We start from the raw sequence: 111,413 nt of genomic DNA, 5'->3' as shown, positions 1-111,413 counted from the left end.
CCAGGCTGCAGCCCCAGCCCCACGGTGGGGAAGGAGCCAGGGAATGCATCTCCCTTCCAAATGTGCCTGTGCTGCTCAGCACCACGGTTATTCCTGGTTAATTCTGGTCATTTATTCCTGGTTAATTCTGGTCATTTATTCCTGGTTATTCCTGCTTATTTATTTATGGTTATTTATGGTTATTCCTGGTTATCCTGGTTATTCCTGGTATTTATTTCTGGTTATTCCTGATTATTTATTCATGGTTATTCCTGGTCATTTATTTCTGGTTATTTCTGTTTGTTTCTTTCTGGTCATTCCTGCTCATTATGGTTATTTATTTATGGTTATTCCTGGTTATTCATTTTTGGTTATTCCTGGTTATTCTGGTCATTTATTTCTGGTTATTCCTAGTTATTTCTTTCTGGTTATTCCTGCTTATTTATGGTTATTTACTGGTTATATTTCTGGTTATTCTGGTTATTTATTTCTGGTATTTTCCAGTTTTATTCAGCTGGTTATTTTATTTCTGGTTATTCTGGTTATGGTTATTCCTGGTTATTTATTCCTGGTTATATTTTTGGTTATTTATTATTCTAGTTATTCTGGTTATTTATTTCAGGCTATCTCTGGTTATTTATTCCTGGTTATTCCTGATTAATTCTGGTTATTCCTGGTTATCCCTGGCCCCTCCTCGCTCTCCCTCCGGGGTGTGATACCAGCAGGAATCCCGCTGGCTCTCGGGGGTGGCTCCATTTGGAGGATCCCAGAGCCCCCAGGAGGGGACAGAGCCCCGAGCTGTCCCTCAGCCCCGCGGTGACACGGGGGTGCTGGAGGGGACATCGGGCACTGCCCCGCAACCCGGCTGGGGACAGAGCCCTGCCCTAGAGCTGGCAGTGCCACCTGAAGGGACACAGCACCTGCAGGAGGCACAGCAGCGTCCCCGGGCACCCAAACTGCCCCAGAGGCTTCTCCAGATTTAGGCACGGGGATCGCGTTACCCTGCCAGGGAGGTGGCACCGGGGGAGGTGGCACCGCGTGCCTGCCAGCCCTGCCGGGTGCCACACGCCTCCTGCCACCCCTGTGAGAACGGGGAGTGATGAGAACCCCCAAAGCCACAGCGCCAGGCCCTGCTGGGCTTCACTTCCAGCTCGATCGGGGCCGTTCACGAGCGGAAAAATCAATGAGAGGCTTTGGGAGGGACAGGGGACAGCAGGGGACAGCAGGGGACAGGGCAGGGACATCACCCACCCAGAGCTCAGTGGGGCAGGGGACAGCAGGGGGACAGGGCAGGGACAACACCCAGGGGGGCTGGGGACAGCAGGGGACAGGGCAGGGACATCACCCAGCTGGGCTGGGGACAGCAGGGGGACAGCAGGGGGACAGCAGGGACATCACCCACCCAGAGCCCAGCGGGGCTGGGAACTGAGGGGCAGAGAGAGGGAAAAGGAGAAGAAAGAAGTGAGAACAGCTTTGCTGCTCGCCATGGGCTGGCCCAGCCTCCCCTTCCTTCCTTCCTTCTTTCCTTCCTCGTTTTTGGTTTTCAAACCCAGGGGTGGCAGGGAGGGAGCACAAGGGACCCCAGCCCAGGGTTTGTTCTGATGTCACCAAGCTGTCACCTTGCCACGCGTCCAAACCACCCCATGTGTGCCCCAGCCACATCCAGGGGCTCCTTCCACCCAGGACCAGAGTCCCTGTGACCCCTGGAACCATCCCAGGAGCTGTGTGGGATCCCTGGGAACCATCCCAGCCCCATCCAGGGGCTCCTTCCCCACAAGATCAGAGTTCCTGTGACCCCAGGAACCATCCCAGCTCCATCCACAAACTCATTCCACCCAGGATCAGAATTCCTGAGACCCCAGGAGCCATCCCAACCCCATCCAGGAGCTCCTTCCACCCAGGATCAGAGTCCCTGTGACCCCAGGAGCCATCCCAGGAGCTGTGTGCGATCCCTGAGAACCATCCCAGCCCCATCCAGGGGCTCCTTCCACCCAGGATCAGAATTCCTGTCACTCCAGGAGCCATCCCAGCCCCATCAGAGGCTCCTTCCACCCAGGATCAGAGTCCCTGTGACCCCAGGAGCCATCCCAGGAGCTGTGTGCGATCCCTGAGAACCATCCCAGCCCCATCCAGGGGCTCCTTCCCCACAAGATCAAAGTCCCTGTCACCCCAGGAGCTGTGTGGGATCCCTGGGAACCATCCCAACCCCATCCAGAGGCTCCTTCCACCCAGGATCAGAATTCCTGTCACTCCCAGGAACCATCCCAGCCCCATCCACAGACTCCTTCCACCCAGGATCAGAATTCCTGTCACTCCAGGAACCATCCCAACACCATCCAGAGGCTCCTTCCACCCAGGATCAGAGTCCCTGTGACCCCAGGAGCCATCCCAGCCCCATCCAGGGGCTCATTCCACCCAGGATCAGAATTCCTGTCACTCCAGGAACCATCCCAGCCCCATCCAGGGGCTCCTTCCACCCAGGATCAGAATTCCTGTCACTCCAGGAACCATCCCAGCCCCATCCAGGGGCTCCCTCCCCACATCCCGAGCCCGCAGCCCTGCAGGAGGAGCAGGCAGAGGAGGGGCTTGGCAGAGCCAGCCCGGGGTCAGTTGACAGCAGCAGCGAGGCACTGACTCACCAGGGCTGTTTTTAGCCCCGGCATGTCAGCAACGTGGAGCTGGACGTTGTTAACAGGCGCTGGGTCAGAGGCCAAATGTTTTCCCTGGAAAGGGCTGAGGGATCCCACAGGGAAAAAAAAAAAAAAAAAAACATGACCAGGGCTGGCCCCAAACAGCCAGGTGAGCCTGGCACACCCAGGAGGGCTCAGGGAGTTGGTGGAGGGAGAAGCACCAGGCCCTGATCCTTTGTGTCACCAAAGGAATTTTTAAATTGGGTGGAATTTAAAAACCCTACAAAAACCCCCTTGGTGGTGCCAAGGTGTGGGCAGGAGAGCCCAGCTGGGCTTGGCAGCCATTAAGGGGTTAATAACACACACACAGCCTTGCTCTGGTGTCTCTCCATCCCCAAAATTGTCTATTTCACCCCCAAAAATCCCACACAGCCCAGGGATGGCTGCAGAGCATCACCCAGCCGGGCATGGCAGAGGGAGGTTGGCATCTCCCAGCCAGGTTTGGGGGCAGGGAGAGGCAAAGGGACCCCCCAAAAGAGGGGTCAGAGCCTCCAAAATAATGGAAACATCACTGCCCGACTGCCCGGGCTGGGAATTCACAGCCCCTGCCCCCCTCCAGGGCAGCAATTAAAAATAAAAGTGTGAACAGGCAGGAGGATGGGCTGAGTGATTAATCGGGACAGAGGAGGGGACCGCGGTGACCTTGGCAGGCACGGGCAGGCTCCAGGTCCTGCTGCACATCCCGGGAAAGGAGGGAAGGGAGAGGTGGGAGAGAAGGAAAAGCTCGGCCCGGGGTCACTCCGGGAGATTTGGGTGTTGGCCTTTGGGAAGAAAGGTGTAAATGAGAGATCAGGGATGCACAGGAATCATCCTGCTGGTCACCAGGCGGGCAGACAGAGCTCCAGGGGGCTGGGACAGCACTGCCACCCGCCCCAAAACCCTAGAAACCAGCAAGGGGGAGAAATCAGCCAGAAATGGGGGGAGAAATACCTAAAAAGGGGGGAGAAATCACCCAGAAATGGCGGAGAAATCACCCAGGAAAGGGGGGGAAATCATCCTAGAAAAGGGGAGAAATCATCCCAGAAAAGGCGGGGGAGAAATCATCCCAGAAAAGGGGGGGAGAAATCATCCCAGAAAAGGGGGGGAGAAATCAGCACAGAAAGGTGGAGAAATCATCCCGGAAAGGGGGGAGAAATCATCCCAGAAATGGGGGAGAAATCATTCCAGAAATGGGGGAGAAATCAGCACAGAAAAGGGGGGAGAAATCAGCCCAGAGAGTGGGAAAAAATCACTTCAGAAAGTGGGGAACAATCACCCCACAAAGTGGGGAGAAATCACCCCACAAAGTGGGGAGAAACCACCCCAAAAAGTGGGAATAAATCTACCCAAAAAGTGGGGAGAAAACACCTCAGAAAGTGGAAATAAACCACCCAAAAGTGGTGATGCTCGACAGAACCAGCCCAGGAGCTCCAGGCGCCCCCCAAGCTCACGGTGCCACCTGCCACCAGCACAAGGTGACAACGGCCACCCCCTGTCCCCCCTCCCAGAGCCAGAGGCGCTCTCAGCACCGCCTCCCTCCCAGCCCCATGCTGCTGCAAGGATGTAATATTTATAAATACGCCATGTCCAGCCCCCAGCACCCAGCCCTGAGCCTCGGGGGAGGCAGAGCTCGTGTAACCAGGCCCCAGGAATAAATAAACAAATTGGGGACAGCCCCTGCCTTGCCCTCCCAAACCAGCCCTGGCCATGCCATGCCCCCCTGGCATCCCCTCCCGTGCCCACCCAGCGCCGCTCACCCGCTCCGGAGGGGTTGGTGCTGTGCCCTCCTTTGTGCCAGGCTCTGCCCGGAGCTTTTCCTGCTCCCTGAAGGTCAAACTGCTCCCCGGGGAGCCCCTGCTGCCAGCCCAGCCCCTGGACTGGCACGGTGCCTCCTCTCCTGGGCACGTTGCTCCGGTTGGAGCCCTGCAGGAGCTCGGAGGTTTTTATTCCCACCCAGCTGGGATTTCTCCTTTGCCTGCCCAAAATGCTCAGCCAAACCTGCTGGCAGGCAGCTCCCTCCTCACCTGGCAGCAATCTGGCAGCAGGGTGTGCCAGGTGGGCACAGCCCATTCCTCATTTCCTCCAAAATATTCCCACCCCCTCCGAAATCCTGGGCAGGAGCCAGCTCTGCTGCCCTCGCTGGTCCCTGAGGCTCCAAGAACCCCCCCCCGGCCATCCCCACGCTGGGAATTTCAGGTTGATCCGGAATTTGCACCCGTTTAACCAAAGGAGGGGAGCTCAGGGTGTGGGGAGTTTGTCTGGAGCCAAAAGTGCTCCGAGGAAAGGTGACAAAGCCCCGGGGGCGATTCCTAGAAGAGGCTTTCAAGATAAGGTGGCACAACCTGTAGGGACATCGGGGACACCTTGAGCCCTCCCAGCCGGGTGATCCCACCCAGATCATCCCACGGTGCCCATCCCAACGCTCCTGCAGCACAGACCTCCCCAAACCCCCCCAGACCTGCCCCTGGGCCCCCAGGGATGGAGCATCCCCCATTCCCGGTTTTCTCAGCCTCCCAGGAAGGTGAGGAGCAGCACCCAGAGCCCATCCTGGAGCACAGGACTCCGCCATTCCTGGGAATTCCTGGGAATTCCACCTCAGGGGAGCCCTGACGTGCAGGCAAATCCGCAGGGAAAACCTGCTCCGAGCACCAGCCAGGTGCCAGGAGGAGGGACAGGAATTTGGGAGGGATGAGGGAAGAGCCATGGGGGCTCTTCCCTGCCAGCGAGAGGAAAAAAAGACGAGCACAAAATCCCTGTGTGGTCAGGGAGACACCTCCCCTTTGACCCCCCCCAAGTGTCACAGAGCTGGTGACAAGGGCCACAGAGCCACCAGAGTGACCCCAGGTAGCTTGGAACAGCTCACGGAGGTGGTGCCACCACAGGGAGGTGACAGCACACCTGGCACCTCTGGGCACCCTCTGCTCTTTGATGGGGCTCCCTGGGGTCCTCCCGGGGTCCCCAACAGCAAACTGGGGTCTGGGAAGTTGTCACAGAGCTGCCACCCCCAGCACAGGACACTGCTGCTGGCCCCTGCCCGCTTCCTCTTTCTCTGGGATGTGGGATAACCCCGCACAGGGCACTGACAAAACAGCTCCCTTGGGGCAAGCCCAGCCCCTCTCAAACCACCCCAAAAAACTCCAGATGGGAGTTCCTGTCCCCACAGAGGGGACAGGGCTGTGGCAGCTCCATCCCTGCCGTCTACACCCCAGGAAAGGAGGGACAAACATCAAATCCAGGGATGAGACCCCATCACACCAGACCCCCAACACCCCACGACACGAGGATGTTTTTACCCTCAGCACTGTGGATTTTTGGAGGGGGACACACCCCCCAAAAAACCCATTTCCCTGTTTTTTGTGCTGCTCAGGCCACCCCACCCTGAGCCCTGGGAATGTCCCCCCCTTGCTCTGGTGACCCCCCATCATCCCAAGGGGCTCTTCCCATTCCCCTTCCAGCACTTCCAGGAAAACAGGGCAGGGCAGGGGGGGCCAGGAACACACAAGTGCAGAGTGGAAAAAGCAATAAAATCTAAATCCCCTGGCTGGGCTCAGGGCTCCATCCCAAACACCCGGATGCTGGATGGCCCCATCCAGCAGCTCCACCCCGCCCTGCAGTTTGCAGTTTCCTACTGATAAGGGCGGGCAGATCCCTCGGAAAACACAAAACACGCGGGGCCGGCATCCCTCGGGAAGAGAACCCAGAATCCCTCAGGAAACCAACCCAGCATCCTTCGGAAAACACCTCCACGTGCTGCCCCTCCCCAAATCGGGCTGTTCCCCCCCAAACCCACCCCCATCCCGAATTCCCACCCTTCCCCAGCTGGCTTTTCCACCCTCCTGCAGCAGGTGAGCAGGAGCAGGCTGGGAGAAACCAGCCCCACGCCCGGCTCGGGCCGGAGCAGCCGTGCATGAAGCCAAGCAAACATGGCAGGGAAGTAGAGAGAAGGGGGGGGGAAGAAAAAATAACCCCCCCAAAGCGTCCCTTCGCTGCCTGCCGGACTCTGTTATATAAAAAACACCAACTCCCCCCGTGCCCCAAGGGGGGGAACACGCCGGGATTCCTGGAAGCGTGCCCTGCTTTCCCCGGACTCGCACCGGTTTATTTATTTATCTGACACCAGCACAATAACCACCAGATTTTCTTCGTGTTTCTATTCTTTTTTTTTTTTTTTTTCCGGGTTGGTTTTGTTGGTTTTTTTTGTTTTTTTTTTTTAAGGAAATTTCCCCCATCATCTGACTGCCCCAAGCTCTGGGGGCTGCGTAATCCTTTCCTGCCTCGTAATTAATTCATGAATGTAATTAATTAATCCGTCCGGGGCAGCCCCCTCTATTCCCCCCAGATTTCCCCAGGAGGGGGGGACACGCTGTGTGTCCTCTCGGTGACCCCCCTAAAAGCCAAGTGTGACACTTGGTACCCCAATTTTCCCATCTTTTCAGACCCCAAGGGGGGTCCCCACTTGGCGTCCCCCAAAGCGGGGGATGCCGAGGACCCCCAGGAGCATCCGTGCCTCAGTTTCCCCAGGGGTGGAGCACCGTGTTCGGGGGGGTTCCCGATGGGAACGGCGACCCGGCCAGGTCCCCCCGACCTGCCGGGGGTCTCACAGCCCCCGGCACCGCCGGTTTTTGGGAGAGGGCACCGGGACGAGCTGCTGGAGACCCCCAAAACCCCGCAGCAGCCGCGCTGGAACGTCCCGAGGGCCGCTCCCGGGGGCGAGGGAGACACGGAGGGGCGGGGGGGCGATTATTTACAGCAAAAGAAGGGGAAATAAAACAACTCCGAGTTCAAAGCGCCCCGGGATGGCGCAGGACGGGGGGGGAGCACCCCAACACCTCCCCAGCACCCCAACAAGGTGGGCTCCGAGCCGAGGGGGTCCCGCTGCGCGGCTGCCGAGCCCCCCTCCCGTCCCCGGGGACCCCCGGGACCCCCGGCCCCGCACTCACCCGTGGGGAACGGCGAGGAAACGAAGTGGTTCGGCTCCGCTCGGGTTTGCTCGGCCTCGCTCGGCTGCTCTCGGCACGGTTCGGTTCGGCCCCTCGGCTCGGTTCGAACCCGTTCGGCTACGCTCGGCTCGGTTCGGGTCTGTTCGGGCTCGCTCGGCTATGCTCGGCCCAACTCGGCTCGGCTCCTCGGCTCTGCTCAGCTCAGTTCGGCCCCGCTCGGCTCGGTTCGGCAGCGCTCGATTCGACTCCTCGGCTCAGTTCGGCTCCACTCGGTTCTGCTCGTCCCGGCTCGGTTCTGTCGGGCTCCTCCGCTCGGCTCGGCGCAGTCCGGCCCGGTTGGGCTCGGCTCGGCCCGGCTCGGCCCCGTGCCGAGGGAGGGCAGCAGCAGCGCCCGCCCGGCCCGGCGCGGCCCGTTCCGCTGCCCTCGCTGCGCTCCGCCGGCCCCGGGCACGCCGGGAGCTGCAGTCCGCGCCTGCCGGGACTTGTAGTCCCCGCCCGGCCACGGCGGGAGTTTGGGCTTGGCGCTTTCCTGCCCTGAAACAGGGGGGCGTCCTCCCCAAAAATGTTTGTTTTCTCCTCCAAAGTGGCTGTTTCCACCCCAAAAACGGGTCGGGAGAGGAGGGACGGGGTGGGAGGTGAAGGCAGCGCTGTGTTGGGGTTGTGCAGTCCCATGAACCAGGATGGTGCATCCCTTTGGATTAGGAAGACAGGGGGATCGTGGAGCTCCTTGCACCAGGATCCTAAATCCCTTTGGACCACGATCCTAAATCCCTTTGGACCACAATCCTAAATCCCTTCGGACCATCATCCTACATCCCTTAGCACCAGGATCCTGCATCCCTTTGGGCTGGGATCACACGGGGCTCACGGAGCTCCTCACCCCAGGGTTTTACCCCTCCTTGCACCGCGATCCTCCAGCTGTTTGTGGCCCTGGCCGGGGGGCGATGTCCCCACATCCACCCTGATGTCCCCACATCCACCCCGATGTCCCTCCTGACCCCCAGACCAAGCACGGACACCGATTAAAAGCCAAACGCCGCCGTTATCACCCAATTAAAGGATTTTTCTCCCGCCTTCAGCCCCAGCTTTCCGGAAAACAAAGGCACAGCCACACACGCCCCTTCCAGCAAGTGGAAATTCCTGCTGCTGGTGTTCTGGGAATGGGCAGGAGCGTCCCAGGTGCCCGCAGACCTGCTGGCAGCTTCCATCCAAACTTTTGGCCATGGAATGATGCTGGGAATCTTCAGAAGCTCGGGAAATCCCCACGAGGTTCCTGATGGCTCTGCCTTGGCCTGGGCAGGTCCTGCGGGGAGCAAAGGGGACAGCAAAGAGCAGAGGGACGTGGTCAGCCTTTGCTGGCCGCCACCATCCTGTTTCCAGCAGAAAATTCCCATTCCAAAGGGAGCAGGAGGAGGAAGAGGAGGAGGAGGAGGATGAGGAATGCCCTTCCCCGCCCAATCTCGGTCTCAGGGAGCTCAATATTTTCTCGGTCTCAGCCTGTGTCAATATTTTGAGTCAAAGCTCGGAGCACTTTGTGTTCTTCCCCCGGGAGGTGACAGAGCCGGGAACGCATCAGAGAGGGAGCTCCGGCGATAAAGAACTGCTAAAAAACTCAAAACCGACTCTGGGTGAACTGCTAAAAAACTCAAAAACTACTCTGGGTGCTGGGAGAGAGCGGGGTCACCCATCCTCCCCCTGCCCGGGGTGTCCCCATCCCCTCGGGCCACACCTCCCCTCAATTCCCGGTATTCCAGTGCGGTTTTCCCAGGCTTTTTTCAGGGCTCAGGGGTCATTTGTGGGTCGTGACTCAGCCCTGGTGATAAAGAACTTCTCAGAAACTCTGGGAAACAGCGGGGTCACCCATCCTCCCCCTGCCCGGGGTGTTCCCCATCCCCTTGGGCCACACCTGCTCCCAATTCCCGATATTCCAGTGCGGTTTTCCAGGCTGAGCAGCTCCGTTTCAGGGCTCAGGGGTCATTTGGGGGTCGTGACTCAGCTCTGGTGATAAAGAACTTCTGAGAAATTCTGGAAACAGCGGGGTCACCCAACTTCCCCCTGCCCGGGGTGTTCCCCATCCCCTTGGGCCACACCTGCTCCCAATTCCCGATATTCCAGTGCAGTTTTCCAGCCCCACTTCAGGCCTCTGGGGTCATTTGGGTGTCCTGACTCACCTCACAGCCACAGGATTCCCTCCTGGACACACCTCAGGGCTTTGGCAGAGCTTTCCCAGCTGCAGGGAGGCTCGGGAGCTTCCCCTCTGAGGTTTCCCGAGGGGTGGAGGTGGGGACTGCCCCTCCCTGGGGATTTATCCCAGCTCATCCCAGCACTTACCTTGCTGGAGCAGGGAATTGTGAGCCAGGGAACCCCTCAGGCTGCTCCCCACAAACCCAGGAGCTCAGAGACCGTTTGGGGTGGCAGGGTTTATTTGTTACAGGATCCGTGGGCGCACAAATCCCGAGGGATGGGGATGGGAAGGGGCAGAAATGTCCCTGGGAATGCTGTGTCACCCCCTGAGCCGGGAGAGGGGCTGGAATTTGCTTCCTCTAGGCCGAGAGGGCGAAGCCCACGCGGCTGTTGGCCATGTCGAAGATGGTGTAATATTCCTTCAGGAAAACGTTTCCCAGGATCCAGAGGGGCTGCCCATCCTGGGAGGGCAGGTAGGTGGCCTCGATGGCCAGGGTGCAGTAGCCATTGCTCTGGAGGGGGAAAAATGGGGGGGTCAGCACCTCCAGCAGCACAGGGGGAGCAGCGCTGCTGGCCACGGAGCTACGGGCTCTTCCCGGGGCCTTGGGAATGCTCGGGATGTTCCTGGTGCCTTGGGAATTCTCAGGATGTTCCTGATACCCCAGGAATTCTCGGGATGTTCCCAGTGCCTTGGGAATTCTCAGGATGTTCCTAGTGCCCCGGGAATTCTCGGGATGTTCCCAGTGCCTCAGGAATTCTCAGGAACTCTCAGGATGTTCCCGGTACCCAGGGAACCCTCAGGAACTCTCGGGATGTTCCTGGTGCCTGCAGATATTCCTGGTGCCTCAGGAACCCTGGGGATGTCCCCGGTGCCCGTGGAGCCCTGTGGAATTCTCAGGAACTCTCAGGATGTTCCCAGTGCCTCAGGAACCCTGGGGATGTTCCTGATACCTAGGGAACTCTTGGAACTCTCGGGATGTTCCCAGTGCCTCAGGAACCCTGGGAACCCTGGGGATGTCCCCAGTACCCGTGGAGCCCTGTGGAATTCTCATGAACCCTCAGGATGTTCCCTGTGCCTCAGGAACCCTGGGAGCCCTGGGGATGTTCCCAGTACTCAGGGAACCCTGGGAGCCCTGGGGATGTTCCCGGTGCCCGCGGAGCCTTGGGGAATTCTCAGGAGCCCTGGGGATGTCCCCGGTAGCTGTGGAACCCTGGGAGCCCTGGGGATGTCCCCAGTACTCCCCTGGGAGCCCTAGGGATGTCCCCGGTGCCACGGAGCCCTGGGGATGTCCCCGGAGCCCTGGGAGCCCTGGGAGCCCTGGGGATGTCCCCAGTGCCCACGGAGCCCTGGGAGCCCTGGGGATGTCCCCAGTGCCCACGGAGCCCTGGGAGCCCTGGGGATGTCCCCGGAGCCCTGGGAGCCCTGGGAGCCCTGGGGATGTCCCCGGTGTCCGCGGAGCCCTGGGAGCCCTGGGGATGTCCCCGGTGCCTCAGGAGCCCTGGGAGCCCTGGGGATGTCCCCGGAGCCCTGGGAGCCCTGGGAGCCCTGGGAATGTCCCCGGTGTCCGCGGAGCCCGGTGGGATGTGGGTGTGGATCCCAGACGTACGTTCAGGACGTAGGCGGACGGGGAGAGCGCCAGCCGAGCGCCGCCGATGCCGAAGGTGAGGGGGGGCATGCTCTGGGTGTCACTGCAGTCCACTGCGTACTGAGGGGACAGGGACACGGCCTCAGGGGACATGGGGGGACAAACGCCCTGCCCCTGGCAGCGCCACACTGCAGGATCACGGAGAGGTTTGGGTGGGAAGGGGATTTAAATCACCCAGTGCCACCCCTGCCGTGGCAGGGACAGCTCCACTGCCCCAGGGTGCTGCAGCCTGGCCTGGGACACTGCCAGGGGTGGCACAGCCACAGCTGCTCTGGGACATCCACCCCAACCCCTCCCCACGCTCACAGGGAGGAATTCCTTCCCTGAATCAACCCTGAATTTCCTCCCTTTCAATCTGAACCCATTGCCCCTTGTCCTGTCACTCCAGGCCCTTGTCCCAGGTCCCTCTCTGGCTTCACTGCAGCCCCTTCTGATCCTGGAACGGGCTGTGAGGTTTCCACACAATGCTCTCTTCCCCTGAGCATCCCCACCTTTCTCAGCCTGATGTCACCCCTGCAGTCCCTTTTCCTGCAGGTGCCCCCTGAGTTTTGTGGGACCTGGTGGAGCCCAGAGCTCTGACTCCCGTGCAGGCCCCCCCAAAACCCCCACACTCACCCCATAGCTGGTCTCCTGGGCTCCCAGGGCCTCCAGGATGCTCTCGATGTACTGCTGGGGCACGGTCAGCAGAAATGTCCCCGTGTCCACGATGGCCTGGCAGCCCTGGCTGCACCAGCTGGTCACTGACTGCCCGGTGGCAACCCTGGGAGGACAGCGGGGACAAGGACGTGGCTTTGGGCACCCCTAAAGGCAAAGCAGGGAGCCTGGAGCCCTGCAAAGCAGCAGCTGAACCGGGGGGTGACGGCCAGAGGTGCAAACACCACTCACTCCTCCAGGGCCACCTGCCAGTAGAGCCTCTGTGTCACCGGTGCCCAGGTGATGTCCCCCTGGAAGAGCTGAGGGTCCACGCCCCCCAGGATGAGCTCTCCCCCGAACTCGAAGGTGGGCTGGCTGTGGGAAAACAGAGCCCCAGCAGCAGAGATCAGGAGAGCCTGGGGTGAGAGGGGGTGGGTGGAGAGGGGGGGGATCCCCGAGGGACCCTCAGGGGGCAGCAGGGGACAGCAGGGTGTGAGGGCAGGGAGAGGACACCAGGATGTGAAGGTAGGGGACACCAGGATGTGAAGGTAGGGGACACCAGGATGGGAGGGCAGGGGACACCACAATGTGAGGGCAGGGGAGAGCAGGACGTGAGGGCAGGGGACAGCAGGACGTGAGGGCAGGGAGAGGACACCAGGATGTGAAAGTAGGGGACACCAGGACACGAGGGATGGGGACACCAGGATGTGCAGGCAGGGGACACCACAACATGCAGGGGACACCACAATGTGAGGGCAGGGGACACCAGGACACGCAGGGGACGCAAGAACATGCAGACAGTGGACACCAGGATGTGAAGGTAGGGGACACCAGGACACGAGAGACACCAGGACATGCAGGCAGGGGACACCAGGATGTGAAGGTAAGGAACACCACAACATGCAGGGGACGCCAGGAATTGAGGGCAGGGGACACCAGGACACACAGAGGACACAAGGATGTGCAGACAGGGGACACCAGGACATGCAGGGCACACCAGGACATGCAGACAGGGGGCACCGGGACATTCAGGGCACACCAGGACATGCAGACAGGGCACACCAGGACGTGCAGAGGACACCAGGATGTGCAGACAGGGGACACCGGCACATTCAGGGGACACCAGGACGTGCAGGGGACACCATGACATGCAGACAGGGGACACCAGGACATGCAGGGCACACCATGACATGCAGACAGGGGACACCAGGACGTGCAGAGCGCCCTGAGGGGCTCTCACCGTGAGAAGTGGAAGCTGAAGACGGGCTCAGCCAGCTGGTTCTGCTCCAGCATGCCCCCCAGGGCCGTGGCCGTGCCCCCCATGGCCAGCGAGGGGAAGGCCATGCCCAGGATGCCATCGAAGGCTGCGAAGTAGAACGGCTGCGTGGGCTCGGCCTGGCTCAGCCCCAGCTCCTGCTCGGTCACTGTGATGCTCTGGATCTGCAGGGAAGAGGGGCTGCTGCTCCAGAGGTGCCAACAGCACCGGGCAGAGGGGAAAATTGGGAAAAACCCCAGGATTTGGGTTAAAATCCAGCCAGAGCTCAGCTGGTGGCCGAGGGTGGCAGGAAACACTTTTTTATCCGTTTTGCCAGGGTTTGTCCAAGTGCAAGCCAGGACAGATCAGCCCTCAGGTGTCCCCACCAGGACACAGCGGGGGTGGCACGGGGGACACAGGGGACACTCACCCTGAGTGTGTCAGAGCCCAGCACGAGGGTGACAGAGCCACTGCCGTAGGACACGTTGTAGGACTGGCCCCTGGGGGTGAAGGTGGCCGAGGCACTGGGCTGGAACTTGGCGTGGTTGACTGGGGAGGGAGAAGAGGGAAAGCCCTGGGCATGGGCTGCACTGGGATGTCACTGCTGGGTGTTCCATTGGGATAATCCCTAGGGAACAACTTCTGTTCTGCAGTGGGATGTCACTGCTGGGTGTTCCATTGGGATAATCCCTAGGGAACAACTTCTGTTCTGCACTGGGATGTCACTGCTGGGAGCTCCATCAGTGGGATTTCACTGCTGGAAATCCCACTGGGATAATCCCCAAGGAGCAGGCCCTGTTCTGCAGTGGGATGTCACTGCTGGATGTTCCATCAGTGATTTCACTGCTGGATGCTCCCGGGGATAATTCCCAGGTGCTGGGGATGGGGACAGGGAGTTCCCAGAAGATTGCTGGGATGTCCATGGAACACAGCTGAGACTCCTGGGATGATCAGGGAGCACCCCTGAGATTATTGGGATGGCCATGGAGCACCCAGAAGATTCCTGGGATGGCCAGGGAGCACCCAGAAGATTCCTGGGATGGCCAGGGAGCACCCAGAAGATTCCTGGGATGGCCAGGGAGCACCCCTGAGATTCCTGGCATGGCTGTGAGGATTCCAGGGCTCTGAGCTTCCCAAGGAAGGCACCAGCAACCCCAGATCAGCATCCCAGGGTCATTTTTTTGGCACTGTGATGTCCCCAAGGTGACAGGGGAAGGACATGGAAGAACAGGGACAAGGACCTGTGGCACCCAAACCCATCCTGGGGTGCTCAGAGCCTGGAGCCCCGCAGTGCTGGGATGATTGGTACTAATTAGTGAGCGCTAATTACTCCTAGGAGCAGGAATGGCTCTGCCCACGGCATCCTGGGCTACTCACAGCAAGCAGGACTCTGGCAGTCCGTGGAGGGCACCCACAGGTTGGAGGAGCCAGTGTCAAAAAGCACCAGGAACTTTTGGGGCGGCTCCCCGATGCTGATCTCCCCAAAGTAGGAGGACTGGGAAAAAAAAAAGGGAATTTTCATTGGCCACGGGCTCAGGGACAGACCAAGATCCCTCCTGGCATCCCCCAGCCAGGCAGGAGCAGGCTGAGCTCTCACCCTGCCTCTACTCTCCCCAAAAAAATGAAATATTAAATAATTATTGTGGGTTTGTTTCATACAGAAAAGCCTGGCTCTTTGTGGCTGGGGGTAAACTTCCTTGGGGCTCAAAACAGAAGCTGAAAGAGTGGGGAAAAAAGCAATTTAAGAGTGGGGAAAAAAGCAATTTAAGAGTGGGGGATAAAGCAATTTAAGAGTGGGGAGAAAAGCGATTTAAAGGTGGGGAGAAAGCAATTTAAAAGTGGGGAGAAAAGCAATTTAAAGGTGGGGAGAAAAGCGATTTAATAGTGGGTAAAAAAAGCAATTTAAGAGTGGGGGGAAAACAACTTAAGGGTGGGGGGAAAAGCAATTTAAGGGTAGGGAAAAAAGCAATTTAAAGGTAGGGAAAAAAGCAATTTAAGGGTGGGCAAAAAAGCAATTTAAGGGTGGGCAAAAAAGCAATTTAAGGGTGGGCAAAAAAGCAGTTTCTCACTGCTGGAGGCTCAGGGGTGTCCAGATTGCTGTGGCAGCTGGGAGGGAGGAAGGACAGGCAGGAGGGCACTCACATCCAGGTGGTTGGTTATGGGCTCCCTCACCACGGAGCCCTGGCTGGGCTGGTATTTCTTCACTGGATCGTATTTGATGTGCTTCAGGAAATCATCCAGCACCCCAGCTGCCCTCATCCTGTCCCGGATGGACAGGCCTTTCCTCAGACTGATCCTGCACAGACAGAGACAGAACGCAGCAGGAAAGAAGAAAATGTCAGCGTTTCCAAAGGCTCGGTGCTCTGGGCTCATCTGAGACGTGACAGGAGCTCTGCAGATCCTCAGGAACTGCTCGCCACATCCCAGGATCTCTCCATCCTCCAGGATCTCTCCATGCTCTCCCAGGATCTTTCCCCATCCCAGGATCTCCACATCCCCAGGATCTGCTCTCCACATCCCCAGGATCTCTCCACATCCCAGGATCTGCTCTCCACATCCCAGGATCTCTCCATGCCCTCTCAGGATCTCTCCATCCCCAGGATCTCTCCATCCCCAGATCTCTCTCCATCCCCAGGATCTCTCTCCATCCCAGGATCTCCCCATCCCCAGGATCTCTCCCCATCCCAGGATCTCTCCCCATCCCAGGATCTCTCCATCCCCAGGATCTCTCCACATCCCAGGATCTCTCCCCATCCCAGGATCTCTCCCCTCCCGGATCTCCCAGCCCGATCTCTCCCATCCCAGGATCTCTCCATCCCAGGTCTCTCATCCCAGGATCTCCCATCCCAGATTCCCCCCCAGATTTCCATCCCCGATCTCTCCATCCCCAGGATCTCCCCACCCAGGATCTCTCCATCCCAGAATCTCTCCATCCCCAGGATCTGCTCTCCACATCCCAGGATCTCTCCCCATCCCAGGATCTCTCCCCATCCCCGGATCTCTCCCTATCCCAGGACCTCTCCATCCCCCGGTCCTGCCCTGCTCCGTGCCCCCCGGTGCATCCCCCGCGCTCCCAGCATCTCCGCATCCCCGCTCTCCCTCCTCCGCCCTCTCACCCACCTGACCGCCCCCTCCGCCAGCTGCAGACACGCCAGCACCACCGGCAGCCACTTCATGGTGCCCCGCAGCCCTCGGGAGGCGGCAGCAGCCGGGCACGGCCGCCGGGGCTGCCGCTTTTATCCCGGGAGGCAGCGCCGGCTCTGATCCGCCGACCTCCGCCGGCCACGGGCACCTCCCGGCCCGGCCTCAAGGGCGGCTTTGTGCCCCGGGCCGCGGGGACCCGGCGGGATCGGCCCTGGGCGGCCACATCAAAGGGCAGCCGAGCGATAAGGACAGCTCTTATCGGGGACCGGGGACCTGACGTCACCGCGCTGGGTCCCGGGTTGCGCTCGCCAAAAACGCCGGAGCTGCTCGCCAAACCCTGTCCCGGGACAAAGGGACTCCGGATCTTGGGAAAGGCTTTGGTCTGCCCTCCTTCCGCCGCTGAGAGAGGGATGGAGGCAGGGAGGACTCGGGGCAAGGAGATGGAGCCCAGCAGGGCCTTCCTCCTCTGGTTCCCTCCAGGATGGTCCCCAGGTTCCTTCTTTCATTCCTTCCAGGATGGTCCACAGGTTCCTCCTCTGGTTCCCTCCAGGATGGTCCCCAGGTTCCTCCTCTAATTTCCTCCAGGGTGATCCCCAGGTTCCTTCTCTGGTTCCCTCCAGGATGGTCCCCAGGTTCCTTCTTTCATTCCTTCCAGGATGGTCCACAGGTTTCTCCTCTAATTTCCTCCAGGGTGGTCTCCTCGTTACTTCTCTTGCTTTTTCCAGGATGATCCCCAGGTTCCTTCTCTCTGTTTTTCCAGGATGGTCCCCAGCTTGTTCTCTCATTTCCTCCAGGATGGTCCCCAGGTTGTTCTCTCATTTCCTCCAGGATGGTCCCCAGGTTCCTCCTCTCGTTTCCTCCTAGGTGATCCTCAGGTTCCTTCTCTTCCTTTTTCAATGATGTTCTCCAGGTTCCTCCTCTCATTCCCTCCAAGGTGGTCCCAGATTCCTCCTTTCATTCCCTCCAGGGTTCCCAGCAGGGTTTGGGGTTCCAAGCAGGACTTAGGGCTCCCAGCAGGATTTAGGGTTCCCAGCAGGATTTGGGGTTCCCAGCAGGATTTAGGGTTCCCAGCAGGATTTGGGGTTCCCAGCAGGATTTGGGTTCCCAGCAGGGTTTAGGGCTCCCAGCAGGATTTGGGGTTCCCAGCAGGATTTAGGGTTCCCAGCAGGATTTGGGGTTCCCAGCAGGATTTAGGGCTCCCAGCAGGATTTAGGGCTCCCAGCAGCAGAGATCTGGTGATCCTGCAGGGGCTGTGCCCCGGGTTTCCCTCGGGTCAGGCTCTGGGCATTCCCTCTGCTTTGCTTTCAGTTTCTCTTCTGTGTTGGCTCGGTGGCCCAGCTCCAGCTCAGGGAATTCCAGCAGGAGATCTCCCGGGATTCTGCAGTGGCCGAGCCCAGCACCCCTGGAAGCTGCAGCAGGGGAGGTTCTGGGGAGACCTCATGGCCCCTTCCAGGACCTGGAGGGGCTGCAAGGAGCTGGAGAGGGGCTGGAAAAGGGCTGGAGAGGGGCTGGAGGGGCTGCAAGGAGCTGGAGAGGGGCTGGAGAGGTGCTGCAAGGAGCTGGAGAGGGGCTGCTCACCAGGAACTGGAGTGAGGCACAAGGGGGAAGGGCTTCAGGCTGAAAGAGAGGAAATTCAGGTTGGGAATTAGGAAGGAATTCTTCCCAGTCAGGGTGGGGAGGAGCTGGTGGAATTTCCAGGGAAGCTGTGGCTGCCCCTGGAATTGTCCCAGGCCAGGTTGGATGGGGCTTGGAGCAATCTGGGACAGTGGGAGGGGTCCCTGCCCATGGCAGGGGTGGGATGAGATGATTTTTAAGTTTCTTCCAACCCAAACCAGGCTGAGACTCTCTGCCCCCGGAGCAGCTGTGTTTATGAACCCACACAAGCACTGGGAGCCTTCACCAGCTGCTTTTAGAGTTTTGTTTCCAAAACAGAGGTCACAGTGCACAGGAACAGCTTCCATCACATCAAAATAAAGATTCCTCTTTTTCCTGTGAGCAAAAGATGGGTAAATAAACTGTAAATGCATGGCTGGGCTCCAGGTCAGGCATTTAAACCCCCAAACCAGGTGAGGATCAGCCACTTCTTGATGATCAAAACCTAAAGGGGGCCCTAAGGGAGCTGGAGAGGGATTTTGGACAAGGGGATGGAGAGACAGGACAAGGGAAATGGCTTCAAACTGGCAGAGGGGAAGCAGCACCAGGAGTTGTCTTGTGAAGGGTCACCAGCAGCGACAGGCACCCCATTCCATTTATTCTATTCAGTTCCACACCTCCAGGCAAGCCAGGAGCCCTCCCCAGGTGACAGAGCTGTCCCTCAGAGAGGCACAGCCTGGATTTCCCCCGGGAATGACCTCAAGGAATGATTGCACAGCAAGCCCTGCCTCAGAGCAGCTCCCAGAGCACCTCTGCTTCTCTGCCACTTCAGAAATGTTCAGAAGGCACCAGCACAGGTGACAGTGACAGGAGGAGCTTGAGGTGACACTGAAGCACCTGGGGGTTTCAGCTGGAAAAATCCCATTCGCTCAGGGAAGGAAAACAAATTAAATCCCATTTTACCAGGAGCCTTTTCCATCCCCTGGCCTGTAATTGCCAAGTTCAAAGCTGCCAGGGCTCTCAGTAATGAACTCACCTCCAGCAGCAGGAGCCCAAACCTGCTCTGCTGCCTCTGAGCGGCACTTCCAGACCCGCCAAGTTTGGGGAAAAGACAGAATTCCCAGAAAGGCTGAGGGCAGCCTTTCCAGGGGCTGGAATTAGGAAATGGGCTCGTTAACAATCCTTCATTAATGATCCTCCACTTGAGCAGCGTCACACAGAGAGACAATGAGAAAACAGGGAGCTGGAAATGCCACCCCTGGTTTGGTTCTGCTGCCAGTAAAAAGCACAGCTGAGGTAAGAAAAACAAGAATTCCCCAGAAATAGCAAACACATTTGGGTCTCTGCAGAAATAATGATCCTTCACCACCTCCCCTTTCAGAGGCACAGCTCACAGATTCCAGCCTCCTTCCCTGAGGGAAAAGCAGGCACTGAAATGGGTTAGAAGGGAAAAACCCTCCCAGAAGAGCCCATGGAGCACTGGGAGAAGCTCTGCTCCTGTCAGAGGTTCTTGGGAAGGGGAAGAGGGGAAGATCTGTCTGTGCATTCACCAGGGAGGAAACAGCAGGGGGAGAAATCGGATGGATTAACTCAGACTCAAACAAGAACCACCTACAAATGTCAGGCAGTGACATTCCCTCTGCTCAGCCCATGGCTGCTCACCAGACATTTCACAGAGCAGAGCAGAGCAAGGCACAATTCTCCCCAAGAATATTTCTGGGGAGAATATTTCACATCCTCTGAAGCTCAGAGAAAGGAAAAGCAATTCTTATCCTTTGCTGTGTTTGTGGAAAAATAAAATTGGAGATTGTTCACCCACAGTGATGGGGTTTGGGTCCTTGGGGCCAGGGGTGTGTGTGTGTGTGTCAGGACAGTCACCAGATTCTGTGCAGAGCTGAGTGCTTGGCAGATTCAGTTTAGATGTATATAATATAGAATAATATAGTATAATAAAGTCATTAATTAGCCTTCTGATATCAGTTCATCCTCCTCATCATTCACAGAGAAATTCACCTTCACAGAGCAGAGCAAGGCACAATTCTCCCCAAGAATATTTCTGGGTTTCACATTCCCTGAAGCTCAGAGGAAGGAAAAACAATTCTTATCCTTTGCTGTGTTTGTGGAAAAATAGAATTGGAGATTGTTCACCCACTGTGATGGGGTTTGGGTCCTTGGCTGTCAGGGCCAGCAGAGGCTCCAGAGGGAATTGTGCTGTCCCAGAGGGTGACACTGACAGCTCAGAAACTCTTTATTTAAATACTTTATTTAAAGCTTAACGCAGTTAACTTTTATATATTTATATATATATTTATATATATATAGAGATAGATAGATATAAACAATTTCTTCTCTCACTTCCCTAAATGAAAGCTGGATTTAGGGGGATACATTACTTGGGGTGGGAGTTGTTTGTTTTGTTTTTTTTTTTTTCCTTCAAATAAAGTCATTTGTTATACATATAAAAATATATTACTTGGGTCTCCTTTCAGTTACAGGTGACACAAGGGACAGATGGAAGAATGGAAGACGAGCACAAGGACTCCCAAAACAAAAAGGAAAACCAGTGGATTGAAGCATGGGGCACACCTGGAATTTATAGTGCAACAGCAAGCCAAGAACTCCACGTTCTGCGACACAAACATGGCACCACTCGGACTGGGGACACGGGGCCTTGCTCCCAACAGGGGCACGGCTCAACAGGACATGACAGCACCAAAAACCAAAAAAAGGCTGAACTTCCAAGCCCTGGAACTCGAGCTGCTGGCCCGTGGAGCTGGGGGATGGGGCTCCTTCCTCTTCCAGGGGATTTAACAGCGGGAAACATCCAGGGACAAGGGGGACACGAGGCTTGGCACTGCAGCCAGCTCCTGTCCCGGGAGGAACACGGGCACAGCCAGCAGGGAGGTGGGGATCCAGAGCACCCCAGGGCATCCCAGAGGATCCCAGAGCACCCCATGGCATCCCAGGGCACCCCAGGCATCCCAGGGCACCCCATGGCATCCCAGGGCACCCCAGAGGCATCCCAGGGCATCCCAGAGCACCACAGAGGATCCCAGAGCATCCCAGAGCACCCCAGGGCATCCCAGAGCATCCCAGAGGATCCCAGAGCATCCCAGAGGATCCAGGGCATCCCAGAGAATCCCAGAGCATCCCCAGAAAATCCCAGAGGATCCCAGGGCATTCCAGACAATCCCAGGGCATTCCAGAGCATTCCAGAGGATCCCAGAGCACCTCAGAGGATCCCAGAGGATCCCAGAGCACTGCTCTCCATCGGGACAGGCACAGAAATCCAGGGAAAGGCCGAGGTGTCCCGTGTCCCACAGGGAGGGACGAGGGGACGTCCCAGGGCGGCTCAGCGCCACCCCAGCATCGAGACAAAAAACCCACAGCAAAAGGCCACGAACGCAGCCGGAATTTGAGCCCTTCCAGGTCCACAGCTGAGAGAACAAACTGCACATTTCACTCCTGACACGGAGCTGAGCTGCTCCCAGCCCCAGCCAGGCACGGGGGCGCACCAGGGGCTTTGATGGCGCTCCAAGCTCGGCTGCCCGGCGGCTCCGCTCCCACTCCCACGGCTCCCATTCCATTTCCCACCCACCCCACGATGCTCAGCCCCCAGCTCACACACTCTTCATTCCCAGCTGCTCCTCTCCACAGTGATTTTCCCCCAGTTGGTGGCTCAGCAAAGCCACCAAGCTCTTTGGGGACCTGTGCCCCCACCCCGGGCAGGAGCGAGCCCCGGCGAGCGCAGGCCGCAGGCTGGCACCAGTTTGGCAACAAACTGGGATGCAAAGGAGCAGTTCATAAATATAAAATAAATAAATAAATAAACCCACAGCACTTCTCAGCAGCTGCCAAATAGAACCCCGTAAAAAAAAGAACAAAGCAGGGTATGGCACGAGTGAAGTTTTCTAGACCAAACTTCCAATCTCCCTCATGGTTGTGGCCTTTCCCTCCTCTTTTAAAGCAGGGGAGGGAATTTAAGGATTTAGGCAATCAGGTTTCTGTGATCACAGTGTGTGCCCATGGCTCTGTGTCCTCCTGGTTTCATTGCAGCTGCCCAATTGAAATTGGATCTGAGACGGGGACAGAAGGATAAAAAGCTTCAGGAACAAACAGTGAGCTGAGGGGGGAAAGGCCACGGCGTGAGCTCCCTCATCTCCAGGCACCACAATCAAACCCCAGCTCTGGAGTGGCCTCACCACAGAGCTCTCCTGGAGGTGAAATCCCTCCCGGAGGTAAATGTCACCTCTCCTGGAGGTGTGAAATCCACGGGTGTGAAGGTGTGAATTGCACAGAGCTCCTGAAGCAGCTCAGTTTTGGCAGCACTGCCCCAAGGCACTGCCCAACCCCCGGCTCTGCCCTGCCCCACCCCAGGCCGTGCCACCTCCCTCCTGCCCGCCTGGAATTCCACCCTCAGAGTCACCAAACATCCCACAAGGCTTGAAAAACGAGCAACACAGAGAGGGGAGGACGGACAGACAGACAGACAGACAGACAGTCAGACGAGCCTCAACAGCAGCAGCTGCAGGAGCCACGCCGGGCCCCAGGGGGATGGCGAACGGGGAAGGCAACGGCGAGAGGGAGCCACACTCAGGGGGGACAGGACACAGCGAGGGCCAGGGACCGAAGCCACGACACGGGGCTGGCACTTGGGGCCCTCAGAGGGGCAGGTCAGTGCTGTTGTGCCGAGTTTTCCTCGAGGTGCCATCGTCCCTGGGCAGGGCCCGCTGCAGGCTGGACATGGCCGCCGTCTTCTTGAGGTCGATGACGGCGTAGGAGTCGGTGCGGCGGGCCCCGGGGCTGGCGGGGGCTGCCACCCTGGGCTCCTGCTGTCCCTTGCAGCCCTCGGGCTCCAGCTCCACCTGGATGTAGTTGAGCTGCCGTGGAGGCTCCGGGCAGGGCCGGGGGAAGTCGAAACTGAAGACGTTGGGCAGGCGGCTGCGCCGGGGCCTGGGCAGGAAAGCGCGGCGCGGCTCCGAGCCCGCCGGGTTCTGCAGGGGCTCCTCCTCGCCAGCCTCGGAGAAGCCATTTGGGGACGGCGTGGGGGCCGTGGCGGCGTCCTCGTCCCCGCGCTGGGCCGGCTGCAGCTCCCACACCGGCGGCAGCGCCGGCAGGTTCTCATAGTGCAGCAGCGCTGAGCGGCGCTGGGAGCAGCTCCCATCCTCCAGGGATGCCTTGGAGCGAGCGGCCCGGCACAGGGACGAGGTGCTGGGGGCCACCAGCCCGTTGAGGTTCTCGTAGACACACTGTGGGGAGGGACAGCCCTGCTGGCACTCGTTGTTGTTGTTGTTGGGAGGGCAGAGGTGAGGCCGGCATTGCCGGGGCTGCCGGCACAGCCGGCGGTAGCCAGAGGTGGGAGCCAGCACGAATTTCACCTCCCCTGGCTGCAGGAAGACCTGGGGGTTTCGGTCTTCCAGGGAGCAGCTGTGGTTCCTAGGGGGGAAAGGAGGGTGGGCTTCAGGCAAGGAGTGCAAACGGTGCCGGCCCCTCGGCTCCGGCTCCCCGGTGTTGACGTAGGTGTGGGACTGCAAGGAGAGAAGCAGAGGGACAGTGAAAGGAGGAGACAGCACAGACCGGAGCAAAGCAGCTGAGAAACCACCAGGAGAGGGGAACTGCTTGAGGAGGAGAGAGGATTCTGGAAGTTGGGAAGGTTTTGGGAGGGCAAATGTAGAAGTTGGTTTGGGTTTGGTGGGCTGGGAGAGAGATGATGGGTGCAGCTGTAGATCCACACTGTGTGTCCTCGTGGATGCACAGCTGCAGGAATTTCCTCATGGAATGGGGGGTCAGGCTTGGGAAGGGGCTGCCCAGGCAGGTTTGGAGTGCCCATCCCTGCAGGTGTCACCTGGATGTGGCACTCAGTGCCCAGGTGGGGATGGGGCACAGGTTGGATTTAATCTTTTCCCAGTGACTCTGGGGTTCTGTGTCATGCTCGATGCACATCTCACAAACTGTGTCCTCCAGTGGCTCACAGGTGACCCCACAACCCTCACACCTGCCCAGGCCTCCCTGGGGGTGCCTCAGACCAGCTGGGTTTTGTAGGGAAAACCAAAAAATTCCACAACTGCCAGCAAAGAGCTGAACCTCCAACCCAAAACCAGCAAAGGTCTGAATTTAGGGCTTGTGTGACAGCTGGCAGGTCACTGCCACCCAAATACCAGTGGGTTGAGGATAGAACTCAGGTTTTTTTTGACAGAACACCAGTTCTAGTGAAGTATCAAAGAGCAGGAGCCTCCAGGAGCAAAAATGAAGCCAAGAGAATAAAAAGAGTGACAAGGTGTGAGCTTTGAGTGAGGGAAACCCAGAATGGCACCCAGCAGAGTTTAGGATGGGTTTACCTGCTCCTCAGGGCCCAGGAGGGGGTGGGTAGAGTCTTCCCCCACAGAGGAATGTCTCAGGCTGCTCCCTGAGGGGTGCTGGGCTGCAGAGTAGGACAGGGATTCTCCAGGGAAGCTGTGAAATCCATTGGGAAGTCCAGTGTAGCCCAGACCTGGGAGGGAATCGAGGCAGAGGAGCATTAAATTGGTACAAAATAGAATTATTACATTTTTAGAGTGAGCTGGGCTCTTGTGGACACCCTGGAAGGTAAAACCAGCCTGTCCAGGGGCCATCCCAGAGCTGGAGCACACACACAAGGGCCAGGCCCTCCTTTAAATCTCAGGAATTCCTCGTGGAGACAGGAACTCAATGCTCCAGCAGAGCCACAGCTGGCACTGCAGGAGGGCTGCAGCCACCATGGGATGGCACTGCTGCCATCCCAGACCCACAAGGTGACAGCTCCTGCTCTGACTCTGCCAGGGCTGCTTTGTCTTATTGCATTTTTATTTTATTTTTTTCCCTCATAAAGACCTGTCATTCCTACTCCCCTACCTCCCCCTGAGAACCCCTTAATTTCAAAATTAAAACAATCAGCAGGGAGGGGGGTTCACATTCTCCATTCAAGGCAGGTTCCTGCCTTCCTCAGCAGACTCTTCCAACCAAGAGCCAGCCCAGCCCTGTGTCCCCTGTGCTGTCCCCTGTGCTGTCCCCTTACTGGTGGGGCCCTGGGGGCTGTGGGCCAGCTCCCTCTCCTGGGGGTGGCTGTTCCTGGTGATCACCACGGGCTCCTCCACCACGTTGATGCTGTTGCACTGCATCAGGTCCTGCAGCAGGTTGAAGATCTCCTCTGCTCTGGAGCACTTGAAGGCAAAAATCCCTGCCAGGGACAGAGAGGAGGGTGAGAACAGCAAGGAAGAGATCCTGCTCTAAAAATATGTGTTATTTCAATTTTTAATGAATTCTGGTTTATTCTGCTGTTGTTTAACACCACGAAGAAACAACCAAGAGCCCTGTGGATTATTCAGGAAATATCAGCAGGAATCATGGAATACAGAATGGTTTGGGTTGGGAGAGACCTTAAGGATCATCCAGCTCCACTCCCAACCTGCCACAAGCCCAGGCTGCCTTAAACCCCCTCAGGGCTGCCTTTAAACCCCACACAGGTGTGGGGGGTCAGGTGAACTGCTCCCCTCTCCTACTGAACCCCCCTGGCACCCCCTCCATCCTTTTCCAGGGGAAAATCCAGGCAGTGACTCCTCCAAGCTGGGCTGGGCCCTGTGCACAGCAGGGAGGGATGGAAAGGTCACGTTTTTAAAAATCTCTGGGATTGAAGAGTCTGTCCCCAAAGGAGCAGCCCAGGCCAGGAGCCAATCCCAGGCTGGCACACACACACACACAGCACAGCCATGGCAACAGGAGCAGCCTGGCAACAAGGGCTGCTCCCAAAGATCCTCATTTTCCACCAAAAAAACCCAGCTGGATCTGCCTTGCATCAGGTGGGGAGCAGCATCAGCAAGGAGGGCTCCAGGTAAAATTAATCAGCAGGATAAAATACTGCAAGGGAGGGAGGAAATTCAACAAAACACATCACCCCTCTCATTTCTGCCTGGTAAAAACTCTGCAGGATGTGAGAGCTCTGCTTCCTCCCCTCTGCCTGGACCTGAACAGAACCAAACCACACAGAGGGCAGAACTTTTATCCCTGGATTAAATTTGCACCACTGATCCTCACCCTGCAAAAGGCAAAAAAAACCAAAAACCAAAGGACAAATTCCTTGGTGGGAGAGGAAAACCCCACTGAAATAAACATGAAAGAGCAGCAGATGCCAGTGCAGACTCACACAGACCCTGAGCCCTTTTGGAGTTTACAAACACATCAACAGAATGAGGAAACAACTTCTTCTTTTCTCCCAGGGGATGCAGATGCCAAGGAAATGTTCAGCTCTTTTAAAAAGCAACGGAGCCAGACTGGTGAAGGAAGCAAGAGGCACCAGTGTAAAACTGCAATTCCTCTATTCCCAGACTATTCCCAGGGCTGCTGTGACTTGGCATCAGCTCCTGGGTGAGTCACTTCCCTCTCAGTGCTCACAGCATCAGGGAAACGTGGTGGGAAACCTTCTCCTCTGTCACAAAGTTCCAAAATCAGAGCTCTGAGCAGAGCAAGCTGGGAGGATGGGACTGCAGAACCTGCAGCTGGGATTGGACAATTAACCCCAGGATGGAAATGCACCAAAACTTATAAAAGTGTGAAAACTCGTGGAGCCATGGCCAGGCTCTTGTACTGCCCAAGGTGTATCCTTGAAGATTCCCCTTGGGCAGGTAGGACAGGGGACAAGGTGAGGGGACAGGGACAGCCCTTCCCCAGCAGCTCTGTCACTATATTTTAATAAACAGGGGTCACTGTCACTATATTTTAATAAATCCCTATTTTATTCCTTTAACTCTGTCTAGTCTCTGTTCCAGGTAGCCTCTCTAGGCAGCAAGGGGAGAGAAATCTCAGCATTGCTGACCCCAGGGAACCCCTCAGACACTGACCCTGGCTGTGCCCTGCCCTGGCACTGACCCTGCCTGTCCCTGTCCCTGTCCCCTGGGGCACTGACCCTGCCCGGTGTGGCAGCGGCGGCCGCTCTCGAAGGAGAACAGGTTGGAGTCGAAGCCGTAGTGCTACAGGCTCTGACCCTGGCTGTCCCAGCCCCTGTCCCTGTCCCTGCCCCTGTCCCAGCCCCTGTCCCTGTCCCTGTCCCCCGGGGCACTGACCCTGCCCGGTGTGGCAGCGGCGGCCGCTCTCGAAGGAGAACAGGTTGGAGTCAGAGCCCCCCAGCACCAGGCACTGTTCCTGTCCCTGTCCCTGTCCCTGTCCCAGCCCCTGTCCCTGTCCCTGTCCCAGCCCCTGTCCCTGTCCCTGTCCCTGTCCCCCGGGGCACTGACCCTGCCCGGTGTGGCAGCGGCGGCCGCTCTCGAAGGAGAACAGGTTGGAGTCGAAGCCGTAGCGCCGCAGGCTCAGGTACGGCCACCGCACGGCGTCGCGCTTGTGCGTGTGCAGGATCAGCTCCCGCGGCGTCAGCTCCATCACCCCCGAGCCCAGCTCGTGCCCCTCGTCGTCCACGTTGGTCACCTGCAGGGTGATCAATTCCATTTCTTAATTAATTGAGAAACCGCCCTTTGGTTATCTCCATAACGCATTCACAGGAACAGGGCTGTAAGTTAAGATCAGAATTGGTTTTCATTTATTTTTTCTGATCTCGCAGCCTTTCCAAGAACAAGGATTGGGAAAGTTGTGGGGAACTCCCTGGGCACTTCCAAGGCATGACCACCCTTTCCATGAAGAAATTCCTGCTGGTTTCCAGCCTAAGCCTCCCCTTTTTGGGACACACAAGACTTTGCACCTGGTTAGCAGAAGAGATTTGATAATCAGGATAGAACAAACAGCTTTGAAGATTGCAAGAAGATCAAACCAGGCTGACTTACTGGATAAGAAAATTACAGCAAGATTTCTGCAAGTGAGAGATGCTGTGAAATGCCAAAGTTTGTTTATGTGATGATTAACCCAATCATGGTAATTAAACATTTCCAGCCTTCCCAAAATAATATATGAGCAGAGGCAGTCCACAATAAATTTGGATTTTTTAGTCCACAATAAATTTGGATTTTTTAGTCCACAATAAATTTGGATTTTTAGTCCACAATAAATTTGAATTCTGACCATCTCTCAGAGCCTCTCATCATCACTGACATCCCCTGGCCCAGCCTGAGGCTGTTCCCTCTCCTCCTGTCCCCATTCCCTGGGAGAAGATCCCAATTCCCCCCTGGCTGTCCCCTCCTGGCAGGGCCAGAAATTCCCCCTGAGCCTCCTTTGCTCCAGGCTCAGCCCCTTCCCAGCTCCCAGCTCCATTCCCTTCCCTCCAGCCCCTCTGAGCCTCCCTTGCTGTGAGCACCCAGAGCTGGACAGGGCTCCCAGGTGTCCCTGAGCAGCTCCAAGCTCTGCAATTCCACGGATTCCCCCCATTTCCTGCTGCCTTTCTCCCAGCTGACAGCAGGGATCCGTGGCTGGCAGGAGCTGGCAGCCCTTGGCAGCTCAGCTGCTGTGGCTGAGCCCAGGCTCTGGAACACAGCCCTGAGCAATCAAAGGTTTTTCTCTCCAGTCCCCCATCTCCTTGCACTTCCCAAGCAGAAGCAATTTAGCAGCAAGTGCAAACACAATTTCAGCAGGAATTTCTTAAGGAAAGAGGAAAAACAAAGAAAAAAAAACCCTAACCAGAAGTGATGAATTTTGCAACCATCCTCTGCAGGGATGTTGGTGGGCAGGAGTTTGCTCTGCCCTGGTGCAGCCAGAGCCATCCCAGACCCTCTGCTGGGGTTGGAAGGACAGAAATTTACCTTGAATTTGGTGGGATGGTTGTCTGGGATGCTGTCTGGGCACAGACAGCTGCAGCAGCTCCCCATGACTCCAGGCAGAGAGGCAATCCCTGGGGGCAGGACAGCAAGGGTGGCACAATCAGATCCCAGATCCACCTCTGCCACCCTCTCCCAGCACCTCCAGCTGTGCCCTCCCCATCCCAGCGGGCCTGGAGCTCCAACTCTTTGCTCTGCTCCTTGATTCATGTCAGAAATGTTAATTAAAACCAATTCTTACCATTAGGCAGTTGTTGGATTTGTTGTGGGGGAGTGAGAAGGAGTTCCCACTGCAGTCCCTCTATCTCCCTCGGGATTTCATGGCAGGCAGGTTTCACCTAAAACAGGAGGGGAACACTCCCATCTTCCACCTGGCAAAGAGAACACAATTAAACAATGATAAAAGCAGAGAAAATGAAAAAGCAGGGGGTGGGAGAGTGACTGAACTTCCCTTCAGACAACCCAAGGAAAGCAGGTGCATTTTGTGTTTAATTAATTCCATTTCTATCAACACAGAAAAACTCTGCACAGCAATGAAAAATACACAGCTAAAAATAAATTTTAAAAAATTATTTTTATTTCCTGGCTTTGGGATCCTAGAGAGGAGTGGGGCTTAGCAGGGTGAAGGAAATAAAGCTGAGCAGCCAGGGGTGGTGAGGCAGCTGCTGCTGCTGAGGAATGTGAAGGTGCCTTCACTGCAGGGAAGGTCCTTCAGGGTCAGAGAACCCACAGCTGCTCTGCTTTGGACGAGGAGAAACAAAAAAAAAAAAGCCAGAAAACACAAAAACTCTGAAATCTGACCCAGAAAACACCAAAATTCTGATTTCTGACCCAGCCAGGGTGAGGATCAGGCAGGGAGGAGGCAGTGAGGAACACTCCTGTGTTTTGCACTCACTGTGAGAAATATTCCTGCGTTTTGGTGGTTTGGTTTTTTATTGTAGTGAGAAATGGGCAATTCTGCTTTCCCTGATGGGAACTTGGGCAGTGACAGGGGATGGTGCCAGGTGTGCCCTGGGAGCAGCTCAGGTGGATCCAGCTGATCCATCAGGATCCCCAGCCCGGCACCAGGGCAGGAAACGGCAATTTGGGAACCTCTTCCATTGGAAACCTCCTTCCATTGGAAACCTCCTTCCACTGGGAACCTCCTTCCATTGGAAATCTCTTTCCATTGGGAACCTCTTTCTCTTGGAAACCTCCTTCCATTGGGAGCCTCTTTATTTGGGACCCTTTTCCCATTTGGAACCTGCTTCCATTGGAAATCTCTTTCCATTGGAAACTTTTTTTCCATTGGAAACTTCTTTCTACTGGAAACCTCTCTCCATTGGGAACATCCTTCCATTGGAAATCTCTTTCCCTGGAAACCTCCTTCCACTGGAAACCTCTTTCTACTGGAAACCTCTTTCCATTTGGAATCTCTTTCCATTGGAAACCTCTTCCCATTGGAGACCTCTTTCCATTTGGACCCTCTTTCCATTTGGAACCTCTCTCCATTGGGAACCTCCTTCCATTGGACATCTCTTTCCTTGGAAACCTCCTTCCACTGGAAACCTTTTTCTAGTGGAAACCTCTTCCCATTTGAACCCTCTTTCCATTGGAAATCTCTTCCCATTTGGAACCTCTTCCCTTTGGAACCCTCTTCCCATTGGAAATCTCTTCCCACTGGAAATCTCTCTCCATTTCAAGCCTCTCCCTCTGCCAGACTCTGCCTCCCCCTCTCCAAATGAAACCACAGCTCACGGAGTGGCAGAGCTGCCCTGGGCCCCTTCCAGAGTGGAGGGAGGAGGGGGCAGAGCCCCACTGGAGCTGCCCAAGGGTCCCGTTCCATTTTCACATCAAAACAGCTCCATAAATCACCTCCCACTGCACCTCTTCCCTTTGGCCCCTGGAGCACTCCCCTCCGTGCCCCAGCCCTGCCAAGCGCCCAGGAGAGGGAAGTTTCTCTCTGTGCAAGCTGAGAACAAAGAGAGGCGGTGCCAGCCGCCCTCCTGCACACACCTGCCAGCCCTAGAGCAGCACCAGCCCTGCCCGTGCCACCCCACACCCTGCCCCAGCCACCCGCTGCTTCTCCTGGCCTCTGCTGGCATCTACTCCCCTCTCAGCACAGATCCTGCTCCAGCTGATCTGGGCACTGGGGGCTGGCTCCTCTCTGCCTGGGCTCTCCCACTCCCACCTCAGCAATTCCCTCAGGAATAAGAGCTGGGGGAAAACATTCTGCCTTTCCCGCTCTTTCTTCACTCCTCTCCCTCCACTCCCACCTGTGAGGGGTCAGCCTGAAGTGCTGTGGCTTACCAAGGACAGTTTTTACACTGAGAGCCGAACAAATGGACCAAAAAACCACCAGGAGCTCCCTGAGCACTCCCTGGGTGCTTCCCCTGCTCCTCACCGGGGAATATTTCAGCAGCATCCCTTCCACACAGCCACTGAGATTCCCGACTCCCCAGGCTCCTGCTCTGCACTTCCAGCTCACCTCCCCACCCCTGACTGCCAGCTCAGAGCCCAGCCAGTCCCTAAAACCACCCCAAGAGCCCAGCAGGGTCCCCACAGCAGGACTGGGTCCCTCCTAAGGCCACCAGCCCCGTCCAGGCTCCCAGGATCCCAACCCAAACCCTCCTCAGGCTCTCCCGAATTCCCAGGTTGTTCCCATCCTCCCAAACCCCCCAGGCTGCAGAAGCCCCCCGTGCCTTCACCCTCCTTAAAGCCAGAGCTGGAGAAGGAGGTTCCCCCAATCCCAAAGGGTCAGGGGGGCACCCTGACACCCCCTGCACAGGGACAGACGGACACCTCGTGTGGAAAAGCAGCTGGTCCCACATCAACCCCTCCAGGACACGCAGGGACAGGGCCAACACGTCCTCCCAGGGGAAGGAGGGAGCTGAGGGACAGCTCTGGGGACAAAAAGGGGATGGAGGAAAGAGGAGAGAAATGAGGGACTGAGGAGGGGCTGCAGGGAGGAAGAAGAGGATGGAGAGAGGAGGAGAGGGGTGGAGGGATGGGGAAGGGGATGCAGGGATGGGGAAAAGGATAGAGGAAGGCAGAAGGGGCTGCAGGGACGAGGATGGAGCTGCAGGGACATGGGAGGGGATGAAGGGATGAGGAAAGGGATGGAGGGATGAGGAAGGGGATGGAGAGAGGAGGACAGGGATGGAGGGATGAGGAAGAGGATGGAGGGAGGAGGAAGGGGATGGAGGGAGGAGGACGGGCCTGCAGAGCCCGTGGGAACGAGGGGCCTGAGGAAGGGGCGAGTGCCGGGGGCTCCCGGGGAACTGGCTGCGAGGGGCGGCCGGGGCGGCCCGGGGAGGGCACGAGGGGAGGGGGACGGGGGCGATGCCGCGGCCCCGCTCCGGGCGCTGCTCGGTACCTGAGGCGCTCCCGGCTCCGCCGTCCGGGACCTGCGGCCCGGAGCCCCCGGCCCGGCCCTTCCCGGAGCTCGGAGCGCGTCGAGGCCCCCAGCCCGGCCCTTCCCGGGGCCCGGAGCGTGTCGGGGCCCCCGGCCCGGCCCTGGCCCTGCCCGGCCCGGCGGGTCCGGGGGTCCCCGGTCGGGACCGGAGCGATCGGGGCCGGGCCGGGCCCGCCGGAGCAGCGACACCGCGCGAGCGCCGCGCGGCCGCCAGGGGGCGCCAGGGGGACGCGGCGGCGGCGAGGGGCGGGGCCTTGTGGGCGGGGCTTGTGTGGGCGTGGTCTGGTGGGCGTGGTCAGGGTGAAGGGGGTGAACTAGTGGGGTTGGGGGCGTCAGTGGAGGATTTTGGGGGGTCAGTGAGAGGGTTTGGGGGTCTGGGGAAGGTTTGGGGGGTCAGTGAGAGGGTTTGGGGTCAGTGAGAGGATTTGGGGGGTCAGTGGAGGATTTTGGGGTCAGTGAGAGGGTTTGGGTGTCTGGGGAGGGTTTTGGGGCTCGGTGAGAGGGTTGGGGGGTCTGGGGATAGAGAGGGGCTGGGGGTCAGTGGAAGAGGAATTTGGGGTTGGGGGGATGCTCGTGGGGGAGCAGTGGAGGGGATTTGGGGAGGGTCTGGGGAGGGAGAGGGGCTGGGGGTCAGTGCAGGGGGATTTGGGGGATCAGGGCCAGGGGATTGCTCAAGGAAGAGTCACTGGAGGGAGATTTGGGGGATCTGGGATGGAAGGGTGCCTCGGGGGTCAGTGCAGGGGGATTTGGGGGGTCTGGAGTAGAGGGAGAGCTGCCAGCTCCTCACCCCAGAGCCACCGAGCCGTGTCCCGCCCTCCGAGGGGACACTGCGGCCACCCGGCTGTTGCCATGGTGCGGTGGCCGATGCCACCTCGGGAAAGCCCCGGTGACCCGTCTGTCCCCTCCCCGTGCCCAAGGAGGACTTTGCCCGTGAATCTTTCCGCCTGGGAGGGATGGAGGAGCGTGGGGGCAGCAGGGGACGAGGGGGGGCCCTGTCACCACCCGCGGGGACAAAGTCCGACAGCAACGCGGCCAAGACAAAGCTGCAGGGACCGAGCTCCCGGCGAGGCCAAACTGCACAAAAACAGCGTGGGGACATCGGGGACCTCAAAGGGACCCTGGGCAGTGACAGCCCCGCTGGGAGCCCTGCGCAGGGAGGAGAGCAGCAAAGCGGGAAGGTGCTCCCCCCTCCTCCTCCTTCTCCTCCTCCTCCTCCTCCTCCTGCTTCTCCCCTGCTCAGGGGATTGTGCAGAGGATCCTGAAATGGTTTAGGTTGGAAGAGACTTAAAAAATCCTTTTCCTGCCATGGACAGGGACAATTTCCACTGTCCCAGGTTGCTCCAAGTGGTGCCTTATCCTGGCTACCTAAAAACAGAAACTAAATAAAATTAAGAAAATAAAGAGCAGTTTTATTTATTGAAGGCCCTTCAGGTGCATTTAGGGCAGGTGAAGCCCACCCAAAAATGGAGCAGAGGTCACAGGTTTTCGCACTTTTATAAGTTTGGTTCATTTGCATATTGAGGGTTAATTTGCCAATTACAGCTTCAGGTAATGGAGTCACTGACCCCAAGTTTGCTCCCCCCAAATAAATCACTTTTGTTTACATCTCTCAGGGCCTGAGGCACTGAGGTGTTGTTGATTCCCAGCCTGGAGAGGAATTGTTGTGTCTGGACAGCAGCAGCTGGCACTCTGTGTGGGGTTCAGAGTTAAACACTGAACAGCTGCAGGGTTACAAATGCATGGAAAAGATAAAATCCTAAGAAGGCATCACAAACCCCATCCAACCCGGCTTTGGACACTTCCAGGGATGGGGCAACCACTTCCATAAAGCAGCACCATAACCTGTGCCCAGCACCGCCCTGCACGGCCTCGCCCAGCGGTGCCAGGGCTTGTCACGGAGCCTGGCACCTCCTCTGCCAAATCACCCCCTCTGTGCCCTTTGGCTGCACTCCCACCCCCGATCCCAGCACCAACACGAGCCATCTGCACCCCTCAGGGCTCCCCAAACCAGCCACAGCTCCCAGGAGCACGCAGGTGGCAGAGATCCAGCCCGGTCCCCGCAGACCTGGGGGGGGTTTTGGGGATGCTGTGACAATCCTCATCCCCAAAGCCACATCAGCGGGCAGGAAAATCTTACAGCGTGGTGAGGGATGCACAGAAACACCAGCAGGACGCTGAGCCTCGCGTCAGGCTCTGATAAATTTTCCCCTGACTCCTGCCCGGGTGGAATTGCTGCAGCCGGAGCCGGTCTGGAGGAGCCTCGTCAGGTGTGCAGGGCTTGTGGAAACTGGGACATCCTGACTTGCCGCTGGCTAACTCCTTTGTGAGAGCCCAGCCAAAGTTTCTCCACCTCTAAATTGGGGTGTAATGACACTTCCCCCTCTTTCATGAAGCTTCAACTCTTTCTGATCTCGGCAGGGAAATAAATCACCGCGCGGGATCATAAAAGTCATCAAACGGCAACCTGGGGTGAACCGAGCCGCAGATGGAGGGAAGGGCGCGGGCGCTCGGAAAATGAGAGGTAGGAGCGAGCCAGATGTCATCGGCAGCTCCTTCCCCTGTAGGGTTAATGTCCCCCCCCTTTCCCCTCCCTGCCTGCCCTGGAATTCCAGCCATTGGCTGGCTCCCGAGGTTTAGGCTAAAAAGCCTCTAATTAGGACCCCGGCTGCCGCGGAGCCAGTGCCTGGGCAGGCAAGGGGGGAAAAAAAAGAGAGAGAGGAAAGAAAGAAAAAAAAAAAAAAAAAAAAAATTGTTTCCCTGCCTGAGCTTGGATGTTTTCCTTTCGCTTTGCAAAGTTTTCCCAGCCCAGGCTCCATTCCCTGGCGTGCTCCGGAGCAGGGCGGGACGGCGGCGGCCGGCGCGGGGCTGGAGCGGGCGGCCGAGCCCGGAGCGGCGGAGCGCGGGGCCCGGAGCGCCGGGAAAGGGCAGGTAGGTGCGGCTGGAAGGGACTCCCGGGCTCGGCTCTGCCAGCTCCCGGGGGAGATGGAGCTGGGGGAGAGCGGCACTGAGAGCAGGGGGCAGCGGGAGGGTCCTGCTGCGAGGGGAGGGGGATGAGGCAGAGCAGGGGGATTTTGGGGAGATAATATCGCTGTCCCCGCGGCCTTTGTTTTCGGGAATTGTCCCCTAGAGCAGGAGGTGACGCGCGTTCCATCGTGCCAGGCTCTGCCAGGTGCGCGGGCAGCGCTGCTTCCACCATCCCTGCTCCGGCTGGGATCGGCCGGGAATGGGATGAGTCGGGATTGGGGATGGAGCTGGACCCCCTTGGACCTGCCGGGATGACGGCTGGTGGCCACAGGGAGGGGTGGGGGGCTTCGTTCTGGGGGCCACGGGGAGAGGAGGGGTCGCGAATCTTCATCCCGGGGACTGCGGGGAGAGGAGGGGTCGCGAATCTCCATCCACGTGGTCACGGGAGAGGAGGGGTCGCGAATCTCCATCCGGTGGTCAGGGGGAGAGGAGGGGTCGCGAATCTCCATCCCAGTGGTCAGGGGAGAGGAGGGGTCGCGAATCTCCATCCCTGGGGCTGCAGGGAGAGGAGGGTGGGGGTCTCGGTCCGTCCCTGCGGGTGCGCGAATGGGTGAGCCAGGGTGGGTTAATGGGTTACTGCTCCCTGCCGTGCCCGCGGGACTGAGGGAAAACACAGCAGGAAAAGCCTTTGGCAGCGCTGGCACATCCCTGGTGAGCCAACGGGCCGCGGTCCCCCTGGTGCCACCGTGCAGTGTGGCACAGCAGGATGCTGAGACCCTCCCCCATCATCTAGGGGGGCTGCAAAGGCGTTTGTAAAGCCAGGGCCACGACTCTGCTGTGCCCAGCAGTGGCACCAAGGGCTGCTCCACCCGGTGCCACCCCCGGTCCCAAAGGCACCGTGGGCTCCTCGGCGGGACCGGCTCCAGGTCGGGCAGGACTTGCTGCTCCGGCTCTCCTTGCCAGACCTCAGCTTATCTCGCCCCAAAAGATGCATCTTTATTGCTCTGCATCTTTATTGCTGCGCACCTTTGTTGCTCGGCATCTTTATTTCTCTGCATCTCTATTGCTGCTGCTGCTGCAGCCCAGCTGTGTTGACGGGAGCTCAAGCACAAACAGGTTATCCCGTGGGTGAGGCCAGCGCGGAGCTGCGCCCCTGGGAGCTGCCAGCGCTGCTCTGAGGGGCTTTTTGGAGATGTTGTGTTCCCCTGGGGACTCTGCAAAAGCAAAGCTGAGGCAGGGATGCGGCTCCTTGGGCGGGCTGGGAACAGGGAGCTGAATTCCGAGCAGGCTGGGGTGGCTGAGCTCCAAGTTAATGTGTGACCTTGGCAGCAGAGGGCTGGGAGCCCACACGGGCTCCCACAGCCAGCTGGAGACGGGGGCTGCTCCCGGCGAGCCAAATCAGATTAGCATTCCCAGGAATTTCAGCCTCTTGTACCCAGGGAGCCGCGACGGCTTCCGATCCTTTGGAGAGCGAGAGGAGCTCGGGCAAACGCATCCGGAGGAGCTCCCACAGGCGGGACGGAGGATTTGCAGCCGAGGCAAATGACAGCCAGTGCCACCCAGCCTGCCCGACTGGTCTGTCACACAGCCCTTCTCGGGGACTCGCTGGCAGGGAGAGGCAGCTCCCCCAAAGTGCCACCACGGTGCCACCTCCCCCGCGGGTTTGGGGCGGGCTGGGAGCATCCCCGCATCCCTTGGCAGGGAAGGGAAGGACGGCAGTGCCCGGAGGCAGCGAGGGAGGGCAGGAAGGAAGAGGGGACAGGGCCGGGGAGCAGAGGAGCCAGACCTGTCGGGGCTGCCTGGCTCTTTAGCATGGGAGGCGCGTACCTCTGTCCCCGTCTGGGGCTAATTACAGGGACTTGTTTACAGCCCAGACGGCTGCCAGCCGGCCTAATCGCATCCAACTGGGCTGGGCTGGGCTCTCGGGCACATCCCCGCGCGTTGGCAGCAGCCGGGAGCCCTGCCCAAGCCGCCTTCCCCCAGTGCCACCCCACCGTGCTGGTGGCCCTGGCATGGGGTCCCTGTGCCTCTCGGGGCTGGGGCCAGGCTGGCACCGCCAGCCCCCCCGCCCTGAGTCCCCAGAGCATCGCAGGGGTCTAATTAACAGCAAAGGTCCAAGAGATTACACAAATGCATCTTGGAGGCTTAATGAGGCCAGCACAGCCCGGGAATGCCCCCACCCCCCATGGGATGGAGAAATGGGGGCACTTTCCCAAACCAGGCAGGAGCAGAGCTGGGGCTGGACACGAGGGTCCCCACTCGGCATCCCAGGGTGTCCCCGGCCCAGCCGTGGTCCCTCACCAAGCCAGCAAGGCCAGAGCTCTTTTTGGGCAGCAAACACCCAATCAAGGCAGATGATTTCATCCCTATCCCAAAGCCCAGCTTTGAACAACACCCCACAACCAGCCCTGCACACCCCCAGGGCTCCAGACCCCGAACGGCAGGAAAAAGCCAGCGGCCCTTTTGTTTTATCTCTCTGATTAGCCGATGTGCAGCGTTAATCATTGACCTGGCAGCAGGGCAGGGAAACCTGAGCTGCCCCGGCTGATCCCACCTGCTCCCGGCCCCAGAGCTGCTCCTGCCACCCAGCCCGAGGTGCTGCTCAGGAAGGAGGGCTGGAGGTGTTTGCTGGGAGCACTGGGGACACTGGGATGTCCCTGGCGGAGGGGACACACCAGCACCATCCCAGTGTGGAGCAGGGAACGCGTCCTCGTGGTGGCAGAGGTGGAGAAGGACCAGAATTTCATGGTCTGGGGGTTCTCACCCCTCATCTCTGACTCTGTTTTATGCGTGGAACATTTTCCAGAGGGGTTGATCCGTCCGTGGAGGGCGTTGCAGGGGTGAATCCCCGGGCGTGTTTGGTCACAGCCCCGTGATTTCCCCCCCATCCCACCCTGGCTCCCCATGGCACAGCAGGAAGTGTGGGCTGAGGGAATCAGGCTCTGGGCTGGCATCCAGGGAGCCCCAGGAGCCACCACCACATCAGCATCTCGCCTTTGTTTTGGGAAGCCGGGGCAGGAAGGAAGCGCGGTGGTGGAAAGAGCCCACGTGGGGAGGAGGGGAGGGCTCCGGATGGGTTTCACTGCCTGACCCGAGCCAGGCGTGTGCTGTGGGCTGGGACAGCCCTGGGCAGAACAATGGCAGCCCGAGGGGAGGGAATTATTTTCCACTGAGTTGGGCTCAACCTCGGTCAGTTCCCACTCAGGGATGGGCCACTGGACCTGGGATTAGCTGTGGCAGCTGGGGGAGAGCTCCTGCTGTGGGTGTTGCTGTTTTCCAAAACCTGTTCCAGCTTGAGCTTGGGCATTTTGGGCATTTCCCTACCTGGCTTCATCACCATTCCCATCCCATCCCATCCCTATCCCATCCCATTCAGCAAAGCCCCCAGCCCTGCCAAGTGCCTGTATCCTCCATGTGGGTTTGCTGTGACCCCCAAAGAGAAAGGAGCCCCCCAAAAATCCCTTGGACTCCTGCAGTGGTTCAGCTGAGGATCTCAGTCGTGGTGCCTTGGAGCATCATCCCAGCTGGATGTGCCACAGGGTCCCTGCAAGGGACCAGGAGCTGCTTGTCCTGCTGCCACAGGGACACAGGATCCGTGTCCAGGGATGGATCCCTGCTCCCAGCCCCGTGTCTGACACTCTGGCTCTCTCTGTCCCCAGCTGATGTCCCTGCCGAGCCCTGCATGGCCCAGGGTCCCTCTGAGGGACCAGGAGCTGCTGGTCCTGCTGCCACAGGGACACAGGATCCGTGTCCAGGGATGGATCCCTGCTCCCAGCCCCGTGTCTGACACTCTGGCTCTCTCTGTCCCCAGCTGATGTCCCTGCCGAGCCCTGCATGGCCCCAGCAGGACGAGCCCTCCCCCTGCGGCACCACCGGGGGGCTCCCCCCGGCCTCGTCCGACAGCGACTCCGGCTGTGCCCTGGAGGAGTACCTGGAGCCCCCCGAGGTGGGCAGCACCTCCTCTCCCCCAGCCCCGCGTGGTTCCCGCCCCGTTTCTGGGGTTAAACACGCGTTTTAGCGCTTTTAACAGAGTTTAATTCCGCTCTGAACCGGCTGTTTCTCCCAAGGTGCCGCCGTGCTTCGGGCCCCGCTCGCCCCCGCCGGGCTCTGCCCCTGACCGGACGCGGCTCCGCGCCCGAGCGCTCCTGCAGCAGCTGCCTCCCCAGGACTGCGATGTGAGACCCCTCTTCCTTGGCTGCTGCTCCCCTCCCCAGCCTCACCTGCTGCTGAGATTACCCAAAAACAGAGGCCAGGCCGAATTAAGGGAATAAAGAGCAGTTTTATTTAGTGAAGGGCCTTCAGCTGCATTTAAGGCAGATGGAGCCCACCCAAAAATGGTGCACGGGTCACAGGTTTTTGCATTTTTATAAGTTTGGTTCATTTGCATATTGAGGGTTAATTTGCCAATTACAGCTTCAGGTAATGAAGCCACTGACCCCAAGTTTGCTCCCCCCAAATAAATCACTTTTGCTCCCATCTCTCAGGGCCTGAGGCACTGAGGTGTTGTTGATCCCCAGGCCTGGAGAGGAATTGTGTCTGCCCAAAACGGGACAGCAGCAGCAGCTGACCCTGTGTGTGGGGTTTAGAGTTATACACCAAAGATTTACAGGATTATAAATGTATGGAAAAGATAAAAGCCAAACTCCTGGGGCAGCAGAGCCCAGCCCTGACCCCCGTGCCCCACAGGAGCGCTACTGCCCCGACCTCGCCGAGGAGGAGCGGCGCCAGCTCCGCGCCTTCAGCGCCCGCCGCAGGCAGGAGGCTCTGGGACAGGGCCTGGCGTGCCCCGTGCCAGGTCCCTGCCATGGCTGTCCCTGCAGGAAGGTGAGGTGTCCCCTCCAGCTCCCGTTCCCTGGCAGGGACCTGTCCCCAAAGCCAGCCCTGCCCCAAACCTCGTGTCCCCCCCTCCTTGCAGTGCGGCCGGAGGCTGAACAAAGGAGACCCGGGGATTTCAGCGTCTCGCCTGGGCAACCAGTTCTGGCACCCGTCCTGCTTCTCCTGCCACTTGTGCCACCAGCAGCTGGTGGATCTCATCTACTTCCAGCAGGATGGGAGGATCTACTGCGGCCGGCACCACGCCGAGCTCTTCCGACCCCGCTGTGCCTCCTGCGACCAGGTGGGTGCCGGGCAGGGCCAGGCTTTGACCTCCCTTTGGCTGCTAAATGCCCCCGAGCTCGGCTGGGAGCTCCAAACCCATCAAAACCCCTGATGGGCTGGAGGAATAATCCTTCCTGAGACCCCCAGGGCTGGGGGCTCCCCCTCACCGCCCAGCCCAGCGAAGCACCGTGGGATGCTGAGAGCCTGGGGCTTGTTTTCCCCTTCCAGCTGATCTTCATGGAGGAGTGCATCGAGGCCGAGGGCCGGCGCTGGCACCTGGAGCACTTCTGCTGCCTGGAATGCGACGAGCCCCTGCGGGGGCAGCGCTACGTGATGCGCAGCGGCCGGCCCTGCTGCCGGGGCTGCTTCGAGAGCCTCTTTGCCGAGCCGTGCCAGGCGTGCGGGGACCCCATCGGTACGGCCGCCACCCCCGCGGGTGAAGCCTGGGGTTTGGCTTCTTTTTTTTTTGTCGTTGTTGTTGTTTTGGGTTTTTTTTTTTTTTTTTGGTTTTGAAGGACCTTTCTCTCAGCTGTGGCTGCCCCGCAGGTGCTGACAGCGAGGAGGTCTCGCACCAGGGGCTGCACTGGCACGCCCGAGCCTCCTGCTTCTGCTGCAGCCTGTGCCGGGCACCGCTGCGGGGACAGCCCCTCACCTGCCACCGTGGCCGCCTCTTCTGCTCCGACACCTGCAGCCGCGGCCAGGACGCCTCCTCCACCGCCTCCGACTCCTCCTCGGACTCGGCTTTCGCCTCCGCTCCATCCCCCGAGTGCACGGCCCTGCCCCGGGCCGGAGCGGCGGGGGGCTGCAGGCAGCGGGGGGAAGGGGCTGGTAGGAGCCTCCTGCATGGGGTGGGAGCAAATCCAGGGGATTTTGGGGCTGGTAGGAGCCTGCTGCATGGGGTGGGAGCAAATCCAGGGGATTTTGGGGCTGGTAGGAGCCTGCTGCATGGGGTGGAAGCAAATCCAAGGGATTTTGGGGGTGATAGGAGCCTCCTGCATGGGGTGGGAGCAAACCTGGGGATTTTGGGGCTGGTAGGAGCCTGCTGCATGGGGTGGGAGCAAATCCAAGGGATTTTGGGGGTGATAGGAGCCTCCTGCATGGGGTGGGAGGGGACCAAGAGCAAATCCAGGCTCTGGAGAGTTTTGGGCTGGTAGGTTCCTATTGCCATGGGGTGGGAGGGGAGCAGGAGCAAATCCAGGCCCTGGGAACTTTACTGGGAATGTCACACGGTGGGAATTGATGATAAACTCCCCAAGGTGGGAGCTGGGGGTGGGTGGGTGCCATCCCACTGTGTCCTGAGATAACCCTTGCTGTGGGAGGGCTGTGGGAGGACAGGCTCAGCTTCTCCTTCCTCCCTTCCAGCCCCTTCCCCTCTTCCAGAGGCATTTCCAGGCCAGGCCCCAGTGCACCCCGCATTCAGGAGCCCCGAGGATCTCGGAGAAGCCGCACGGGAACGGAGCAGCGACGCTGCCAAGGAGCACCCAGGGGTGCTGGGACCCCCAACCAGCCACCCCTCAGCCCCCCAGCCCAGCCCAGAGCCCCCCAACGAGCCCAGAGCTTTGGGCCACCCGCTTTTGGGGGGCCCCGAGCCCCGAAGAGCTGCAGGCAATGGAAACCCACAGCTGCAGGCGGGCACCTCCCCTGCCTGGCACGGCCCCCGGGCAGAGCATGGCACGGAGGAGGAGGAGGAGGAGGACTCCTGGTGCCCCACCTGCTCCTCATCTTCGGACTCAGACTCGGAGGAGGAGGGTTTCTTTTTCGGGAAGCCCATCCCCAAGCCCGGGATGAATTCCCTGGGCAGGGAGCCCCCGGGGAGGGGCAGGGCCAGGACGGCCAAGCACTGCAGCGTGTCCTAACAGCGGGCTCGGGGGTCCCCGAGTGGCACTGCCAGCTCCTGCCACGGCCTCAAGGCGTTCCCAGCACGTCCTGGAGGCGGCCCCAGGCTGGTGGGAGAAGCTGCTGGGATCGCTGCCCCCGGCGGCTGCTGGCAGAGCGGAGCCTGCCATTCCTGCCGGCCTCTCCCGCGATTAGGAACAGGTAAAGCAGGAAGGGAGCGGGGCCGGGCCGGCCCCAGCGCCTCCCACAGGGCGGCAGCTCCGGACAAGGGCAGCTGCCTGCATCCCCCCGGTGGGATCCTTCCCTGGACTGCTCTGTGCCCCACTGGGACCTGCTCTCCATCCCTGGTGGCACCGTGTCCCCGCTGCCACCACGGGGAGGGGACCAGGGGCACGCTCTGCTGCTGCTGGTGACGAAGCTCCAATAAAATCTGGCTGAAATCTGAATGCAGGGTCTGCCCTGTTCCTTCCCAGCCCGTTGTGACAATGTCACCAAGGCTGAGAGGTCCCCAGGGGTGACCTGTGTCCTGTGCCACAGCCGGGGTTCACTGTGGGACCCCTCCCTTGCAGGAACAGAACAATGACAGAGCAAGGGCTGCAAAAAGGACACGGTTTATTTGCAGATTTAAACCCAAAAAACACTCGCTGGGGTTTGGGGACACATTCCTGGCCATGAGGAATGGAGCACAGGGACTGCTGCCCTCCCTCCAGTAAAACCAGTCATACTTCTGCTGCCCTCAGGGCTTTGGGCAGGGCTAAAACCAAACTCCTCCTGCTCACCCTCCTCCTCGCAGAGACGGAGTGGGGCTGCCAGCATCTCCCACCTGACATCCCACAGGCTCAGCCCCCTCCCGAGCACCCCAGAGCGCTGTCACAGCGCTGTCACAGCGCTGTCACAGCCCCCACCCCCCTGGCAGGAGGGGCTGGCTGCCCTCAGAGGCTGGAGGAGCCCACGGAGTCCAGGCTGTCGATGAACTCCTCCAGCTGCTGCAGGTGGTGCAGGCGGCCCTGGCGCAGGTTGGCCCTGAGTGCCAGCCCCAGCGCCGCCTCCATCGAGGGCTCCTTCTGCAGCAGCATCGTGGCCACCACGGCAACGCTCAGGCTGAACTGCTGGTACGACTGCAGGGCAGGGCCACGGGCTCAGCACCCCCAAACCAGCACCAAGCCACCCCACAAACCCCACACACCTCCTGAGCCCCTGCAAACCCACAGCACCTTCCCCTGCGAGCTCCCCAAAACGCCAAACTCACCCCCCTCCACCATCCAGCATCGCTCCCAAAGCTCCTCAGGTGAGACCCCCCCCATCCTGGAGCTGCTGCCAGACCCTCAGGTGCTGATCCAGCACTCACCAGCTCGATCTTTGCCTTCCTTCTGAGGACAGCAGCAGAGCGGGAGTCGATGCCAGCTGGGAAGGGCGTGGGGAGCTCTGGGCAGAGCTGCTGCTGGCCACACACAGCCTGGGGGGTGGGAAAGGCAAGCAAGGCTCAGAGGGGACAGGGACTGAGCCACACCGGGGCTGCAGTGCTGGCCACTAGCCCAGGACTGGTCACCCTGTGGAAGGAGGTTTGTCACCCTTCCCCGGGGTGCCAGAGCCACCCCCACTCTCCCTTTCCCCCAAATTCTCTCCCCCAAATTCTTTCCCCCAAATTTCCCTTTCCCCCAGATTCTCTCCCTCATTAGCAGTAATTAAGCTGCTCTGGAGGCTTCTCCTCAGCCTCCTCAGAGCTCCAGAGCAGGGCTGGTCACACTCCAGCACCCCTGAGCCTCGGGTTCCTGCCCTGGCTCCTGTCCCAGCCGTGTCCCCGAGGCCGACACGGGCTCTGCCCCCGGACAAAGCCACCCCTCATCCCCGATCCTGCAGGCCACAGGGGTCACACAGGCCTCTAGGGCAGCGTCCCCACGCCCAGGGGGACACTGGGGGGGCCTGGGGGGCACGCAGAGCCCGTACCAGAGTGGTGTCAGCAGCCCCAGGTGGGTGCTGGGGTCCTGGGGAGGTCTCTGGGGGGGTGCAGGCAGCAGGAGAAGCTTGGCTGGGCTGGGCTTCGGCTTCTGCTGAGGGTCCTGGAGGGAGCTGGGGGTGCTCAGGAGGCTGAAGGCTCTGCAGGGGCCGAGGGACAGAGAGGGGCTGTGCTGGGACAGGGGGACAGCGCTGCCAGCAGTGGCCTCACGGGGAGGGGACACGGGGAGGGGACACAGAGCTGCCCCACGTCCCAAACTCACCCCACCCTGGGCAGCTTCTGCCTCAGCTTCTCCAGCTCCACAGGGCAGCTGTTCCCAGGAATGTGGGCTGAGCTCAGCCCCTCCAGAGCAGCTGGATTCCAGGAGTTCCCTCTTGGCAGGCTCTGCAGGGGCTGCTGGGCTCTGGGGATGTGACCCGTGGCTGCTGCCAGCCTTGGGGACACTGCAGGGCTCCACCTGCGTGTCACAAACAGCCAAGGGAATGTGGCTTTCACTGCAATGCTCTGGCAAATTATGATTATTATTATTATTATAAATGGTAATTGCTTGTGAATTGTAACTGCTTTCAGACAGAAGGCAAATTTGTAATCGCTTCTGTGGGCTGTGTAACTGAAAACGGGCACAAAGCAAGGCTGTCACAAGAGATAAAACTCAGAACCCAGAGAGCACAAGCAGAGAGCAAAATGCACCCCTGGTGCCACTTTAGACCGGGCATTCTCTTTCTGTGAGAGTGAGGATGCCAGGCCTAAAGTGGCACCAGGAGACCACCAGGGGAGCACCCTGGGGTGCCAGGGCAGACCCTCAGACCCTGCAGCAGGGGATTCAGCACTGCTGCAGCAACCCAGGGTGCAGCTGTGGCAAAGCTGCCCCGAGAATGTGCCAAGGGATTTGAGGAAGTCCTGCAGTTGTGCTACTGCTGCCTCTGGCCACAGCCAGGCTCCCAGCACTGCTCCTTCTGCTTGGCTGGTTTGTCCCTTCTCCATTAGTTAAATTCATTCATTAATTAAACTCTGAAATCTCAGAGGAGTGGGATTAGCTCCTCACGCAGAGAGGGTTTGGGAAGGGGCTGTGCCTCCCTGCAGGCTCTGCTTTAGGGAATAGAAAATGGGAAAAACAGAAAAAACCCCCAGGGGAAGCTGCGTGCTGCTGGTGGGGAGGGTTTGGGGAGCCTGAGCTGATCCTGCGCCCCTCCCCAGCAGTGCCACACCTCAAGGTGCTCCTGGACCTCAGCGTGCCTGGAGGTCTCCTCTGGAGGGGCTGGATCTGTTCCTGGAGCACAGGGATCCCGATCCTGGCTGCCCTCAGGGATCTGCTCAGCTTCCAGCTCCACCTGGGGACAGACAAGGCTGTGAGGACAGACACGTGTCCATCCTGGGCACTAAAACCACAGGAAACCACAGAGAAAAGCCTGGAAAAACTCCACACCTGGCAAAGAGACAGCGAGGGGCAGAGGGGAAGGGCTGGATCCGAGGGGTCCCAGCAGCCAAGGAGAGCCCTGAGCCAGCTCCAGAGCTGGGAGCACCCCTGGGATGGAGGAATCTCCTACCTGCGGCTCTGCAGCACCAGGATCAGCAGCTGGGCTCTCCCGAGGGCTCCTGGCTGGACTGGGGGGCTCCAGAACATTCCCAGTCCCCACTGGCACATCCTGCAGGGAACCAGCACAGCGTGCCAGGCTCAGGCTGAGCACAGCCCTGGCTGTGGGCTGAGCTGGGACAGGTAAAACCCCTCACCTGCGGCTGTTCCGGCCTCTCTGCGGCTCCTCGGGGAGGAGCAGGGGGCTGGGGAGGCTCCGGCTCCTTCCTGGCCGCGGGCTGGCTCCTCCTGGAGGGGGCAGGACAGGAGGGCTTGGAGCGCGGTTTGAGCCCTGCAGGGTGGGAACAGCGGCAGAGAACGCTCAGCCTGGCTCGGGAGAGGATGGAGAGCAGCGAGGGAGAGCACGGGGGGGCAGCACGGACCTCGGGAGGGTCGCGGGCACCACGCCCGGGGCACCGGGATCAGCAGCCGGGGGTGGCTCTGCCGCGGGCGGTGGCTCCAGGGCGGGCGGTGCTGGTGGAAATTCCCGGGATTCCTGCAGGAGCACAGCCCCAGGATGGGTGGATTGGCTTGGATGCTGGGACAGGGACAGCTCCCAGCGGTGCTGGTGTCACTCATTGTCACCCCCCCGGGCACGGCACCCACCCTGGAGAGCCGGAGGGGGACCAGGGCTGGGGCTGCTCCTCCTCGGGGTACTCGGGCCAGGGGTCAGGCGGGGGATCCTGCAGGGACACGCTGGGGTCAGGGCATGGCACAGCCCAGAGGGTGCCACGCACTGTCCTTGGCACCAGGGCACTGAGTGGCCCCGTTTTAGCCACCGTGGCTGCCACCCCCCCTGCCAGCCCTCACCCGGTACCAGCACTCTCCAAAGTCATCCTCGGCTCCTGGGACGGCTTCTCTGTCACCCCAGGGGGGTGGCAGGGGACACCCGGGGGGTGCCCACCTCCTGTCCCCCTCCTCCTCGTTCCAGGGGCCGTCCCCAGGCCCAGGGAAGGTTCTGGAGCTGGGCTGCAATGGCAAAGGCCACGGTCAGGACACTCACCATGGGATTTTTGGGGATTTTTTTTTTCCATGAGCCCACTGGGATTTCTGGGATTTTTTTCCCCATGAACCATTGGGATTTCTGGGATTTTTTCCCCATGAACCCACTGGGATTTTTGGGATTTTTTTCCCCATGAGCCCACTGGGATGTTTCGGATTTTTGGGATTTTTTTTCCATAAACCCACTGGGATTTTTGGGATTTTTTCCCCATGAACCCACTGGGATTTTTGGGATTTTTTCCCCATGAACCCACTGGGATTTTTGGGATTTTTTTTTTCCCCATGAACCCACAGGGATTTCTGGGATTTCCTGCTGCTCCCCCTCCCCACTGCGCCCCTCAGCTCTTTGTGCCTCTCCTGTTGGGGCTGCCCTGGGTTTGGGGGTGAACCCCCTTTGCAATCAGGGTGAAGAGCTCAGATTTCACCTGACTCTGAAAACCAGCAGCAGAGGAGGGGGGGGATCAGGGAGCAGAGCTGGGGAACCCTGACTCAAAAATCCCCCAGTGAAACCCCAGGAGGATGTGAAACCCCGAGAGCAAGTGGCACTGGCAGGGAGCAGGGGCAGATGTTTCCTGGCAGGAACCAGAGGGCAGAAATTTGCTTTTGGAAGGAGAAAATGCTCCACAAAGCCCCCAGCACCCATCACCCCGCGGGACACCCAACCATCCCTGGGACATCCAACCATCCCTGACAAACTCCGACCATCCCTGGGACATCTCTGACCATCCCTGACAAACTCTGACCATCCCTGACAAACTCTGACCATCCCTGGGACATCTCCCCCCTGCCCTGTCCCTTACTGGGCACCTCCTGCGCCGGCGTCTCCTGGGCTGCTCCTCCCAGGGTGGCCCATCCCAGGGTGGCCCATCCCAGGCGTCCTCGGGGCCACCAGGGTGACCTGGCCACGGTCCATCCCACCACGGGGCGGGCTGTGGAGAGATGGGAGCTGTGAGAGCCCAGAGCAGCCTCGGCAGGGATGGGGAGCCAGGATCCCCCCGGCTGCCCTGGGAGAGCCCAGATAATCCCGGGTTCCTCCCCAAAACCTGCAGCACCCATGTTCTCCGGGCTCCTCAGCATCCCCAGGGATGGAGATGGAGGAGTGGGTACCCAGGGTGGTCTTGGGGGATGCTGGGCTCCCAGCCCCACCCAGGAGAGTCCCAGGGGAGCTCAAGGGGAACCCCAGGAGAGCCCCAGGTGAGCCCCAGGAGAGCTCCAGGGGAACCCCAGGAGAGCTCCAGGAGAGCTCCAAGGGAACCCCAGTAGAGCTCCAGGAGAGCTCCAGTGGAACCCCAGGAGAGCCCCAGGGGAGTGCCAGGAGAGCCCCAGGAGAGCTCCAGTGGAACCCCAGGAGAGCTCCAGGAGAGCCCCGGGAGAGCTCCAGGAGAGCTCCAGTGGAACCCCAGGAGAGCCCCAGGGGAACCCCAGGAGAGCCCCGGGAGAGCTCCAGTGGAACCCCAGGAGAGCCCCAGGAGAGCCCCAGGAGAGCCCCGGGAGAGCCCCGGGAGAGCCCCGGGAGAGCCCCAGGTGAGCCCCAGGAGAGCTCCAGTGGAACCCCAGGAGAGCCCCAGGAGAGCCCCGGGAGAGCTCCAGGAGAGCTCCAGGAGAGCCCCAGGAGAGCCCCAGGGGAACCCCAGGAGAGCCCCGGGAGAGCTTTCCCAGCCGTACGTACCTCCCTGGGGAAGCTCCTCCTGCAGCCCGGCGGGGGGAACATCCTGCCCGAGGGGCCCAGGAGCTGCGGGATCCGCTGGAAGGGAGAGGCTGGCTCAGCACGGCCCCCAGGACGTCACTGCCGCCTTGGGGACGCTGCCAGCCAGGTGCCACCCTTGCTGTTGCCAGCCCCACGACAGCTCCAGGGCCACCGCCGCACCTCCAGGGCCACTGGAGCGGGCACCAGGGGGGACACCAAGACCCGCTCGCTGTCCCCTGGGGGTGACACGGGGCTGGCAATGCCTTGGCACCCCTTTGCCTGCCCGAGGCTCTGTTTGTCCCTGCCACGTGTCATCGCCAACCCTGATGTCCCCAAGGGATCCGGGTTGGGACACAGGGACTTGGGTGAGCCCCCCGCCAGCCTGAAACCCCATTTTTGTCCCTAAATTGCGGGGGGTCAGCCTCAGGTCCTGCAAAGCAGCACTGGAGCATGGAGGGGGGGTGGGATGGAGAGCCCTGCACCCCAATCCTGAATCCCAATGAGGTGAACAAAAAGCCCCCCCTTGTTCGCCAAACCATCAAACCTTGCAAAAAAAAAAAAAAAAAAAAATTGTTGCAAAATCATAAGAGATGTAGTATGAAGTTACTTAATGCTGTGCTTGTATAAATTGCTAACATATTGCTATAATCATATGATAACCTCGAGCTTTAGTAATATTTTAGGAAAAGCAGCTGAATACCAAATAAAGAAAAGGATCTTAGGACATAACCGAGGAATACCAAGATGCCTTCATCCCCGACCACCAAAAGGCAGAAAAGAACCCCTTATCAACAATGGACACATGCGCCCTTATCAACAATGGACACAGGTGCCCTTGTCAATAATGGACACATGCACAGGAACCACCAAACGGCAAAAAAGAACCCCTTATCAACAAGGGACACAGGCGCAGGAGGACTTAAAAAGAACTGTATTGGGGAGGGGTGCGGCGGCAGTTGGTGGAGCTCAGACTCCCCTGTCGTCCAGCGCTGCTTTGCTTTTACTCTCATATACTTTAATCAAATAAATTTCATCTATTGGTATTAAATGGCCCCTTGTGCTCATTTATAACACCAACACTTCCCTGCAACCCCAACCCTGCTTCCCTGCATCCCAACCCTGCATTTCTGCACCCCAATCCTGAATCCCAACCCTTCCCTGCACCCCAAACCTGCTTCCCTGAATCCCAACCCTGCACCCCAATCCTGAATCCCAACCCTTCCCTGCACCCCAAACCTGCTTCCCTGAATCCCAACTCTGCACCCCAACCCTGCACCCCAATCCTGAATCCCAACCCTTCCCTGCACCCCAAACCTGCTTCCCTGAATCCCAACTCTGCACCCCAATCCTGAATCCCAACCTGCGCCCCAACCCTGCTTCCCTGAATCCCAACCCTGCACCTCTGCACCCCAATCCTGAATCCCAACCCTTCCCTGCACCCCAACCCCGCACCCCAGCCCTCCCAGCCCGCACCCCGGTCTCGTTCCACACCAATATCCGGCGGGAGCCGATCCCTCCCGGAGCCCTCCCCGAGTTCTCCGTCCCTCCCCCCTGGAGTTTCCCTTCCTCTTCCCATCCCGCTCCCGGCGCTGATTCCGCCCCCGCGGAGAACGGGGAAGAGGGGATCCCGGGGTATGGAATATCCATGGAAGAGGGGATCCCGGGGTATGGAATATCCATGGAAGAGGGGATCCCGGGGTATGGAATATCCATGGAAGAGGGGATCCCGGGGTATGGAATATCCATGGAAGAGGGGATCCCGGGGTATGGAATATCCATGGAAGAGGGGATCCCGGGGTATGGAATATCCATGGAAGAGGGGATCCCGGGGTATGGAATATCCATGGAAAAGGGGATCCCGGGGTATGGAATATCCATGGAAGAGGGGATCCTGCACCCCCAGGACATGGAATATCCATGGAAAAGGGGATCCCGGGGTCCCTCAGCTCCAGCACCAACCGCTCGGTGCCCGGGCTGTTCCCAAACTCGTGCCGGGACATTTCGGGGAGCGGGACCCGCCCCATTCCCGGGCCTGGATCAGAACCGAAGGAAGGGCGGGAGGGTTTGGAGAGCCCTGGCAGGACACGGCTCCACGGCACCCACCTTTGCTGCCATGCCGGAGGAGCCGCTGTCACCTCGCAGCGCGTCCGTTTGTCCGTCTGTCACCTCCCGGCACTGCAGCCGCGGGGACGCGGCTCAGAGGGTCTCCCAAAGCCGCTGCCCACCCAATTCATCCCCTCCCGAGCCAGCCCGGCGCCTCCAGCCTCTCCTCCCCCCTATCCCCCGGCATTCCCGCTGGGAATGGCGCTCCAGGGCCTGCGGGGCTGGTGCCAGGCACGGCCATCCCGCCCTGCCCCGCAGGATTTATTTATCACCTTCCCGTGGCCCGGAACATCCCCAGCAGCCGCGGGGGGTTTGGCTGGGACGCGCTGATAAGGAACTGGTCTGAACTGGTCCGAACTGGTCGGGCCGGCCATGCGGATGGCGGGATCCACACGGAGGTGGGGACACGGCCTGACCTTCCAGGAACGTGGGAGGGGATCCGGGAAGGGAAGGGAGGCTCCTGGTCCCGAATGTAAATAAAGGAGGGGAGAAAAGGGAGCCGCGGGTGAACTCGCTGATCCCAAATGTCAGCAAGGGAAAGGGAACGGGAAAACCCAAACCAATGGAGTGAAACCCTCCCAAAGCCCAAACAGGGTGAGGGCAGCCCAGGGGATAAGGCCTGGCTCTCCAGCTGGCCCCTTAATGAGAGCCCCTAATTGCCATAAATCAATTTGCTGGCTGGGCAGATCAATTAGTGGGATTTGGGGAGAGAATCCAGCAGCAGGGATGGATGGATGGATGGATGGATGGATGGATGGATGGATGGATGGACGGACAGATGGATGGATGGATGGATGGATGGATGGATGGATGGATGGAATCCATGGATGGATGGATGGATGGATGGATGTGTGGTGGAACCTGGTGTGTTCTGTTCATGTTTTGTTCACTAAAGGGTTAAAGATAGAGGGAAGAAAAAAATTCTTAGGCCTAAAACTGCGTGTAACCAAAACCGCATACAGTCACAAGTATATTCTTGCTTAATAAATGCTTGCTTAAAATACCCTTGCTTAACAAGTGCTTGCTCAATAAACCATAAGTTCTAGAATTTCAGGCATTACCACCAAATAAGGAGAAGTCGACCAAAGGACACCTGAGGAAGACTAGCGGCCTTCATCTGATGACCACCAGAAGGCAGAGGACAGAGGGTGACCCCTTAGCCACAGGAGGACACATGAGCAGAGAACTTTCTGGACACGTCCCCAAGGAGAAGAGATCCAGTATAAAAGTTGGACTGTAACAGGTAACAGGTATCGGTGGCGAGTGAAGGCTCCCCTGTCGCCCAGCGCTGATTTGCTTGTGCCTTGCTTGCTGTAATTAATAAATTCCAGTCTAAGCTAATTAGAGTCTGCTTCAATTTATTACAATCCCAGTGCCAATCCTGATCCTAGTGCCAGTCCCGATCCTGGTCCTGATCCCAATATCTATTCCTATTCTGATCCCAATCCCGGTGCCGATCCCGTTCCCAATTCCGGTGTCAATCCCCATCCCAATCCCTATTCTGATCCCGATCCCAATTCCGGTGTCAATCCCCATCCCAATCCCTATTCTGATCCCGATTCCGATCCCTATTCCGGTGTCAATCCCCATCCCAATTCCTATTCTGATCCCGATTCCGATCCCTATTCCGGTGTCAATCCCCATCCCAAGCCCTATTCTGATCCCGATCCCAATTCCGGTGCCGGTCCCGTTCCCGCTCCCGCCCTCACGTGGCGCCCCGCGCGCCACTGCTGACGCCACGCCGCGCCGGTGACGTCACGCGCGGCAGTGACGCCGCGGCGCGGGCGCGCGGGCGGCAGCAATGGCGGCGGTGGCGGCGGCAGGAGCGGGAGCGGCGGGAGCAGCCGGGGCGGTGGCGGCCCCGCCGCGGGGCATCCGCGCCTGGCTGCGGAGCGCCTTCCGCTTCGCCACCGACCGCAACGACTTCCGCAGGTCGGCACCGGGACCGGGATCGGGATCGGGATCGAGGCCGGGCCCGGAGTGGGGGTCGGGGCAGGGATCGGGATCAGGAGCTCGGTGTCCGTCCCCGGCCTGCATCAGGAGCAGGGCAGGGATTGTCCCTCGGTCCCTGCGTCCAGTTCGGGCTCCTCGCCTCAGGGAGGACATTTTGGGGCCGGAGCGTGTCCGGGGAAGAGAGCGGAGCTGGGGAGGGCCTGGAGGGTCCTGAGGGAGCTGGGAAGGGTTTGGAGAGTCCTGAGGGAATTGGGGAATGGTTTGGAGAATCCTGAGGGAGATGGAAAGGGGCTGAGGGAGCTGGGAAGGGTTTGGAGAGTCCTGAGGGAGCTGGGAAGGGTTTGGAGAGTCCTGAGGGAGCTGGGAAGGGTTTGGAGAGTCCTGAGGGAGCTGGGAAGGGTTTGGAGAGTCCTGAGGGAGCTGGGAAGGGTTTGGAGAGTCCCGAGGGAGCTGGGAAGGGGCTGAGCCTGGAGCAAAGGAGGCTGAGGGGGAATTTCTGGCTTTGCACAGCTCCCTGCCAGGAGGGGACAGCCGGGGGGGATTTGGGATCTTCTCCCAGGGAACGGGGACAGGAAGAGAGGGAACGGCCTCTGGGGAGGCTCAGGTTGGACATCAGCAGGAATTTCCACATGGAAAGGGCTGGAAGGGGCTGCCCAGGGGGGGGTTTGGAGTGCCCAGGATGGGGATCGGGCACAGCTTGGACTCGAATGAATCTTTCCAAAATCTTTTCCAAGCTCAGCGCTCTGGGATTCTGTGATTGCAGGAACCTGCTGCTGAACCTGGGGCTGTTTGCCGCCGGGGTCTGGGTGGCCCGGAACCTGACCGACATCGACCTGATGGCCCCGCAGCCCGTCCCGTAGCTCCGGTCAGCCCTGGGGAGGGACCGAGGCGCGGGATCGGGAATGTCCTGAGCTGGGAGGGACCCACGGGGATCAGATCCAGCCCATGCCCTGCACAAGCACCCCAAAATCCCACCTGGGCATCCCTGAGATCCCAAACTCCCACCTGGGCATCCCTGGCAGCCTGGGGGCCGTGCCCATTCCCTGGGCAGTGCCCAGCACCCTCTGGGGGAGGAATCTTTCCCAAAATCCACCCTCAGTCTCCCAAACCCAGCCCTTTCCTGGCTGCTGTCCCTGCTCAGCAGAGTTTGAAGCTGCAGCCCCCCCGAGGCTGAACAAACCCCCCAGACTCACCCTGCCCCTCCAGGACAGCGCTGTCACCACCTGAGGTGACACAAATCAGGGGTGAGCCTGCCCCAAACCCCACAGAACCCCCTTTTTACCCCCTTTTAAAGCAGAACCAGCTCCCCTGACGGTGCTGCCTCCTGTCCCAGGAAGGAGCCGGAGCTGCTGGGAGCAGAGCTCGCCCTCCCACCAGGACTGGAGCTGTGGAGCTGCTCTGACCCCCCTGCAGTTGCTGAGATCCCACCTTGAGCTGCTCTGGTTCCCTTGGAGCTGCTCTGACCCACCTGGAGCTGCTCTGGTTCCCTTGGAGCTGCTCAGATCCCACCTGGAGCTGCTCTGGTCCCCCCTGTCCTGCCTGGAGCAGTGACAAGGACAAAAGGTTTAATGGTGAGAGGAAGAATTGGTTTCCCATTCGTTCCTTCGGGAGTTGTTTCCTCGAGGATGTTCATGGAATTTCCTCCTGTACCCCCCACCCCCAGATGTTTATTAAATTTTATGGAATAACAACAGAACCCACTGGAATTTCTTTCTTTTTTTTTTCCTCTTTGTTTGTTTTTTTCTTTCTTTTTTCTTAATAAGAAAATTCAGCTTACAAAAAAACAAGGTGTAAAAAGAGTAAAGATTTACAAAATAAAAAACAAAACAAAACAAAAAAATCATAAAAACATGATTTCTATTTCACACCCGAGAGAGAGACAGGGACGAGCCCAGCCCTGGGAGCCAGCAGCTGCTGCTGCTGCCAGGGAAATCCAGCCTGGGATGGAAATCCAGGGAAAATCCAGCCTGGGATGGAGCTGAAATCCAGCCTGGGATGGAAATCCAGGCAGTGCTCTGATCCCATCCCTGCTCTCCCATGCCTGCTCTCATCTCTGATCCCATCCCTGCCCTGATCCCATTCCTGCTCGATCCCATTCCAGCTCTGTGCCCTGATCCCATTCCTGCTATGATCCCATCCCTGATCCAATTCCTGCCCCATCCCATTCCTGCCCTGACCCCATCCCTGCCCTGATCCCATTCTCATCCCTGATCCCATTCCTGTCCTGATCCCATCTCTGCCCCGATCCCATCTCTGCCCTGATCCCTGATCCCACTCATGCCCCATCCCATCCCTGCCCTGACCCCATTCCTGCTCTGACCCCATCCCTGCCCTGATCCCTGATCCAATTCCTGTCCCATCCCTGCCCTGATCCCATTCCCGTTCTCATCCCTGATTCCATTCCTATCCGATCCCATTCCTGCTCTGATCCCATCCCTCCCCCGATCCCTGATCCCATTCCTGCCCCAATCACATCCCTGCCCTGATCCCGTCCCTGCCCCGATCCCATCCCCGCCCTGATCCCATCCCTGCAGCTTCCCCCCAAATCAGGGGAAGATGAACCCCAGAAGTTCCCAAAAGCAGCTGGGAGTGTTTCCCCTGGTGGGAATGTCACTTTTGTGTCCTTGTCACTGGTTTTGGGTGGCAAACACCTGAGTTTGGAGTTGTTTTTCTGGGATTCCTGCTTTGTCCTGCAGCGTTCTCTGAGTGTAGAAGAGGATGTAGGCCTGGGTCTTGCACACCTCCTCCACGCTACATACATTCAGTTTGGAGTCATTGCAGTGCACCCAAAAACCTGGGAAAAGGGAAAAAAAACCCTCTCAGCTGAGGCAGGATCCCTGTGGATTTTGGAACTGCTCACAGGAAACATCCACAGGAGAAAAGGCAACTCTGACTTCTCCTGTTAGCTGGAAAATGGTTTTAATATCATTTTCAATATATTTTAATATAAATATAATGGTAACACAACTGGTTAAATATATTATTGCATAAATATTAGAAATATATATTATAAAGATTATTTAATATAACTTTTACATAAATTTAAAATATAGTTTTAAATAGACTTTTTAAATATCACTTTTCATATATTTTTAAAATATAATTTAAATTTAATTTTTAAGATATAATTTTTGGGGTGCCTTAGGAATATCAAAACATCATTTAATCAGCCCAAAAGCTGAATCAGGCAGCCAAAAATTCCCAATTTGTGCAGCCAGGAAGGCAGAGCCTGTCCTGATCCAGCTGCTGGGATCTCCCAGCCCCCTGCGGATGTTGCTCATGAATAGTTCCTGTTTTTCCAGCCTCAAAACACTTTCTGTTCATCTCCTCAATCCCCAGGATCCTGAGCAAACCCAGCTGCAGCAGCTTTGGCAGAATGAAGAATTCCCACCATTCCCAGGGAAAAAAAAAAAAAAAAAAAAAACCCAAAAAAAAGCAAAAATAAATGACAAGAAAAATATTTTAAAAAATAACAAAAAATAATACAGTGAGGAAAACAAACCACTGAAGGGCAGGGAGTGGATCCCAAGGAACTGGAATCCTGGGGAAGGATTCCAAGGGAGGGAAAAGCCAAGGGATGTGAGGAAGGGGAGAGGGTTGGGAGGGGATTTGCCCGGGGCCAGCTCACGCACCTCCCTCCGTGTTGTAGCAATAGGCTGTGTAGTGTCCTGAGCCAAACCCCTTCCCGTGATGCATCACCACAGCTGAGAGGTCATAGACACAGGTCTCTGTGGCAAGGGAGGGCAGAGAGTCCCTGCAGCAGTAAGGTTCCATGTTTAATACCTGCTCAAAGAGGACATGGACCCCGATCTTCTCACGGTGATTGCGCTCAGACCACCTGCAAACACAAATCCTGTGCTCAGGGGGATCAGCAGAACCCAGTCTGGGGGTTTTGAACCAAAATCTCCTGAAGGAACATCCCACACACAAATCCCACACTCAGGATGCTCAGGAGAATCAAATCTGGGGGTTTGAACCAAAATCCCCTGCAAAAACCCACCAAACACATAAATCCTGTGCTCAGGGGGCTCAGCAGAACCCAGTCTGGGGGTTTGAACCAAAATCCCCTGCAAAAACCCACCAAACACACAAATCCCACACTCAGGGGGCTCAGCAGAATCAAATCTGGGGGTTTGAACCAAAATCTCCTGAAGGAACACCCCACACACAAATCCCACACTCAGGGGGCTCGGCATAACCAAATCTGGGGGTTTGAACCAAAATCCCCTGCAAAAACCCACCAAACACACAAATCCCACACTCAGGGTGCTCAGGAGAACCCAGTCTGGGGGTTTTGAACCAAAATCCCCTACAAAAACCCACCAAATACACAAATCCCACACTCAGGGTGCTCAGGAGAACCCAGTCTGGGGGTTTTGAACCAAAATCTCCTGAAGGAACATCCCACACACAAATCCCACACTCAGGATGCTCAGGAGAATCAAATCTGGGGGTTTGAACCAAAATCCCCTACAAAAACCCACCAAATACACAAATCCCACACTCAGGGGGCTCAGGAGAATCAAATCTGGGGGTTTGAACCAAAATCCCCTGCAAAAACCCCCCAAACACACAAATCCCACACTCAGGGGGCTCAGCAGAACCAAATCTGGGGGTTTGAACCAAAATCCCCTGCAAAAACCTACCAAACACACAAATCCCACACTCAGGGTGCTCAGGAGAACCCAGTCTGGGGGTTTGAACCAAAATCCCCTGCAGGAACCCCCCAAATACACAAATCCCACACTCAGAGTGCTCAATGCCACCAAATCCAGGGGTTTTGTCCCAAAATCCCCCGCAGGAACCCCCACCCCACACAAACCCCACACTCAGGGTGCTCAGTGCCACCAAATCTGGGGGTTTCACCCCAAAATCTCCCTTTGCCATTAAAAACTTTTATTTTAGGTGGGGTCTCCCCCTGCCATTGATATTTCTTGTTTTAGGTGGGGTATTTTTGAGGCAGATTTCTCCTCTGACCACCTTTAAAATCCTCAGTGCTACCCATAAACCCACCCTAAACACCTCAGAGACTTTTCCTCACGTTTTGAGGAAAATTTTTCTGCTTTCTGTTCCACAGGTAAACAGCCAATATTGGCACTGAACCCTCTCAGTCTCCCACCTTTCACTCAGCTCACTGACTTCTCCTCCCGAGCTGCCTGCAAACTCCAGTAAAACCCAAAAGAAATGAAGGATTAAAATGCACAAAATATTAAATTTTGACAGAGAAAAAAAACCCTGCAAAGAGGCAACACGAGGGGGTTTCACTGATGTGACGGCTCAGGAGTTACACAGCTGCTTTTAGCAGGAACCGAGGGCATTTCAAGTCCCATTTTTGGTCATTTTTCCCCCAAAATCCAGGGCTCAGTGCCTCACCTGAAGCGTTTAAGGTGCAGCCGGAGGACCTGAGGTAGTCTGTAGATCAGCAACTGCTTTTTAGCTTCGCTCAGAACAAGAGGTTTGGGAGAAGATTTTCGCCGTTTGCCTGCCAAAAAAAAAACCCCAAACCCCCCCCAAGGCAAAAATTATCAGGATCCTGTTAATTCCCCAAAGAGAAAAACCTGCACAGGGTGAAATGTTTGTTTGTTTGTTTGTTTTCCAGCAGGAAAAAACATTTCAGAATTTCTTTCTCCCCATCACACAAACATTTGTCACCTCTCAGTGACAAATCTGAGTTTTTCCTGTTGGAATGTTGAGCCAAAGATTTCCTGGGCTGCAGCAGTTCCAGCAGAAGAATTCCAGCTCACAAATATTCCATATTTTATTCTCTCTGCTACTTTGAGTTTCTCACAGAATCATTTAAAAAATGCTCCCAGCAATGGCAAAGCTGGAAAAGAGGAAGAATTCCTCCCTCCTCTCCCCAGGAAAGGCTGGAGCAGAAGGGGCCAGGTGGCTGTCAGAGATCCCAATTAGCACTGCACCTGTTAATTGGATTTGTACAGCCCCAGCTCCTGCAGCAGCTCTGGCAGCAGTGCCCACACTGCTCCTGGCACTTGGGGCCTTTGCCCTGACTCCTTCCAGCTGGAAAATGCTTCCTGAGCCACTCAGAATTCCTTAAAAACCATTCAGAATTCCTCAGCCATTCAGAATTCCTTAAAAGCCTATCAAAATTCCTTAAAAATCATTCAGAATTCCTCAAAAGTCATTTTAAATCTCTTATTGATCTAGAATTCCTGAGCCATTTAAAATTCCTTAAAAGCCATTCAGAATTCCTTAAAAGCCATTTAGAATTCCTTAAAAATCATTCAGAATTCCTTAAAAATCATCCAGAATTCTTTAAAAATCATTCAGAATTCCTTAAAAGCCATTTTAAATCTCTTATTGATCTAGAATTCCTGAGCCATTCAGAATTCCTTAAAAGCCATTCAGAATTCCTCAGCCATTCAAAATTCCTTACAAATCATTCAGAATTCCTTAACAGCCATTCACAATTCCTCAGCCATTCAGAATTCCTTACAAATCATTCAGAATTCCTTAAATGCCATTCAGAATTCCTCAGCTATTTAATTCCCAAGTATTAAAATTCATTTCATTTCTTTTTCCTCCCAGAGAACCAAAGCAAACCGAGTTAAGCCGAAGCTGAACTCCCCCAATTTCTGGGGCAGGATTTATTCCAGGCTCAGTTCCAAGCACACCCACTCAGCAATGATGCTTTCCCACCCTGCAGGGGCAGGGGGCAGTGCCAGGGGGTGGTGGCACTCACTGTTGCACTGGTCACAGGCGTAGATCCTCCCCTCCAGGGCTTCTGTCTCGGTGAATTTGGCCAACATCTCAGTGAGCAGGCACTCAGCCTGGGGCACGGGCAGGATGCCCTTCTCCAGGGCATGGTACCGCTCTGGGAACTCCAGGGAAAGGTCCCAGAAGGGCTCCACCGTGTTGGATTTGTAGTTGCACGTCCTGCAGGTGACCTGGGACAGGGACACAGGGACACACACAGCTGGCTTTGTGGTGGAATCTGAAATGCAGGGAATTCTCACCACTTTGGGCCTTCCCCAAGTGGAAGGGCCATCAAATCTGACTCCTGGCCCTGCCCAGCACACCCCAAATCACCACATATGCATCCATCCATATCTCACAGGAGCTGTTGCTGCTTTGGGGGGCAAAAACCACAAGGGAAAAGGGTTTTAGTGTTGTAACATGGATCTGAAATCTCCTAGTAGGGTCATTGGAAGGGGGCCTCGGTTAGGATCATCACATCTGACTCCTGGCCCTGCCCAGCACACCCCAAATCACCACAGGTGATGCCTCAGGTTTTAGCTTTATATATATATATTTTTGTCCAGCCTCATCATGTTCTTTCCAGGCACAGAAACAACATCAGAAAGAAGCAAAAGAAAGAGAAAGCAAAGGCACCTTAAAAACACATTCAAAGCCTAAAACCTCAGGACCAAACACATTCAAAGCCTAAAACCTGAGGACTAAACACACTTAAAGCCTAAAACCTCAGGACCAAACACATTCAAAGTCTAAAACCTCAGGACCAAACACATTAACAGCCTAAAACCAGGGGCTCAGGACTTCTGTGCTTGTGCAGGTCTCATCCACAAGTGGCACAACTGAAGTGAATTTGTGCTAAATGTGGCAAGGATGGAAATGGTGGCAATTCAAGGGATTTTTTCCCTCAGGAATTGGGAATTCCTAAGAGATTCCTAAATGGGATCCTCAGCATGCAGAGCCTTTGCTCCTCGGTGTGAACGGCTCCAGCTGATCCCTGTGGAAAAGCAATTCCATACCTGGCTGAGCAACTGCCCGTGGAAAATGGTGTTGACCACCTTGAGGACCTGCTTGGTGAGCTTCCTCTGCGAGAAGGGGATGAGGATCCTGCGCCTGCTGCCCTCGGACTCGAGCTCCTGCTGCACCTTGTCCAGGAGCTCGCACAGGAACTCCTGCGCGTCCTGCTGGTCGTAGCCGCGGAAGGCCGGGATCAGGCTCCACACGGAGTGCAGCATGGCAAACGGGGACACCAGGGCCCACTTGCCAGACCACATCACCCTGAACAGGGTGTGCAGCTCGTGGCACAGGGAGATATGCTTGGAGCTGGGCTCCTTGGGCTGGATCAGCTCCAAGCTGCGGCTGATGGAGGAGCCCCCGTTCAAGCCGGCCGGAGAGCTCTGAACCTTGTCAGGCTTCCCCGGCTCGTTAGCAGCGGCCCCGTTCGCCAGCTTGCCAGGCATCCTGGCCCTCCCGTTCACAGTTTTAGCTAAAAGTTCTTCTGTTTCACAGAGATCAAGAGTCAAGAAACATTCTCGGAACTTCTGGAGGTGGCTGAGCACCTGCAGGATGGAGTTCATGTAACAAGTGTTGCCCAGGTTCCTCAGCCCCGTCACCCCGGGCGTCATCAGGGGCTGCCGCCGGATGGAGTAGAACTGCTTCAATCTGCTGCTCTGCACCTGCCTTGAGGTAGGGGAAGCTGTGGCCACCTCCCTGAATTTCCTTGGGATCAAGCTCTCCCTGTGCACGTGGGACAGCAGCCTGGCACTCTTCCTGGGGGGAGTGCTGGCCAGCTCCTCCAGGAGCTGCCTCTTCATCTCCTGCCTCCGCTGCCGAGCCGCCTCCTTCTTCTTCTCCAGCTCCTCCATCTGTTTTTTCTCCTTCAGTTTCAGCTGTCCCCGGGAGCTCTTGTGGAACCAGGTGCGCAGAGCCCTCGCCAGCAGGGCCTGGCGCCGGTGCCACAGCGCCGTGAGCATCTGGGACTGGCCCTGGGGGCTCCTCCTCCTCCAGGCATCCTCGGCCAGCGCCATGGAGCGCAGCGTCCTCCCGCTCCTCTGCCCCTTGATGGCCGACAGGGAGCTCCTCAGCAGCTTCAGGTCACCCTCGGGGTTGTCATTGAGGACGTAATCCTGGCAGAGGTAACAGAAGACGTAGAGCTCGTGCACTTCCATGGCCAAGGGGTGCCGGGTCTCCTGGAAGTGCCTCAGGGCGTGCTCCTCGATGTAGCGCCCGCAGGCCACGTGGGAGCACTTGAGGCAGGCCCAGAGGGACTCGGTGGTGTGGCAGTCCACGCACTGCCACTTCTGGGGGTTCAGGATCGAGTGGTCCTGGGCGAGTCGTAGCCGCCCCACATGTTTGCATCTATCCATGTCTCACAGGAGGAGTTGCTGCTCCGACCTCGGGGGCAAAAAACACAAGGGAAAGGGTTTTAGAGCTGTGACAGGCAGCAGAAATCTCCTTGTAGGGTCATTGGAAGGGAGGGGATAGGGTTAGGGTTAAGATCATCAAATCTGACCCCTGGCCCTGCACACAACATTCAAAATTCCCCACATTTGCATCTGTCCGTGTCTCACAGGAGGAGTTGCTGCTCCAACCTCAGGGGGAAAAAACACAAGGGAAAGAATTTTAGAGCTGTGACATGGATTTGAGATCTCCTTGTAGGATAATTGCAAGGATTAGGATCATCAAATCTGACTCCTACTCCAGAACAGGACATCCCAAATTCCCCACATTTGCATCTTTCCGTGTCTCACAGGAGGAGTTGCTGCTCCAACCTTGGGGGGCAAAAACCCCAAGGAAAAGGGTTGGAGAGCTGCAATGTGGATTGGAAATGTCATTGTAGGGTTATGGGATAACCCCAGCTGGAAGGAGACAAAAAGGGTCACCAAATCTGACTCCTGGCCCTGCACAGGACACCCCAAACTCCCCACATTCGAACCTTAATCTGCCAATTAGAGCTTCAGGTAATGAAGCCACTGACCCCAAGTTTGCTCCCCCAGCTCAGTTTTGTTCACATCTCTCAGGGTCTGAGGCACTGAGGTGTCCTTGACTCCCAGGTCTGGAGAGGAATTGTGTCAAAATGGGAAAGCAGCAGCTGACTCTGGATATGGAGTTTAGAGTCATACACTAAAGAATTACAGGACTATAAATGTATGAAAAGCTAAAATCCTAAATCTTAATAAAAGATTGGTTTGACAGAAGATGCCCAGTGAACTGTGGATCCTTTCCCAGTCCCTCCAAGGCTCTGGGGGCAGAAGGAGGGGTCAGAGCCAGGCTACTCACAGGGTGTAGCTCACACATCCTCTCCTCCACCACTAGAGAATTACAGGATTACAAATGTATGAAAAGCCAAATTCCTAAGGCACAGAAGATGGACAGAAGATGTCCATCTTCTGTGCCTTAGGAGAATTCCAGTTGGACAGAAGATGCCCAGTGAACTGTGGATCCTTTCCCAGTCCCTCCAAGGCTCTGGGGCAGAAGGAAGGGTCAGATCCCCAGGCTACTCACAGGGTGCAGCTCACACATCCTCTCCTCGGCCCCGCCGCGTCCCGGGAGCGCAGCAGCCCCATCATCCTCCCACTGTCCTGGAGAATTTAATTACTGGGAACTCCTCATGGCCAGGCAGCTTCAAAGCCCTGGAGAGAGAGGGGAAAATGTCCTGGTGATGCACAGAAAGCAAGGCTGGAATGCTGGCAGGAGCATCATTAACCCCTCAGTGCAGAACTCATTTATCCCAGAAAGAATTCTCTGGAATTACCCCCAGGATCCCGAATTCTCACACCCAAAATTCCATTCCATTTCACTCCCTGCTTTCATTTTTTTTTTATTTGAGCAGGGCTGTAAAAAATCTGCTGATCACATGGAGCCTCTTCATGGTGAGGCTTTTGTAGTGGGTGACCCAACATATGGCAGAGGGAAAAAATGGGAGTCAAAAAAAAGAAATAAACAGGAGGAAAAAATGTGGCCCTCCTGTGATCACTTGGATTTTTGGCTGCTTCAATTGCCTGGTGAGAGACAGAGGGAGGAGAAGGGGGAAAGATCAAAAAAAGAAAAGCTGTGCTCAGTTAAATTTCAGTTCTAGGTGCTTTTTCAAACAATAAAAAGGAAGCAATGAGGAGCTGGCAGGTGCAAAGTGCAACAAAATAACCAGAGAGGAGAAAAAAATGGGAAAAATTGGGAAAAAAACAGAGATAGAAGAGAATGGAAAAGCAGATCTGAATGAAGTTAGTTACACAGGGGCCTGGCACACAGGATGTGTGGTTAAAACATCATTTTATGAGGTGCAAAGTCAAACCCTTGCCAAAGCTTTGAGGCAGGGACTGAGCCCTCACTGCATGGGTGGGCAGGGAGCTGGCCAGGTGAAGGAAATGCATTTTTAGTGGCCTCAAATGACACAAATTTGCTTTAATTACCACCTTTATCCGTGCTATTGCTGTGGAGGATGGAATCTCTTAGAGAAATATCAAAGCTCTTCAGTTCTTTCTCTTGGACTCCACTGAAAGCTCAAGTGGCCACTTCAGCACCCAAAGAACCACTGAGGTTTTTATTTAAACCAGCTCAGAAATTCCCCTGGGCTGGGCTCACTCCCTCCCAAATCCCAGGATGAGGAAAGGATTTTGGAAATCCTCACCTAAACAAAGGATTGATTTGGTCTCTTTTTTCCAACTTGGAACAATCTCTTCCTCACCTTTTTCCCTCCCTGAGCTGCTTTTCCTCCTCTTTCCTCTTAATTTTCCCCCTCAGGTGTGGATATAAAAATCCTGGAATTTTATTTAGAATCCTTCACCTCAGTGAGAGCAAGTGGCAGAAATTCCAGCTTGCAGGAGTGCAGACACTGTGGTAACACTGACAGCCTTCATTTACATAAAAGAATACTAATTATGTTGTATCATCAACATCTGTGATTCTGCTCACTGCCATATGCGACAGTGTGGGGAATTTAACCCTTCAGCCTCCCCAGCACATCAAATTTCTACTTTGGAACAAAAAATAGGCCTGAAGGACAGAATTTTTTAGGGATTCATCAAACAGCTAGTTGCTCATGGGTTCTGTGAAATGTGATTTTCAAAAAACATTGAATTTCTCCTCAATTCCCAAGGAGGAAGAGCTGCTGGGTTTGTCTCAGGAAATCACTCCCACAGCAGATCCAGGGAATTAAAAATAAAATAAAATAAAACCAGAGGAAGGAATCCTGTGTGACAATGCAGGAGATAAATCAGCAGCCTTTTGTCAACTGCTCTGGCTTTTCCTGTGCTGGGCCAGGAGATTTCCTGCTTGAAAAAGGGAAGGGATTCCAAGCACCTCAGCCAGCTGACAAAGCAGCTTTGTCATGTCCAAATTCAGGAATTCCCAGCACAAAAGCACCTTTGATGCTGCATTTGATATTCCCCTCTTCTCTTTTTTAGGTATTCACAGATAATTCCCTCACAAATCCAGGCCATAATTCCACATCTGAATGTTAGGAAGGAATTGTGTTTGTTTAACCCCAAACCACTTGGATGAGAGGTTTTCCCTCGAAAGTGAAGCTTCTCCACCCACCAGAGTTCTTCACATTTCTCCTGCTGACTCAGATTTTTGACTCTTTCCATGAAAAAAAAAAGGATTGGAATAAATTCTCCCACGTTCCAAAGGCAGCTGGAGCAGCTGCAGGTCCAGCTCTGCACACCAGAGTGTGAAATAATCCCTGGAAAAGCTGGCACAGGACTGAGGAGAGAAGTTTTCCTCTCTTTTCCACATGCACACAAACACTCTGTGCCAATCTCCTCCTGGGATTAAAGGGGAACAGGATTTGTGAGTCAGGAGCTGTAAACACAGGCACGAGGTGAGGGAAAAACAAACCTCAAAACAAACCTGGCACAGATCACAGGGCAGGAGCTGCCCCAGAAATCCCAAACTGGATGGGACAAGCCATGAGCAACACCAGGATTTAGGGATGGGGAATGAACACCTGGGATTGCAAAAGCTCTGGAAAGAAACACTCAGAGCTCTGCTCTTTGTAATTATCAGGTTTAACTCTTGGGCTTGTTGGTTTTTTTTCCATAAAAGCTGATTTTAAGGAATCTCTATAAAATCTTCCTTTTCTCACTTACTTAGATCTTTTCCAGAGAAGGGATGGGGAGGGAAAAGAGGGAGAAGGGAAAAAGAGGGGGAAGGGAAAAAGAGGGAGAAGGGAAAAGAAATAGGGAGAAGGGGAAAGAAAAAAGGGATAAAAAGAGGGAGAAGGGGAAAGAAAAAGCGAGGAAAAAGAGGGAGAAGGGAAAAGAGGGAGAAGGGAAAAGAGTAAGAAGGGAAAAGAAAAAGGGAGGAAAAAGGGGGAAAAGGGGGAAAGAGGGAGAAGGAAAAAAGAGGGAGAAAGGAAAAGAAAGAGGGAGAAAGGAAAAGAAATATGGAGAAGGGGAAAGAAAAAAGGGAGGAAAAAGAGGGAGAAGGGAAAAAGAGGGAGAAGGGAAAAGAAAAGAGGGAGGAAAAAGAGGGAGAAGGAAAAAGAGGGAGAAGGGGAAAGAAAGAGAAAGAGGGGAAAAGAGGGAGAAGGGAAAAAGAGGGAGAAGGGGAAAAGAGGGAGAAGGGAAATGAAAAAGGGAGGAAAAAGAGGGAGAAAGCAAAAAGAGGGAGAAGGGAAAATAGGGATAAGTGAAAAGAGGGAGAAGGAACCACTTGGATGCTCTGCATGGAGATGGGGAAGAAAAAGAGGGAGAAGGAATCACTTGGAGCACTGCAATCCATTAAAGATGAGTAAAAGTGAACCCCGCCCCCCCCCAGGGAATAAAAGCAAACTGGGGGTATTAGTTCAGCTAATAACATTTTAGAGGCTATTTGAAAACTTCTCACCTTGTAAATCACTTAAACACTGGGGCAAACCCCACTTTCCTGCCTTGCATGGCTCAGAATCCTGGAAAAAAACCTCACAGTGAGCTCCTCTAACAGCTCCCAGAACCAACTGCAGCAGGAACAATTTGGCTGCTGCCCCTAAAAGAGAGTTACAAGAAACCACCCGAGCTCCTTCTGCTCCTTTGTGCCATTGTTGCACGTTTGGAACCTGATTAAAGCCATCTGCAGGCATCTGGTGACAGCAGCCACTTTCTTTTTCTAAATAAATCTGCAAGAAACCAAAAAAAAAAAAAAAAAAACCTAATCCAGGGGCCAGGAGAGGTGCTGGGTGTTCAACCCTGGAATGATGCTGCTTTTATTTGTCCAAAAGGTGATTCCAGAATAAATAAAAGAGCACAAACTCCTGGCAAGCATCTGCCAGGACAGGTGGGAAGCTCAGGTTTTTCCACTCATTCCTTCACCCCCCTCCTGGGGATGGCAGAAGTGAAGCACAGAACCATTGGGAATTGGTGTCACATTAAATAAAGCACATTTGGGGGTTGTTTTTAATCTTTTTTTTTTTTGCAACACTATAGGAAAATCTGGATAAAATAACCCAATCCTGCCCTTTTTTTGCTGTTCCTGGTGGAAAAAAATCACTTCCCTCTGCTTCTCCTGGTGAATTCCAAGGAGTCAGAGAAGGCACCAAACTCCTTCTGGGTTGGTTAGGAGGGAAATTTATGACTCCACCAAAAGCCTTGGCCTCTTCCAAGAGCTGGAATTCCAACTCCACACAAAGAGCTGCACATGTGTCTTCTATTGACATTCCTGAAGATCCCTGGGAATGGAGCAGGGTTTGGAAATAATCATGGAAAAGGCAAAGAGGAGGTGAAATCCTTCACTCCATAAAGGGATGAGCTGTGTGTTTGCACTGCCACATGAGTTTAGAATTTTGAAAATTTAAAGTAGGTGAAACCAAATCACCCCAAGGTGACAAAGCAGGAGCAGAGATCAGCAGCCTTCCCTCAGATTCCTACTTTTTTTATCATTCCTTTAAATCACAGCCAGCCACACAAATCCCAAATTTTCCAGCCTGCTGGAAGCATTTTTGCTTTTCCCCACACTCTTGAACCATTCTCATCCCACCAAGCACATCCCATTTACCAGGAAAACAACACATCCAGAGCTGAGACACTTCACAGATGATGGACTGCAAATCCCAAAAATCAGCCTTTCCACAGGGAAAATCCTACTCCAATCCCACCTGATCACCTTAAAGGTCTTTTCCAGTTTCAGCCATTCTAGGATTGAATGCAGACCTGAGCTGGTTGTGCTCCGACCTGGAGCACCTCCAGCATTCCCAAATTCTGTCTCAAAAAGGGGAATTCCAGCGAAATGAACCCCTGGCACAGGGAGGAGGGGAAGTTTGGCAGCTGCAGCACCTCGGGCTCCTGTGGCAGCAGTGGAATCCCAGCCTCTGGCAGGATCCCTTTGTGCCAGACACAAAGAGGGATTACAGCAGGCAGCACTTGCTGACTTCTGGGCACTCCTCTGCTGCTCTTTTTGGAACAAAACTCAGCTCCAGGCTGGTGAAATCCCTGCTGGATTAGGCAGGAGCCCATCCTGGGAGCAGATCTGGTCCCAGGGAGGTGGCAGAGGCCACCAAGCCCCAGCAGGCCCTGCCTGACTCTCCCCAGGGAGAAGGAAAAGAGGAGAGCACAATTCCACAGGGAATTGTGGGCTCTGGGCAGGGAAGGAGCCTCTGATGCTTTCAGGAGCCCCAGACAAAAATAACACCAAGTTTTCACAGCCCTCTCCAGCATCTGCTTTGCCAATCAATTATTTGGGGTTTTTAACCCTAAATGAGTGAGGCAGAACAGCAGAAAATTTTCTGTGGGTTTGCGTAACAGCAGAAATTTTTCTCTGGGTTTTACAACAGCAGAAATTGTTATAAATGGGTAAAAAAGAGGAAATCACAGCCAATTATGCAATTTCTCCCAGCACAGGGAGGGGTTTGGTGTTTGATTTGTCTGCCCAGCAAAGCCCAAGGTGCTCAAAGGGATTTCTGGACAGGATCCATAAGAATTCCCACATTCCCACGTGGAGAGAGCTGCTGTGTGCCCAGCTCTGGAAATAGAAAATCTCTGAGCCCTCCACTTGGACCCTGGGGCTCCACCAAGGGCTTCTGTGTTTTCTTGCCAACAAAGAATTAAGGGATTTACACATCCTCTTCTCCTGCTCAGCTGCTGGGCCTGCTCTGTGCTGGGAAAAGCCAATCCAGGCAGCAATCCCTGCTCATCCAAACAGAGATCTGAAATAAAAACTAAACCACTAAAACTAAATTTGAAATAAAATTTGTTCAAAATAAAATAAAACCAAAATTTGTCTTTTCAGCCCCAGCCCTGCCCGAGGTTTGTGCCTCTATATTTTGGTACAAAAAGAAGAAATTCACTTGTTCAAATCTAAAATTATTCCTGATTTGCTGATAGTGGGCTGAAATCCTTTTTTATTTGTGGATTGCAGGATGTGAGTGGTGCCTTTGTCCTGCCCACAGGCCGAGGTGGGAGCAGGACCCTGATTTGTGAACTCTCAGGTTGTTAATCTTCCTTAAGAGCTGCAGATCAAGCCAGGCCCCGTCCTGCAGCATCTGTTATTTTAATAAATTATCCTCCTAAGAGGTTAAAGTTCATCCCTTCAATTTGTCCTCAGATGAAACAACAACAGGACAAGGAGAGTGAGGAGGGAGAGGTAAATTTGGGTTTGATGCCACAAAAAGCTGTTCCTAAACCCTTCTAATTTTAGGATAACCAGGATATTTCCTTCCTATTTCTGATTTATTTCCACATTATCCAAACCAGCAGATCCAGCCATCCTGGGAAGTGCAGGAAAAAAGCAGAACAAATTCCAAAGGAGATTTTTTTTCCCCTTTTTGAAAGCCACTTGCTGTTTCCTCTCTCCATCATGAATATTTTTTATTTCCTCCAAACAAACTCTGCTGAGCAGGATCTCCATCCCTGCTCTGCTTCAGGTGAATTAACTATTCTTAGTTAAATAGATTTGCTTCTAGTCTTAGTCTGATGACAGATTAACTCCTGACTGGTGGGATTATGGATTTACCTCTGCAACTAAATCACTTTTGAACCTCACTTAGAGCTCTTAGTTCTTTCTAGCTCAGCTGAACAGCTTTTAGTGCCTCCTTTGTGTTTTTGAAAGAATGATTAAACATCATTAAATCCAAGCTCAGGGCTCTTTCTCACAACTCCAGGGAATAAACAGCTGATTTCAGGGGTTTTTTAAAGAATAACTGAGTTTTACATGGATTGTTTTTTTCAGAATAATTAATGCCATTCTAATAATGGCATTTTTTCAGCATAATTAATGCCATTTTCTTGTAAATCTAGAATATTTTTGTGGTCTACACCATCCCCCCCAACCAATTATTTCCTTTAAAATCCAAGTTATTTAGAGATCCCAGCCTTGTGGGGGGATTCCTGAGGATGTGCTTTGGCATTTCAGTCAGCAAACTCCTTAAAACTGCTGCAAAAACACCTCCTCAGTCAGAACCTTTCTTTAAATAGTCCATTTGTCACGACTGACACGTTACACAAGACACATTTCAGAGGAACTTGGAGCTGTCACATCCCTGGATTGCAGCTCTCTGTCTCCATTTGGAAAAGCAGCTGAAATCTGAATTCCAGAGCCCAGCAGAGAGAGGAGAGAAGTGGGAGCGCCGTGGGGAGGAACAAGAACAGCTCCTGGTTTTCAGGTATTTTTTTACTCCCTCAGCAAAGCCAGACTTCTCAGTGAATAATCACATAATTAGCTAATTAAAGGAACTCACCTAGCCAGTGTTCTTTCAAAAATCTCAAGGTGGGTCCCAACAATTTGCTGTTTTCTGAGGGATTTCAGCTGATTTGTCACCAGCTGGAGGTGTAACAGCTCACGTGCTCCTCATTATCATCTTGCAAGCTAAAAGCTCATTAACAACAATTAGGAAAAACATATAAACTTGGCAGCTTTGTGTTCTTTTCTGCCTACTACAGACACTCCTTCACGCTGTTGCAAAAAGGGAATTATTTTTTCCTTTCACAGCCAGCAGAACAGTGGGTTTTAATCTGAATTTTCCTCAGCGCAGCAGGATACCAATTACAGCAAACAGACAAATAATCAGCTTTAGCTCACCTAAAATTCCACCCCAAAAACCCTGGCAAAGGGCAGAACCTCACCTCCAGTTTTACCTCCTCTCCCTTTTCATCTGTTTTGTTCTCATGGGGTGCTCTGGAATTCCCCTCACCTGATCCATCCTGGAGCTGAAACCTCCCAAAACCCCAAAGTGAAGAGAATTTGTGGGCACACAGGGAAACATCAGCCAACAAGTGAGATATCCTCAGCTCTGAATGGGACTTTTAAATCATTTCTGTTCCACAATTTGGGTTTGCTCAGCATCCTCAGGAGCAAAGGCTCGTTAAGGGTTTGACACTAATGAGGGTCCTCCTTCTTTCACTGGAATTCAAGGGGGGCTTTTTTTAGACAAGAGTCTGGGGGAGAAGGTTTGGGAAAGGGGAAGATTTTGGGAAGGGTGAAGGGGTTTGGGAAAGGGGAAGATTTTGGGAAAGGCTGAAAGGGTTTGAGAAAGGGGAAGATTGTGGGAAAGGGTGATGGGATTTGGGGAAGTGTGAAGATTTTGGGAAAGGGTGAAAGGGCTTGAGAAAGGGGAAGATTCTGGGAAAGGTGAAGGGTTTGGGAAGCCTGAAGATTTTGGGAAGGTGAAGGGGTTTGGGAAGGGTGAAGGATTTATGAATATCAGGCTGCTGAGATAAAAACATCTCCCAAGGTTTCATTCCCCAAAGGGAAAATAAAAAAAATAAAAATCCCAGCAACAAACTCAACCCTTGATGAAATATTCAAGCTGAAAACCACAAATGTTGTTAAACAGAGTGAGAGAAGTTCTCATTCTCACCGGAGAGGATTCCTGCAGAAAATCAAGGGTTGGAGGGGAGACCTTTAAACAACCCCATCTCCCCATTCCTCCTGACCTCAGCCACTGCTCCCACTTACAGTCAGAGCTGTCAGGCAACTTATTTATTATTTCTCTGTTTATTTATAACCATTTTAAACCAAACCCCTCGGTTTTGTTCTGCCTCAGAGCTAGGGTCAACTTCAGAAAACCTTCCAGGCTTCCCCAAAACTAAAAACACTCGGGAAGGAATCCACACTTCCACACCAGCAGCTGAATTTTGTAGGATTTTTTTAGAATTTTGTATGATTTTGAATTATTTCCATTTACTAGCTGTTCTAAATCAATCCATTAACATCTTCTGAGGGCTGAGAAAACATTAAAATTTCACTTTACGAGCCCTGTGATATTTCAGTATAAAAACAGTTAAGGAAGGGGGGGAAAAAAGGGAAAAAAAACCAGGATCTAAAAGGCATTTTCAGTCCTTTATACTGAATAAACCACTTTTGGTGCTGAGCAAGTGCTTCTTGTCACGTGTTCAGAGGTGCTGAGACAACAGAGGGCTGCTTAAAAATAATAATTAACAAGTGAGTGTGTTTAGCACAGAGGAAAACGACCTGCAGCGTGTGATGTGGGCAGAGCTGCAGCAGCCACAAGAAATCCTCTCCAAAAACAAAAAAAAACCCAGCCACCCAGAACCTGAATGTGCTTTTTTCTGTCCCCACTGAGCAGTTGTCACCACTCCCAGCCCCAGAACACGAGGCTGGTCCCAAATTTCTCCATCCTCACAAGGCTTGGACCACATGGAGCCGGAATCTCGGCAGGAATTGCAGCAAGAGATTCCTTCCTAACAATCCTTGGCCACACAACAGCCAAAAAAAAATCCCCAGTTTGGGCTTTTTTGGCTCTTTTCTAGCCCCTAACCCGTTGCATGTGTGACTATTGTCCAAGCCCTGCTCCTGAACAAGCAAAATTCTCTTGTAACAAACCCAGCTTGCACAAAACCCGGAATTATTCCACGCTGGAAGAAAAAAAAAAAAAAAATCTGCCAACTTCAAAACACCCTTTTCCACTTGGAGTCAGCTCGTATTCACTGGGAGAATGATCAGGGGAGGGATAAATGCACATTTATGGTTTGCTGAAAGCACAGAGACATCAAATGCTGCTCACACTTGGCACATCACTCCCAAATATCTGCGCCCAGCCCGTTCTCCAGGCAATTAAAAACACCAAACGCTTTTGTTGCCTTCTCCTTTTTGGGTTTTTAAACATCACCCAACCTCTCTGACCCTGCATAAACCACAGGAGCTCCCCCAGGGCAGCTGCCCAAGGCAGAACAGCCAAATTTTGGTGAAAATTCCACACGGGGCAGCTCCCAACACGTCATTTAATCCAAATTTAATCCACACTGCTCGCATCCACGGGGAGTTTTTAATTCACAATTCCACTAGTTTATCCCCTCTCATCCTCCAGCTCTTTCTCCCATCCTCATCCCCACATCCCAGCCACATTTCCTCAGCTCTCAGCCCCCTCCACAACACTTTATTTTTTGCCTACAAATCATCCCTTTTAATCCGCTGCTTTCTGCCTTTTTTTTTTTTTTCCCCCTCACAAGAACGCCTGAAAACTCCAGGAAAAATCCCCGCTGAAATCCATCCGCTTTCCCTGGAATCTCCACCTCCATCCCTGGGCTCCAGGAGCATCTTCCCCGAGGCAGCGGAGCGTGAAAGGACCAAATTTTGCCTCGTTTCACACCAGACGAGCCCAGCCACTCCAGGCATCTCTCCCTGACTAAAAACTACAGCAAAAAAAAAAAAAAAAAAAAACTCCGCAAAGTAAAGACAACTTCCCACTCTCCCAGCTCCAAGATTTCGGGATAACGGGATGCTCTCCCCACGCCGTTCCACCCGGAGCTGCTCTGACACAAGGATCGGGCTCGTTCCCTACGTGTAAAGCGATTAACGGGGGATTTTTTTTTCCCTTAAAATTACGCCGGATTCCCGTTTTTAAGGGCTCGCTTATCCCTGACCCGTGATTCCCCAGGCTCCCGGAGCCCTCGTGGCAAAGGGGAGACCCCCTTGGAGGTTTAAAAAGGGGGATTTTGGAGCAGTTTTGCTGCCAAGCCCTCCCCCGGATTAAGTTCAGCTCTTCCCCCCCTCTTGGGGACACAAACGCACGGCTTTTTAGGGTTGTTTTTTTTTCCTAAATAAACACAAACCCGCACCGAATTTCCCCGTTTTCCTGCCCTTTCCCCGTTCCAGCTCAGCACGGAGGTTTAAAGGGAGTTTTTTAAAGGTTTTGGTTTTTTTTTCCCCTTCCCAGCAAAGCCACGACCCCCAGCACCCCTCACGGCCCCGGCGAAGGGGGAGAGGGTCCCGGCAAGGAGGAGGTGGAAGGAGGATTTGGGGGGATTTTAGGAAGGGGAGGATAAAGGGGGAGTCTGGAGAGGTGGGAGTGATCCCGAGGATGAGGGGGGGAACGTGGAGAGGGGAGGATGTTCCCTCAACAAAGGCAAAGTTGCGGAGCCGCCGAGCCCGGCGCGGGGGTCCCGCCCGCACACAAAGGCGGCGACCCCCGTGAGGGATGAGGGGGGAGCGTAGCGGGGTCCGCCTCAGCCCCACCACGGAGGACGGGGGGGGGGTGTCCCTTTGAGGGGGGGAGTACCGAAGACCCCTCCTCTCCTCCTCCTCAGCCCCCATATCCCCCCAGCCCTCGGTCCCTCTGTGCCCTCAGGAGGGGTCGCGTCCCGTGTGTCCCCCCCCACCTCCCCTCGCCCCCCCGTCCCCTTTATTTACCGCCATCACCAGCACGCGCGAGCTGTCACCCAGCGCGAGACGCCCCGGCCGGACACTCCCCCTCCCCGCCCATTGGCCACCGCGCCCCGCCCCGCTCTTCCATTGGCTGGAGCGCATGCCAGTCAATGCCAACACCCACCTCCTCTCCGCCTCTTACGCCGATTGCGTAGCGCGGCACACAGGCTAAGACCGCGGGTGTTTAAGCTGCTTGCGCAGCGTACGCACCCCGCCGGCGTAGCGTACGCCGCGGCGCGCAGAGCGGTGTCGGGGCGTACGCAGTCTGCGCAGGCGGCAGGGGGCGCTGTTCAATGGGCGCCGGGGGGGGCGGGCCGGCGCGGATTCGAGTCCCGCCCCCGCCCGTGACGTACCGGGCTTTGTGAATCGCGGGGCCGAAGTTCGGTTGAGGCTCGGGAGGGTAAATAAGGGTGTCTGGGAGACAAAGAGGCTCTTAAAGGGGCGGCGCGGGGGCCCCCGAGGGGGTGGCGTGGGGTGGGAGGGACCCCTCGGGGTCCCTGAGGTGAGGGGGGTGCTGAGGTGATGGCGGGGGCGCGCCCCACGGGGGTCCCTGAGGTGAGGGGGGGGCACAAGGGAAGGCTTTGAGGGATGGATGCCTTGACATGGAGATCCTGAGGCGATGAGGGGGCACCCCGGGGGGAAGAAGGGAGTTCTGAGGTGATGAAGACCCTGAGGGGGAACCCTAAAGGGTTCCTGAGGTGATGGGGAGACCATGGAGGGGAGTGTGGTGGTGACCCCTAAGTAATGAGGGGACACCGCAAAGGGTCCCTGAGGTGATGAGGGGACACCCCAAAGGGTCCCTGAGGTCATGGGGGGACACCCCAAAGGGTCCCTGAGGTGATGGGGGGACAACCCAAAGGGACCCTGAGGTGATGGGGGGACACCCCAAAGGGTCCCTGAGGTGATGGGGGGACACCCCAAAGGGTCCCTGAGGTGGTGAGGGAGGCAGCAGATTTTGGCATTGCCATCACCCACAGAGGATGAAGGCAAGGTAAAAATGTGCCAGGAAGAGGAAAATTAGAGAATTCCTGGATTTTTTTTCACAGGGAAATGTTTGCTTTTTGGTAGCATAAAGCAAATCCACTGCAGGGACAACTCCTCACAAAATCCATCCTTTTATTGGGATGAAATACAACAAAACACTAATGTGCGTATAAAAAACCAAAAATTTAAGAGATGTCTGTAACTTTGTGGCATTTCTCTTTTCCCTGCACAAAACACTGTCCAAAAAAACACAGAACCAATGGATCCAAGGCAGGCAGCAGATTCTGATATTCCCATCACCCACAGAGGATGAAGGCAAGGTAAGAAGAGGAAAATTAGACAATTCCTGGGTTGCAAATCCAAGGGAAGGCTGGAAATTTACAACACAAACCTGACTGTGCAGGGACAACTCCTCCCAAAATCCATCCTTTTATTGGGATGAAATGCAACAAAACACCAAAGTGGACATAAAAAAATAGAAATGTAAGCGATGTCTGTAACTTCTCTTTTCCCTGCACGAAACACTGTCCCAAAAACCACAGAACCAATGGATCCAGGAATCCCAAACCGTGGAGGACACCCAGAATCACACCGGGCACAGCTTGGAAACGGGGAAAAGCTCCAGAAGGAAAAACTCCCGTGGCACAATTTGGGAGGAACTGCTGGTGCAGGCAGGAGCTGCAGGGGATGCCCCTCACCTGATGCCAGCCACGGGCACCTGCTGCTGCTTGCGGATCTTGTTGAAGAGCTCCATGTACTGCACCATGGTGTCCCCGGGGCTGTAGGTGCTGTCGTGCTTGGAGCCAAACACCGACGGGATCCCGGGCGTGTGGCTGCCCATGAAGCTCTGCATGAACTCCATCAGCAGGTTCCAGCAGTCGTTGGCGATCACACAGGGGCAGTATTCCACCTGGGAACACACAGCCCTGCAGGCTTGGAGCAGCTCACAGGGGCACTATTCCACCTGGGAACACAGCCCTGCAGGCTTGGAGCAGCTCACAGGGGCAGTATTCCACCTGGGAATACACAGCCCTGCAGGCTTGGAGCAGCTCACAGGGGCAGCATTCCACCTGGGAATACACAGCCCTGCAGGCTTGGAGCAGCTCACAGGGGCAGTATTGCACCTGGGAACACAGCCCAGAGCCCTGGAGGTGACACACAGGGGCAGCATTCCACCTGGGAACACAGCCCTGCAGGCTTGGAGCTGGCAGGAAGGACAATATTCCACCTGGGAACACAGCCCAGACTCCCTGGAGATGACAGTAGGGGCACTATTCCACCTGGGAACACAGCCCAGAGCCCTGGGGATGGTGGCAGGGGCACTATTCCACCTGGGAACACAGCCCTGCAGGCTTGGAGCTGCTCATAGGAGTAGAATTCCACCTGGGAACACATCCCTACAGGTTTGGAGGGATGCTCATAGGAGCAGAATTCCACCTACCTAAATCACCTCTCTCCATCTTCTCCGCCGGCTCGCTTCAGACACCCTCAATTCAATCACCCCTAAACCCCCTCCAGCATCTCCCACGGAATCCCCTGCCCATCCCCACATTCCCAAAGGGCTCTCACCTCCACGGAGATGCCCCTGGCACTGGGGCCCATGGTGACCGTGCCCAGCTTCACCAGGAAGTCGCAGTACTGGTAGCGGGTGCCGCGGCTCTCGATCTTGTTGGCCTTGGCGTTCTGGAAGAAGCCCTTGAGCTTCACCATGAGGGTGTCAAAGTTGGCATCGGCCACCAGGCAGGGCCCGTTCTCAAAGAGGGCAAAGCAGCTCAGGGGGTACTCGGAGTTGTGCATGACGTACATCAGCTTCCCTGTCTGCCCTGGAATGACAGCGAGGAGTGGGGCTGGAAAACTGAATTCCCTCCTTAAAGCAGCTCCTCCTCTTGCCTCTTGGGCTGGAAAACTGAATTCCTGCCTTAAAGTAGCTCTCCTCCTGACTCTTGGGCTGGAAAACCAAATTCCTGCCTTAAAGCAGCTCCTCTTCCTGCCTCTTGTGCTGGAAAACCGAATTCCTGCCTTAAAGCAGCTCCTCTTCCTGCCTCTTGTGCTGGAAAACCGAATTCCTGCCTTAAAGCAGCTCCTCTTCCTGCCTCTTGGGCTGGAAAACTGAATTCCTGCCTTAAAGTAGCTCCTCTTCCTGCCTCTCCTCCTCCTTGCTTTAATTCTGGATCCTCACGTTTTTGTTGTGGTATCCATTCAGGGAAGAGCTTGGATTTTCTAATGGAAATTTACAGGGGAAAAGAAATCTTCGGCAGCACCGGGATAAAACACCAGCACAGCTCGGGGTGAGGTGAAAGGAGAGCCCCAGGAGCACCCACCTCCCACCCACTGCCCACAGGGAGCCTGGGCTCGGCCTCTCCTCCACGTTCCAGCTGCCAGAAAAGCAGGAAAAAGCTGCTCTGGAAGATTCCAATGGGTCTGGCTGGGAACAAGGGCTCAGTGGTGAACATCAGTCACATCAGTGCCTGGAAGGGATGTGGGGATCCAGGGCAGGAGGGAAAAGGGAAAAAAAAGAGGGGAAGAGGGGAAAGGAAAAGGGAAGAAGGAATTGAAGAATCGACTAATGGAAGTTGGAAGAGACCTTCAAGATCAGCCAGTCCACTGTGACTCCTAAACCCCTAAACCTCATCAACCAGCATCAGATCCAGGCACCTCCAGGGAAGGTGGGGAAGGAGAAGGAGGAAAAGGACGGGAAGGAAAAGGGAAAGAGGAGTCTGGGGAAGGTCTGCCGCGCCCTGCTGACCCTGTGTGCCCAGCGTGGCCGCCGTGTGATAGGTCTCGCAGTCCACGCCGAACGTGCCCTGCTTCTCCGCGCCCAGCGCCTCCAGCCGCCGCGCCAGCAGCTCCACCGTCTGCTGCACGCTCTTGCCCTCGGCCACCGGCACCTGCGACACGCTGCGACACGGACCGGGGCTCACGGACCCGCCGCGACACCGCCGGGCCCTGCCCGCGTCCCCGGGACTGCTCCGCATCCTCCGCCCGGAGATCTTCCCCGTGTCCCCGGGGCTGTCCGCGCCGGGAGCCCTCTCGGGTCCGCCCCCCTATTCCAGGAATCTATCCCGGTTCAGACCCCCCCATTCCAGGAGTCTGTCCCGGTTCAGACCCCCCCATTCCAGGAGTCTGTCCCGGTTCAGACCCCCCCATTCCAGGAGTCTGTCCCGGTTCAGACCCCCCCATTCCACGAGTCTATCCCGGTGCCGTTCCCCATTCCAGGAGCCCTTCCCGGTGCCTTCCCCCCGTCCCGGAGCCCCCCGCTCTCACCAGGTGACCCCCATGGTGCCGGTGCCACCACCGGAACGGGCGGGGTCACTGTCACCGGGAAGAGGCGGAGCCGCCCCGGAAAAGGCGGGGGCAGATCCCACGTGTCGCCGCCCGCTCGGGGCCCGCTGTCCCCCGGTTCCGCCGCGATGCCCAAGGCCCGGCGGGCTCGGGGCTCCGGCCCGGCCCCGGCGCTGCCCTTGGCCGAGCAGATCCTGCAGGACGCGGCCCCGCGGCTGCGGGCGCGGGAGAAGCGCGGGGGTCCCGGCGGGGCGGAGGAGCCGGGCGGCGATGGCGGCTTCGTGGACGCACGGCTGTCCCGGCGCATCCTGGAGCAGGCGCGGCGGCAGCAGGAGGAGCTGGAGGCCGAGCACGGCCCCGGAGCGCCCGCAGCCCCCCGGCAGCGCAGCGCGGTTCTCGGTGAGCCCCCGGTAACTCCCGGGGAACCCCCGAGGGTGCGCGGCCCCGGGCTGAGCCAGCGCCGCTCCCCGCAGGTCCCGGCTCGGACTCGGAGGATGATGAGGAATGGCCCTCGCTGGAGAAGGCGGCGGCGGCCGCGGGACGGAGCGGGGACTACGGCGGGGAGGTGGAGGTGGACCCCGAGGACGAGAAAGCCATCGAGATGTTCATGAACAAGAACCCGCCGCTGAGGTGAGTGCACCGGGCGGGGGCCGCCTCCCTGCACCGGCTGTGCCCTGTTCGGTGTCAGCCCCCTGCGACCCCCGGTTCACCTCTCGTCCTGTCCCAATCCCTGTCCCGTGTCAGCCCCCAGCTCGCCCCCATCCCATGTGATGTGATCCCATCGTGTCATCCCCCTGCGACCCCCGATTGTCCCACCGGTCCATGCACACACCCCAGCTCGCCCCCCTCCCTTGTCTGCCCCTGGCTTGCCCCTCTCCCCTGCCAGCCCTCCCATGTCCCCATTGCCCCTGTCCCCTGCCAGCCCTCCTGTGTTCCCACTGCCCCTGTCCCCTGCCTGCCTTCCCATGTCCCCACTGCCCCTGTCCCGTGCCTGCCTTCCCATGTCCCCACTGCCCCTGTCCCGTGCCAGCCCTCCCGTGTCCCCAGTGCCCCTGTCCCCTGCCAGCCCTCCAGTGTCCCACTGACGCTGTCCCTCCTGCCCCAGGCGCACACTGGCCGATATCATCATGGAGAAGATCACGGAGAAGCAGACGGAGGTGGAGACGGCGCTGTCGGAGCTCTCGGGCTGCCCCATGCCTCAGCTCGACCCCCGTGTCCTGGAGGTCTACAGGGGTGTCAGGGAGGTGAGGATGGAACATCCAAACCCACAGCCACCACCCTGAGGTGACAACGCGCTCTTGTCCCTGCTGTCACTTCCCCCAGTCACAGCCTGGCCCCTGTCCCTGTCTTTGAAGGTGTTGTCCAAGTACAGGAGTGGGAAGCTCCCCAAGGCATTTAAAATCATTCCTGCCTTGTCCAACTGGGAGCAGATCCTCTACATCACTGAGCCAGAGGCGTGGACAGCTGCTGCCATGTACCAGGCCACCAGGTAAGGTCACCTCAGGGACCCTCTGGCATGGCATTTTTGGGGTTTTTATTCCCATAACCAAAATCAGATTTACAAAACACCAACCTGCCCATTTGGCCTCCTTTCCTCATCCATCCCTTCGTGCTTTGCTGATCCCAGGATATTTTCCTCCAACCTGAAGGAGAGGATGGCCCAGAGGTTCTACAACCTGGTGCTGCTGCCGCGGATCCGGGACGACATCGCCGAGTACAAGCGGCTCAACTTCCACCTGTACATGGCTCTGAAGAAGGCTCTGTTCAAGCCAGCAGCCTGGTTCAAGGGTAGGGGTCCTGCAGGGTCTCCTCTGGGGCTTGGCTGGCCGCCTGAGGGGCAGGTGCATGGCAGGGGGTGTCCAGCTGCTGCTGCAAGGGTGGGGGTTTCTAGGGGGAAGGGGCTGAGCCGCCAGGGTTCTGCCTGTGGGTGGAGGTGCTGTGTGCCTGACTGCTCCCATTCCCAGGGATCCTCATCCCCCTGTGCGAGTCCGGCACCTGCACGCTCAGGGAGGCCATCATCATCGGCAGCATCCTCACCAAGTGCTCCATCCCCGTCCTGCACTCCAGGTGAGGCCCTGAGGGGCTGGGGAGGGGGAAGAGCTTCTCCTCCAGGGACCCTGGGAAGCGTTTTGGATCCAGCCCTCAGCCTCTGCAGCCCCTGCAGGGGGTGAGGGGTCACTCAGCTCCCTCTGGGGTTGAGGTTCAAGGCTCAGCTTTGTGCCTGAGTGCTCCATGGTCCAGTCCAGTTCCCCCTGAGACCCCTGTGGTCCCTCTTCTGTCCCCATGGCTCCTGCCTGGCCCCACCTGTGTCCCTGTGGCTCGAGCCCCCATGACTCGTCACCTCTCCTGTGTCCCTGACCCCTCACCGCTCCCATGTCCCTGTCCCCTGTTGACTCCTGTGTCCATGTCCCCGTATCACCACATCCCTGTCCCCTGACCTGTCACCTCTCCAGTGTCCCTGTCCCCTGTCTGTCCCCTGACCTCTCCCATGTCCCTGTGGCTCCATCCCCTGACCCCTGACCTCTCCCGTGTCACTGTCCCCTGACCCTTGACTGCTCCCGTGTCCCCATGACTCCATCCCCTGACTTGTCCCCTGTCCCCTGACCTCTCCTGTGTCCCTGACCTCTCACCTCTCCCATGTCCCTGTGGCTCCATCCTCTGACCCCCCTGACCTCTCCCGTGGCCCCTGACCTCTCCAGTGTCCCTGTCCCCTGACCTATCCCGTGTCCCTGTCCCCTGACCTCTCTCATGTCCCTGACCCCTGACCTATCCTGTGTCCCCATGACTCCACCCCCTGACCTGTCCCATGTCCCCATGACTCCACCCCCGACCTGTCCCATGTCCCGTGTCCCTGTCCCCTGACCTGTCCCATGTCCCCATGACTCCACCCCCTGACCTCTCCCATGTCCCTGTCCCCTGACCTGTCCCATGTCCCCATGACTCCACCCCCTGACCTCTCCCATGTCCCTGTCCCCTGACCTATCCCATGTCCCTGTCCCCTGACCTGTCCCGTGTCCCCATGACTCCACCCCCTGACCTGTCCCGTGTCCCCATGACTCCACCCCCCCCTTGGCTGTCCGGTGTCCCCTGTCCCGCCCCCTGAGCCGTCCCTGTCCCTGCCCCAGCGCAGCGCTGCTGAAGCTGGCCGAGATGCAGTACAGCGGTGCCAACAGCATCTTCCTGCGCCTGCTCATCGACAAGAAGTACGCGCTGCCCTTCCGCGTGCTCGACGCTCTGGTCTTCCACTTCCTGGCCTTCCGCAGGGAGCAGCGCCTGCTGCCCGTGCTGTGGCACCAGAGCCTGCTGGCCCTGGCGCAGCGCTACAAGGAGGACCTGTCCTCGGAGCAGAAGGAGGCCTTGCTGGAGCTGCTCAAGTTCCACAGCCACCCCCAGATCTCGCCCGAGATCCGCCGGGAGCTGATGAACTCCGGGACCAGGGATGTGGAGGGGGAGCAGGCGGTGGCCATGGAGTGAGCGGGGAAGGGCTGGAGGCTGGGAGGCTGCTGGATGCAGTTGGAGCATCCCTCCAGGATCCATCCTGCTGCTCCGAGCTGTCACTGGGACAGGCTGTGCCCACAGATTGGACTGAGCGCCCTGTGCTGTCACTGCCACCAGCACCGGGACACTTGGGTTTGTTCCTGTACTCGGAAATAAAACCAGAGCCGTGTTGGTCACTCAGGGCTGGCTCTGCCCCGTGTGCTCCCAGCCTGTCCCTGTCCCCACCAGCTCCTGGAGCTCCTTGCCCAGGGGTTTGCTTCCTAAAGCCACAGGGCCACCTGCCTGGCCTGCTCCTGGCACTGTGCCCGAGTGCCACCTCTGCTGGAAAACCCAGGGGGGACTTGCACGCTCAGGGAGGGACCTGCTGCCACTGTCGCTGCCAGGTCTGTGCCCTGCAGCTCTGGGCCACGGAGAGGAGCCCCTGCTGCACCCTGGGCTGTGCCAAGGGCAGCTGCCCCCTGTTGTCACCTCCGGTCCCCACACCCCTCAGCCTTTTCTGTGACTTCCTGAATTTATCTTATTTTAAAGCAGCCAGAGGCTGATGAGCACAGGAGGGAGCCCAGGCTGGCACAGAGCACCTGGCACTCTACTGCCACCACCTGAGCTGCTCCAGTGCCCCTCACCCTCCAGCCTGCTGGGGAGAAGCTGCTGCCTCTGCTCCAGGGGCACCTCACCTGCAGGAAGGGTTTTGGCTCTACCACCATCCCTGAGCTGCCCTGGGTGTCCCTCAAGGTCCTGCCTGTCCTCTCCCCACCCCATTGTTGGAAAAGCAGGGCTGGAGCTCCCAAGGGATCCCCAGAACCAGGGAGAGATCCAAGAATGGCGCAGGGAAACCCTCGAGCCACTGATTTTTGGGTATTTTTTTTTGTTTCAAATATTTTATTGCAACATCACGGGGTTCTCTGGCTCTCCCAGCAGCGGGACTCCTGCGAGTGAACACCAAACCAGTTTACTCTTAAATTAAAAATCCACTTTTATATATTTATATATTTATATATATAAAAAAAAAAAAAAAAGGAAGCCATTTCCTCTTGCCCAGGCAGGCTCTGTCCCAGCCCTCCTGCTCACAGGAGGCAGCGGCTCCGTGGGTTTCCGGGCCAGGCAGGCTCAGGGAGGAGCAGCAGCCCCACCTTTTTCCGCCGGATTTTTGTGGGGTTGGTGGCATCCAAAAGGAAGATTTCAACCTCATTTTCCACATCCCCCACGGGAAGACAAAAGCCACATGGCCAGAGGTCCCCAGGGAGCAGCAGCAGCAGCATCTGCCTCCCATCCCTGGGGAGTCTCTGGCTTCTCCTGGTTAATTCCACTCTGGATTTCTCATAGAAAAGCAGCATTATTTTTTTTTCTTTTTTTTTTTTTTTTTTTTTCTGTTTTACAACAATTTTTATAAAAAACTAACGAGGATCAACAACAACGATACAAAAATGCAGTAATTGCTTTTCCAACTCAAGTGCGCAGCAAAGTTTCCCACCCTGTGAGGAGGCAGAGCTCAGATCCAGGTGGATGAAGGCAGCTCAAGAGCTCAGATCCACGTGGATGAACACAGCTCAAATTTTCCCACCTTCTCAGGAGGCAGAGCTCAGATCCAGGTGGATGAAGGCAGCTCCAGAGCTCAGATCCACGTGGATGAACACAGCTCAAATTTTCCCACCCTGTGAGGAGGCAGAGCTCAGATCCAGGTGGATGAAGGCAGCTCAAATTTTCCCACCCTCCCAGGAGGCAGAGCTCAGATCCACATGGATGAACAAAACTCAAAGTTTCCCACCCTGTGAGGAGGCAGAGCTCAGATCCACGTGGATGAAGGCAGCTCAAAGTTTCCCATCCTCTGAGGAGGCAGAGCTCAGACCCAGGTGGGTGAACAAAATTCAAAGTTTCCCACCCTGTGAGGAGGCAGAGCTCAGATCCAGGTGGATGAAGGCAGCTCCAGAGCTCAGATCCAGGTGGATGAAGGCAGCTCCAGAGCTCAGATCCAGGTGGATGAACGCAGCTCCCTCCTGAGCACAATCTGAAATCCCTGCCTTGGAAGAGTGGAGATGCATCCCAGACTATAGCAGCACGTTCAGAGGTTTTCCTTAAATCCTAGTCTGATGCCTAAGCTACCAAAGGGCCCGCTCCGAGGAGAGCCTGCCACTGCCCAGGGAGCCAGGGATGGGCAAAGGGGGAAGGCACTTTTTTTGGGAAGGAGAGGAAAGCAGCATCCAGCAATGCCAGCTCTCCTCCCTCCCCTTTCCCAGCAGTGAACAATAAATTAAGCAGCCGAGGGGACCCCGAACTCCTCCCAAGTCCCCAAAATCCCACATCCAACAGCAAAAACAAACAAGCCCCAGGGCTCCTCTCCAAGCAGAAGCAGCTGCACGACTCCCCCTGGAGCTGTGGGGACGTGGCACGAAGCAATCAGGAGCCAGAGGCCACCAAGCAGCTGCTCCAGGAGCCCCGCAGGAAGGAGCTGGGGGTGACGAGGGTGACGAGCACTCAGGTCCTGCAGGGCTGGCTCTGTGATTTTTTTTTTGTCCCTCACAGGGCTGGAAGTGGCCGTGACCAGCCCGGAGAGCCAGGAAACACCAACAGAGAAACAAATTCCAACTTCATCCAGGCTCCTGCTCCCCGTGCCCCTGGCACTGCCTGCAGCAGCTCCAGCCTGGCAGGGGCCCCTGGGAGCAGCTGGGTGGGCAGGGGGGGTGCAGCGAGCTGGGGGTGCCCAGGGAGGGGCTGGAGCTCTGGGCAAGGGCACTTGGTCACAGGTTGACGTCGGTGACATCCGTGGGGGTGCTGGTGGGCTGGCTGCCCCCGTAGGGCGCCGCCTTGGCGCTGAATTCCTGCTGGGATTGGGACGCCTGCTTCAGGCTCTCGGCTAAGGCCGCCTCGATCTGCTCCTGACAGGCCTTCAGGCAGTCCTGGAACAGGGAAAAACACACGGGGCCATCAGATCTGTGCTCCTCCTCCTCCTCCTCCTCCTGTAGGGACAGCTCAGCTGCAGCTCTGACCCCCCCAGCATGGCAGATTTTCTCCATCACTTTGTCCCTCCCCACACTCTGGTTGTTCTCCTCCCTGTTCTGCAGGAATGCTGTGCCCAGCAGAGCTTCCCAAAGCTCTGGAGCCAGGGTGTGGCTTCAGCTGGGTGCCAAGAGCAGGCCAAACTCCCCAGCTCCCACAAATACTGTCCTTGGAACAGATCCCCCTGCAGCCCCCAGGCCCTCCAGCCCAGCTCTCCCCGAGCTCTGCGCAGCAGAGCCGGGCACAGGAATCCTGCTGGGTGCCCCTGGAGCAGCAGGAGCCTCCCTGACCCCAGATCCCCCCTACACCACCCCCACCCCGCTGGCAGCACCACGCTGTGCCCACCGAGCTTCTCACAAGGTTCTCACCCTGCTGTCCCCTCTGTGACACCCCCAGGGGACCCGGGGACACGCACAGGGGGCTGCCAACAGCAGCAGCCCTCGCCAGAAACGCAAACCCCGCTCTGGTTTTTCCCCCTGGAGCTGTTAGAGCAGGAGGAAACTCCCAACGGGACAGCCCGGGGGCACAGCCCAGCCTGGTGACAGTTTGTACCTCGCGGGACATTGTCACACCCCGGAGTCTCTTACCAGGAATCCGCCGGCAGTTCTTAGAAACTGACAGAGGATGTGGCCAGCGAAAATAGCAACGCCCAGCTCCCCTTCCCCGGCTCCCCTTCCCCGGCTTCCCGTCAGTGCTGCCTCCTCCTGCCCCAGCCCCACCCGGCCCTGAGCGCCAGGGGCACCTGGGCAGGGGCTGTGCATCCTCATGGGCACCTGGGCAGGGGCTGGGCATCCCTACAGACACCTGGGCAGGGGCTGTGCATCCTCATGGGCACCTGGGCAGGGGCTGGGAATCCCCTGGGGCACCTGGGCAGGGGGTGTGCATCTCCATGGGCACCTGGGCAGGGGCTGGGCATCCCCTGGGGCACCTGGGCATGGGGTCACCTTGGACATGGGCTGTCCATCACCATCCCTGGGCTGACCATCTCCCCCACCAGTCCATGCCAGGCTCTCCATGACCAGCCTGTCCTGGGCTCTCCGTCCCTGTGTCCCTCCCAGCTCCCCAGTGCCAATCCTGGATGCCAAGGCCAGCCTGGCCACCCCCAGCCAGGCTCCTGCTGGCCACCGAGCTGGCCCAGCCCTGCAGCACCACCCCTGCATTCCCAGCTGGCCGTGGCTCCTCCAGAGGGGAAACTGAGTCACGGCCCGGGGCCACGCCCAGGGAGAAGCAGCAGCAGCAGCACAAATGAGGGAGCTGAGCCCAGGTACCCAAAATTCTGCCAGGAACCCAAAATTCTGTGTTCACATCCCAGGAGGGGCTGCCACGGTCCTGCCTGGGCTGGAGCTGTTTGTGAGGGACAGCAGATGCTGGGGAGGGACAGGAGGGGACAGGAGGGGACAGGAGGGTGCTGGGCTCCATTTCAGCTCCTCTCCCTCCACAGAGCCCTCCCTGCTTCCCACCTGTTCCCCGCACAGCCCCGACCTCCCCGAGCACTCGGGAGCAGGTGGCTGCACTGATTCTCTCTTTAAAAAGGCCCCAGAGAACAAAAAAATTCCATCTGCACAAAGAGAGCAGGAGCCTCCCCCCGGACAGAGGGAGCCCAGCCTGGCCCAGGTCCTGGCAGGGGACTGGAACTGACCTGGGCAGGGAGGAGATCACAGGGGAGAGGCAAAGCTCAGACTGGAGCCCCCCAGGATCCCTGTCCCCGCTCCAAGGGGGCTGCAGGACCCCCCCACACTGATGTCCCCAAAGCTGGAAGGTTTCATGTCCCAACCCTGACACTGGTGTCCCCAAAGCTGGAAGGTTTCATGTCCCAACCCCCTCGCTGGTGTCCCCAAAGTCCCAGCCCCCACACTGGTGTCCCCAAAGCTGGAAGGTTTCATGTCCCAACCCCCCAGGCTGGTGTCCCCAAAGCTGGAAGGTTTCATGTCCCAACCCCCCCAGGCTGGTGTCCCCAAAGCTGGAAGGTTTCACGTCCCAGGTCCCAGACCCCAGGCTGGTGTCCCCAAAGCTAGAAGGTTTCATGTCCCAGGTCCCAGACCCCAGGCTGGTGTCCCCAAAGCTGGAAGGTTTCATGTCCCAGCCCCCCTTCCCCCCAGCTGCAACCGGACACTGAGGGCAGCAGATGCCGAGCCTGGCGTGTCCCTGTCCCCGTCCCAGCCCCAGAACCCGATCCTGCCAACACCTGCCCGGGCAGGGAACAGATCCTGCCCTTTGTGTGGCATTTCAAAGGCTCTGAGCCCACCCTGCCCTGCCCAGGCTGCGTTTGGGATCATCCCACAGCCCTCGGCTCTCCTCAAACCGGGACAGCGCTCTCTGAACAGCAAAATTCCACAGGATCCCAGAGCAGTGGGGCTGGGAGGGCCCTCCAGAGTCCATCCCTGCACCCCAGGCTGGACATCCCCACGGCCAGTCCATCCCAGACTGACCATCCCAGACTGACCATCACAGGCTGACCATCACAGGCTGACCATCCCCACGGCCAGTCCATCCCACACTGACCATCCCAGACTGGACATCCCCATGGCCAGACCATCCCCAGCCCCAGTGCTCACTCCCAGCTCAGTGACAGCCCCAATGCCCACTCCCAGCTGGGTGGCAGTCCCAGTGCCCCTCCCCAGCTTGGTGCCAGCCCAAGTGCCCACTCCCCAGCTCAGTGCCAGCTCCAGTGCCCACTCCCCACCTTGGTGCCAGCCCAGTGCCACTCCCCAGCCCCAGTGCCCACTCCCCAGCCCAGTTTTCACTCCCCAGCCCAGTGCCCACTCCCCAGCCCCAGTGCCCACTCACTCACCAGCTCGGTGCCCGTGGTGCTGGCCAGCAGCTCGCTCAGGGCCTCCCCGCTGCCCGGCAGCCCCAGGCCGTGGGCGGCGGCGCCGATGCTGCCGGTGGCGATCATGGACGGGGGGTACATCACAAAGGTGCAGTCTGCAACGGGGAGAGGGGGTCAGGGGGGTCCGGGTGGGGTTTGGGGGGTCAGGGGGCTCCAGGTGTGGTTTGTGGGGTCAGGGGGCCTCCAGGTGGGGTTTGGGGGGTCAGGGGGGCTCCAGAGGGGGTTTGGGGTGTCGGGGGGGGTCATATATATTGCATTATGTTATGTTATGTTATGTTATGTTATGTTATGTTATGTTATGTTATGTTTATATTATATTATATTATATTATTATATTATATTATATTATATTATATTATATTATATTATATTATATTATATTATATTATATTATATTATATTATATTATATTATATTATATTATATTATATTATATTCAGCCTTCTAAGACCCCGCACTCGGATTCTCAACTCCTCCTCCACCCTGGGCACCCCCCACCCCTCCCACAGGCACACAGAGCCTGGCACACGGCCCTGCCCTCCTGGCACCCAAGAGCCCCCAGGAGCCCAGCCCAGCAGGAGCCCTGACTGCAGAGAAACCCCCAGAAAAGGTGGGGAGCTCATGCCAGGTTTGCCAGGCGTGCTGGGCATCCCAGGTGTGCCAGGTGTGCCAGCTGCCCAGACCACCTGGAGCCCTGACTACAGAGCAGCTCCCAGAAAAGGTGGGGAGCCCGTGCCAGGTGTGCCAGGCATCCCAGGTGTGCAAGGCATGCCAGGAGTGCCAGGAGCCCAGCCCACCTGGAACCCTGAATGCAGAGAAGCCCCTAGAAAAGGTGGGGAGCCCGTTCCAGCTGTGCCAGGTGTGCCCATAACAGCAGGAGCCCTGACTGCAGAGAAGCCCCCAAAAAAGGTTGGGAACCCATGCCAGGTGTGCCAGGTGTGCTGGGCATCCCAGGTGTGCCAGGCATCCCAGGCATCCCAGGTGTGCCAGGTGTGCCGGGCGTGCCAGGCGTGCTGGGCATCCCAGCCGTGCCCAGTGTCCCAGGTGTGCCCGGCGTGCCAGCTGTGCCCGCTGCAGCACCCACCTGTGGCGCAGAGGGCGATGAAGGTCTGCGCGTGTTTCCTGACCAGCTCCAGGCTGGCGGCGGGCAGCGGCAGGCGCTGCAGGATGTGCGGCAGGAAATCGTGCGCTGTCACCGACACCAGGTCCCACCTCAGCTTCTCCAGCACCAGCAGCTCCCAGCGCTGCGGGCACAGAGAGGGGGCACGTCACCGGGGCGGGGGGGACAGGGCACAGGGGCTGTCCCCACATTGTCCCTGTGCCAGGGCTAGGGCAGGACAGGGACAGGGCACAGGGCACAGGGGCTGTCCCCACACTGTCCCTGTGCCACCAGGCTGGCCCTGGGCTGCTCCATTGGCAGGAGGCTCCACGGCCAGGACAGGGCAGGGAGGGCACAGAGGCTGTCCCCAGGCTGTCCCTGTGCCACCAGGCTGGCCCTGGAGCCCCAGGGTCAGTGCAGGACAGGGAAGGGCAGAAGAGTTGTCCCCACATCGTCCCCAGGCTGTTCCCATGGCCACAATTCCAGCCCTGGAGGTCCCAGGGTCAGGGCAAGATGGGGGAGGGCACAGGTGGCACACTGTCCCTGTGCCACCAGGCCAGCCCTGGAGCCCCAGGGAGAGGACAGGACAGGGGAGGGCACAGGGGCTGTCCCCAGGCTGTCCCCAGGCTGCCGCTGTGACAGGGCTAGGGCAGGACAGGACAGGGAAGGGCAGAGGAGTTGTCCCCATGTTGTCCCCACACCGTCCCCATGGCACAATTCCAGCTCAGGAGGCACCAGGACCAGGGCAGGACAGGGAAGGGCAGAGGAGTTGTCCCCAGGCTGTCCCCACACCGTCCCCATGGCACAATTCCAGCCCTGGAGGCTCCAGGGAGAGGACAGGACAGGGGAGGGCACAGGGGCTGTCCCCAGGCTGTCCCCAGGCTGTCCCTGTGCCACCAGGCCAGCCCAGGGCTGCTCCACTGGCAGGAGACTCCAGGGCCAGGGCAGGACAGGGAATAAAAATAAAATTAAAAAATATAAATAAATAAATAAATAAATAAATAAATAAATAAATAAACAAACAAAATAAAAAATAAAATGAAATAAAATAATAAAATTACATAAAATAAAATAGGATAAAAATAAAATGAAATAAAATAATAAAATTACATAAAATAAAATAGGATAAAAATAAAATGAAATAAAATAATAAAATTACATAAAATAAAATAGGATAAAAATAAAATGAAATAAAATAATAAAATTACATAAAGTAACATAAAAAATAAAAATAAAATAATAAAATAACATAAAATAAAACATAAAAAATAAAATAGTAAAATGAAAGAAAATGAAAGCAAATAAAATGACAAAAAAAAAAAAACCATAAAATAATGAACTAAAATAACAGACTAAAATTAAATTTAAAAAATAAATAAAATATAAAAGAACATGAAATAAAATAATAAAATAACATTAAAATAAAATAAAATAAAATAAAATAAAATAAAATAAAATAAAATAAAATAAAATAAAGAATGAAAATAAAGAATTAAACTAAAAAATAAAGTATTAAATTTAAACTAAAACCCAAGGTGGGTGAGAGAAGGGCCTGGACGGAAACCCAACTTCCTCCAAGTGGACAAATCCCTCCTTGCAGCATTTCCTTCTCCCCAGAATGACTGCAGGGAGGAGGAGGAGGAGGAGGAGGAGGAGGAGGAGGAGGAGGAGGAGGAGGAGGAGGAGGAGGAGGAGGAGGAGGAGGAGGAGGAGGAGAAGGAGGAGGAGGAGGAGGAGGAGGAGGGGCAGCTCCGAAATTCAGATTGAACTCCCTTGGGTCCCTCAGGAACAGCAAATCCTCAGATCCCTGGGAATGATCCCACAGCCAGGACAAACCCTGGGAATGATCCCACAGCCAGGACAAACCCTGGGAATGATCCCACAGCCAGGACAAACCCTGGGAATGATCCCACAGCCAGGACAAACCCTGGGAATGATCCCACAGCCAGGACAAACCCTGGGAATGATCCCACAGCCAGGACAAACCCCTCAGATTCCTGGGGATTCTCACTTTATAGGGAATGCAGAGGGATGGAGTCAGGGGATGCCAGGAGGAGCTGGGCACTGGGAGGGGGCACAGGGAGGGCATCAGAGCAGGGAGTCTTGGAGATGTCACTGGGGTGACAGCCCAGAGTGACAGCACAGAGTGACAACTCAGAGTGACAGCACAGAGCTGGGACAGGAAACTTCCTCCACAACCAGGATGGGGACAACTGAGGGGACAATCCTGCTGCCCAGCATGGGAGGGTGGAAAACCCTTCACCAGGGAGAGGGGGAATGCAGAGGGATGGGATCAGGGGATGCCACCCAGGAACTGGGCACAGGGAGGGCATCAGAGCTGTGAGTCTTGGAGATGTCACTGGAGTGACAGCCCAGAGCTGGCACAGCCACAACCAGGATGGGACAGCTGGGGGACAATCCTGCTGCCCAGCATGGGGAGGGTGGAAAACCCTGCACCAGGGAGAGGGGGAATGCAGAGGGATGGGATCAGGGGATGCCAGGAGGAGCTGGGCACTGGAAAGGGGCACAGGGAGGGTGCCAGGGGTTACCAGGGAGGAGGGAAATGCAGAGGGATGGGATCAGGAGATGCCAGGAGGAGCTGGGCACTGGAAAGGGGGCACAGGGAGGGCACCAGGGGTTACCAGCAGCTCCTGGGGGGTGATGGAGTTGTCGGTGTAGATGCAGAGCTTCTCCACGGTCAGGGGCATGGTCTCCCTGAGCTTGGAGGCCAGCAGCATGCACACAGCCCCCAGCAGCTGCAGGTGGTTCTTCTGCACGGCCACCGAGGCCAGGAAGCGATCCACGTAGTTCATGGCCAGAGGGAACACCTCCTCCTCACACTTCTGCTCCTCACACACCTGCCAGGGAGAGAAGGAAGCTTTGGAGGGCTCAGAGCAGCTTCAGAGCTGCTGCTGCTGCTTCACACTTGTCACAGGGAGCTGCAGGCGTCACCCCCGCGGTGTCACCCTGAGGCTTCACCTCCCTGTGGGGAGCAGCTCCTAAGAGAAAAGCTGAATTTGCCCTATTTGGCCTCATTTCTGCTGGGGATGCCCTCTGCCAGCTGCCAGCCCTGCAGCAAAGGGCTGGCAATTCCACCTGGAGCAGGTGGAAAAAGCTGAATTTGCCCCATTTGGCCCCAAATCTGCTGTGCCCTGCTGGAGATGTCCCCTGCCAGCTGCCACCTCTGGAGCAAAGCAGCAGCTCCAGCTGGAGGTGGAGAGAAGGATCCAGAGCTGGCAATTCCACCTGGAGCAGGTGGGAAAAGCTGAATTTGCCCCATTTGGCCCCAAATCTGCTGTGCCAGCTGCCACCTCTGCAGCAAAGCAGCAGCTCCAGCTGGAGGGTGGAGAGAAGGATCCAGGGCTGGCAATTCCACCTGGAGCACGTGGAAAAAGCTGAATTTGCCCCATTTAGCCTCATTTCTGCTGTGGATGCCCTCTGCCAGCTGCCAGCCCTGCCCTGGGCAGCTCTGCAGCAAAGCAGCAGCTCCAGCTGGGGGTGGAGAGAAAGATCCAGGGCTGGCAATTCCACCTGGAGCTCTCCAGAGACACGATCGATGGCAGCACCCAAATCAACCCCCAAAGTCCCCAAAGTCCCCAGAGTCCCCTCCCTCGGCCACCGGCAGAGTCCGGCAGCCCCACATTTCATTCCTCTGCTCTTATCTGCCAGCAGCAGCGCGGCTGCTGTCACCCTGAACTTCCTCCTTTCCACACAGGCAGCGAATCTATCGCGGTTTCTGCTGCTCCTGCTGCCAGCAGCGCCCCTGGGGACAATGACACGCGGGTGGTGACAGCGCCAGGGCCACCTCGCTGCTTTCAGGAGCCGCTCCCACAGCGGAGTTTATCCACCGACCCTCCCTCAAAAGGGGATGGGGGGAACGGAGCGGCAGCAGGGGGGAAAAAAAACCCTTAAAAATGGGAATATTCTGGATTTTTTTTTGGAAGCACTCCCCGCAGCAGCGGCTGGGGACAGGCAGGACCCAGCCCTGCGGAATTGTCATTTATTGAGACTTCCCTGCCGGGAGATCCCCCCTGCCCCGAGCTCCACCCGCAGATTCATTTTTAATTTAGGGAAGTCCTAAATTATTATTTCCCCCCTCGAACCAGCGCCGCTCGCAGCCCCAGCCCTGCCCGGAGCTTTGGGGGTCTCTCCCCGCCTGATTTGGGGGAAAATCCCAATTTTAGCACGGCAAAACTCACGGAGAGCGAGTTTCACCCTCCATCCGCAGAGGCATCACCCCCGAGCTCGACACCCATCAGCGCTGGCTCGTCCCCCGGCTGTCCCCCGGCTGTCCCCGGCTTGTCCCCCGCCTGTCCCCGCTTGTCCCCCGGCTTGTCCCCCGCTTGTCCCCCGGGTTTTTGGGGCAATCCCGCCGCGCTCCGGTACCTCCAGCATCCAGAAGGCCAACATCTTCCGCATGTAGGGCTGGATGTCGCGCTGCACGCACTGGAAGTAGGACACGCGGGGGCTGTAGCGCTCCTCCAGGCTCAGCAGGTTCTGCAGCACCCGCCGGTCCCCCAGCAGATGCGGGTCCCGCCCGGCGCGGGGGGCGCGGGGCGCGGATTCCACGCACAGCAGCTCCATGGGGGGCGGGCAGGGGCTACGGGGACACTGCGGGGACACTGCGGGGACACAGCGGGGACACAGCGGGGACACAGCGGGGACGCTGCGGAGGAGGCGCCGCGGGCACCGCCGGCTCCGCCGCGGGACGCCGGGAACTGGCGGCGCTCCCGCCCCGGCCGCGGCCCCGAGCAGCGCCGCGCGCCGGGAGGGGCGTGCCCGCGCCGCGCCGCGGCCAATCACCGAGCGGCACCGCCGCGCCGCGGCCAATCACCGAGAGGAACCGCCGCGCCCGCCGAGTTGGGGGGCGTGGTTCTAACCGGTGTTCACCAATCACAGGGGTGAGCGCCGCGGAGGGGCGGGGCCAGGGGCGCGCCGGCGGGACGGGCGCACGTGGGGCGCGGCGGGCGCTGCTGCCATCTTGGGGGGGGACACGGGGACAGACACGGGGACACCAGACAGACACGGGGACAGACACGGGGACACCGGACAGACACGGGGACACGGCGCCACCCCCTTCATCTCCCCGCTCCGAGCCGTCTGTCAACCCCTGCCACGCGAATTGTTGTCCCATAACTTTTTCACCTCAATTCAAATGGGCTGCGTGCCCTGGAAGTGCGGAATAAACGTGGTGAATTTTGGAGCTCCCGAGGGCATTTCAGAGCACCTGGAGTGTCCGAAGGTTGAGATCTCACCTGGCTGGAGGGAAACTGAGGCCAGGAGCAGCTGAATGCCCTGAGCAGAGCAAAAAAGAAAATCAATCCCCAACCCCTGGCTCTTCCCAGTACGGATTTCCACCCTGAATATTGATTTTCACAATCCCCAATCCCTGGCTCTTCCCGACATGAATTTTCACTATAAATACATATATTTATATATTTATTTAAACATTTATTTATTTATATATTTATATCACTAAATATTGACCCCATATTTTTATGACACACCCCATTTATTAATGGAAAAACTCTCATTTTTCTCTCGACAAAACTCATTTAAGAGACTAAAACCCAGTAGGAGATCGTTTTGCTGCTGAAAGTGTGAGAGCTGAGCCCGGGAGGCAGCGGGACCTGCCCGGGGATGATTTGCAAGAACCGTTGTGGTTTCAGCTCTGAGAACGCCCAGGGACAGGGACAGGGGACAGCACCCAGGCTCTGTGTCCCTGTCCAAGAGTCCCCAGGCTCTGCAGATGGGGGACAACACCTAGGATGGGTGTCCCTGTCCCCTGGGAGCCCCCCAGGCTCTGCAGAGAGGTGACAGCACCCAGGCTCTGTGTCCCTGTCCCTTGAGTCCTCCCCCCAGGGGACACCCCCCCCCCTCCCAGGCTGAGTGTCCCTGTCCCCAAGAGCCCCCCCGGCTGCTGCCCCTGTCCCTGAGGGCCCCACAAGGGACAATCCCCAGGCTGAGTGTCCCTGTCCCCAAGAACCCCCCAGGCTCTGTGTCCCTGTTCCTGTCCCCTGAGAGCTCTCCAGACAGGGGACAGTCCCCAGGATCTGTGTCCCTGTCCCCTGAGAGCCCCCAGGCTGCTATCCCTGTCCCTTGAATCCCCCCAGGGGACACCCCCGGCTGTGTGGCTGTCCCTGAGAGCCCCCCAGGGGACACCCCGGGCTGTGTCGCTGTCCCTGAGAGCCCCCCAGGGGACACCCCCGGCTGTGTCCCTGTCCCCAAGAACCCCCCAGGCTGCTGTCCCTGTCCGGGACACCCCCGGCTGTGTCCCTGTCCCTTGAAGCCCCCCAGGGGACACCCCCGGCTGTGTGGCTGTCCCTGAGAGCCCCCCAGGGGACACCCCCGGCTGTGTCCCTGTCCCTTGAATCCCCCCAGGGGACACCCCGGGCTGTGTCCCTGTCCCCAAGAACCCCCCAGGCTGCTGTCCCTGTCCCTGAGAGCCCCCCAGGGGACACCCCGGGCTGTGTCCCTGTCCCTTGAATCCCCCCAGGGGACACCCCGGGCTGTGTCGCTGTCCCGGTGCCAGCAGCTGGCACGGTCCCGCAGGAAGTGGCAGAGCCAGCTCTGCTGGCAGCCGGGGGCGGTGGCCGGAGCGGGGTCCGGCATTGCCCGGGCTGTGCTGGGGTCTCCAGGAAACCTCTCCAGGCTCCCGGCCCGGCTCCCAGCCCCGGGGGGTTTGGGGGGGCTGAGGCAGAGTTTGCTCCCAGCCCTGCCGGAGCTGCAGCTTTTGTTGGCACTTGGAGCCTTTCCCCGTCCTGCCCGGGGCTGGGGGGGCTCGGAGCCCCCCAGGACCCCAAACCCAAGTGGGGACAGCAAAACGCTCCTCAGCCTCCTGCCCTGGGGCTGCTCCTGCCTTTAACAGGGATTTCCCAGCCAAACCCCAAACTTTACCAGGTGTTCACCTCCAGAACCCCAAACTATCTCCAGAACCCCAAACTTTACCAGGTGTTCACCTCCAGAACCCCAAACTATCTCCAGAACCCCAAACTTCACTGGGTGTTCATCTCCAGAACCCCAAACTTCACTGGGTGTTCATCTCCAGAACCCCAAACTTTACCAGGTGTTCACCTCCAGAACCCCAAACTATCTCCAGAACCCCAAACTTCACTGGGTGTTCATCTCCAGAACCCCAAACTTTACCAGGTGTTCATCTCCAGAACCCCAAACTATCTCCAGAACCCCAAACTTCACTGGGTGTTCACCTCCAGAACCCCAAACTATCTCCAGAACCCCAAACTTCACTGGGTGTTCACCTCCAAAACCCCAAATTTTACCAGGTGTTCATCTCCCCAAACCCCAAAACTTCACTGGGTCTTTGTCTCCCAAAACCCCAAACCTCACAGAGAGTTCATCTCCCAAAACCCCAAAACTTCTCTGGGTGTTCATCTCCAGAACCCCAAACTACCTCCAAAACCCCAAACTTCACCCAATGTTCATCTCCAAAACCCCAAATTTACCAGGTGTTCACCTCCAGAACCCCAAACTTTACCGGGTCTTTGTTTCCCCAAAACCCCAAAACTTCACTGGGTGTTCATCTCCAAAACCCAAATTTTACCAGGTATTCACCTCCAGAACCCCAAACTTTACCAGGTGTTCATCTCCAGAACCCCAAATTTCACTGGGTGTTCTCTGGGGGACCAACAGCCAGTGAAGTTTGGGGTTTTGGGAGGCAAACATCTGGAGGAGTTTGGGGTTTTTGGAGATGAACACTGAGTGAAATTTGGGGCTTTGGGAGTTGAGGGAGTGAAATATCCAGTGAAGTTTGGGGTTTGGGGAGACAAATGTCCAGAGAAATTTGGGGTTTTGGGGGATGAACACCCAGTGAAGTTTTGGGGTTTTGGAGATGAACATTGGGTGAAGTTTGGGGTTGTGGAGATAGTTTGGGGTTTTGGAGATGAACACCCAGAGAAGTTTTGGGGTTTTGGGAGATGAACACCCAGAGAAGTTTTGGGGTTTTGGGAGATGAACATTCTCTGAACTTTGGGGTTTTGGGAGATGAACACCCAGTGAATTTGGGGTTTTGGGAGATGAACACTCTGTGAACTTTGGGGAGAGCCTCCTCACAGGTGGCACCTCGGTGTCTAATCCTGCCAGCCCAGCCTGGAGCTATCGAGGCCCTGTGGGGGCAGAAAGGGCAGAGATAAAACAAAAACTCTTTTTTTTTTTTTGTTCTCCTGCAGCTCCAGGCAGAGATAAAGCAAAAACTCCTTTTTTTGGGGGGGGGGTTCCTGGGGTTTCTCAGAATGGAGCTGCCCTCGAAGCAGAAATGAGCCACACGAAGGTGTGGGGTGGGGACAGGGGTGACAGCACTGCCAGCCCTGCTGGCCCTGGCCCTGTCCCTGTCCCCAGCACAGGGAGAGGCTGCCCTGAGCTATCAGCACCCCACAGATCCAGGGGGAAGAGCTGCCTGCGCTCCCAGAGGCAGCTGTGCCAGCAAACTGCAGGGAAATCCCACATTTCCCTCAGCCCTGCAGGGTCTGGAATGGAAATCCCCAATTTTGGAATGGAAATCCCAAAGTTTCGAATGGAAATCCCACATTTTTCCTCACCCCTGCAAGGTTTAGAATGGAATTTCCACCATTTTCCTCATCTCTGCAGGGTTTGAAACGGAAATCCCAAATTTTGGAATGGAAATCCCCAATTTTGGAATGGAAATCCCCAATTTTGGAATGGAAATCCCCAATTTTGGAATGGAAATCCCAAGTTTTGGAATGGAAATCCCCAAACTTTGGAATGGAAATCTCAAAGTTTGGAATGGAAATCCCAAATTTTGGAATGGAAATCCCCAATTTTGGAATGGAAATCCCCCATTTTGGAATGGAAATCCCCAATTTTGGAATGGAAATCCCCAATTTTTTCCTCAGCCTTGCAAGGTTTGGAATAGAAATCCCAATTTTTTTCTTCAGCCCCGCAGGTTTGGAATGGAAATTCCACAATTTTCCTCATCTCTGCAGGATTTGGAATGGAAATCCCAATTTTTTCCTCAGCCCTTCAGCTCTCAGAGCTTTCCCCCACCCCAGGATGGTTCCCCTGGAAACAACAAAAACCAAAAAAAAAAAAAACCCCAAAACCACAGAGCTGCCTTTGCCCCCACAGATTTCTGGGGCTCCCCCCAAACCCGTTGTGCCCCACAAATTTATTTTTACCCGCCAAACACAACGGTGAGCGCTCAAAAGTGTTTCTGTACTTCCTGCAGAGTGAAAAATAAAACGGGGGGGGGGGGAAAAAAACCAAAACAAAACCAACAGAATTTAACCCCAAACTGCTGAGCAACGATCTGTGCCCACCTGCAGGGCTGGCTGTGCAGGTGGCACCTCCGGGGGTGTCCCCAGAGCGGCTTCTGCACCCCGAAAATCAGCTCAGAGCCCCCCAGTGCAGCCCAGGGGCTGGGGGAGCGCTGAGCTCTGCAAAGCACCGGCCCTGTCCCCTCCCTGGGGGCTGTCACCCCTGGGGACATTGTCAGGGACTGTCCCCTCCCTGGGGGCTGCTGCCATCCCTGGGGACATTGTCAGGGACTGTCCCCTCCTTTTGGGGCTGTCACCCCTGGGGACTTTATCAGGGACTGTCCCCTCCTTGGGGACTTCATTGGGCACTGTCCCCTCCCTTGGGGCTGTCACCCCTGGGGACTTTATCAGGGACTGTCCCATCCCTGGGGACATGGTCAGGGACTGTCCCCTCCCTTAGGGCTGCCATCCCTGGGGACTTCACTGGGGCTGTGTCCTCTCTCTTGGGGCTGCTGCCATCCTTGGGGACATTATCAGGGACTGTCCCCTTTTGGGGCTGTCACCCTTGGGGACTTTATCAGGGATTGTCCCCTCCTTTGTGGCTGTCACCCTTGGGGACATTATCAGGGATTGTCCCCTCCCTTGGGGCTGCCATCCATGGGGACATTATCAAGGACTGTCCCCTCCCTGGGGGCTGTCACTCTTGGGGACTTTATCAGGGATTGTCCCCTCCTCTGGGCTGCCATCCCAGGGGACATTATCAGGGACTGTCCCGTCCTTTTGGGGCTGTCACCCTTGGGGACATTATCAGGGATTGTCCCCTCCTTTAGGGGTGCCACCCCTGGGGACATTATCAGGGACTGTCCCCTCCCTTGAGGCTGCTGCCATCCCTGGGGACATTGTCAGGGATTGTGTCCCCTCCCTTGGGGCTGTCACCCTTAGGGACATTATCAGAGACTGTCCCCTCCCTTGGGGCTGTCACCCTTGGGGACTTGACTGGGGCTGTGTCCTCTCCCTTAGGGCTGCTGCCATCCCTGGGGACATTGTCAGGGACTGTCACCCTTGGGGACTTTATCAGGGACTGTCCCCTCCCTGGGGGCTGCTGCCACCTCTGGGGCTGTCACCCTTGGGGACTTTATCAGGGGCTGTGTCCCCTCCCTTGGTGCTGCTGCCATCCATGGGGACATTATCAGGGACTGTCCTCTCCTTGGGGACATTATCAGGGATTGTCCCCTCCTTTAGGGGTGCCACCCCTGGGGACATTATCAGGGACTGTCCCCTCCCTTGGGGCTGCTGCCATCCCTGGGGACATTGTCAGGGATTGTGTCCCCTCCCTTGGGGCTGTCACCCTTAGGGACATTATCAGAGACTGTCCCCTCCCTTGGGGCTGCCATCCCAGGGGACATTATCAGGGACTGTCCTCTCCTTGGGGACATTATCAGGGATTGTCCCCTCCTCAAGGGCTGTCACCCTTGGGGACATTATCAGGGACTGTCCCCCCCTCTCCTGCCCCACTCCCGACTCTCGATTTCCAAAAAGGGCGGGAATTGTCCCCAAAGGGGCGGGACTTGTCCCCAAATAGGGCGGGAATTGTCCCCAAAGGGGCGGGACTTGTCCCAAAAGGGGCGGGACTTGTCCCCAAAGGGGCGGGACTTGTCCCCAAAGGGCAGGAGCTGTCCCCAAAAGGGCGGGAATTGTCCCCAAAAGGGCAGCATTTTTGGGTGGGATTTTCTGGGGTTGATTTTTTGGGTGAATTTTATGGGGTGGGATTTTTTGCATGGATTTTTTGGGTGGGTTTTTTTGGGGGAATTTTTTGGGATGAATTTTTTGGGGTGGATTTTTTGGGCTGGATTTTTTTGGGGGGTGGATTTTCACAGCTGAGGGGTTGTGAAAACGGCCATGAATTCATTCGGTGCTGCTGATTCGGTTTGTGAATGAAGAAATAATCAGAATTTTCTCGGTCCCAACCGAAAAACGCCTGTGTGCCTGTGCCCTCTGCTGGCAGCGGGGCTCCGTGCAAAATGCGGGATAAATCGCGATAAATCGCGATCAAAGTGTGGCATAAATCAGGATAAATCACCATCAAAATGTGGGATAAATCAGGATAAAAATGTGGGATAAATCATGATAAAAATGTGGGATAAATCACGATCAAAATGTGGGATAAATCAGGATAAATCACAATCAAAATGCGGGATAAATCGCGATCAAAATGTGGCATAAATCAGGATAAATCACCATCAAAATGTGGGATAAATAATGATCAAAATGCGGGATAAATCACGATCAAAATGTGGGATAAATCAGGATAAATCATGATCAAAATGCGGGATAAATCACGATCAAAATGTGGGATAAATCAGGATAAATCACCACGAAAATGTGGGATAAATCCCGATTATCTCAAATCAGGATGTTCTTTGTGCCCTTTCCAGCCTAATCAGCAAGAAAGGAGTTAATGAGTGGAGCAGGCAAAGTTTGATCCTGGCTCAAGGGCAGCCTGGAATTAAGGAGCTCCAGGGATGCCATAAATCAGGATAGCATAAATTGGGATGTTATAAATTAGGAGATCATAAATTGGGGTGTCGTAAATAAATGAAATAAATAAATGATAATAAATTATATATATATATATAAATAATAAATAAATTGCGATATCATAAATCGGGATGGGATAAATCGGGATATCATAAACTGGGATGGGATAAATCGGGATATCATAAATCGGGATGGGATAAATTGGGATGTTATAAATCGGGATATGATAAATCAGGTTTCAATGGAGACTTTGCTGACTCGGCAAAATCCTCGCGCTCCTCGTGTCCTGTCCGGTTTGGGATGGGCGGGACCATCAATCTCATCTCGCTCCACCCGCTCGGGATCTCCAGATGTGCGGGGGGGAGGGAGGGTGGGTGCATCCAGATGTTGCCCCTTCTCCGCACTACAACTCCCACAATGCCCCGCGCTCCCGCCCACCGCCCCGCCCGCACCTGGCGCATGCGCACAGCTCCATATGGCTCCAAGATGGCTGACACAACGTCCGGGGGCTCCGGCACGGTAACGGCGGCTGATCCCCGGGGCGCGGGGCTGTGAGGGCGGGCTCCCGGCGGGTTCCCGGTGGGGTCGGGCGGGGCGGCAGCGCTCGATCCCTTCAGGGCGCGGAGGCGGCCGCGGCCAGGCCGCGGAACGTGGAGGCGGCGGGTGGAGTGAGGGAGGCGCTGATTGGCTGGAGTGGCCGAGGGGAGGCGGGGTTTGATTGGCTGAGGATGGCGCGCTTCAATTGGCTGGTGGGGTCGGGGCGGGGCTTGTGGGTGTGTCCTTAAAGGGGCCGCGTCCTAAAAAGTGTCTGGGAGGTTCTTTAAGGACACGTGTGTGAATATACGTATTTATATCAATATTTACATTTATTTATATATATATATACACACACGTGTCAACGTGTGCGTGTGAGTGTATAGGACACACGTGTGTGTGTGCCTGTGTTCCTGCTCTGTGACCCTTCCCATCACCTGATCCCAAATCCTTCCCAGTCCCTGCTCCATGTTCCCTCCACCTGCTCTGTGACCTTTCCCAGTCCCTGCTTCCAAACCCTTCCATTCCCTGCTCCCTGCCCCATCCCATCCCAAGGATCCCATCCCGTCCCATGGATCCCATCCCATGGATCCCATCTCATCCCATCCCATGGATCCCATCCCATGGATCCCATCCCATCCCATGGATCCCATCCCATCCAATCCCATGGATCCCATCCCATGGATCCCATCCCATCCCATCCCATCCCATGGATCCCATCCCATGGATCCCATCCCATCCAATCCCATGGATCCCATCCCATCCCATCCCGTGGATCCCATGGATCTCTGACTCAGTTTCCCCCCTGGCAGAGGGGCAGCAAGCAGGCTGGCACCCCCGCAGACAATTCCCATGGATCCCATCCCATAATAATTCCCGTTTCCCTGGCAGAGGGGCAGCAAGCAGGCGGGCACCCCCGCAGACAATTACCAGCTGGCGCGGCGCCGCACGCTGCAGGTGGTGGTGAGCTCGCTGCTGACCGAGGCCGGCTTCGAGAGCGCCGAGAAGGCGGCGGTGGAGACGCTGACCGAGATGATCCAGAGCTGTGAGTGCCCCCTGCCCGCCCACCAGGGGCTGGCTCTGCTCCTCACACTGGGACAGCCTGGGCAGGGAGCTGCCAGGGCATGGGGGCAGCCCTGGCACTGCCAGTGAATCCCGAAAATCAGCGCTCAGTGCAAGGCAACAATCCCAAATGTCAGCCCCAATCCATGGCACCAATCCCAAATGTCAGCCCCAGTCCATGGCACCAATCCCAAATGTCAGCCCCAGTCCATGGCACCAATCCCAAATGTCAGCCCCAATCCATGGCACCAATCCCAAATGTCAGCCCCAATCCATGGCACCAATCCCAAATGTCAGCCCCCAGTCCATGGCACCAATCCCAAATGTCAGCCCCAGTCCCTGGCACCAATCCCAAATGTCAGCCCCAGTCCATGGCACCAATCCCAAATGTCAGCCCCAGTCCATGGCACCAATCCCAAATGTCAGCCCCAGTCCATGGCAGCAATCCCAAATGTCAGCCCCAGTCCATGGCAGCAATCCCAAATGTCAGCCCCAATCCATGGCACCAATCCCAAATGTCAGCCCCAGTCCATGGCACCAATCCCAAATGTCAGCCCCAATCCATGGCACCAATCCCAAATGTCAGCCCCAGTCCATGGCACCAATCCCAAATGTCAGCCCCAGTCCATGGCAGCAATCCCAAATGTCAGCCCCAGTCCATGGCAGCAATCCCAAATGTCAGCCCCAATCCATGGCACCAATCCCAAATGTCAGCCCCAGTCCATGGCACCAATCCCAAATGTCAGCCCCAATCCATGGCACCAATCCCAAATGTCAGCCCCAGTCCATGGCACCAATCCCAAATGTCAGCCCCAATCCATGGCACCAATCCCAAATGTCAGCCCCAGTCCATGGCACCAATCCCAAATGTCAGCCCCAGTCCCTGGCACCAATCCCAAATGTCAGCCCCAGTCCCTGGCACCAATCCCAAATGTCAGCCCCAGTCCATGGCACCAATCCCAAATGTCAGCCCCAGTCCATGGCACTAATCCCAAAAAATCAGCCCCAGTCCATGGCACCAATCCCAAATGTCAGCCCCAGTCCATGGCACCAATCCCAAATGTCAGCCCCAGTCCATGGCACCAATCCCAAAAGATCAGCCCCAGTCCATGGCACCAATCCCAAATGTCAGCCCTAATTCAAGGCACAAATACCAAAAATCAGCCTCAGTTCATGGCACCAATCCCAAAAATCAACCCCAATCCAAGGCACAAATACCAAAAAACAGCCTCCAGTCCTTGGAATCAGCCCCCAGTCCAAGGCACAAATTCATGTAATCAGCCCAATCCATGGCACCAATCCCAAAAATCAGCCCAAATTCCCTGGCATGAGCCCCAGTCCAAGGCACAAATCCCCAAAATCATCCCCAAATCCAAGGCCCCAATCCCACATCCAACCTCCGACTCAAACACCCCCAGCGATGGTGACTCCCCCCCCTCCCCGGGCAGAACATTCCAGAACTTCATCCCCCATTCCACAAACACCTTTTCCCCAGTATCCATCCCGAATTTCCCTTGCCCAGCTCCAGGCTGTGCCCCCTGGCACTGCCAGCTCCAGCTGGGCACGGGCAGCTCCAGGGGGTGCAGGGTGCCGAGGGCACCCCTGGCTCTCCTTTCCTCCAGGCTGGGCACCCCCAGCTCCCTCAGGATTTGTGTTCCCAGCCTCGCTGTCCCCTCTGGATGTGCTCAGGGATCTCAGAGTCCTCCCCAAATCCACATTTACCTCCGTGCCTGTGGAGTTTGGCTGTTTGTCTCTGTGCCCACACACGCCCAGGGTGGTTCTGGCAGGCTGGGTCTCAAAAGATGAGTCTGGACTCTGGGTTTTTGGGTCTTCAGAATTGTTTATTGTTTCTTATCTGTAAAGTCCCTTCTCTGCCCGACCTGGATCTGACCAGCAGGGCAGCCAAAGGCACTCTGGCCACATCTTTTATAACAAAAACTCCATATATCAGATTTACTTTTTATCCCCAATTCCTGTCACCCTCGTCAGCGGATACACTCTTACCCCAGAGCAATCCCCAAGTGCCAACACAACACCAGGAGATGGACAACAAGAAGAAGGAGGAAGAGTCTTGTGACATGCCTTGTTTCCTCCATCTTGCCTCCATTGTACAGAAACCCCAAAATCTGTAATTTACCCTATAACTACGTGTTTCCCTTCACCATTCACACCTGGGTAATTCCCACAGGTTCCATCTCCTCACACACAGGTGCCACATCCCCAAATGGATCCAAATCCATCCCCCAAGTGCTTCTGGCAACATTCCAAGGCCCCCGAGCCCCTCAAGGGTTCTCTGGGTAGCTCTGGACATCAGGAGTGATGTTCTGAGTTCCCACATGTGCCAACCCTGATTTTTTTAATCTTTACCATCCCCAGGCTTTATTTCAACCCCCCATCCTGCAAAATGCTCCACCCCAGGGGTTGGTTTTGGGGTTTTTTTTGGAATTTTTTGCTGTGTTGGTTGAGAATTCCCCACCCCTGGTGCTTTTACCCTGCAGACATCTCAGAAATTGGGAGGAGTGCCAAATCCTACTGCGAGCACACGGCCAGGACCCAGCCCACGCTCTCGGACATCGTGGTGACCCTGGTGGAGATGGGTGAGCTGCCCCTTCCCCCTGCACTGGCACACGGCCCCCCAAAATCTGGGATTGGGCTGGGGCCCACAGGGCAGGGGGGAGGCGAGGATCTGACTCTGCATTTCTGATTGATTAATTTGGGATTGTCACAGATATTTTATGGAAAATCCTTTCCCTAGGATTATTTTTCCTGAGAAGCCTCAGAAATAAAACATAAACAATGATTCTCTGCTGTGGAATCAACAGGTGCATCTTTAATTAATCTCATCTGGTTGTTTTTAATTAATGGCCAATCCAGCTGGCTCAGACTCTCTGGTCAGCCACAAGATTTTATTATCTTGTTTCCTTAGGATTTTTTTTCCTGAGAAGTCTCAAAAATAAAACATAAACAATGATTCTGCTGCTGTGGAATCAACAGGTGCATCTTTAATTTTGTGATTGTCACAGAGATATTTTATGGAAAATCCTTTCCTTGGGATTATTTTTCCTGAGAAGCCTTAAAAATAAAATATAAACAATGATTCTCTGCTGCTGTGGAATCAACAGGTGCTTCTTTAATTATCTCATCTGGTTGTTTTTAATTAATGGCCAATCCCAGCCCAGCTGGCTCAGACTCTCTGCTCAATCACAAGATTTTATTATCTTGTTTCTTTAGGATTTTATTTCCTGAAAAGCCTTAAAAATAAAATATAAACAATGATTCTGCTGCTGTGGAATCAACAGGTGCATCTTTAATTAATCTCATGTAGTTCGTTTTAATTAATGGCCAATCACAGCCCAGCTGGCTCAAACTCTGCTCAGCCACAGGATTTTATTATCAACCCTTCCTTTCCTTGCTCACCTTCTGATGAAATCCTTTCTTCTATTCTTTTAGTACAGTTTTAATATAATATAAATCATAAAATAATAACTCAGCCTTCTGAACCATGGAGTCAGACCCTCATCTCTTCCCTCCTCCTGGGACCCCTGTGAACACCACCACACATATATTATATGAAATCATAAATTTAAAAAAGAAATTAAAAGTAATATAAATAACCATAATTAATATAAATAACCATAAAAATAAATAAATATTTATTTTAAATAAATAAATACATAAATAAATATTTTTCAAATATTGTTATTTATATTTATATCATAATAAATATAAATAACCATAATAAATATAAATAATCATAAAAATAAATATAAATAACCATAATAAATATAAATAGCCATAAAAATAAATATAAATAACCATAATAAATATAAATAACCATAAAAATAAATATAAATAACCATAATAAATATAAATAACCATAAAAATAAATAAATAACCATAATAAATATAAACAACCATAATAAATGTAAATAACCATAAAAATAAATATAAATAACCATAATAAATATAAATAATCATAAATAACCATAAATATATTATATTAAAAGGATTTCCTAGAAGGCTTGAAAGGAAAGGGAGGGATGATAATAAAATCTTGTGGGTGACCAGAGAGTTTGAGACAGCTGTGATTGGCCATTAATTAATAACAATCACATCAGATTAATCAAAGATGCACCTGCTGATTCCACAGCAGTAGAAAATCAATGTTTTTGTTTAATTTTTGAGGCCTCTCAGCTTCTCAGGAGAAGAAAATTCCTAAGGGAAGGGTTTTTATGAAATATCTCAGTGAAGGTGCCCTGTGCTGGGGCCACACCCAGCTGGTGGCTGTCCCTGATCCTTCCCACCTTCTGCCCCCCTGGCCCATCCCATCCCTGTCCAATTTGGGGGAAAAAACCCCAAAATCCTGGATTCTGACAGGATGAATTCCTCTTCTCCTCTTGTGTGTTCCAGGCTTCAACGTGGAAACCCTTCCTGCCTACGCCAAGCGCTCCCAGAGGATGGTGATCACTGCCCGTGCGTGGGGCACTGCCCTGGGCTGGCACCCTCAGCCTGGCACCCTCCCTGCTGCCAGCCTGGCACCCCTGGCACCCTGCCTGCTGCCAGCCTGGCACCCCTGGCACCCTCCCTGCTGCCAGCCTGGCACCCCTGTCAGCCTGGCACCCCTGCCTGCTGCCAGCCTGGCACCCTCCCTGCTGCCAGCCTGGCACCCCTGCCAGCCTGGCACCCCTGCCTGCTGCCAGCCTGGCACCCCTGCCTGCTGCCCCCCTGGCACCCCTGCCTGCTGCCAGCCTGGCACCCCTCCCTGCTGCCCCTGCTGCCAGCCTGGCACCCTCAGCCTGGCACCCTCCCTGCTGCCAGCCTGGCACCCCTGGCACCCTCCCTGCTGCCAGCCTGGCACCCCTGCCAGCCTGGCACCCCTGCCTGCTGCCCCCCTGGCACCCCTGCCTGCCTGGCACCCCTGGCACACTCCCCGCTGCCCCTGCTGCCCCCCTGGCACCCCTCCCTGCTGCCAGCCTGGCACCCCTGCCTGCTGCCCCCCTGGCAGCTCCTCCTGAGTTTCCTGTGGGATAACTCCAGGGATTTGGGGCTCCTGGGGCACTCGGGAGGGGGCAGGGGATCCTTTTCCCTTCTGGGATCCGATCCCAAGGGCAGGGGTGGGGTCAGAGCTTTGGGGGGACCCTGGGCAGGAGGATCCCTGTGGGTTCCCTGATTCCTTTTCCTTGACTCCTGTGGGATTTTCCCCTGATTCCTGTGGTGTTTTCCCTAATTCCTGTATTTTCCTTGATTCCTTTGTTTTCCTTTTTTGTGTTCCCTGATTCCTGTGGTGTTTTCCTTTTTTGTGTTCCCTGATCCCTGTGTGTTTCCCTGACTCCTGTGCTGTTTTCCCTGACTCCTGTGGGTTTTCCCCTGATTCCTCTATTGTTTTCCCTGATTCCTGTGGGTTTTTTTTTTCCAGATTCCTGTGTTTGTTTTCCCCTGATTCCTGTATTCCCTGACTCCTGTGGGTTTTTCCCTGACTCCTGTGGGTTTTTCCCTGACTCCTGTGGGCTTTTCCCTGATTCCTGTGCTGTTTTCCCCCTGCAGCTCCAGTGACAAACCAGCCCGTGACCCCCAAAGCCCTGACAGCTGGGCAGAACAAGCCTCACCCACCCCACATTCCCGGCCATTTCCCAGAGTTCCCAGATCCCCACACCTACATCAAGACCCCAGTGAGTGAAAACAACATTTTGGGGCTCTTTGGGGTCTCTGGGTTCCAGGAGTTGGGGTGGATTCACTGCAGTCCTGCTGCCATTTACCCAAAAACTCCTCCTGACCTGGCACATTCCTTCTCTGGGGGTTCTGGGCATCCCTTGCCATCCAGAAATCATCCAGAATCCCTGGATTCCTCGTTTTTGTGCTGCCTGGGATCTGTTGGAAGTCCAGAACCCCAGAAGTGTTTTGGGTTTTTTTTTTTTTTTTTCACTTCAGTGCTGGTGCTGTTTATCCAAGGTATTGTTTTTCCTGGCTTTGAATATTCCTTGTGTGTGAGTTGTGGGCATCCCTTGGGATGGGATCCTTCCCACTGCCTGCTCCAGAGCATTCCCAGGGCAGAATCCCTGGGATCTTTGGGAGTGGAGGAGCTGCTCCATCCCTGGGATGTTTGGAGGAGGAGGAACTGCTCCATCCCCGCTGTTTGAAGGAGGAGGAGCTGCTCCATCCCTGAGATGTTTGGAGGAGGAGGAGCTGCTCCATCCCTGAAATGTTTGGAGGAGGAGCTGCTCCATTCCTGGGATGTTTGGAGGAGGAGCTACTCCATCCCTGGGATGTTTGTTTGGAGGAGGAACTGCTCCATCCCTGTGAAGTTTGGGAGTGGAGGAGCTGCTCCATGCCCGGGCTGTTTGAAGGAGGAGTTCCTCCATGCACGGGCTGTTTGTTTGGAGCTGCAGCTCCTCCATGCCCAGGCTGTTTGTTTGGAGGAGTTCCTCCATCCCTGGGCTATTTGTCGGAGCTGCAGCTCCTCCATCCCCGGGCTGTTTGTCGGAGCTGCAGCTCCTCCATCCCCGGGCTGTTTGTCGGAGCTGCAGCTCCTCCATGCCCGGGCTGTTTGTCGGAGCTGCAGCTCCTCCATGCCCGGGCTGTTTGTCGGAGCTGCAGCTCCTCCATCCCCGGGCTGTTTGTCGGAGCTGCAGCTCCTCCATCCCCGGGCTGTTTGTCGGAGCTGCAGCTCCTCCATCCCCGGGCTGTTTGTTGGAGCTGTAGCTCCTCCATCCCCGGGCTGTTTGTTGGAGCTGTAGCTCCTCCATCGCCGGGCTGTTTGTCGGAGCTGCAGCTCCTCCATGCCCGGGCTGTTTGTCGGAGCTGCAGCTCCTCCATGCCCGGGCTGTTTGTTTGGAGCTGCAGCTCCTCCATCCCCGGGCTGTTTGTTGGAGCTGCAGCTCCTCCATCCCCGGGCTGTTTGTTTGGAGCTGCAGCTCCTCCATCCCCGGGCTGTTTGTTTGGAGCTGCAGCTCCTCCATCCCCGGGCTGTTTGTTTGGAGCTGCAGCTCCTCCATCCCCGGGCTGTTTGTCGGAGCTGCAGCTCCTCCATCGCCGGGCTGTTTGTCGGAGCTGCAGCTCCTCCATGCCCGGGCTGTTTGTTTGGAGCTGCAGCTCCTCCATCCCCGGGCTGTTTGTCGGACAGCTCCTCCATCGCCGGGCTGTTTGTCGGAGCTGCAGCTCCTCCATCCCCGGGCTGTTTGTTTGGAGCTGCAGCTCCTCCATCCCCGGGCTGTTTGTCGGAGCTGCAGCTCCTCCATCCCCGGGCTGTTTGTTTGGAGCTGCAGCTCCTCCATCCCCGGGCTGTTTGTTTGGAGCTGCAGCTCCTCCATCGCCGGGCTGTTTGTCGGAGCTGTAGCTCCTCCATCCCCGGGCTGTTTGTCGGAGCTGCAGCTCCTCCATCGCCGGGCTGTTTGTCGGAGCTGTAGTTCCTCCATGCCCGGGCTGTTTGTCGGAGCTGCAGCTCTCTCACCGTCCCCGCCTCCCTCGCAGACGTACCGGGAGCCGGTGTCCGATTACCAGGTGCTGCGGGAGAAGGCGGCCTCGCAGCGCCGGGACGTGGAGAGAGCCCTGACCCGCTTCATGGCCAAGACCGGCGAGACCCAGAGCCTCTTCAAGGACGATGTCAGCACCTTCCCGTGTCAGTCCCTCCATGGTTTGGCTTTGGGATCATCCCTTGCCTGGTGTTGGCCCTGCTGGGTGTGGGAATCCTTGGAATCGGAGGGTTTGGGGAAAGGATTTAAGGATTGCCACGATGGAAGGTTGGGAAAGGAGGGATTGGGGGTTAAAGTGGGGAGGAAAAGAAGCAAGCAAAACCTCAAGGTTCCCTGTATTCTCCTGGTGGAGAAGGCCTAAATCCAAATCTCATCCCAGTCCTGGTTCCACCCCCTGTAACCTCCCCAAGGAATTTTTTCTCCCTGACATTTTCCTGCTGCTGGAATTCCCCTGTCTTTGCCTGCTGAGAATTCCCACTTCCCCAAGGCCTGCTGCCTTCAGGAGGAGCCCAGTCTCCCAGACAATTGGGATTTTATGGTGGAGCTCAGGAAGGATTTTCTGTGTTGGAACACTGCTGGAAATGTGAAGAGATTCAGAAAATTGGGAATGAGAGAGTGCCATCCTTCAGGGATCAGAAAATTGGGAAGGAGAGAGTGCCATCCTTCAGGGATCAGAAAATTGGGAAGGAGAGAGTGCCATCCTTCAGGGATCAGAAAATTGGGAATGAGAGGGTGCCATCCTTCAGGGATCAGAAAATTGGGAAGGAGAGAGTGCCATCCTTCAGGGATCAGAAAATTGGGAAGGAGAGGGTGCCATCTTTTGGGAATCAGAAAATTGGGAAGGAGAGAGTGCCATCCTTCAGGGATCAGAAAATTGGGAATGAGAGGGTGCCATCCTTCAGGGATCAGAAAATTGGGAAGGAGAGAGTGCCATCCTTCAGGGATCAGAAAATTGGGAATGAGAGGGTGCCATCTTTTAGTGGCACTCTCTTTTGGGAGTGGAGGAGCTGCTCCATCCCTGGGATGTTTGAGAAAATTGGGAAATAGAAACTGCCATCTTTTAGGGATCAGAAAATTGGGAAGTAGAGACTGCCATTCTTCAGGGATCAGGACTTCCTTCCTGACCCTTAGGAAGTGTAAGGAAAATTATCCAAAAAAGGAAAAGGAAATGCACCCAAACCCAGAACGGGCGAAATGTTTGATCTCCATCCCTTTGTCCCCAATTCCTGAGGGCAGGAATTTCTCCCAGCTTCCTGACCGTGCCCCCTGTGTTCCCTGCTGGCAGTGATTGCTGCCAGGCCCTTCACGGTGCCCTACCTGACAGCTCTGCTGCCCTCTGAGCTGGAGATGCAGCAGATGGAGGAGACGGATTCCTCAGAGCAGGACGAGCAGACGGACACCGAGAACCTCCCGCTGCACATGAGCACGGTAGGGCCACCCTGGGGGCTCCTCTGGGGACATTCCTGCGGCTTGGAATCCTGCCTCTGCCTCCTGGGGGTGGGGAGTAATGGAACTGAGCAGGGTCAGGGTTCCTCAGCTAGGAATTCTGGCTCTGGCTCCTGGGAATGGGTTCTTCAGCTTGGAATTCTGTCTCTGTTTCCTGGGAAATGGGAAATGGAACTGAACATTTGTCAGGGTTCTTGAGCTTGGAATTCTGGCTCTGCCTCCTGGGGATAGGGAATGGGGAATGGGGAATGGAACTGAGCAGTGTCAGGGTTCCTCAGCTTGGAATTCTGGCTCTGTTTCCTGGGAATGGGGAATGGGTTCTCCAGCTTGGAATTCTGGCTCTGTGTCCTGGGAATGGATTCTCCATCTTGGAAAACCTAGCTCTGCCTCCTGGGGAATGGTGTCAGGGTTCTCCAGCTTGGAATTCTGTCTCTGTTTCCTGGGAAATGGGAAATAGAACTGAATATTTGTCAGGGTTCTTGAGCTTGGAAAACCTGGCTCTGCCTCCTGGGGAGTGGGAAATGGGGAGTGGGAAATGGGGAATGGGGAATGGGGAATGGGGAATGGGGAATGGGGAATGGGGAATGGGGAATGGAACTCAGCAGTGCCAGGGTTCTCCAGCTTGGAAAACCTGGCTCTGGCTCCTGGGGATGAGGAGTGGGGAATGGGGAATGGGGAGTGGGAAATGGGGAGTGGGGAATGGGGAAAGGGAGATGGAACTGAGCCCTGTCCTGGTTCTCCAGTTTGGGATCCTGGCTCTGTCCCTTGGGAAGTGGGAGATGGAACTGAGCCCTGTCCTGGTTCTCCAGTTTGGAATCCTGGCTCTGTCCCTTGGGAAGTGGGAGAT

The 111,413-nt window shown here is 56.4% G+C and overlaps 11 protein-coding genes across 39 annotated transcripts in view; 4 read left to right on the top strand and 7 right to left on the bottom strand.

The window, feature by feature from the left end:
* TFEB (transcription factor EB) overlaps positions 1 to 7,963 on the bottom strand; it is an 18,101-nt gene extending 10,138 nt beyond the window's left edge. For all 14 annotated transcript variants that reach the window (XM_050985169.1, XM_050985170.1, XM_050985175.1 and 11 more), the window contains exon 1: positions 7,589 to 7,963. The gene's annotated coding sequence lies outside the window, so the exon portion shown is untranslated. The remainder of the gene's footprint in view (positions 1 to 7,588) is intronic.
* A 129-nt stretch (positions 7,964 to 8,092) lies between these two features.
* On the bottom strand, positions 8,093 to 17,706 carry PGC (progastricsin). Of its 3 annotated transcripts, XM_050985184.1 has the most exons (10): positions 16,427 to 17,703; positions 15,449 to 15,602; positions 14,684 to 14,801; positions 13,737 to 13,855; positions 13,292 to 13,491; positions 12,304 to 12,426; positions 12,034 to 12,178; positions 11,380 to 11,478; positions 9,495 to 10,284; positions 8,093 to 8,891 (listed from the first exon to the last, which is right to left on the bottom strand). In XM_050985184.1, exons 1-9 carry the CDS (start codon positions 16,480 to 16,482, stop codon positions 10,132 to 10,134), a joined length of 1,167 nt encoding a protein of 388 aa, XP_050841141.1. In that variant the 5' UTR covers positions 16,483 to 17,703; the 3' UTR covers positions 8,093 to 8,891; positions 9,495 to 10,131. The 3 variants fall into 3 exon arrangements, with proteins under 3 accessions (XP_050841141.1, XP_050841143.1, XP_050841142.1); XM_050985186.1 differs by lacking the exon at positions 12,304 to 12,426 and having other exon boundaries at positions 16,427 to 17,706; XM_050985185.1 differs by lacking the exon at positions 11,380 to 11,478 and having other exon boundaries at positions 16,427 to 17,622.
* A 2,978-nt stretch (positions 17,707 to 20,684) lies between these two features.
* On the bottom strand, positions 20,685 to 32,211 carry FRS3 (fibroblast growth factor receptor substrate 3). The gene is made up of 7 exons (XM_030233184.2): positions 32,108 to 32,211; positions 28,994 to 29,123; positions 28,738 to 28,826; positions 27,289 to 27,475; positions 25,077 to 25,238; positions 24,382 to 24,533; positions 20,685 to 23,571 (listed from the first exon to the last, which is right to left on the bottom strand). Exons 3-7 carry the CDS (start codon positions 28,801 to 28,803, stop codon positions 22,705 to 22,707), a joined length of 1,434 nt encoding a protein of 477 aa, XP_030089044.2. The 5' UTR covers positions 28,804 to 28,826; positions 28,994 to 29,123; positions 32,108 to 32,211; the 3' UTR covers positions 20,685 to 22,704.
* Positions 32,212 to 34,317: 2,106 nt separating this feature from the next.
* Positions 34,318 to 42,489, top strand: PRICKLE4 (prickle planar cell polarity protein 4). 4 transcript variants are annotated; one of them, XM_050985167.1, is made up of 10 exons: positions 34,318 to 34,413; positions 34,565 to 34,667; positions 34,942 to 35,074; positions 38,922 to 39,056; positions 39,178 to 39,285; positions 39,797 to 39,934; positions 40,026 to 40,226; positions 40,436 to 40,622; positions 40,754 to 41,035; positions 41,570 to 42,489. In XM_050985167.1, the coding sequence occupies exons 4-10, from the start codon at positions 38,925 to 38,927 to the stop codon at positions 42,061 to 42,063; spliced, it is 1,542 nt and encodes a 513-aa protein (XP_050841124.1). In that variant the 5' UTR covers positions 34,318 to 34,413; positions 34,565 to 34,667; positions 34,942 to 35,074; positions 38,922 to 38,924; the 3' UTR covers positions 42,064 to 42,489. The 4 variants fall into 4 exon arrangements, with proteins under 4 accessions (XP_050841124.1, XP_050841123.1, XP_050841125.1 ...); XM_050985166.1 differs by lacking the exon at positions 34,318 to 34,413 and having other exon boundaries at positions 34,520 to 34,667; XM_050985168.1 differs by lacking the exons at positions 34,318 to 34,413; positions 34,565 to 34,667 and having other exon boundaries at positions 34,763 to 35,074; positions 41,588 to 42,489.
* Positions 42,490 to 42,638: 149 nt separating this feature from the next.
* LOC108963329 (proline-rich protein 2-like) lies at positions 42,639 to 51,608 on the bottom strand. Of its 6 annotated transcripts, none has more exons than XM_050985159.1 (13): positions 50,366 to 51,608; positions 48,245 to 48,319; positions 47,376 to 47,504; positions 46,384 to 46,542; positions 46,180 to 46,256; positions 45,957 to 46,069; positions 45,732 to 45,865; positions 45,548 to 45,646; positions 45,209 to 45,331; positions 44,263 to 44,457; positions 43,991 to 44,140; positions 43,392 to 43,499; positions 42,639 to 43,161 (listed from the first exon to the last, which is right to left on the bottom strand). In XM_050985159.1, exons 1-13 carry the CDS (start codon positions 50,375 to 50,377, stop codon positions 42,976 to 42,978), a joined length of 1,560 nt encoding a protein of 519 aa, XP_050841116.1. In that variant the 5' UTR covers positions 50,378 to 51,608; the 3' UTR covers positions 42,639 to 42,975. The 6 variants fall into 6 exon arrangements, with proteins under 6 accessions (XP_050841116.1, XP_050841118.1, XP_050841121.1 ...); XM_050985160.1 differs by having other exon boundaries at positions 43,001 to 43,161; positions 44,263 to 44,504; XM_050985162.1 differs by having other exon boundaries at positions 43,001 to 43,161; positions 45,732 to 45,822.
* A 521-nt stretch (positions 51,609 to 52,129) lies between these two features.
* Positions 52,130 to 54,014, top strand: TOMM6 (translocase of outer mitochondrial membrane 6). Of its 4 annotated transcripts, none has more exons than XM_050985198.1 (3): positions 52,130 to 52,297; positions 53,082 to 53,183; positions 53,656 to 54,014. In XM_050985198.1, exons 1-2 carry the CDS (start codon positions 52,167 to 52,169, stop codon positions 53,176 to 53,178), a joined length of 228 nt encoding a protein of 75 aa, XP_050841155.1. In that variant the 5' UTR covers positions 52,130 to 52,166; the 3' UTR covers positions 53,179 to 53,183; positions 53,656 to 54,014. The 4 variants fall into 4 exon arrangements, with proteins under 4 accessions (XP_050841155.1, XP_050841154.1, XP_050841153.1 ...); XM_050985197.1 differs by having other exon boundaries at positions 53,616 to 54,014; XM_050985196.1 differs by having other exon boundaries at positions 53,613 to 54,014.
* An 818-nt stretch (positions 54,015 to 54,832) lies between these two features.
* On the bottom strand, positions 54,833 to 73,659 carry USP49 (ubiquitin specific peptidase 49). 2 transcript variants are annotated; one of them, XM_009098378.4, is made up of 7 exons: positions 73,586 to 73,659; positions 62,534 to 62,661; positions 60,049 to 61,423; positions 59,019 to 59,223; positions 57,692 to 57,800; positions 55,951 to 56,156; positions 54,833 to 55,112 (listed from the first exon to the last, which is right to left on the bottom strand). In XM_009098378.4, the coding sequence occupies exons 3-7, from the start codon at positions 61,393 to 61,395 to the stop codon at positions 54,946 to 54,948; spliced, it is 2,034 nt and encodes a 677-aa protein (XP_009096626.1). In that variant the 5' UTR covers positions 61,396 to 61,423; positions 62,534 to 62,661; positions 73,586 to 73,659; the 3' UTR covers positions 54,833 to 54,945. The 2 variants fall into 2 exon arrangements, with proteins under 2 accessions (XP_009096626.1, XP_018778987.1); XM_018923442.3 differs by having other exon boundaries at positions 54,940 to 55,112; positions 56,102 to 56,156.
* Positions 73,660 to 74,696: 1,037 nt separating this feature from the next.
* On the bottom strand, positions 74,697 to 77,944 carry MED20 (mediator complex subunit 20). 2 transcript variants are annotated; one of them, XM_050984996.1, is made up of 4 exons: positions 77,849 to 77,944; positions 77,331 to 77,482; positions 76,154 to 76,407; positions 74,697 to 75,494 (listed from the first exon to the last, which is right to left on the bottom strand). In XM_050984996.1, exons 1-4 carry the CDS (start codon positions 77,860 to 77,862, stop codon positions 75,279 to 75,281), a joined length of 636 nt encoding a protein of 211 aa, XP_050840953.1. In that variant the 5' UTR covers positions 77,863 to 77,944; the 3' UTR covers positions 74,697 to 75,278. The 2 variants fall into 2 exon arrangements, with proteins under 2 accessions (XP_050840953.1, XP_050840952.1); XM_050984995.1 differs by lacking the exon at positions 77,331 to 77,482 and having other exon boundaries at positions 77,849 to 77,911.
* BYSL (bystin like) lies at positions 77,940 to 81,544 on the top strand. The gene is made up of 7 exons (XM_030231947.2): positions 77,940 to 78,265; positions 78,340 to 78,496; positions 78,972 to 79,110; positions 79,222 to 79,355; positions 79,494 to 79,654; positions 79,831 to 79,933; positions 80,992 to 81,544. Exons 1-7 carry the CDS (start codon positions 77,995 to 77,997, stop codon positions 81,338 to 81,340), a joined length of 1,314 nt encoding a protein of 437 aa, XP_030087807.2. The 5' UTR covers positions 77,940 to 77,994; the 3' UTR covers positions 81,341 to 81,544.
* An 817-nt stretch (positions 81,545 to 82,361) lies between these two features.
* On the bottom strand, positions 82,362 to 93,025 carry CCND3 (cyclin D3). Its single transcript, XM_050984994.1, has 5 exons — positions 92,674 to 93,025; positions 90,930 to 91,145; positions 88,273 to 88,432; positions 87,150 to 87,283; positions 82,362 to 84,258 (listed from the first exon to the last, which is right to left on the bottom strand). The coding sequence occupies exons 1-5, from the start codon at positions 92,869 to 92,871 to the stop codon at positions 84,100 to 84,102; spliced, it is 867 nt and encodes a 288-aa protein (XP_050840951.1). The 5' UTR covers positions 92,872 to 93,025; the 3' UTR covers positions 82,362 to 84,099.
* A 7,432-nt stretch (positions 93,026 to 100,457) lies between these two features.
* On the top strand, positions 100,458 to 110,824 carry TAF8 (TATA-box binding protein associated factor 8). Its single transcript, XM_050984958.1, has 8 exons — positions 100,458 to 100,574; positions 101,481 to 101,634; positions 104,150 to 104,248; positions 106,062 to 106,124; positions 107,196 to 107,320; positions 109,119 to 109,266; positions 110,406 to 110,548; positions 110,798 to 110,824. Exons 1-8 carry the CDS (start codon positions 100,473 to 100,475, stop codon positions 110,822 to 110,824), a joined length of 861 nt encoding a protein of 286 aa, XP_050840915.1. The 5' UTR covers positions 100,458 to 100,472.
* The last annotated feature ends 589 nt before the right edge of the window (positions 110,825 to 111,413 follow it).

Source organism: Serinus canaria, chromosome 26, assembly GCF_022539315.1.
Source record: "Serinus canaria isolate serCan28SL12 chromosome 26, serCan2020, whole genome shotgun sequence".
In the NCBI taxonomy this organism is placed as follows: domain Eukaryota; kingdom Metazoa; phylum Chordata; class Aves; order Passeriformes; family Fringillidae; genus Serinus; species Serinus canaria.
The sequence above is the reverse complement of the archived record's forward strand: the minus strand, read 5'-3'. Positions and strand labels throughout refer to the sequence as shown.

Coding starts and splice junctions, on each gene's coding strand:
- BYSL (XM_030231947.2), top strand. CDS start 77,995: ATGCCCAAGGCCCGGCGGGCTCGGGGCTCCGGCCCGGCCCCGGCGCTG. Junction 79,356..79,493: donor GCCATGTACCAGGCCACCAG/GTAAGGTCACCT, acceptor TGCTGATCCCAG/GATATTTTCCTCCAACCTGA. Junction 79,934..80,991: donor ATCCCCGTCCTGCACTCCAG/GTGAGGCCCTGA, acceptor TCCCTGCCCCAG/CGCAGCGCTGCTGAAGCTGG.
- MED20 (XM_050984996.1), bottom strand. Junction 76,408..77,330: donor GGCCACGCTGGGCACACAGG/GTCAGCAGGGCG, acceptor CTGTCATTCCAG/GGCAGACAGGGAAGCTGATG. Junction 75,495..76,153: donor CCAGGGGCATCTCCGTGGAG/GTGAGAGCCCTT, acceptor GTGTGTTCCCAG/GTGGAATACTGCCCCTGTGT.
- PGC (XM_050985184.1), bottom strand. CDS start 16,482: ATGAAGTGGCTGCCGGTGGTGCTGGCGTGTCTGCAGCTGGCGGAGGGG. Junction 13,856..14,683: donor CTGCCAGAGTCCTGCTTGCT/GTGAGTAGCCCA, acceptor CTCCCTCCCCAG/TCAACCACGCCAAGTTCCAG. Junction 11,479..12,033: donor CCCAGGAGACCAGCTATGGG/GTGAGTGTGGGG, acceptor CTGTCCCCTCAG/TACGCAGTGGACTGCAGTGA.
- FRS3 (XM_030233184.2), bottom strand. CDS start 28,803: ATGGGGAGCTGCTGCAGCTGTCTGTGCCCAGACAGCATCCCAGACAAC. Junction 27,476..28,737: donor ACCATCCCACCAAATTCAAG/GTAAATTTCTGT, acceptor ATCACCCTGCAG/GTGACCAACGTGGACGACGA. Junction 25,239..27,288: donor CCGCTGCCACACCGGGCAGG/GTCAGTGCCCCG, acceptor TGTCCCTGGCAG/GGATTTTTGCCTTCAAGTGC.
- USP49 (XM_009098378.4), bottom strand. CDS start 61,395: ATGGATAGATGCAAACATGTGGGGCGGCTACGACTCGCCCAGGACCAC. Junction 57,801..59,018: donor CGCCTGTGACCAGTGCAACA/GTGAGTGCCACC, acceptor TTTTTTTGGCAG/GCAAACGGCGAAAATCTTCT. Junction 55,113..55,950: donor TTGCTACAACACGGAGGGAG/GTGCGTGAGCTG, acceptor CCCTTTTCCCAG/GTTTTTGGGTGCACTGCAAT.
- CCND3 (XM_050984994.1), bottom strand. CDS start 92,871: ATGGAGCTGCTGTGCGTGGAATCCGCGCCCCGCGCCCCCCGCGCCGGG. Junction 88,433..90,929: donor TCACCCCCCAGGAGCTGCTG/GTAACCCCTGGT, acceptor CTGTGCCCGCAG/CGCTGGGAGCTGCTGGTGCT. Junction 87,284..88,272: donor CATCGCCCTCTGCGCCACAG/GTGGGTGCTGCA, acceptor TCCCCGTTGCAG/ACTGCACCTTTGTGATGTAC.
- LOC108963329 (XM_050985159.1), bottom strand. Junction 46,070..46,179: donor TCCCCCTCCGGCTCTCCAGG/GTGGGTGCCGTG, acceptor GTGCTCCTGCAG/GAATCCCGGGAATTTCCACC. Junction 44,141..44,262: donor CAGAAGCTGCCCAGGGTGGG/GTGAGTTTGGGA, acceptor CGGCCCCTGCAG/AGCCTTCAGCCTCCTGAGCA.
- PRICKLE4 (XM_050985167.1), top strand. CDS start 38,925: ATGTCCCTGCCGAGCCCTGCATGGCCCCAGCAGGACGAGCCCTCCCCC. Junction 39,935..40,025: donor ATGGCTGTCCCTGCAGGAAG/GTGAGGTGTCCC, acceptor CCCTCCTTGCAG/TGCGGCCGGAGGCTGAACAA. Junction 41,036..41,569: donor GCAGCGGGGGGAAGGGGCTG/GTAGGAGCCTCC, acceptor CCTCCCTTCCAG/CCCCTTCCCCTCTTCCAGAG.
- TOMM6 (XM_050985198.1), top strand. CDS start 52,167: ATGGCGGCGGTGGCGGCGGCAGGAGCGGGAGCGGCGGGAGCAGCCGGG. Junction 52,298..53,081: donor GACCGCAACGACTTCCGCAG/GTCGGCACCGGG, acceptor CTGTGATTGCAG/GAACCTGCTGCTGAACCTGG.
- TAF8 (XM_050984958.1), top strand. CDS start 100,473: ATGCCCCGCGCTCCCGCCCACCGCCCCGCCCGCACCTGGCGCATGCGC. Junction 100,575..101,480: donor CGTCCGGGGGCTCCGGCACG/GTAACGGCGGCT, acceptor TTTCCCTGGCAG/AGGGGCAGCAAGCAGGCGGG. Junction 106,125..107,195: donor GAGGATGGTGATCACTGCCC/GTGCGTGGGGCA, acceptor TTCCCCCTGCAG/CTCCAGTGACAAACCAGCCC.